The 109,524-nt window shown below is 43.9% G+C and overlaps 1 protein-coding gene and 1 long non-coding RNA gene across 2 annotated transcripts; both read right to left on the reverse strand.

The window, feature by feature from the left end:
* Positions 1–12,362: 12,362 nt before the first annotated feature.
* LOC308482878 lies at positions 12,363–16,727 on the reverse strand. Its single transcript, XR_013989479.1, has 2 exons — positions 16,583–16,727; positions 12,363–12,787 (listed from the first exon to the last, which is right to left on the reverse strand). It is a non-coding gene; the product is annotated as an uncharacterized lncRNA (long non-coding RNA).
* A 36,365-nt stretch (positions 16,728–53,092) lies between these two features.
* CRISPLD2 (cysteine rich secretory protein LCCL domain containing 2) lies at positions 53,093–98,684 on the reverse strand. Its single transcript, XM_081015342.1, has 15 exons — positions 98,501–98,684; positions 85,339–85,660; positions 79,193–79,311; positions 76,514–76,646; positions 76,254–76,369; positions 74,302–74,402; positions 72,744–72,881; positions 72,378–72,438; positions 70,314–70,380; positions 68,891–69,021; positions 67,587–67,630; positions 65,324–65,396; positions 64,272–64,347; positions 58,583–58,716; positions 53,093–55,784 (listed from the first exon to the last, which is right to left on the reverse strand). The coding sequence occupies exons 2-15, from the start codon at positions 85,585–85,587 to the stop codon at positions 55,730–55,732; spliced, it is 1,497 nt and encodes a 498-aa protein (XP_080871468.1). The 5' UTR covers positions 85,588–85,660; positions 98,501–98,684; the 3' UTR covers positions 53,093–55,729.
* Between the last annotated feature and the right edge of the window lie 10,840 nt (positions 98,685–109,524).

Here is a 109,524-nt window from a genome sequence, read left to right on the forward strand (position 1 = left end):
TGAAAACCTGAAGAGGGGAAATGGGGGGAAATGACCCTCCCTTCCTCCTCAAAAGAAAAAAAATCCAATTTATTGACTTATTCATAGAATCACAGAACTGTAGAGTTGGAAGGAACCCCACAGGTCACCTTGTCCAAACCCCTGCAATGCAGGATTCATAGATAAAGAATCCTTGACAGTTGGCCAATCAACTTCCATTTAAAAACCACCAATGGGACTTCCGGGTTGGCGCCATCGCCGAATGGCGGACTCCCTCCGAGCTCCGGAGGGAGCCTGCTCAGCAGGGGCTGGGTCCTACCGCACCGGCGATGCGGGGACCCTTAAAAACCACGGCCACGGAGGCCGTGGACATGGAGACTCGGCTGGCACCGCTAGCGCCCTCCCGACTCGTGAAGGAGCCTTTTTAAAGGCTACGGATCGGGTGCCGGGGAGAAGCGTGGTGCTTTGAGTCCTCTGCTATCCCTGCCGAGCGAAGCCGCATGCCATCCGGCGGAGAGCGCTGACTTCTTCCATTGAAAATTCGGACTTCTTAACAACAACCCGTGAGTAATTTGGAAACCGGGTTCAAAAGGAGAAAAAAAAGAATTTTTTTTCGGATTGGACACGAGCGGGGGGGGATCCAAAAAGGAAGTCAGTCCCCCTCCCTACTGTAAACCTTCCAAAACAAGGACGGGGAAACCAAGGTCCAAAAAGATTTGTATTGCTGATAAAAACTAAGAATTCCACGATGGGGAACTACAAGAACTGTGCTGGAGGAAGAATTGAGGGAGAAGGGAAACGTAACCCCCCCCCCCCTGGGAACCGGGGTGATTGAAGAGAGAGCCTGGTGAAAAGAGTCGGAGATTTTGACAGCTGTCAAAGTAGCTGTCAAAGTCGGAAAGCAGAGAGGATTTTATTATGAGAACTTTGCTGGTTAAATTTGTTACAATTTGCTATAACTCGTTAAAACTTGGATACAAAATGGCGAAAACATGGATAACAATCGGACTTTTGGACTAGAGAAAACAAAGTTACAACAATCCCCCTAGAGGAGTTTCGGGACATTACAAAGATGGTCGTAAGTGGAAAAATACCATTGGAATTTTACAGGACTGGTTATCTTCTGGGAAAGCTGCAAAACGGAAATAATATTTTGTCTACAGGGTGTTCAGCTAAAGGAGACAATAGAATTTTCTATTGAAGAAAGGAAGGGACTGAACGCAAGTTTTTGTTCCTGAATAACAATAATCCCTGCAGAGTTACTAAACTTCTGAATTAGAACGTTTCAGCAGCGGAACAAGAGGAAATTGGACTACAACTTGGAAAGAACAATGGGGGGAGTTTTATTAAAGATCTGAAGTTAAATGTCTTAAAAAATAACTATAAAAAGAAAAAGCCAGCAAGGAGTTGGGGGAAATAGGTGAATTATGGACTTTAAGAATTCCAGGCGGATAACATGGTTTGGTGGTCAGGGGGAAATTAAACCGGGGACAGGGGGGGGAGAACTAAAATCCAAAGGCTTGTCAACTTTTTTTTTCTGAATTGGCTCTTTTTCATCTATTATACTTTTTATTTCTTATTTCTTATATTTCTATTGTGTGGGGTGTCCTTATCATTAAAAAAAGGGAAATTGTGGAATGAAAATGGGGTGGGCCCTGGGGAGAGAACTTTTGTCTTTTATTAAGGGTACTGATGAGGAGTGTATAAATTTTAAATTCGAATAATGGTCTAAACAAATTAAGTTTCAATTAGAACTGAGAGCTTGTGGAGCCAACAATATGAAAGGGGAATATGGTAGGGGTGGGGGAAGGGGGGAGTCCCGGAAAGTGGATGTATGAAAATAAGGCTTTGAATGTACTTTAATCTTTACTTTCTGTATTTTTGAAAATCTTAATAAATATCATTTAAAAAATAAAAAAATAAAAACCACCAATGAAAGAGAACCCACCACCTTCTGAGGTAATCCATTTCTCTGTTGAACAGCTTTTCCTGTCAGGAAGTCCTTCTTAACATTTAGTCGGAATCTCCTGCCTTGTAACTTGAATCCATTGGTTTGGATCCTGCCCTTTGGAGCAGCAGAAAACAAGCTCATTCCATCTGCCATTTGACAGACCTTCTGCTATTTGAAGGTGGCTATCATATCACCGACCAGTCTTCTCTTCTCCAAGCTAAATGTACCCAACTCCCTATTCATCCATCCTTACTGCAGATCAGGAATGGGGAACCTCTGGCCCCCAGATGTTGCTGGGCAACCATTCCCATTACTCCCGCCCATTGACCATGTTGGCTGGGGCTGATGGGAGATGGACTGCAGCAACACCCGGAGAGCTGCAGTTTCCCCACTCTTACTACAGATGATGGCTGAGAACAGAAGATTGGCAAGGTCAATAATCTAATAGATCTTCTCTGGATAAACTCAATAGCTGAAATACAGAAGCCAATGGATGTCTTTGGGGAAAAAACATATAATTAGAAACAGTGTGCTGCCTGTGATAATCAGTGGTGTGAAATCAAATCATTAGAGTCTAATCTTATAACTGCAGCCGTAACACATTTACCCAAACCAGATGGCTGGGTAATCAGTTGCCTTGTCTCAGTAGCATCATTTTGAACGTCCTGCATTGTATTGCATCCTGGAATGTTGTTTAGCAGCCAGTAATCTCTTGCTGTTGTTAGTTATGTCTCCCCCATCGCTAGCAAAGCTGTCGTTAAACTCAAGTCATGATCCGGATTGTAAAAGAGTGTGCCGAGTCTATGGTTCCTGCATGTGTGTCTGTGTGTACACAATGCTGAGGAAAATTCCTTCTTCCTGTGACTTCATTGTTCTGTTGGTTTGCTCCCCTCTTCTTTCTACCCCTTCCAATTGCCATTTTAAATAAAAGAATGTCAAAAAATATTAATTCCAGCATTGAAGCTGGTACAGTTTGCCTTTGGGGAAGGGCTATAGCTCAGCGGTAGAGCAACTGCCTTGGATGTAGAAGTTCCCAGGTTCAATTTCCAGCACCTGCAGGTAGGGTTGAGAGAGAGTAATACTGAGCTGCTGCCAGTCTGTGTAGACAAAACTGAGCTAGAGGAACTCTTCTTCAAAGAGTCCAAAGAAATTCAAAGAAAACATGAGCTTTGGAGAAAGCAGCCTGCTCTCTTTTCTTGGCCTGATTTTGGCAATTTCTGTAACACTTCTGCCTAAGAGGAATTTCCAGAAGATACAGTAGTGAAAAACACAACTGGAAGCCAGGGAGACACAGACACTGATTCAGACACAGTTGACGGAAGTTTTCCATGGGGGCTGCGTCTGCCGGTGAGCTTCCTCTCACTCTGCTTGCTACAAACCTACACCCCATTTGTCAAACATTAATTTACGGGCCAAAAGAAAATTGAAAGTCTGCTATGGCTCCAGGTCATAGCCACACCATACATTGAAGGCATACCCAATACACATTTAAAGCTCATGGCTTCACCCAAAGATTTCTTGGTACTGTAGTTTGTTAAGGATGCTGGGAATTGTAATTCCACAGGAGGTAATTTTAGGGTGGGGGTGGATCGTGGTCTTTAAATGTATGGTGTGGATGTGACCTCAGTCTACTCCACTAAGGACTTCCCTGAATATATTTCCCCAGAACACTTGTGTTTGCTCAATGACCAACACCATAATACAGGAGACATCATCAAAAAGGGACAGAATGTCAACCCCTGTAAACAGGTGCTCAGAAAGTGCTATTTCTTCATCAATGCCAACAGAGAAAGCCAAACTGAGAGAAGGAATGTAGTGGTTAAAGTATCAGGCTATGAACTGGGAGATCAGGGTTCAAGTTCCCACTTGGCCAGGAAGCTCTCAGCCTACGCAGCTTCACAGGGTTGTTGTGGGGATAAAAGAAGGGAGGGGAAGAACCATGTGACTGTCACTTTGAGCTCCTTGGGACCTGCTTAACCCACATACAATGCACTAGGTTCCCAAACCTATGAACTCATAGTTCAGAATAAGGCCTGACAGCAAGTGCTGAAAGTCAGCCTAAATTTCCATGTATACATATAATTCAGTACATGTAACTGTATGCCAGGTCTGCATATTTGTTTATTTATTGATTTTCCTCCAAGGAGCGCAAGGTAGCATACATGGTTCTCCCCTCTTCAATTAATCTCCACAACAGTCTTGTGAGGTAGGTTAGGCTGAGAGGCAGTGACTGGCCCAATGGCCCAAGAAGAGCTTCATGCCCAAGTGGGAATCTGAACCCAGGTCTCAGTTTAGCATTCTAACCACTATACCACACTGGCGATTTTTTAATGCATAAATTAACATGTGCAAAGTTGTGTCATAGGCCAGTCTGCTAAGTCTGTTAAGTACCTAATGATTCCCCTTCGCTAAGTTTACCTGGTTGCATCTGCCATTCTTCATGTGACTAGAAACAATATTTGTAGCTGAATCACAACAATTTGACTCAGTGGAACATTCTGAGTTATGGCTGGGGAAATACTGGTGCTGAATGTGCTAGATGGGTTGCTGCATAGACTTGTGGCACTGCTTAGAACTTTTTAGCATATTTTTTTCCCTTCATAGGTTATAGATAGTTCTGCTGAAAGTCATTTCTGAGAAATCACAGATGTCTTACCCTTATTTCAATTGCCGTGCTGGCTTTCTCTGTAAGGTAGGTGTCAGGGTGGAAAGCAGGAGAATTAAATCAGCCACAAAATAATATTATGCAATGTGGAGGATCAACAGTTTCTGGGAGCCAAGACGTGTGTGGAGATTTATCTCATCAATGGAAAACATATGTATCTTGGGTACACCAGCTCTGCTTTGCTGTTCCTGAGACTGACTCACCGAAGGTAACTATTTCTCAACCAATCCAGGATTTATCCCCCCCCCCCCCCACAATATTCTGTCCACAAAGGCTTATAAATAAATAAGGAGAGCAAGGTGATGACACAAGCTTTGGATGAGGATGCCACAACGATTCTTCCTTAAAAACAATATCTCTGCACATTCAGGATTGGGGAAGCTCAGGTCTAGGCACAAGATGTGGCCCTCCAGGCTTCCCCATCTGGCCCTTGAGACTCCCCTCCTAGGCTATTATCCCCACTGCCTCTGCTCTGCATCAGTGCTTTTGCTGATAATGTCTCCTGCCTGCCTGGATGGAGGATGGAGAGGCGCATGGCTTTTGCAACACTCAAATGCTGCACACTGTACAAACACTTCCATTCATTGCTGCACCCACTTTTACTTTTGCCCACACCTACCATCAGCAAACGGCCCCTGGAAGGTTGCTTAGGAGGCAATGGCAGCCCTCAGGCTGCAGAACATCTAGGCAAAGTTAGTCAGCTAATCTTCCTTCCAAGATGCTTGTTTTCCATTGGCAAGGAAACTGTGTGTGTACCTGAAATACCATCAGGTCCTGGAATGACTCTGCTCACCCAGCCTGGCCATTGGTTCCTCCTGGACAGGGGAGAGTATAAGAAGACTTCCTCTTTCAACTGAGCTTGCTGAAACCACTGTCTTCCTGAACCCTGGTGTGTTCCTGTGTCCTTTGGTCTTGTTTCCTGACCTGTTGTCCCTGATTTCCCCTTCAATCCTGACTTGCTCTTTAGTTCTGGCTGCTGGCTTTCGAAGGATCTCAGACCACTACTTGCAGCCTGACTGTGACAGTGATGGAACATTCAGTCATTTAGCTCCTACCTCACATATGTTGTTCAAGATACATTGGTTAACCTGAATTAATTCTAAGGCTGAGTTCTGTAGCCCCACAGAAAACATAGAGCACTGATTATAATGTGTGTGTGTGTGTGTGTGTGTGTGTGTGTGTGTGTGTGTAAATCAATACTGGGATGGAGACTCAACCTTAGAAAATGTTAGACCTCAGCAAATTGTCAGAAGGGATACCATAGCTTTGAGAAAATCCCTGTACTTGCCCATCCCATTCCACAGATCATTGATAGATATTTTGTGTTTAATAATTAGCTAGCTACTATTTGGTTGAGATGTGTGTCTTTTGACACAGTGTCATAAAATGCATAAATCTTAGCCAGTCCTTTCTTCAGAGTATGTCATAAATTGGCTGCTAACCATTTGCATTATTCTCTTGATTTATTTTCAGAACTGGGGCCAATATTTGGCTGAAACTGTGTAGGTTTAAGAGGGTGGGGAGAGAGGCCAACCGGCAATTGTAGTATGTCTTGCCGATGAGATCTTGTTAAGGACTCTGAAACCTCAGAAATGAATCCTAGACAGCAAGCTAATCCTGGGTTGCAAAACAAATACGTTAGAGATTAAAGAAATAGTGAGGAGGGATTTTTAAGGAAATGATAGTGGCATGGAAGAAGTTTATGCAATTATGCATGTCATGGAGAAAATGTATCTCATAACATCGAACTCATAGCCAACCAATGTAGCTGAATTTTGGAAGATAAAAGAAAGTACAGTGGTACCTCGGGTTAAGAACTTAATTCGTTCTGGAGGTCTGTTCTTAACCTGAAACTGTTCTTAACCTGAAGCACCACTTTAGCTAGTGGGGCCTCCTGCTGCTGCTGCGCCGCCGCCACGCAATTTCTGTTCTTATCCTGAAGCAAAGTTCTTAACCCAAGGTACTATTTCTGGGTTAGCAGAGTCTGTAACCTGATGCGTATGTAACCTGAAGCATCTGTAACCCAAGGTACCACTTTACTTCTTCATGAAGCACATAGCTAAACTATGGAACTCGCTCCCACATGGGGCAGTGATGGCCACCCACTTGGATGGCTTTAAAAGAGGACTGGACAGATTCATGGAGGATAAGGCTATCAGTGTCTAGTAAACCATGGTGGCTATGCTCTGCCTCCATAGTTGCTGGAAGAACAGTTGCCAGAAACCACAGGAAGGGAGAGTGCTCTTGAGCTTGAATCCTGGTTGTGGGTTTCCCACAAACGTTTGGTTAGCCACTGTGAGAACAAGATGCTGGACTAGATGGGCCATTGGCCTGATCCAGCAGGCTCTTCATATGTTCTTAAAACAACTATTTAAAACATTCAAAAAATAAAAACGTTAAAAATATTTTCTGGTTCAATATTCTTTTTATTTTGAATTACTTATGGGGGGGGGACCATACTCTTTTCAGGGCTTAGGGCCTCTTCTAAAGGTCTTAATTCAGCCCTGGACAGGCCAAAAATGTAAACCATCCAATAAGTAAGATGATTGAGACAAAGTGCACTGAGAGCAGAGGTGACAAGAAGGAACGGGAGAGAAGCAGCGAGAGCAGTAAAAGCCAACCCACGGCACAGCAATAAAATTAAGATGGCAAATGAGTAATAAATACATAATCTATTAAAAACCCTGATGATAGGATTGTTTTATGCCGGCGCTTAGAAGTCAGGAAAGCCACCAATTCCTCCGCCCCAACTGGGCATGGTATTATATATTGCCCCCTGGCTTCCATGTTTAGAACTGCTTTAATCGCTCCTTGGTTGATCACCTGAACAAGCCACTATGAAGAGAGAGGCTGCGTAAACATTATAACTTTGAAGAACATTTGAAACACACCCCCATCCCCACCCCAAGAATTCTGGGCCTTGCAGTTTACCCCTCACATAGTTGCTATTCCCAGCAATCCTTGTCAAGCTACAGTGCCCAGAATTGTTTGAGGGGGGAAATTTGCTTTAAGGGTGAGTTTTACGTCTTGTTGTTGAGATTCAGATCTCTGAACAACTTGGAACCCAGTTTCCTCTGGGAACACCTTACCATGCATATCCCTGCCTTTGATTCTTGAGAAATACACTCTTAGTAGTGCCACATGCTCCCAAGGTCCATCTTATGTCTCCTAAGACCGGGGTCTTTTGTGTGGTAGCCCCTGCTGCTTGCAATCAGGCACTCTGCCTTACCTGCTTGCCTGAAGCTCAAGTATGCTCATGGTTAAACAATGGAACTCTTTGACATAGGATGTGGCAACCAGCTTAGGTGGCTTTAAAGAGAGGCTGGACAAATTCATAGAGGATAGATCAACAAATGGTTACTAGTCTTGATGGCTCTATATTACTTCCAGGATCAAAGACCTCTGAACACCAGATTTGGGGTGACATCAGCAGGAGAGGATGATTGTGCTTGTGTCATGCTTGTGGACTTCCCAGAGGCATTTAGTGACACCATGAGAAAGAGAATGCTAGACAAGATGGACCCTTGGACTGCTCCAGCAGGGCTCTCATTATGTTCTGAACTCCTGTGTTGATTTATGGAGGCTTTCTATGCATGGAACTTAATCAGCGTCGATCAGTTCTACAACCAGAGTAAGGCTGTTGTCAGTACTAGGAGCAGATGCCTCAATTTCTATAATAGAACAGGGGAAATCTTGAGCCCTTGTGGTCTATAAATACACCACTCTTGACAAGAACATTTGGTTCCTCCTGCCCAGTAATATTTGCACAGCCTGATTAGAGGGATGACTTGTCTCAAGGTTGCCTTGTTGGAAAAGATAAGAGGAAGGGAGCATCTTACAAAAGATCACCTGTGGAGCATGAACTGTCTAGTGCAGATTCCTCTATTAACCGTTAGTCAACCTCTCGCCAGCTGATTCACTCTTGTTGATAGCAGTTGGCCATTTCTCCCACCATGTATTAAACTGAAGAAGCCAAAGATTAACATAGCATGCATTGACTCATTAACAGCCACTAATTAAGGGCTGCATCCAACTATGGCCACATTCACACCATACATTCAAAGCACTATGACATCATTTAAATAATCATGGCTTTCCCCAAAGAATTCTGGGAGCTGTAGTTTGTTAAAGGTGCTCAGAGTTGTTAGGAGGCCCTTATTCCCCTCACAAAGCTGCAATTCCCAGAGTTCACTGTGCAGAACAATTAATTGTTAAGCCACTGAGGGAATTGTTGCTCTGTGAGGGGAATATGGGTCCCCAACAACTCTTAAGAAACTACAGCTCTTAGAATTCTTTGAAGCCATGACTATTCACATTGTCAGAGTGCTTTAAGCATAGCTGTCAACTTTTCCCTTTTCTTGCGAGGAATCCTATTCGGAATAAGGGAATTTCCCTTAAAAAAAGGGAAAACGTTGACAGCTATGGCTTTAAGTATACAGTGTTCACACGGACCCAAGTCTTTAGGCTTGCCAAACATCAGGAAAATTCCCAAAATGGCTTCTTGGTGTAAAAATGGCGTCAGGGTGGAATTTTCAGCAAAAAATCACACTTCCTAAAAACAGCTCAGCAACTTTGCGGATGTCAGGAATTTTTCATCTAACCAAAGTAAGGCTAACATTGGCCACAACCCAAGTTCTCAGGTTTTAATTAAAATTCAAATCTTCAAAGGAGCATTACTGGGGCAAGACTGAGGCCAATCTTTCTGTGCCAACAAGAGGGGATAAAGGATCAATATAGAAAACAAGCAAAATGTCTGATAAAAATATATGATACAGAAACAAGCCACTGTTTGCATCGCTCTGTATCCCTGGTGAATTTGAATATATACAAATTCATTTACATCTTGAAAAGATGTCCTATATTGAAACAGAATGTGAAGAAGGAACAAGCCACTGGCTATTTCCCAATTCAAATATATCCTTTTGCAGCTCAGATGTAAACTTCTTAGAAGCATGCTAAAAGGAAGATCTATCCCAAAATGTGTACTTCCGATCTTAACTACAAGGATATAACAGGTGGTTGGTTAGAGGGAATTCTACCCCTGCCCCCCAGGCATTAAGAATCATTCCAAAAATTATTCCCTTTTGCATGAAAGGTAAACTGCTCTTAGTTTACAACATCTGGAAAGGATTTGTCCTCTTCTGAGCTTCCATTGTTGATTCTGAAACCTTTGTAACAGTATCCACTTCTAATGTGGTTTAGGAAAGACTCCAGGCATAATAATGGGAAAGAATTGTCCCCATGACAACCACTTAGCATGACGAGACCCTCGGAACCAGGAAGGTTTTGGCAACCGTTGAAACCCTTTTGAAACCATACACTTTGAACTTCGGTGAAATGACTCGCTCCGAGAGCGCTTTCCATGAAACCAAACAAATATGGCCACCGGTTTATAGGCATCCATAAAGTCTTCTCTCTCCACCCTCCTCACCCCTCTCTTTTGCTGAGCAATGCATTTCGTAATTTTTTGAACATTCAGACTCCCAGCCTGAAGGAATGCAATATGTCAAGCTGCTGAATCAGCAGAGTAATCAGATCCATCATTTAAGCCTTAAATGGGAGGTGGGAGTTACCCAGGTGGGTTTTGTGGTGATGTTACTTAAACATAGATTGAAGTAGCAGAAAAAAGAAGATGCAGTATTAGTATGCAAATCTGGATTGAGTTCAGTGATGCAATGAGCCCCAACAAATGAGCTTATTAATGTATTAGTTAATTAACTTTGATTTATTAATTGCCTTTAAAGCCCCCACCTCAAAGTTTTTAAAATATTAAATTAAAAACAACAAATATCTTTAAAACAAGGCCCAAACCCTAACAACTGGATGCTCCAGGTAAAGACTCATTTATCCAGCTGCTTCTGGAAAGTGCAATGAGTGGGTGCCTGTCATATCTCAACAGGAATGCTATTCCACAGAGCAGGGGCAGCCACACTAAAAGTCCAGAACTGAGTCGCTGTGCCTTCTGAGATTGTTGGAACTTGCAGGAGAAACCCTCCTGAAGGCTGCAGCAGGCTCATCATGCCCCGTTGGACATTCAGTTGGCTCTGTAACCTGCTGTCCTCCAGCTGTTTTCAACTACAGTTCCCATAAACCCTGATCAGCCCAGGGCTTCAGAGAGGAGAACTTAAGAAAGGCCATTTTGTTCTGGATGACATGGCCAAAGTTGGTCTTGAAACCACATGCCCCCATGTGCACGTCTGAAGTCCAGATTTCAGCAGAATGTGTGTGGCCTATTTCAGGCAGAAGGTATAGGTAGGTGTGTGTGTGTGTGGTGCAGTCCGGGAAAGAATCTGCCATCCTTGTCTGTTATTGTTTATACTTGCAGTGTTGGGTTGTTGCTTTTTTACAATTACAAATTTGTAATTGTTTTATTGTGATGACAGCAGCTGGACAGATGGTTTGATCTGACCCCAAGGAGGGGCATATGTTTTAAAAATTAAAGTAGGGTTTGCTTGCTTCCCATATAGAGCCCATATAGAGTCCTTACATAGGTTCCCTATTGGTAGGAGAAAATAACAGAGGCCAACCAGAGAATATTGAGAAGCAAAGCAGCTAGTAAGCCTGATCTTTATTGATTTGTTGCAACAGGATCCTCACTCACCACAACGCAGGAGGGAGGAGGAACCCAGAACAATGGTGCACAAGGCCTTATATAGATGTTTTAAATTCCCTGCCCTCGAGACCACCCCCAGAAACATCACACATACATCACAGAAGGGGTGTAACTCAAGACCACCCACCCCCAGATACATCATACCTACATCACAGAAAAGGTGGTCTAAAACAGAAATCTGAGTGACTTGTTTATCTCGTCTGAGAGGTTACCTGTTTAATGGTCACTTGATTGGATTCTGTGTTTACTTGATTGGATACCCTGGGGAGCCTGCCAATCTTTTGTAATGATAAATACTTAGTAATGATAAATACTTAGTTCCTGAGTCAGGTCACAGGCTCACCCTATTCAAATACAGACATACCCTTAAGACAGGATTTGTGAAGGAAAAGACAATGGGAGGCTTTTCCATTTTCCTTTGACCTTGCAGAGAAAACCTTTGCTCAGTTTGGGAATCAAAATGGTTTCAGGTTGGTCTTCCTGTGCTGATCTATGTACGTGCTTGGTTGGTACACTTATGAACATTTAACATATATCTAAGATCTCAAAATTCCTATCACAATATCACTGTCTCTTTTGACCTTCATTCCAAGGGAACAGAGCCTTGGGTAAGTGCAAGAACTCCTGGAGTCTCTTCCTGCTGGAGTGTGTGCAACAGGATGTGATCCTAGAAAGCACATGAAGAAAAATAAAATAGCCACTCGTATACATTTTGCCTCTGGCTGTTTTAAGAAGGTGGGCAGGGGAGAGAGTGAGCACACATACACTCTTAAAATCATCCCTTTTCATCAAAAGAGGGATGCAAGAAATATACAGATGAAGACCCCTCCCCCCCAAAAAAACCCCCAGTAAAACCTAACACCCCCTTTCCAAAGAGATTTGTACTCCTGGCCTTCCAAATGAGCCACATTTTTCAGGTCCTGCCTTGTCATTTGGCCCCTTCTGGAGTGCTGGACCAACTATCAAAGGCCCCTGGGGAGAGGAGTGCTTCTTATCCTCCCTCATCTAAGAGATAAAGTCAACCCGGTTCTTCAAAAACTACAATGGAAAACAAGTTAATGTTGAGCCAAGGAGAGGAATGACGGTACTGAATGGCCTGGATTTCTCTACCTCCTCCCCAAACGTTGCTACTCACCATTGGCGAGTCCCAGCTGTAAGGTTACTCATTTTTTATTCACCAGCTTGATGGATGGAAGAAAGAAGTTCTGCCAGGCTCCAATTAGAAACAGGAGTGCTTGTGGGTTGCTGCTTTTGAGATAAGAGGACCATTTGTCTTGCTCTCTATGCAACAGGATTGCCAAAAGACGTCAAACCAAAATTCATTCTAAATGATCCCGCTTGGGGCTGTTGAAGCACATGGAGAGGGACGCAGCCGGGGGGGGGGAGGGCTTCTCTTCATCCACCCCTCCAGTTTCATTCTTTTAAACAGCTGGAAATTTATACCAGGGGATGAGTGAACCATGCCAGGAATCCATCTCTAGCAGTTGTCAGATCTTTCAGAATTCATCAACTTGGGGTTGAGATTGAGTTGCCACACGGGAACCTCAGGTTGTAAAAAACGTTGTTCCAAATAGCAGACCTTGGGAAATTCAAGCACAGAGCTGTGAGTGGCATTCATGGCAGGAAAACTCTGGAATCACACCCTTGTAATACTCAGATTGAGTACTATTGAGTTGAATTCCCCAGAAATCCTTGACCCTGATTCAAACCATTGTCTAATACAGGCTTCTTCAAACTCAGCCCTCCAGACGTTTTTGACCTACAACTCCCATGATCCCTAGCTAGCAAGACCAGTGGTCAGGGATGATGGGAATTGTAGTCTCAAAACATCTGGAGGGCCAAGTTTGAGGAAGCCTGGTCTAATAACTCAGGCATGGTGGCCCTCCAGATGTTGTTGGACTCCATTTAGCCTCAGCCAGCATGGTTGGGTATGATGGCAGATTCACTCCAACAACATCTGAGCAGATTCTCTCTCTCTGATTTAGGTCAGGGGTCAGCAAACTTTTTCAGCAGGGGGCCAGTCCACTGTCCCTCAGATCTTGTGGGGGACCGGACTATATTTTTTTGGGGGGGGGGGATGAACGAATTCCTATGCCCCACAAATAACCCAGAGATGCATTTATTTTTTTTAAAGCACACATTCTACTCATGTAAAAACATGCTGATTCCCAGACTGTCTGTGGGCCATATTTAGAAGGCGATTGGGCTGGATCCGGCCCGCGGGCCTTAGTTTGCCAACCCATGATTTAGGTGGTGGGTTTTAATTCTTCATTCATTCAAACATAGGGAGAGAGGAGGCTGCATTATGCTGAATCAGACCATTGGGTCCATTGAGCTCAGTGTTTTCTACACTGTCTGGCAACATCTCTCCAAGGCTTTAGAATGGGAGTCTCTCCCAGCCCTACCTCCCTACCAGGGATTGAATCTGAAACCTTCTGCATGCAAGACAGATACTCTACCACCAAGCTACTGCCCCTGTAGACATATCTTTGGAATGGATACACTGTGGTCATTTTATAACTTTGGCTTCCCACTCAGGTTTAATAAAGAAAGGCATTCTTCTTTGCCTCTGAAATTGCTCATTTGTGCTTGCCTCTCCAAAGGAGAGTCACCACCAGAGAACTGGGGGGCCCTTCCTTTTCTCCTCTGGTGAGATAAGACATAATTTAATTAACCAGAAACTGCTGCTGAATCATAAGATTCCCGCACAAGATTGCCAGACAGCCTCTCTCAAAGTGTCTGCAAATGTGCTCATTGGCTTCCTGTCAAGGTTCATCCTTTGTCTGTCTAGCATAAAAAGTCATCCTCTCCCACCTGTACTTTGTGGGGGGTAGGGAGCCATGAAAACCATTTGGGCTGAACCATTTGACTTTAACAAATAAACCAGAAAGGACGATATGAGCCGTTTGTCTTCTAGATTACTAGCGTTTCATCCTACTCGCAATAGCCCCTCTGGTAGCTCATGGAACATTCCATTTACCCAGGAATGAAATGTGTGCTGCCATCTCTTGGGCATCAGAGGAACACTAGCCAAAGTTGCAGTGAAGAATCCAGAGCAGGAGGCCTTCAGATGTAGCTGATGCTTCTCTACACTAGAAACTGCTGGATTCATGGAGATAGTACTATCAATGGCTGCTGGCCATGATGGCTATGTTCTGCCACCACAGTCAGAGGCAGCAATGCTTCTGACTACCAGTTGCTGGGAGACACAAGAGGGGAGAGGGCTCTCACACTCAAGAAGATTGACATCATCACCATCCACCACCTGAGGCAGTTGTCTCACTTTGCCTAATGGTAGGACCAGTCCTAGATGAGTATAAGCCCCATTGAACTCAGTGGGGCTTTACTTCAATGTAGACATGCACAAGTTCGTAATGTGAGTGTTGTGTATGTTTGATGGTGTGATTACTATAGTTGTCATTCCCTGTGGAAGGGAATGGGATTACCAAGGGGGGCACTAGGAGGCCAGAGTGCAGCAGAGGGATGCTGGAGGTGTAAATGGCAATTATTATTATTATTATTATTATTATTATTATTATTATTATTATTAAAAAATTAAAAATATTTTATTATTAGTTAAATTAATTGGGTTTTGAAAAATGTGCAATTAATTAATGTTTTGAAATTTATTGTGTTAATAACTTCCTTAGTGGGTTGTGCAAACTCCTATTCCAAATCATGCTTTTTACTGGGTAGGGGACACAGTGGGTGAGTTTATGGTACCAAGGGGCAGTGGCCAGAAAAAGTTTGGGAAGCATTGCATAGCGGGTTTTAACTAACAGTCACTTGGCAATTTGCCAGATGAGCTACAATGTCCCTTTTATTAGCTAGAGATGATTCTACAATTGGGGTAACAGACCAGTCATCTGCTGGAAGTTCCCAGCAATTTATTTTAGAGTCATTTCTTTTTATCACTGTGTAGGCCTTTTTCTTTCTCTAGAAAAGCAGCCATCAGTCAATGGGCAGAAGAAAACCCCCCACAAAAAACTGAGTCAAGCATAATGATCTGTGTTTGATGCTGACTTCCAAAAACACATCAAATGCCATTTGCAAGGTGTCCAGGAAAAAGTACATTCAATATCTCAGTCCATTATCATGACTTACTGGGGAGTTTCCAGCAAAGCCCCAAAGACAATTCATGGAGCTAATAATACGTTTGTGCAATCCATGCTGCTTGGGCTTTCTTTATAAATTTATGTATTCAATTCTAGTTCTGCCTAGAGGATCTTCAAGTTTCTCTCCATTTTGCAACATAGGAAGCATTAAGAAACTTCCGGATGTGCTTCTCCTCAGGAAAAAAAAGGAAGAAAGCTGCAGGAATGACGCACATTTTTTTAATGGCTTGTTTCAGGCCACCTGCCAGCCAGCTGAAATTGCCAACTCAATTGAAACAGATTCCATGCTTGCCATTAGCTGAGTTCCTTGCTGTACTTTCCATGGGAAGCGCCCCACCAGGGATGGAGATGGATGATTTTTTAAAAAAATAACAAACCAACGTATCTCAGTTTCAACTCAATCACTGACCTCTCAGGCAAATGACAATTGTCAGCTGGCTCCATGTAAAATGTGGAAACGCCGCTGGGGTCCATAGCAAAGAACAGAGGAAAAGTCCAAAGAGATCAAAAGGGAGAGGAAAGACATAATGTTTGATTGTGACAGGGAGGTGGGGCCTCTGCTGCAGAACTTCCGAAGGGGAACTTTTAAGTGTGCGTGTTTTTGAATGAGATTGAAGCTAGTAAACAAATCAAGCTACAACCCACATTCGTACTTCACACAATAACCCCCTGCCCTAAAAATGGAGGGATGAGATACCCTATGTCTGCTCTTTCAAGGTCTGTTTGCCAATGTCTAATGGTTAGATTCTCACCATTAGAACATAGTGGGTGCACCAGTTGATGGAATATGCAATAAAGTAACACTGAATGGAAGGGATGCGGGTGGCGCTGTGGGTTAAACCACAGAGCCTAGGACTTGCCAATCGGAAGGTCACGGTTCGAATCCCTGCGACGGGGTGAGCTACCATTACTCGGTCACTGCTCCTGCCAACCTAGCAGTTTGAAAGCACGCCAAAGTGCAAGTAGATAAATAGGTACTACTCCAGCGGGAAGGTAAATGGTGTTTCCGTGCGCTGCTCTGGTTCGCCAGAAGTGGCTTAGTCATGCTGGCCACATGACCCGGAAGCTGTACGCCGGCTCCCTTGGCCAATAAAGCGAGATGAGCACCGCAACCTCAGAGTTGGGCATAACTGGACCTAACGGTCAGGGGTCCCTTTACCTTTACCTTTAACACTGAATGACCGGTGGAGGGTGGGGGCTTGTTGAGACTGGCCTGGACTGAGGGGCCATGGTGGACCAGATTATTTCCCCCTGCTTACCTAGAGGAACCCTTCAGATTGAGGCTATCTTCTGACAGGCCTTTAAATAAAGAAGTTGTCCTACTGTAAAACAGGACATATGTCCAACTTTGAGTCCTTTCAGCTTCTTGATTGCTAGACATGCAAACAGGTCTGAGGACTGGGATTGGAGTCATATCTGATGATGTCACAAAGACATCGGTGCCTCCCTAGAATCAGGAGAAAGCAGAGCTATTTCCCACTGCGGCTTCTAGAGGGCATGGGGCATTCTGGACCCTCTAGATAACATTTCCCCATATACAGTCCATTACCTTCCCCCATTTTGTAACTGCCTCCTGAACACACCAGCAAAACTGTTCAGGGGTTAAAAGCAAATGGGCAGATTATAATATGATTATAGAAGATGCCAATGTTATAGACCATTATAGAGATACTGTTAAGTATAGATTTATTGCTTTACTCTTGGCGTCCGGCACGCTCCCCTGCACTCCTCTGTTGCTGTTTTCAGTCTGTTCAAGTGCTTGAACTCAGCCAGAGGAATATTTAACCTGGTCATCGCAAATTCAAGGAAGAGACCAGCTATAGACAACCAAGGTGTCTTCATCTTCGTACATATATTCTGGTTGTGCACTCTAGGAAGCAAAAAGCTGGGACTAGACAGATATTTAGTCTGATTGCAGTAGAACTCTTGTGTTCTTATAAAAACACCAAAAGTATTTTAGTGTGCAGAATGTTGCTTACACTTGAATTGGCAAATCCTGTAGAGTTAGGCCAAATGATTCAGTTCCCCCATGGATGGGCCGGCTCAGAATATATTCTCACACCACATAGGATTTGCTCACTGACTGACTGTGTTTTTATTTATTGCATGCTCACCCTGCTATTTCCTTTGGGCTCCTAAGGATCTCTCAGCCAGCTTGCTAATCAAGCTCAAATCTGTTAAGTTTCAATTATCCTTCAGGATGTAGGTTCCCTAAACCATTCACTGGACCTGCTCACAGATCATGGTTTGCAAACTCAAGAAAGGCAGAACATTTGGTTACATTTCCAAAGTTAACAGGACATGGAACATTGCATGAGGAACAGCTACATCTGTTGTTTGACCTTTTTAACTGAGAAATCAGTTCAAGAAGTCTCTGGGATTCCAGCTTTGCTTGCTATTAAAACAAAGCCATTCTGAACACAAAGATTTGGTTTAGTAGAAAGGAAACACCAAAAGGCAGCAGGGTCAGGGGGAGGGGGAGGAAACAGAATCAGCTTCATTTTAATGCTTCTCTATTTAAAAATCTCAGATTCGGCAACATGCTCTTGCAGAAACAGATTCTGCAACACATAAATGCATACATATTTTATTTGTATGCTGCTTTTCCACAGTTCAAGGTGACTTACAACATGAAAAAAATTACTGTACATAATTACAGCCATAATGAAATTAGGGTTTTTTTGTATGTTTGTTTGGTTTGTTTTGGGGTTTTTTGCTCGTAACAACGTGCATTTGCTTACTTGGGTGGCATTCAAAGGACAACATGATTATTTATTTATTTATATTTATTTAACAATATTTATATGCCACTTGATTGTAAGTGGTTTACAATAATCTTTTTTTAATTACAATTCTCAGTTAAAAAGACAATTAAACACAGGTTTGTATAAAACAGTCTAAAGATTATTAAAATCAACAGTAGCTAAACATAGATAAAACACATGTAACCTCCTATATATTAACCAGTCATTTTAATGATAATTTTGTATTGTTTTGATGGTGCTTATGTTTATTGTTGTATATAGCTTTATACCCTCTTAATATATGTTATATACAGCTGTCTTGATATATTGTATATAGCTGTATACTATCTTGATATTTTATATGAGTTAGCAGTATAATGTTACATGCCACCTTAGTCTACCTAGTCTTAAAAAATTATCATCTTCTTTGCATGTTTCTCTCTCTGTCTTCTGCCTCCCTATAATTTTTTTAAGACCTACATGTACTCCCTCTCTCCAAGAGAGGGAGCACTCATCATTCAAAGAGAAAGTTCACATCAGAGCTGAAACTAAGTATTCTGAAATCTGGAGAAAGCTCATGTTAGTTTCACTCTCAGGCTCAGCAGACTCGAGACAAAGTCTAAAGAGCGATTGAAGTCGGCGATTAAACTGACAAGGAGTTTATCTGAGAGCTCCAGCTTCCAACCAGGATTTTACCTGAAATGAGATTTTAAACTGATGTATACTTTTTCAGTATTTTATTTTTATGCACACAGCTTAGATGTGATTGCAGTTAAGTCAGGTATAAATTATTTAAATAAATACTAAAAAAAACCCCCACAACCCTGGCACTGTTAAAAAATAATAATAATCACCCAACCCCTATTGAAACAAGCTATTGAAACATGCACCACTAACCCAGCTACAAAATATCGTTGGTGTGCCAAAGGTCTACAAGGAGAGTTTCTGTTCTCCTTGCAGCTTGTAGAACAGCAAAGAATGAGAGCCTGGGAGCACCCTATGTGATGTGATTGAGCACTACATAAAAGGAGCCTGTTGGATCAGACCAATGGCTCATCTTGTCCAATGTTCTGTTCTCACAGAACTTAAGCAGAAGAGTGCTCTCTCCTCCTCCTTCATGCTCCAGCATGGGGCAGGGAGGAGAGCAGGTGGGAGCAGGACTGGCACGCGTCCTGGGGGCGTGGCACGTCACCTGCAGGGGCGTGGCATGCATCCTGGGGGTGTGGCACATCACCTGCAGGGACATTGCCCAGCGTGGGCAAGGGGTCAGCTGCGATGGCACCCCACCGGGATCACGCTGCCAAGGGCAGTGCGCTCCCCCCCATACTCTTCTTCCTCCGCCAGTGCTCCTCCTGTGATGTCCAGCAAGTAGCATTCAGGAGTATTGCTGCCTCCAACTGTGGAGGCACAGCCTAGCCATCACGGCTAGTAGCCTTCAATAGCCCTCTCCTCCATGAATTTGTCTAATCCTCCTTTAAAGCCATCCAAGTTGGCGGCCATCATTGCCTCCTGGAAAAGTGAGTTCCATAGGATCTCCCTGAAGCAGATGATCTCTGAAACCGAAACAACAAATTAAGCAACACCTTTGCATTTCTTGTGCTATAAATGGACTGTCTGGAATAACCAGGAGTAAAACACAATATAAAATACATCTATTTTTTCGCAGAAAATGTTCAGAGAAAAGTAGGCTAGTAATTCTTTATGAATTACCAGCAGTCACCATTGTTTCCTTGCTCTAAGCTGGAGCAAGGGATGGGCTGAACATTCTCTTCCCTCTCACCTCTTGCCTGATGGGATGCCCCTGTGAACATTTCCACCTACGAAAAGCCAGCCTGGAATCTTCCATCTCTGGCTGGGAAGTTCCTTTTTTTCATGCAATCCGATTAAAAAGACAATTGTTCGTTCTTCTTTTTCCATACATTTAATGTCAGGAGCAGTATTCTTCAGCCTGGGTAAACAAAAATGTTTTCAAATTCCTCCTGAAAGTTGATAATAATAGTCAGGTGCACCTTACTAAGGAGGGCATCCTGCAACCGAGGCACCACCACTAAAAAGGCCCTGTCACAGATCAGCATCAACCAGGAGCCTCTGGTGGTAGCACCACCACCAAGGCCTCCATTGCCTGACACCAGTTGATTGACAAGAGAGTGGCTCCACCCCATGTGTTAAAGTGGCCCATGATGCAGAAGTGGCAGGAAAAGAAGGATTTTATATGCACATTCACAGAGCAATGTGGGGTTACAACCTGGGGAAGCTGCCCTGACACCGCTGTGTTTCATTGCATCTTGGCTCTAGGAGCCCAAGAGGAGAAGCTTAATGGTAAAATTCCTATGATCACATAAATGACTCAGTCTGGGAATAAACTGATTGCAATGCAATCAGCCTGAAGACAATAACGCTTGTTAAGTCATCAACAAGCAGAGTCAAGCTCAAAGGCCACAATCTTCCCCTAAAAAGCCCGACTCAGAGGGTGAAATGTTATTAGTTGCAAAATATGGAGCCCATTCTTGTTAACCACTGGAGTTGGCAAATGTCCAGGGGAAAATTACAAGGGCTTCTAAAGACTGGGGATGTTGTGATTTCAGTCATCTGTTGAAACTCTGGAGGAGAGAGATTCAGGGAAGTGTCTGATGCACATTTCCCAGAGCTTTCCATATTGGGGTTTTCCAACCACTTTTTTTCAATATCAAGAGGCATTTGCTCCTGTTTTGTCTCAAGCACAAGGGTGGGGAACCTTTTTCAACCTGAGGCCCACCTTCCCTTTGTACAGGTATTGCTACAATGAGGCTGCATGGTTGGCAGAGCTGGAGCAAACTGTGGGCAGGGCCAGAGGCAAATGTGGGTGGAGCAAAAAGGGGTGCAACTTTTCCCTCCAGAAAGTAGGCTACATTCTGGGACTTCCGGGTTGGCGCCATCGCCGAATGGCGGACTCCCTCCGAGCTCCGGAGGGAGCCTGCTCGGCAGGGGCTGGGTCCTACCGCACCGGCGATGCGGGGACCCTTAAAAACCACGGCCACGGAGGCCGTGGACATGGAGACTCGGCTGGCACCGCTAGCGCCCTCCCGACTCGTGAAGGAGCCTTTTTAAAGGCTACGGATCGGGTGCCGGGGAGAAGCGTGGTGCTTTGAGTCCTCTGCTATCCCTGCCGAGCGCAGCCGCATGCCATCCGGCGGAGAGCGCTGACTTCTTCTATTGAAAATTCGGACTTCTTAACAACAACCCGTGAGTAATTTGGAAACCGGGTTCAAAAGGAGAAAAAAAATTTTTTTTTTTCCGGATTGGACACGAGCGGGGGGGGATCCAAAAAGGAAGTCAGTCCCCCTCCCTACTGTAAACCTTCCAAAACAAGGACGGGGAAACCAAGGTCCAAAAAGATTTGTATTGCTGATAAAAACTAAGAATTCCACGATGGGGAACTACAAGAACTGTGCTGGAGGAAGAATTGAGGGAGAAGGGAAACGTGACCCCCCCCCCTGGGAACCGGGGTGATTGAAGAGAGAGCCTGGTGAAAAGAGTCGGAGATTTTGACAGCTGTCAAAGTAGCTGTCAAAGTCGGAAAGCAGAGAGGATTTTATTATGAGAACTTTGCTGGTTAAATTTGTTACAATTTGCTATAACCCGTTAAAACTTGGATACAAAATGGCGAAAACATGGATAACAATCGGACTTTTGGACTAGAGAAAACAAAGTTACAACAATCCCCCTAGAGGAGTTTTGGGACATTACAAAGATGGTCGTAAGTGGAAAAATACCATTGGAATTTTACAGGACTGGTTATCTTCTGGGAAAGCTGCAAAACAGAAATAATATTTTGTCTACAGGGTGTTCAGCTAAAGGAGACAATAGAATTTTCTATTGAAGAAAGGAAGGGACTGAACGCAAGTTTTTGTTCCTGAATAATAATAATCCCTGCAGAGTTACTAAACTTCTGAATTAGAACGTTTCAGCAGCGGAACAAGAGGAAATTGGACTACAACTTGGAAAGAACAATGGGGGGAGTTTTATTAAAGATTTGAAGTTATATGTTTTAAAAAAATAACTATAAAAAGAAAAAGCCAGCAAGGAGTTGGGGGAAATAGGTGATTTATGGATTTTAAGAATTCCAGGCAGATAACATGGTTTGGCGGTCAGGGGGAAATTAAACCGGGGACAGGGGGGGGAGAACTAAAATCCAAAGGCTTGTCAACTTTTTTTTTCTGAACTGGCTCTTTTTCACCTACTATACTTTTTATTTCTTATTTCTTATATTTCTATTGTGAGGGGTGTCCTTATCTTTAAAAAAAGGGAAATTGTGGAATGAAAATGGGGTGGGCCCTGGGGAGAGAACTTTTGTCTTTTATTAAGGGTATTGATGAGGAGTGTATAAATTTTAAATTCGAATAATGGTCTAAACAAATTAAGTTTTAATTAGAACTGAGAGCTTGTGGAGCCAATAATATGAAAGGGGAATATGGTAGGGGTGGGGGAAGGGGGGAGTCCTGGAAAGTGGATGTATGAAAATAAGGCGTTGAATGTACTTTAATCTTTACTTTCTGTATTTTTGAAAATCTTAATAAATATCATTTAAAAAAAAAAAAAACAGAAAGTAGGCTACATTCTAGCAATGTGAAATCCAGGGGTCTTTATACCCACACACTTCTTCATTCAGGCAAGCAAGAGGCATTATCACAGTGCAAGGACACACTCCTGCCATGCAAAATTATTTGAGGTGCAGCGCAGAGCCATTAAGGGTTGTGACCTCGAGAGAGGGGGTGTAACCTGGAAAGGGACCTGATCTAGGGCAGGGCGATTAGCGCTCAGTTTGGAAGCTTGATCGATCCCCCCAAATATATATTTTTTCGAGGCCGCTGCCAACTTTGGTGGAGGAGTTAAAAAGGCAACAAAAATTAAAGTGGACACAGCTGGAGTAGGCTGAACCCAAAGCCTTGATGGAGATGAAAATTGCTACGTCCCCAACCATCAGATTGATTGGTTTATAGAAAATGCAAGTAAAGGGGGACATGATAGAAGTGGAGAAAGAAAAGTTTTTCTCCCTCTGTTCTAACGCTAAAGCTCATGGACATCCACTAAAGCTGAATGTTGAAACAGTGGCTTTATGACCAATATACCAGCATGTCATGCTAAATGTCATTCATACCAGTGGGCATGATGTGATACAAAACAGATGTCATTGGGCAATGTCACAGCTTCCTGACCCTTTCTGCACATTCTTACGTCTGTTCTTCCATGATTCCCCCAGGGAAACAGCAGGAAAGAACTATATGCCAGTCTACCACTCAAAATCACATCACTTTACTGCCATAATTTTCTGGGTTAAAGGAGCTGTAAATGGGTCTTTTTCTGGAAAAAGAAAATGAGTGCTAAACATGTGCTATATTCCATTAGATTTGCAGAAGTGGCTTTTACATGGTGTGAAAGCTCAGATATAGAGAGGAAACTGATAGGGAAACATTGGGGGAAAGGAAGAAGAAGAAGAAGAAGAAGAAGAAGAAGAAGAAGAAGAAGAAGAAGAAGAAGAAGAGGAAGAAGAAGAAGGGGAGGAGGAGGAGGAGTTTGGATTTAATATCCCGCTTTATCACTACCCTAAGGAGTCTCAAAGTGGCTAACATTCTCCTTTCCCTTCCTCCCCCACAACAAACACTCTGTGAGGTGAGTAGGGCTGAGAGACTTCAAAGAAGTGTGACTAGCCCAAGGTCACCCAGCAGCTGTATGTGGAGGAGCAGAGACACGAACCCAGTTCACCAGATTATGAGTCTACTGCTCTTAACCACTACACCACACCGGCTCCTGTGCCCTGTGAATGCAGCCATTGAGTGAGTCAGGGAAGTGGAGCGATCACACTGCCCTCTCCATGCTTGTTTTCATTGCCTTCCACACACTGGAAGTCTGCTGTCTAAAAAGGGGGGACTCTTGTATCCATGGAGGTTCCCTGTACCAAGGTTCCAAGACATGCAGGGAGTCTCCACTGATACAAAAGGCTCCCCACCGTATGTAGCTTCCAACTTGTGGAAGGCAATGAAAACAGGCAGGGGAGGCTGAAGCTAGTACACTCATCCCCTCTGCCCCTCTCAGGTCACCAGTTACATGTTTGTAATGCCTCCAGTGTAGCACAGCAACCCATAATGGAAGGAGATGTTCAGTAGCAAACGCAGGATTCCCAAACTCATGTTTATGGCCAGCATGCAGGTGGACATATGGCAGCATATGAAGATATATGACAATATCCTTATGCTGAGTCAGACCATTGATCCATCAATTGCCTACTGTGAATGGCAGGATCACTCCAGGGGCTCTGACAGAGGTCTTTCCAACTATATGCTGCATTACCTTTTAACCCAGGGATGGGGAAACCCTCAGCACTCTCCCCCAGACCACACCCCATCTCCAGCCATGCCTTCACTGACTGTGCTTTGCACTTTTTCTGAGTGTATTTGTATGGCTGAAATGTGTCCTTGAACTCTTGTCCAGATGGGCAAGAGAGCATTGTGGAACTGTGTGTAAAATTGGCCTATGGTACAGAAGTAAAATTTACATTAATTACTCCACCCACTTTTGCCTCTAGCCCCACCCACCAGCACCAAACGTGACCTTCAGGCTGTAAAATGTTCTGCAACCAGTTTAGCCTCACCCTTGCTTCCTCAAGCTTCCTACCTTGTTGTTCACCTTTCCAACATATTTTCTCTGGATCCCCTGTTACTGGTTGCTCTTCGACCCTTGGCCAGGAAACCTGCAAGATAAAGTCAGTTCAAATCAGAAACTCAAACACTCACTTTTCAAGTGCACTGTACAATCTTCCAGATAAAAAAAAACCAGAGTCAGCTGTTATGATTCCCACTTTTCCCTGGAGATTATAGTGCTGAACGGACAGCTCAGCTGTGCATTCAGTTTGGCATCTTCAACTTTTGGACAAACACTCAATGGTGGGATTGAGCTGAATATCCTTTGGTGATCTTTTTCAGCACAAACAAACAAAAATGAATAGGTGTCTATTCACATCCTTGTTTGGCTGCTATTCTTGTGGGTGTTTATTTATTTTTATTTTATTTTTCCATCCCAGTAACAATGATGTTCCACAGGAGGCAGTGATGGCCACCGACTGGGATGGCTTGAAAAGAGGATTCAGCAAATTCATGGAGAACAAGGCTCTCAATGGCTACTAGCCATGATGACTATCCTCTGCCTCCATGGCCAGAGGCAGTAATGCTTCTGAATACCAGTTGCTGGAAATCACAAGAAGCGAGAGTGCTCTAGTGCTCAGGTCCTGCTTTTCAGCTTTCACCAGGCATCTGGTTGGCTACTTTGAGACTAGATGGACCATTGTTCTGATCCAGCAAACTCTTCTTATGTTTTCTTGAGAATATTAAAGAGGCAGGAACACACCCACCCTAGCTTTGCTTACAAATATCTATTGCAATTGGCTTTCAATTGCATTTTTCAGTTCTCTTCAATCAATGTTCCTGGATTTTCCTATAATTGTTATTATTATTACAAGTGTGTGGTTTGTTTGTTTTTTGTCATCGTCAGAGAAGAGAAAATTAATTGCATCGCACATATTGATTTCTAAGAAAGGCGCCAAGACGCTGTCTTCTGAACCTTCAAAACTATCATTTAAACTTGCGCCAGACCACCATGAGTGGAGTGCTATTGAACGGAAGGAACTTTTCCTCCCTTACATCCTGCCAGTTGGAACAAATAAAATATTCATAGGACTTGGTGGAAATGTACAGTGTTTTTAACCTTCATCATATTAATCAGGGTGAAAACGGTAGACATTTCTGTATGTTGTAGCAGTCTGTTCTATCAGCTAGAAGAGGTTAGTTCAGGGAGTGCTGAACTTCTAGAGTTGAGTTCACAGGTCCATGGCCAAGGCTTGGTGACTGCAATGGCAAGTGAGGGTTTGCATGTTTAAGACAGTCATTGCTGACAAAACACCAATAAGAAAACTCTTGTTTGAGTTTATACATGCATGGTGAAGGCTTGATGACTGCTGTGGCAAGTGAGGGCTTGCATGTTTTAGACAGTCATCACTGATTTTTGCAAGGAAGTGAGGGGAAGAATGTGTCCCTCCCCTTTATCACCCTGTCCATGTCCTAAGTCCTTAACCCAGCACTCTTTTCTTGCAGAAGCCAACCAGATGCTCATGTAAAGCCTACAAACAGAATGTGAGCACAACTGCAGTCTCCCCTCCTATGGTTGCCGGCTACTGGTATTCAGAGACATACTGCCTTCAACAGTGGAGGGATGGCTATCGGGGCAAGTAGCCACTGATAGCCTTAGCTTATTTTAAAACCATCCGAATTGGTGGCCATCGCTACCTCCTCTGGGAGCAAATTTCTGAATCTTCCAATGTTCGCCTTCATTGGATGACCTTTATTGGCCTTCCCTGTTTTTCTCCATCTCTCACTTCTGTCATTGTTGGAGATCCTTCCTGGCTCCTACTTATAGCTTTAGACTCATTGAAATATAGGCAATTCAGGTTTGAAACAAAGGGGGGAAAGGCCATCAATCCAATTAAATTTTAGGCACAAAAAACCATAGATGTATATAACTGAGACGGGTTTACAAACAGGGGAGTGAATGGGCACCAAGATTTGCCTTGTATCTGCATCTTTGTGTTTTCTTTTCTTTTAAAAGTCTAGTCTATTTCTGAGTTGATCTGTGTTCTCTTGATTTCAATCTGCTTTGATTCCAAACCACTCTGTATAAAACAAAGGTTTGTATTTCCCGTGCAGTATAATGGGAAAGCAACTGTAACGTTTCCTCTTTTGGCCAAAGTAGATGAAATTCACCGGCATAGGAGCCCCTCCAGAGTGGATTAAGCCTGTCAGATTGCAGACAGATTGGTCCAGGGTCTATCTGGGGGGGAAATAAAAGGGATTTATTTTCCATAATCCCTGATTATGGAAAGGGAGTGAGCAGGGATTTGTCTCCTGCTCTTTCTTACCTGAAAACAATTCTGGGAAACCATTGGTCTTTCAGATGTTGCTGAACTACAATTCCCAATGGCCAGGGGTGATGGGAGTTGTAGTTCAGTAATATCTGGAGGGCCAAAGCTTTCCATGCTCTAGATGTTAGCAGACCATGGCCAAGGCTGTTCTGGATTCTGCTCCAGAATAGAATGGAATCCAGAGTTTTGGCTGCCCAGAATCAATTTGATCTAGAAGTCTTAACACTGCTGCTACCTAACAGTTTTACCCATCCTGATCCACTGAATTGGAAATGTGTTTTGGTGTGCATGCCATGCTACAGAGCATCTTGCCCTTGGGTTGTGGTCTAGTTGATTCTCACAGCCTTATCTGCCTCCTTGGAAATCCTTATCCACTTCAAGCGTGACCAGTTTCATGAACAGCGTTGTGAAATCTCTTCCAGTTTGATATCAGCAAACCCCAAAGTGACCATTACTCAATTTGATTCACAAAATAGCACTTAACTTTATGTCCACAAAAACATGTGTATACGCTCCCCACACACCCGTCCTCTCCACACAATAACAACATTCAGAAGAACAAAAAGAGAACTTTCTGCAGATGTTGACGAGAAGAGCTTGGAGCCAACAAGGCTAAGCCAGTTGCGCAAATGCCATAAATCCAGCAAGAAATGAGGCATAAAATGCACCATTTAGAAAACATCAGTGAAACTACAACCAACCTGAATTTATGGGTGATTCCTTCTGCAAACATTTAAGAGCAGGAATCTTAAATGAAATGCCTGCTGAGCTGAATATTGTTGGCAGTAAACCACTTGCTTCAGGTGCAGAGAATAATCATGGGCCGAAATGTGTGTGTATGTGTGTAAAAGCAGGATTCGTCAAAACCACCACATGAAACAGAGATGCAAGAGAAAAGACACCCTAGAAAATAAACAAAGTGAGTTCCTAATGTAACCTCTGGCTGACTTGCATAAGTTGGAATGCTGTACTTTTAGTGCTTTATTGCTGTATTAAGCTTCTTGGCCCCGATCCAACTGTGTGTACGTACACAGTGGTCAGAGCCATGCATTAATCACTCTGTCAAATAAACACCATGCTGATCAGATGGACTGATCATTCATACATGTGGAAGATCAGGGTTCTAGATTGCATGGGGAGCCCAACCTCCACCCCGACGCAGAAGTGTACTTTTTATAACACTAAGTGCCAGGGAAATTCACATGATATTAGGGGTGAGGCTAAGTGCATGCCCCTTGCAGGCCAGTTCTACCTATGCGTAGAAGAAAACATGAATATAGGTTTAGAGTTAAAGAATTCTCCACCTAGGAATTTGTTTTGAATACCAGGGGGAAAACTGAAGCTGTGTGCATATTACCATTTACTCCAGTTCCAGCACACTCCCACTACCAGTGTTTGAAGCCAAGTACACAGGACGTTAGCCTCCATCAATATGTATCCTGTAGTGTCTTGAGAAATAAGAATAAGAAAAGAACCATGTAATCCAGCATCCTGTTCTCACAGTGGCCAACCAGATGCCTGTGGGAAGCCGGCAGGCAGGACCTGAGCACAAGAGGGAGCTGTTACTGAAGGAAGAACTGTGAGGGGAGAGACTCCATCAGGGAAGGCCTCTTTCTACCTGCCTTACCCTACCCTCCAACCCTAGGAGTCCTCATAAGGGAGCTGTTCCTGGAGGAAGAACTGTGAGGGGAGAGACTCCATCAGGGAAGGCCTCCTTCCACCTGCCTTGCTCTACCCTCTAGTCTTTGCTTCTCAATGTGTATTGCATTGTTTTATGTACTGTGGCTTGCCATTGTTTTATTGATTATAGTTTAGATATTATTTATTGTAACTGTTGAGTGGATTTCTGTTTAACTTTTATATGTTGATATTATTATTTTATACTATTCTAATGATTGTTGAATGTTACTTTTTTGATGTAGGCTGCCTATTTTAAAGTTATTTTTATTATCACATTTTTGTATTGCATTAGATTGTTATAAGATGTACAATTAAAAATGGTGATGAAAAAATGATGATGAGCACTCTGTCCACCTGCAATTCCCAGCAGCTGGTATGATGCCTCTGACAGTGGAGGGAGAACATAGCCATCGTGGCTGGTAGCTATTGAGAGCCTTGATCTCCATGAATTTGTCCAATCCTCTTTCAAAGCCATCCAAGTTGGTGGCCATCACTGCCTCCTGTGGGACTGAATGTTATAATATAATTATGCACTGTATGGAGAAGCACTTTCTTTTATCCGTCCCAGATCTTCTAAGTTGCAACTTCATTGGTTCAAAATGAAGGGAGAAAAGTTTTCTCTATCCACTTTTTCCATGCCGTGCATAATTTTGTAAGCTTCTGTCTTACTCACCTTTGCTGCAACCTTTCTCCGTTGGGGAGTTTCCCCATTCCTTGATCATTGTGGTTGCATGCAGGGGCTTCATGCATTTCCCCTCAAACAAGCTTCCATCAGCTTTGAAAAAGTAAGCCGTGGTTAAGCGGAAGTGGGTGCATTTCAGACCTCTGTTCAGGGGAGACTTTAGCATATGTGTCGCTGGGGTGCAAAGATCCGCCCAGTGCCCCCAAGTCTGACAAGTGCTGCCATTGTGAATGACAAGCGCCACCGCTGGCATGGCACGTCTTTGGTAAACGAGCTCACAAAGTCAGAAGTCCTTTAGTGAAACAGTAGGTATATATTTCGGTAATACCTAGGTATATATGTATTTTGTTTTTCTAGCTTGATCAATATTATTTATTATTTCATAACGGGTAGATAGATAAAGAGCTTAGGCGGCTTCAGCAGCAGGCACCTGTCACCCCCTAGAATTCAGCGCCTGGGTGCCCTGCACTCCTTGCATCCCCAGGTAAAGATGGCCCTGCCTCTGTTGCATGTGCATAGATGACAGTGTGTGCACAGCTAAAGGTAAAGGTAAAGGGGTCCAGTCGTGGCTGACTCTGGGGTTGCGGCGCTCATCTCGCTTTATTGGCCAAGGGAGCCGGCGTACAGCTTCTGGGTCATGTGGCCAGCATGACTAAGCCGCTTCTGGTGAACCAGAGCAATGCACGGAAACGCCGTTTACCTTCCTGCCGAAGCGGTACCTGTTTATCTACTTGCACTTTGATGTGCTTTCGAACTGCTAGGTTGGCAGGAGCAGGGACCAAGCAACGGGAGCTCACCCTGTTGTGGGGATTCGAACCGCCGACCTTCTGATTGGCAAGTCCTAGGCTCTGTGGTTTAACCCACAACGCCACCTGCGTCCCTTGTGCACAGGTAGGTGGTGACTTAAAGGAAGAGAAGTGTGGAGGGTTGCAGGCATGGGGCAACAAATCAGGTAGTGCACATCAGGTGAGGCCAGGGTTCAAATCCTCCACTTGTCTATGAAGCTCACCGTGTGACCAAAGGCTGCTCACTGCCTCTAAGCCAAACCTACCTTGCAGGGTTGTGAGGGTTAAATAAGGGAGGGGAAAGGGTGGGATATAAATGCAAATCAATGAATTATATTTCTCATATCACCCAGAGACCTAACAGTAAATCCTGGTCTTCCTCCTACTCACCTGTGATTTCAATCCTTTTTAATCACTAATGCATACAAACCACCCAATATAGGACTTGATTCAGGGTTGTTGTTTTTAGGTTCTACAGTGTTAGCTGTCAGTGCTCAACCCAATTACCAGCAAGGCATTTTTCAAGACCAGCTGTCAGTCTTAATGAAATAATCATTCTTACTCAGCGATATAGAAGATACCATCTGTGATTATGGTGGCTGCTCACATCTTTAAATTTTGGTATGTTTCAGTTGCCAGCTCATTACTCCTCTAGAGTTCCTCAGCACACACAGCATAGCCTAGAACAGGCCAGGCGGAAGGGGTGATTAGCAGCAATTTTTATATATAAAGCGCTAAATGGTTTAGTTTACAACAGCCCAGAATCCGCAGGGGGTGGCTCTATATAAATGCGGAGTGCTTTCCGTTCATAGCAGCCTGGAGCAAATGGAAACATAATCAGAAGCAGCTACACAGAGGGTAGCAAATAATTTAATTCATAACAGGCAGTGACGAAACCATTACTATCAGCAACTTTTTACAATGTGCTAAGAGGCTGTACGTGACTTTTAAAAATGATTATTTGCTGGCATGTGAATACACAAACACAGGAACTCCCACTTCTCTCAGTCACATCTAATCTCAGAGAACATAGGAAGCTGCCTTAGTCCTCTGGTCAAATTATTTGTCCATCTACCCCAGTATTGTCTATCTGGATTAGCAGCCGCTTTCTGATTGAGGTATTTCCCTTCCCCATGGTATCTGGTTCTTTTAACTGGAGACATCCGGGTTTTAATTTGAGACCTGGGATCATCATCAGAGGTTCTACTATTTGATTTGCCTCTAAAAACAATCATTGCCATTGCCATACTAAAGACAGGACCTTTTCAATGGTGGCCCCACATTTTGGAATTCCCTTCCTTGGTGGTATGTATAACAGCCCTTTCACTGTTGGATATTAGATCATTTTAAATTCAGCTCAGCTTCTTATCGATGGCTTTATTTGGCTTCAAGTTTGAGCTATGACTGTTTTGATTTTTAAATGGACCGGTTTTGTCTTTAAAGTTTTATTCGTTTGATATATTGTATTTATTCATTGCTGTGAGTCACATTGTGAGAGTTTTACCCTAAAAGGTGGCGGGAAATAAGGCACTGTAGAAAATTAAAAGCAACCACATATTGCAAATGTAAGGTTAAAGGGTGGGAACGAGGGTCTCGGGACGTTTGCGTCTTGCAGGTTGTGCAACTAACAACAACCTTTTTGAAAATATAGAAAGAAATAGTATCTTCTGGAAGGAATCTCTATCTCTCCTCCCTCCCCATTTTTGACTCATTGTCAGATCATTATGCAATCTTGCCCATCTCCTTCTGCCAAATATTACTGGAAAAAGTGTCTAGCATAGAGGATGAACTTGTTTAGGAGAGTGGCAAGGCTCCTGGAAAACAGAGCCATGAGCTTTGGTGCATCATAACACAGCTTCGTTCTGCTGTGTGGTGTAATATTACATCACCGTTGTGTAACTGTTCCTTATGTACAAATACACACACACATACAGAATACCAAAGTTAAGAAGCCACCCAGGCACTGCTGGCTCAATAAACCTCTGTTTACTTAGACATAAACAGCACACAAGGCTTGCTTAGGTGCCTAGAGAGACTGTTTCAACTCTGACTTCTCAAAGTATGGACTGTTTGAGACCCTGAGCTTCAAGCACATATATTTAGAGGAACTGTTAAGATGATGGAGCCTCATTTCATTAACAGCAGCCACATATGCTTTGGTCCTAAAAAGAGGAAATGCATTCCCCAAAAAGGAGGACAAAAGAGGACACTAATTTGCATAGAGGGGCTGATTTAGAATGCCTGTCATTTAAATATACAGTGGTACCTCAGGTTAAGAACTTAATTCGTTCTGGAGGTCCGTCCTTAACCTGAAACTGTTCTTAACCTGAAGCACCACTTTAGCTAATGGGGCCTCCCGCTGCCTCCGCACCGCCGGAGCACGATTTCTGTTCTCATCCTGAAGCAAAGTTCTTAACCCGAGGCACTATTTCTGGGTTAGTGGAGTCTGTAACCTGAAGTGTCTGTAACCTGAAGCGTCTGTAAACCTGAGGTAACCACTGTAAATTCAATAAACTCACCCTGGGGAAGCCAGTGGTGTAGGTAACTTGTAAGATTACTCCATCTGCTGTCCAGATCCTACTTGTTAATAATAATAGACTCTATGTAAATACACATTAGTTTAATGAGTGCTCACTGGAAGGACAGATCCTGAAACTGAGGCTCCAATACTTTGGCCACTTCATGAGAAGAGAAGACTCCCTGGAAAAGACCCTGATGTTGGGAAAGATGGAGGGCACAAGGAGAAGGGGACGACAGAGGACGAGATGGTTGGACAGTGTTCTCGAAGCTACCAGCATGAGTTTGACCAAACTGCTGGAGGCAGTGGAAGACAGGAGTGCCTGGCGTGCTCTGGTCCATGGGGTCACGAAGAGTCGGACACGACTAAACGACAACGACAACAACAACAACAACAACAATATAAAAACAACAACACAGAAGCCACATTGGCTCCAGAGACAGCAGCAGAAATACCCACAGCAGCCCAACTGCAAGGGCTGGCCTATGCATGAGGCAGGGTGAGGTGACTGCCTCAGGCAGCAGGATCCATGGGGCAGCAGATCCCAATGTTGGTCTTTCTTTCCACCCATCCCCCTTGTTCCTGATGTAGATATTCCCTCACCCCTTCTTCACTGGCAGAGAGGGGTGGCACCATTTTGGGGTCTGTCTCAGTGCCAAAACATCTTAATTAAACAATAGGTAGGCTGAGGGCAGGCTGACGTTAGTGGGGCACTGCCCCATTTACCCTAATGAACCAGCTTTCACCAGATTTGGACATTGGTTGGGCTTCTTTGCTTTCCCCTCTCTCAACCCCTGCCCTCTATACTGATGGTGATGATTTAATTTAGAACCAGAAGTTAAAATACAGTTTGCCCTGACAGCAGCCCAGTGATCAGCATGCTTAGTCTGCTGGTGGAAGGAAAACAGCAAGGGAGCCAATCTAAGCACTCTCAGGAGGGAATTCCCCAGTATGGGAGCAGCCACAGAAAAGGCTCACTCTCTATCGCCTCCAGCCATGTCCCTGATGTGCTCAGCCAAGACAGACCCTCCACGTGTCTCTATTTTCCAGGGACACCCCTGATTTAAAGAAGCCATCCCAGTTTCTGATTTGATCCTGGAATGCCCCACTTTTCCTTAGGATGTCACTATTTTCATTGGAGAAATGTTGAAGGGTATGGAGTTATCCAACCCCGAGCTGTCTGAAGGCAATCCTGTATAGGGAAGGGTTTTTTAATGTTTTGTTGTGTTTTTATATATATTGGAAGCTGCCCAGAGTAGCTCAGGCAACCCAGTAAGATTATGGAATGGGATGTCCCTATTTTCATCAGATAAATGTTGGAGGGTATGCCAAGGGTCTTAGCACCCAGGCAGGTTTGTATAGGGATATGCAGTCTTTCAGATAGCCTCGGTCCAACCCAGATTCTAGTCAAAGCCAGTGCTTTTTTTCTTTTAAAATGTTTAGGGTTACTTGCCTTTGGACTCCAGAAAATCACCAGGAAAGGAAGTGAAGCCACCATCAGATTCACAAAATGTTTAGGGGTATGTGCACACCCTGCGTACCCCCAGAAAAAAAAGCATTGATCAAAGCCATTTCAAATTCTTTAAAAATCTGAAAAGTACCATATTTTTCCATGGATAAGATGAGTTTTTTTACCCCAAAAATTATGTTTAAAATTGGGGCTAGTCTTATTGGGGCTTGGTGGATGGTTGAATGGTTGTCACTGTGAGCAGGAGATTGCAAGTGGTGATTGGGCGGGTGTTAGGTTACCATGGCAAGTGCTGCTTGCGATTGGCTCCCACTGCGGCATTTGGGAGGGTGATTTGTGGCTGCTGGCTGTGACGATAGGTCGTTTCGGGGGCGTGTTATACAAGGGGGCATGTTATACATGGAAAAATACGGTAATATAACTGAGTGCCATATGTGAACTTCATCTCAGAACCAGCTTGAGCACTTGGGCGTCTGGGGCAAAAGAGGGAAATACTCTCCCCCTCTTCTCCATCCCTACCCCAAAAGACAAAGTGAAAGAGGCTGAAGGTCTGTCCTCTTGAACCTGCTGCCAAGAGCACCGGCTCCTTGCCACTTCAAGGTTAGGCCAGCCCTCCTTCTTTGGAGTTATTATGAGCGTGGAATATGAATTCTCTTGGCACAGAAAAGGGCTCCTTTTGGCAGACCTGTGAATGGCAGAGAGTTCGGTGTGGTCTTCAGGCATTCTTGTACAGCAGATAATAATAATTATACCATCTGTCATTTGAGATTGCTTTTACATGACAGATCTCTCCCTTTCTGGGCGTCAGTGGCTTGGCAAAAGACCTTGCTGAAGACATTCTTGTACACAACTGTGTTCCCACTGGAGCTACTCCTAATTTTAGCAGATGGACAGAATGTACCAGTTTGCAGTCCAATTCAATATTTTGGGATCTACCCTGTTCCCTGTTTTACTCAGAATTGTCCTGGCGGAATCCATTCTTCATTTTCCTACACCTCTTCTTACTTGCTCACCTCCTCATCCTCCTCCTCCATTCCCTTTTCCATTTAGGAATGTAAGAAGCTGCCTTATAGTGAGACAAGCCACAAGTCCATATGCTACAGCTTTGTATACAATGCAGCAGTTTAAGACTAGGGGCAGAGGAGGCTGGCACATTAGGGCAAAGGGGATGCACCTCCATCAGCCTCAGCCAGCCAGCCAGCCAGCCACCTTCCTACTTAGAACCAATCCAGAGGGGAGCAATGGACAAATCAACCCATTTTTTGTTCTCCCAGGTTCTCATTTTTCCCATCTTAAATTCACTTCTTCACATTTCTCCAGCAATTTGTGTGTGTGGTTAAAAAATATATATCTTAGCATTTTAGTGTTAATTTCTCCTAATAATCACATTGATTAACATATGTACTTTCACAAATAATCTTCCTTAACATAATGCCTTTTGTATGTTGTTTTCACTAATATATGCACACTCTCCCCTAATATATACATTTTGGCATGCATTGCTTGGCTGCAAAATTTGACAAAGCGTGAATTTCAAAAGGTGGCTATGTTTTGTCTTGCATATTATTTCACACAGTGCAAATACGAAAAGCTCACCCTTAAATGTGAACTGAGTTGAATTCCCACCACCATCCCTACCAGAGGGCTGCACTAGCTGTCAGCTTCCTCCTTCTCCTTGGTCTCAAAGTTGTATTTGTTGTACTCAGTATGGGGGACAACAGGAACAAAACTAAAATTAGTTTGCTCTGCCTGCCATTGACTCTGGCCACATTCCCACCATACATTAAAAGCACTGTGATACCACTTTAAGTGATCATGGCTTCCCCCAAAGAATTATAGGAGCTGTAGTTTGTTGTTGGCACTGAGAGTTGTTAGAAGACCACCCCCTTCCCCTCACAGAGCTGCAATTCCCAGAGATTCCTGGGAAGAGGTATTGGCTGTAGCTCCACAGAGCACCTGCAGCCCTTTGAGGGGAATAGGGACTTCCTAACAAATCTTAGCATCCTTAACAAACTGCAGAATTCTTTGGGGACTTCATAGTGGCATTGCAGTGCTTTAAATGTATGGGGAGAATGTGGCCTCTGGCTTCACCCACTGTTGGCCTCCCTGCCTTCTGCCCTATCAGTCTCAATGGGTTCCAGCCTCCCTGAGTCATTTCTGCTTGGTCCTTATTGGAGACCACTTACTCTTGGTTAAATAACACACACACACCCCAAACAACCAAGTCTGTTAGAACCATAGAATCATAGTTGTCAGATATCTGTGGACTATAAAGGTAAAAAGGTCAGATGAAGCAGCAGCAGTTCAGCACTCGCTTGTGTAATATGCTCTTGAGGTTTGACACTTCCACTGACCTTTCGCAAAATCTCTCCTCCTGCAAAACGTCATATCGCAAAAATATGAAGCTTCATGTTGCTCCAGGGCTAATAATCCAATAAACCCAAATCTCCATCTTGCTTCCTGGTTGGCATCTGATTTTTCTGAACGGAAAGCAGAAGGGTTTAGAGAAAGCATGAAGCATGTGGGATCTCTTTTCAAATTTAAGTACCAAAAAGGAGAATTATTACTAAGCATTTCTTCGCTTTCAGAATTAATCAAATAACTTTGAAAATAAGCAGTAAGCATTTGACCAGGCTTCCTCAACCTCGGCCCTCCAGGTGTTTTTGGTCTACAACTCCCATGATCCCTAGCTAGCAGGACCAGTGGTCAGGGATGATGGGAATTGTAGTCTCAAAACATCTGGAGGGCCGAGGTTGAGGAAGCCTGCATTTGACAATACTCATAATAGGAATATTGCACACTGTTTAATGTTCTTATTCTTAAAGTTGCACAAAAATCACTCTAAGTCAAGAGCATTGCAAATAAACAGCCTAGATTTTCTAGAGGATGTGCACTACTGTGCAAAATAATAATAATAAAGGCTTTCCAGTTCTCTGTGAAACTATTTTCACTTCTGTCTACCTTCTCTTACTCCAAGAGGTACCCTCCAGATGCATCATAGTAGGAGAAATTGCTTGAAAAACACTTTCCTACCTAGGCAAAAATTCATACAAAAATGAGAAGTGTATTCTAAAATGCTGGCAAATTTTGTGGTTACTTTTAAAGAAAAATTAACAAACTGGTGCAGAAATGGGACAAAATCAGCTTAAGATGGGAAAATAAAAATAAGAACTCAGAGAGATTAAAATTTGTAGGTCTAGCAGATTTGTAGGTCACCTGTAGCCCACCAGATGTTGCTAGACTACCATTCCTACCTCCCTGGCCATTGGTCATGTTGGCTGGGACTGATGGGAGCTGGAGTCCAACAACATCTGGAGGGCCTGTCTTCACCTCTATCTTACTCTTATGTAACTAGGATGTTCTGCCAGAATGGCACATTCATACAACTTTGATTCCCATTCGATTATTATCAGAATGTGACTGTCTCCAATATTTTGCATAACGAAGTCTGGCAGTAAGAATTGTAGAAGATAATTAAATAAATGCTAAGCATGCTTACAAGGAAGTAATGCCTAGTGAGTTCAATGGCATGTAGGCTGCAATCCTGGCCCCACTTACCTGGCTCAAAGCCCCATGGACTTCAATAGGGCTTCTGAGTAGATGTGGTTAGGATTGTGCTGTGGCTTCTCAGTAACCACGCTGAGAGATGCAAAGTAACTGTCTTAATTATACAAATGCTATTTTGTGCAACTCAATCAAAGCAAGACTGGATCTAGTTCTATTTGCACTTCTGCTTGTCTTTTTATTGCATCTCTTACAGTGGATGCTCAGGTTGCGAACGTGATCCATGCGGGATGCACACATGCGGGTTGCGATTTGGCACTTCTGCGCATGCGCAAAGTAACCCCTTTCCAGTACTTCTGGGTTCCAGCGCATCCGTAACCCCAAAAAATGCAACCTGAAGCATCTGTAACCCAAGGTATGACTGTATTTGGTTCCAGAATTGCTTTGCCTTCTTGCACACCCACCAAATGTGAAAAATGTGAATGCATTATAATTCTTATGGTTATTACTATGGCTACGTATCAGAACTTTGCAACCAAAAAACTGGACTTTGTGGGGTCACTGCCAGCCAAAATAGATAGCACTGGACCAATGATCTGATCCTACAGAAGGCTGCTCCATATATCAGGCAAGTTGATTCAAGTGCATTTCAGTGGCTACTAACTTACCACTATGCCTATGTTTATCTCAGTATCTGTGTTCCAGATCCAATGTTAGAGTTTTTCCCCAAAAGATACCCAAGAGTACATAGTACCAGCACCTCTTTTTTGTTGTTAAAAAGTGTGGCACTTACTATAAAAACTTCATTATGAGTGCCAGTACCTATTTTTCTAGAAAAAAGCACTGGTCAGAAGCAATATGCTTCTGGAATTCCAGGTCCTACTTCCAGGCTTCCCACAGACACCTGCTTGACCACCATGAGAATTGGACGCTGGATTAGAGGAGCCACTGGCTCGATCCAGTGTGTTCTTAATGTTATTCAATGTACCCAGGATCAGGATACATATTGGCTGGGGTTGGCATTCTACCTACTGGTAGCCACACGACTCCACAACCCCCTGCGAACGCCCAACCCACCATTCTTACAAGTGATATCACAGATGGGTTATGGGTAGTTGCCATTGTACTAATTCCCCATTATCATCTGGGCTTGTTTTCCATGCCTATATTAAGCAGGAGGCAACATGTCCTTGGATCTTGTTTTTGTTGCTTGGGTTGTTCCATCAATAAATGTTTCCAGATTCTGAAATTTGGTCGCATTTCAGAACTCCCCACATGAATTTACTTCTTATTGGGGTTTATGCTTTCCTTACTAGTGGTCAGCCTCAAAAGGCACATTTAAAACAAAGCCCTCTGTTGTGTGTTATGCCTCTTTCTTTTCCTTGATGCCTGGGGGGTGAATTGGGCCCTCAAAAACCTTGTATCTGGCCTGTGGGACTCTTCCTAGGCCGCATACCTCACCTGCCCTGATTGCACCCTCCTTGAATGTTTTGTTCCAGCTGGTGTGTTTCCTTGGAACTCTGATACTGCTTCTTACTTGTCTGGGTGGAGTTTAGAGAAGGGCGTGTGCAGAAACTAGCCTATTATGCAAAAGAAAAATCCATACTAATTGCCTCTGGCCCTGCCCAACACTGGCCTACGGCCCCCAGAATATTGCCCAGAAGGAAAAGTGGCCCTCAGGTTGAGAAGGGTTCCTTAACCTTGCTTTAAGTATCTTTATGAAATGCATTGATGGCATTCATTCCTTCCTTCATTTAGAAGTCCATTAACACAAGAAAGTCACCATCATGCAAAAAGTCAGTCTTCAGCATTATGGTAGCTATACAATTGATACCAGCGCGTTTTATCTTCTTTGGCAGTTCCTAAAATGTTAAATGAAGGGAAACATTGATGTGCTTCCTTCTTTGTTCAAGCACAACTTTGACCTGGGAGTAAATCATAATCTTCTTTTGTTTTGAGATATCCAAGAACCTGAGAAAGTGGGTGGAGAACGGAGGGGTGTCTCCTTTTCTCCTAACACTAGAACTCACAGACTTCCAGTGAAGCTGAATGTTGGAGGATTCAGCACAGATAAAAAAATGTACTTCTTCACTCATGGTTAAACTATGGAACTCGCTCCCACAAGAGGCAGTGATGGCGACCAACTTAGATGACTTTAAAAGAGGATTGGACATATTCAGGGAGCAGAAGGCTGTCATTGACTAGTAGCTGTGATGGCCATACTCTACCTCCATGATTGGAGGCATTAATGCTTCTGAATATCAGTTGCTGAAAAGTGCAGGAGGGGAGAGGGCTCTTGTGCTCAAATCCTGCTTCCTGGCTTCTCATAGGCATCTCTTTGACCACTGTGAGAACAAGATGCTGGACTAGATGGGTCCCTGGCCTGATTCAGGAGGCTTTTCTTATGCTCTTACGCTTAAGAAGAGTATCTGGAAGACCAGCTCCTGGATTTAAAAATGGGACACCTAAATGAAACAAAAAAATATATGAGGGAGGGAGAAAAATCCAATGCATGGTGAAACCGTGTTTAGATCCCAAGGAATCAAAGCCATCTTGAACTCAACACAGCCCTGACATTGAACCAAGGCTGCCTTGGGGATCCAGTAAGATGAAAGGTGGAACATAAACATAAACTATAAATAAAGAATAAATTTTGCTTATTGAGCACAAATAACCATGAGCTCTGTTGCATCTTGACAGGGTCTTATGACAGACAAAGGACTACTCTGATATGGCACATCAAAGGATGCAAGGTCATGTCTCCTTTGAGCACAGGAAAGCACACTGTAGCTTGATATGTACTTTTTACTGTTATGTCTATTGTATTGTTTCAGTGTAAGTTTTGTACCCTGTTCTGGGATTGCCTGTGACTATGGAGAGCAAGTAACAATTAAAAAAAGAAACACCAATAAATGAAATGAAATGAAATATGTGCCTGCAATATGTCAGGCTGCAAGCAATGCTTTTGACCCCTGGAGACCAGAACACCTGTTTGTCCAGCTTAATTTAATCCCAGTTTGATGATATGAATCATCTAACTGCCTTGGGGTGTGTTGGTCAGAGCAAGATGGTCCCAGTCTCAGATGAGCAATGCAGCAAAAGCCAACAGGTGCTACAAGAAGTTGCTTAGAAAAGCAGGTCTTCTGAACTATTGCAAAGGAAATCCCTAAATCTTACAGTTCCACTGGCATCTGCAAAAGGGCACAAAACAACTTAAGGAATACAGGGCTCTGGAAAGATAGCTTGCATAAGGAAGATAGAGCAGCCTCCGAGAATGAGACTTCGCCAAGAATGTCAATGCAGACCATTTCTCATTTTTCCAATTTTCATTTTAGTTTGCTACATTTCTTCATTGGGGTGGAAGAAGAATAAAGACCTTATAAAAATACACCATAGAGTGCATTTTTCCTATTTCTTTTGCAAACCATCTCCCCTAATATAATGCATTTGTTTTCACCATCATATGCATTTTTATGCACACTTTCCCATCATGTTCTTTCGGGTCAAGGAACCGCACCGCAAAATTCAGGGAAGTGCCAATTTCAAAGGATGGCTGCATTTTGGCTTGTTTTTTGTTTCAGGAAATGCAAATTAGGTCAAAAAAATGCAAACCAAATTTCTCCCCATCCCTACCTCAAAGCATACTAAACGGCTGATCTATGCCAAAGTTGACTTGTACCATTGCAAGATAAGATTTCAATGGGATTACATAGGCCTAACAGCATGAAATCAAACCAGGCAGGCAAGGACACAGGGCTTTGGAGGCGGCAGTAATCAAGCGATGAGTGGTGCTTGCAAACCCTGTTTTTGGCAAAGAGCCCCTTTTTAAAGATACAAAACTGCTTCATGGATTGGAGAAGGTTTCTTCATGACATCATTGCAAAAGAGGCAATAACCTAGCATCACACCTGCCCCCTCACCGCAATGCATTTGCTTCAAACTTGCAAAAGTTTGTTTTCTTTTGCTGTTGTTTTCCCAGACCTGAGCTCCAGAGAAGAAAGGGGTGACTGGGATTGCACTGCTGCTGGAAAATATTACAATTCTTTTCATCCATACAATGTCAATGCCACCCTCTTACATCAGAGTTCAGCACTCTACCCCACTAAATACAGCTGGGTTATTCAGGATTGCAGAGTGGCTGTGACTGAAATAGTCTTGCTGAATTCTTTACTGCCAAAAACAATCCCACAAAACAGTTAAGAGGCCCTCCAAAATAAACCTGTAGTCAGGACGCTACCTTTTTGACTGAGGTAACCAACCAAGCTTGACATGACTCATTCAGGAGGGGCTTTCCCCCTAGTTTAATCGGGGAAGGGGAGAGAACTAGGGAGAGAGAAATTTCAAATATTTTCCAAAAGCAAGTAAAAGACTGCCAAAGAGTCTGTAACCTTGCATGCCATTTCACGCTTTGTCAAGTGTGCAAAAAATATTTTGTGGGTATATTTCTAGAGGACAACAAGGACCAGGCAGAACAAAAAAAAAAAAAAAAAAACACACACACACCTCTCCCTCTCTTTAATTAATGAAGCTTTAAAAAGTGCAGTGGTCCTCTACTCCTGTACTATTTGAAACAAGGTGATATTTGTTGAAATAGCAGTTCATCCAATTTTGGAAGCATGCAAACATGAAAAAAATGTCATTTATGAGGGGGTGGTGTGAGAAAAATAATGTATGCAAACAAGAAATATATATATATAGCAATTTAGAATCAGTCATGGATTGCATCCAGCTAAATTTTATTCAGTATAGACCCATTGAAATTAATGGACATGACTAACATAGGTTCATTAATTTCAATAGATATATCCTGAGTACAACTTAATTGGATACTAGCCTATTTTTAAAATTATTTTTAATCCAACTTTGTGCAATTCACATTGCAATCCTATACATATCTATCCAGAATTAAGTCCCATTGAGTTCAATGGGATTCACTCCTAGGTATGAGTGTATTTCACTATTGCCCTAGGATGATTATCACTTGGGGTGGGACCATAGCTCAGTGCTAGAGCATCTGCTTTGCATGCAGAAGGTTCCAGGTTCACTCATTGGCAGATAGGGCTGGGAGAGAATCCTGCCTGAAATCCTGGACAGCCATTGCCAATCAGTGTCAAAAATGCTGAGCAAGATGGGACGGTGGTATGACTCGGTTAAGGCAGATTCCTATATTTCTATGTAAGCTCCAAATGACTTGGGAACTGTTATTTCCCAGCATGCTTACATGAGTGGGTGCTCCTTTAAAAAAAAAATGACTTGGCAAAATCCCTCCTCTTTCCCTCAGAGGCCCAAACTTTGGACCTAGAGCAGCTTGTTGGCATGGCAAACACAAGGGCAAATTTGTACACATGTTAAAAGCAAAACACCATTCTCTCCCCCCACTCCACCCCTGTTCTGAAAGTGTTGATTGGGTGCCAAGCTGCAGAAAGAAATTTGAGTGCTGTTGCCTTTTCCAAAGCAATATGTGAACCAAGACATAGCTATCCTTTGAAATTTGTAATTCTCCGGATTTTGCAACCCCTCAAAATGTGGTTGGATTATTGGAGGGAAATGTGCATGGAAATGCAGGCCTTAGGGAAAATAACATACAAACTTGAATCGTTTTAGGGGAAGCGGATTACACAAATGTGTATATAGACAAAACTGCACACCAAAATGCATTTATTAGGGGAGAGGTTTTAGCAATTCTTCTAACTCTATTTGAGGTTCTTCTGACTAAGGTTTTTGATCCTTTACCCCTCCTTGCTTGGTTTCCTTGATGTACTTCTGCTCCTCCTGTGCCATTTGATTAAAATATTATTCTTGGGATCCCCAGAAAATTGGGGAAATCCCATGTAGGGAGAAGTAGTCATTCCCTCAACCTCCACAGACAAGTTTGACAAGTAGGCAGCACTGCCAACTAGACAATCACCTGACACCAGAATAATGTCAGGTGGCCCATTTTTGCCCACATAGTTTGACACCAACAGACAAAGGCACAGTTTGCAAAGCACCAATGATCCACTGGCCAAGTTTTGCAATCCTGCTGCACAGAACCCAAAAACACTGTAGATGAAACTCGTCTCCCCCACCACTGCATAGTGCTTTGCAAAGCCTGATAGCTAATTGTCAGGTATTGGGCAAGTTGACCATGGCTGAAATTGGCCTTGCAGGCTGGAGGTTCCCCATCACTACAATACAGTGAAAGAACTGCCCTTCAAACTATTTTGAACTGCTAGAATAGGCGAGGCATTTAAGAGGGCAGAGTCTGTGTTGGCAGCATTACCTGGTTCATATTTCAGGGGGGAAATTGAAAGCACACATTGAGGTAGGGCTGCCAATCAGCACTGGAAGGAGGTTCTTTGTAATGCAAACCATATTCTCCTCTTCCTCTTCTGAAGCTGCTCCATGACTTCACTTCTGCCCCCATAGGTGACTCAGAAGGGATAGGAATCAAGAAGAGAATTTTAAGCATGCACTGGCAAAATCTGGAATTAAACAAATTGAAAAAGGAACAGATCTCCTGCCCCTGCAAGTCCAAAATCTAAGGCATTTTGCTGTATCTTTTCAGGAATATTACAGGCCACAAGTAAAGTTCATGAAAAAGAGGTGTAGAGAAATGGCTCAAGGCAGAATCATACACAGAATGTATGAAGGGCCATGCTGGATCAGGCCAAAGGTCCATCTAGGTGAGCAGTCTGTTCTCACAGTGGCCAACCAGATGCCCACAAGCAGAACTTCACCACTTGTGCAACCAGGCAACTGACAGTAGAGGTAGAGAAGAGCCATCATGGCTAATAGTTAGGTAGCCTAATTCACCATGAATTTGTCTAATCCTCTTTTAGAGGCAACTAAGTTGCTGGCCATCATTACCTTTTGTGGGAGCAAGTTCCATAGTTTATGTGCTATGTGAAGAAGTCCTGAATCTTCCAATATTCAGCTTCGTTGGATGGTCTTATTGGGTTCTAGTATTATGAAAGAGGGAGAAATAACCTCAGTCACATATAGCCTGAGACAACTACATACTCACTTTCTCAATTGCAGGGGGAGGCTGGAGACAATTTTGAAGGTGGCGCTGTTGAGGCTTCACTGTCTCTGATGTAGGAAATAGTCATTTTTAACTAACTACATACATACATACATACATACATACATACATACATAGATAACTACATACATACACGATTAGGTTTTGCAGGTATTTGGTGCAACTTTCCTAAACTGTTAAACTACACATAACAGTGAGATTAGTGTAAACACTGTGGGCTTTGCCCTATCACTTTGGAGGTACTGTCTGTCTACAAACCAAAGCCTGAAAGCCCAGTTTCATTATTTTGTTACACCTTGGGAATTTGAGGGTTACACACTGGCGTGGAAAAAGTCACTAAGTAACCAACAAGACTTGGCAATATAATGGCATCTTAAATTCAGTTCAGACTGAGGTCAATGTGAGTAGGATCACCAGTGCCCTCACTCTGAAGGACAGGTATCTACCCTGTTTTTCCATTTCTGGTATCTAAAACTCATTGCAAATTCAGCAGTCCAAGCACTCTGCCCCACTGAGCTATGGCCCTTTTCCAAAAGGCAAAAAAGCGGGGGATGAAAAATGGGGGCAGTGATTTAACCAGAGACAACTCCTACAGAATAGTGACAAGTCAGAAGACAGGCTGCTAGACAGGTCAGTCCCTCTTTAGCACGGTGCTAATATCCTCATATAAAAGGGGCAATCCAGGGTTGCAATGCGTATGGCAGATCTTCCTTCATTACCTAAGAACCTCTGGACTAAAACAAAAGGAGAGCCACGTGCCATGGCAGCCCTTTCCTTATAAAACTAATAATCCAAAGACAAATGGAAGTTGTTGTTCTTTAATAGGGAAACATCTGTCCAACAGCTGCATCCGTAGAGCTGATTCCTGGAGTTTATATAATTTGCAAAAGGTTCATAAAAAACAAAATGAGAAAATAATTACCCTTCATATTTATCAGCACCATCACCATCACCATCATCAGTTTGGAGAGAAGGGGGAATGAAAAAGACGCTTCTTGGCTTCTTTGAGATTTGGCCTCTCGCATCCTTTTGCACTCCAGGGAGATCAAAGAGACAGCTAAGAAAAAGCAGATGCTGCTCAGTTCTGTTGTCCTGCCTCGCGAAGCTGTGCCATTTCTGCGCCCTCTTCCAATGGAAACAGGAAAGCAGCACCTATCAGAGCTCGCAGAAAGGGTAGGTGGCCCCTTTCCAGACTTCTCCCAACATGCAAATGATCCAGCTCCTTTCAGTGCAAGATTCAGATCTCTTCATTAGCATCCATGGCAGCAAGAAAGGAAAGTCGTGCAGAGTTTCTTTTCTCTTAACACAAGGGTGGGAAACCTTTTCCAGCCAGAGGGCCACATTCCGGTCTGGAAATCCTTCCAGGGGCCACATGACAGTGCTGGGTGGCACCAGTGACATGGGGAAATGTAGTAGCCAAACATAGGTTGCTAGGTAAGATTCTTGTAGTGCAAAAGCTTGTTCTTGCCATGCAGTCTGAAGTGCAACAATATCTGGTTGTGCACTTTTGTTTGCTTTGCACGTCAACATCCCATCAGCGCAACAAGTATAAAGCAAAGACTTTAGCTTAGGGCTATGTTGGGTACAGCCTATTGTCTTCAGGAGAGGGTGACCTGTTTCCCTCTATCATACTAAACAACCTGGGGTCCCCCCCCCCAGCTTTCCCCCTTCTGGTGTTCTCTTTTGTCTGCTTGTCGGTTATTGAATAGTAGCCAGCAGGTCTTGGGTCACAGCCACACCATATATTCAAAGTGTTCTTAAAACTCTTTAACAGTCATGCAAAATGTCAAGGATCATTGGTTGCCTTGCTATTTCACCATGGGCATCTATGCTTATGAATTAGCACATGCATGTTTCATACAGATGTGTCCTTTGTCCTGCTCTTTGGTGTCTTTCCTGGCTTTCCTTTCTGCAATCCCTTTTTTAAAAAATAAATCAATAAACAGCTGTAGGAACATAAGACGTTGCCTCATACCACTGGCAGTGGCTCTTCAAGATTACAGGCAAGGGTCCTTCCTATCCCTACCTGGAGATGCCAGATATTAAACCTGAGACCTTCCACATGCAAAGCTAATGTTCCAACCACCAAACTCCAGGGACTTTCCCAGCCATACATGGTTGAGGACTGAGCCTGGGACCTTCTGCATGCTGCAGTCCTTTGCCACCTCATTTCTCCTGCCTGATTTCGTAGTCTTTGGTCCTGGAAATCTGGACCAGAGACTTTGAAGCCAAGACATGGCCCGGTTCCTTAGCCAGAAGCAGAGCCTGTCCTCAGCTCACTTCAAACCCTTTTCCTGATGGGCACTGACATCAAAATCAACCTGATGTAATTAAGAGTGGCCTTTCTGATTCTCTGTCTGCCAAGAGCGCTGGCCCCTGCAAAGTGCCTTTGGTGAAAGGAGGAAGAGGAACAGATGGGTCGTTACAATAATGATAGCCTCCATTTCGGGATCTGAAACAGCAACAGAAGAAGCTGAAATCACACGGACTGGCAATATAACCCTTAAAGTGATGCAGACTACAGCCACACTATACATTTAAAGCAGTTTCCACTTTTAACAGGCATGGCTTCCCCCAAAGAATCTTAGGAATTTTAGTCTGTCATGGGTGCATGGATCAGGCCAAGGCCCCATCTAGTTCAGCATCACACAATGGCCAAGCAGATCCTCATGGGAAACCCACAAGTGGGATCCAAGCGCAAGAGCACTTTCCCCTCCTGTGGTGTCCAGTAACCGGTATTCAAAAGCATCGCTGGTAGCTATCGATAGCCTTGTTCTCCATGAATTTGTCCAATCCTCTTTTAAAGCCATCCAAGTTGGTGGCCATCAATGCCTCACGTGGGAGTGAGTTCCATAGTTTAGCTATGTGCTTTGTGAAGAAGTACTTTCTTTTCTCTGTCCTGAATCTTCCAACATTCAGCATCATTGGTTGTCTGCAAGTTCTGGTGTAATAAGGGGGATGGGCAGACTTTTCTCTTTCCCCATGCCATGCATATTTTTATATACTTCTATCACTTCACTGCCTTTTCTCTAGACGAAGAAGTCCCAAACATGTCAACCTTTCCCCCCAGGGGAGTCCTTCCATCACCTTCATCATTTTGGTTGCCCTTTTCTAACTATACAATACCCTTTTGGAGTGCTTTGTCCAGTTTTGCACCCCACAATTTAAGAAGGATGTTGACAAGCTGGAACATGTGCAGAGGAGGGCAACCAAGATGATCAAGGGTTTGGAAACCACGCCTTATGAGGAACGGTTGAGGGAATTGGATAATGGAATGTTGTCTGCCTTGCCCCTTGCTGCACCCCCCCCCCAAGAGGTTCCCCCGACTATCTGGAACAGATCTGCGGAAGATACAGGACATTCACACAAGTAGGGGGGAAGTCCCATTGCTCAAGTGGAAGTCATTCCACTCATGTTAATTTAGTTGAATCGTGTCCAAGCAAAGTGATGAGATGTTCCTGGGTTGTTTTTTCTTTTAATATTATTATTATTAAAGGAATAAATCATCCCCACTTACCCTAGTGTGGGTTAAAGAAAAAGAACACCAGCCTGAATGCTCAAAACAATGTAGGATGGATGAAGCAGAATTCTTCTCTCTGAAAGTAATGGTAAGGAACAGATGCCTTTTCCTCCATGCCAGTGAGCCTTGGCATCCTTGGCTGTCTCTCTTTTGGACCACACAACAACACTCACAATTACATAAGCAAACCTAAACTAATCCTGTTGCAGAGTTTCAAAAAATGAAATAAAATAAACATTGTCCTAGTTATAACTTAACTAGTTGATGGCATCAAAATTCAGAATTGGGGTTGGTTGAGAAATGAACTTTTTAATTTTATTGTAGTATTATTATTATTATTATTATTATTATTATTATTATTATTACAGAGATGTCACCCTGGGCTCCTTCGGGTAGAAAGGAGGGCTATATATGTGAGAAATCGATCAATCAAAATAGATAACCTTTCTCAGTTTGGGGAGGGTAAAGCAAAGCTCATTATGAGCTGAGCCGAAAGGCCCTCTGAAATTTGGGCTTGGCTTCTGGTAACCAGCAATCTTTCATAACCAGACTTTCTGGACAGTCTTCTTTTTGACCTCATTTTGATGGTCCATAACAGGCCATCCTACTGAAGGTCGCATCCACAAAAGGCATTGAAGTGCATGGCTTCTGCTGAAGAATCCTAGGAACTGTAATTTGTTAAGGAAGCTAGGAACTGCAGCCCTTAAAGGGATAAACTACAGTTCTCTCTAGGCAGAAGCCTTTGTGGCTTAAATGTGCTTTAAGTTATGGTTGCCACATTTCAAGAAGTACAGATCCAAACACAGTTCCTCCCAAAAAAGTTCTTGAGCTTTTTTGGGGGGGGGGATTGGCATTGGCGGATGCTGGGGTGGTGAGCGGACTTCATAAATCATCATCTAGGAGGCAACAAGGAAGCGACCGCCGCAGAGCACTTCTGTTTCTGCCAGGGAACAGACAAAATCCCAGCCATTTACTATTATGTTGAAAATTGCCCCCGGTCTCCAACCCACCACCCTCCATGGACATATGGAGACCCCTCGGTATATATGGTCACCCTATTTTAAGTGTAAGGCGTGGCAATGTGGCAGCACTTATGCTTTGGAACTCACAGCTAATTTTGCTTAGGCATGTCAACTTGTTCTAGATGCCTGCTGATTCCCCGTTCCCCCTTATTTCAGATAAATAGTACAGTCATCTACATTCATTTTTAAATATATACTGGTTTTCTTTGTGTTTTAATTATTATTTTACATCTTACTAGGTTTTTTCTTTAAGAAAAAGTTGTGCGGATTTTACCTGTGTTCCATCAACAATTTTATAATTCACAAAACTTAGACAGAAATTTGAATAATGAGTTTACGTATCTTTCTAAAAATTAATAATCAGATACCAGGTGATGGGAATGACCGCCTGCCTGAGCCCCTGGAGAGCTACTGCCAGTCAGAATAGAACAACACTAGGCTACACAGACACACAAATTCTTTCCAAACCATCGCTATTTTGGGGTGGGATTCAGTCATATGTTGGCAATTCAGGTCATGCAATTAGAGTCGATCAGGAGATCTTGCACAGCAAACCTGCTTCTCCCTAATGATCAAACTTTTAGCAATAAGTGATGGGGAAATGCATTGACAAGGGTGGAATTGGAATAGCATTTGCTTTGGTGTAGGGATGGGCAAATGTGTTCATTTCAATTTCTCTCCATTTTTCATTTTTCCACTCTTAAGTTCAGTTCTCCACATTTCCACATCCACTTGCTTTTTCTTTTTTAAGTCCTCATGAAACTTCTTCAGCATCTTGGTAAAAAATCCTCCTAATATACACAGATTTGTGTGCACTTCTGGACAATGTAACATATTTGCAAAATGTATTTTGTCTAATATATTATTTCCTCTAATATAATGCGGTTTTGTATGCTTCTTTTGCTAACATACAGCTTACCTTAGCAAATGCATTTCTCTGGCTGCAGAATGCCATTGCAAAATATGGAAGAGTGTGAATTGTGAAGAACGGCCGTGTTTCAGTTTACATGTTGCTTCAGGAAGTGATAATTAGATAGGTCACCTTTAAATATGAGGTTTCCCCCTGCCCCAGTGAGATCTAACCTCCTTGTAAACAAATGAGACTGAATCAAATAGCCAATGTTTTCTAGTCTCTCTGCAGACAAATGAGGATGAATGCTCAGTAAACAGGTCGTCTCACTTGGAAGTGCCTATAGCAGACCTGGTATAAGGCAGAGGAGAACTCTTGCCTCCATTTCCTAGGGATGGGTTGGCCGTGAGAGGTACAAGTTGGCATTCGTTTGACTGCCTGCGCTGGCATCTAGGGACCAGCTGCACAGTGGATCACAGAGTGCCCTTTCTCTCCCGGCTGGAAAGAATCCACCTTCCAAAATAAGAACACTATTAAGGGAAAGCCTGCAATTTGGAAGGAGAGAGGTTGTCACCTGCTCAGCTTCTCTGAATGTTCTATATTAAAAAACCCAGCCCTCAAAGATTTACGAACATTCTACTCCATAGCGTTCTGAGCTGAAAGGCTTGTGTGTCTCCCAGGTTTAAATTAAATACAAAACTCTCCAGAACTCATTGCTATGACTGCTTTCAAAGGGAGGAGTCAAAGTGGAGTTTTGTGAAAGGGAAAATGGTGGTAAATCTCTCCCCCATCCCACAAATGTGTAAAGTTTTGTTGATGTATCAAGAGTGGTGTACCAATCAATTCCTCTTCCCAGTGAACTCTGGGATATAACTTCATAGACTCAAGGAATCATAAGAGTTGTAGGGACCCAAAGCGTCATCTAGTCCAACCTTCCTAACAGCACCCTGAACAAGGATTTATTGCTTGAGGGAAGCCATGACTTTTTAAAATGGTATCATAGTGCTTTAAATGCATGGTGTTCAGGTTCCCTTAATTGGGCCTTCATCCTAATCAAACAGGGCTCTTCTTACTTTTTCATGCAACATTCCTTTTTCAAATGGCTGGTTATGGGAAAATGACTCATATTTAGATTCTCAATTTATGAATTGCTAATATTTGGCTTTGAGGATCAAATGTTTGCTGAAGGATGCTCTTTTTATAAACTTTGACCAGCCTGCCCACTGAGAGTCTTGAAGGAAGCCCTTCTCTGTCACAGTCAGGGAACACTTCCCTGCACCATCTTCCTGGGTTGCTGTTTATATTTCGGCTGCTGGCTCTTTGCAGGAGACCCCATTTCTAAACACTACATCCCTAAGAACAGGCATGCACAAACCTCTCTGTGAATTTCCCCTGGTGCTAATTTTAAAGTATGGATCACAGAGCAAAGCAAGGGGTGCAAAGCAAAAGCTTTGCCAGCAATTCTGCCATAGCTGAATGCTACATTCTGCAAAAAAGACCACAGAAAAACCCTTCATTTATTTACTGAAATCACTTTTTTTTTTTTTAAATGTTGGCAAGCTTGCCACTTGATATAAACAAGGCAATCTATAAATCTGTTAAACTGGAAGATCCAGATATAATAAGGAGTTCATGTTAGGACACTGCAGCTAGGAAATAAAACAGCCAGAGAAACCTTTGCTAATCCAATGTTTTGAACTACAGTGCCAGTCAGCCCCAGCCACCTGAACTAAGGTGATACATTTTTACTGGGATAGCTTTGTTTCCTGTTGGACTACATGAAATTTTCAGATGAACCGGGGCTCTTATGATCAAAACAAGTGGAAATTCATTCCTTGCTTGACCAGACAAAGCAAAGCTGGCTACAAGTGTCAAAAACAGTGTGGCTCAGTCTTATCAATGCTGCAAAACAACTAGATACTTCAGGCTCCATTAGTCCAAAACATCCTTGCTATGCTACATGTTTCTGTATCTCTAAGAGGAGATTGCTACAGCTCACTACCTGCCTGAATGCGCGTGTGTGTTCATTTCTTAACTGCGAGGACACCCTCCTGGAATTTGAATCACAAGTATATATGCCCTGTTGCCCCCCAAAAGTAAATAGATAAGAATACTGTATGTCAGGAAGAAGAAACTATTTTTCAGCCTGATGGCTGCATTTCATTCTGGGTGAACTTGGGGGGGGGCACATACCAGTGGTGGGTGGGGCCAGGGGCAAAATTGGGTGGAGCAACACATGGAAATGTTCCTTTTACAGTGGTGCCCCGCAAGACGAATGCCTCGCAAGACGGAAAACCCGCTAGACGAAAGGGTTTTGCGTTTTGGAGGTGCTTCGCAAAACGAATTTCCTATGTGCTTGCTTCGCAAGACGAAAATGTCTTGTGAGTTCCTGCGGGGTTTTTTTCCTTTCCCCCCCCTTTTTCCCAAGCCGCTAAACCGCTTATCAGCTGATGGCTAAGCCGCTTAACAGCTGATGCTAAGCCGCTTATCAGCTGATCGTTAAGCCGCTTATCAGCTGATCGTTAAGCCGCTTATCAGCTTATCGTTAAGCCGCTTATCAGCTTATTGTTAAGCCGCTTATCAGCTGATCCACTAAGCCCGCTAAGCCGCTAATACTGTAGCACTAATCCGCTAATGGGCTTGCTTCGCAAGACGAAAAAACCCGCAAGACGAAGAGACTCGCGGAACGGATTCTTTTCGTCTTGCGATGCACCACTGTATACTGTAAACTAGTTTCTACCACTCCCCTCTGTACCCTGCAAGCAAGGGTTGTCACTAGAATTAGAGGACATATTCCAGCATGACAAAAACTCTCAAGGAAGGCACAAAGCAGAGGCAGTGAAGGATGTGGTCTGGGGAAGAGTTCTGAGGGCAAGACTGAGGGGTCTGGAGAACTGAATTCATTCCCCAGACCTGGGGGCTGACACCCCTGAAATAAGAAGATGAGTTGATTTTGTTCTGTGTGACAATTCTGCAAAAGCCTTGAAACAAACCCAACAAGACAAGATATGAAACAAACAAGCTCTGTGCTAAATGGTCTCATTTAATTCTCAAGAGTTTTATTTCCACAAATGTCATAAACCAAAACAGCCGGAAAACAGTCTGTTTTGCTGTAGAGATACTTTGCTGTGGTGCTAGAGAATCAGTCTGAAATCCTAGACCCATCGAGAAGACCATGCAAAGCTAAAACAAAGTCATTTACAGTAAACTTTTTTTTTTACAAAGGAAATAGTAAAAAATACATCATTTTTCATAGAAAAAAAGCAAATATACAAAAAACCAACCCTGCAGGCCCTTGCAGCCTACAGAGAAGAGATCTATTCAGATCACGCATCCAAAATAGGCAATCATGAACCCAGGAATGGAAAGGCTATTCTTTGTTGCAGTTGTTCTATATCTGAATGCACCCACTGGTATATTTTGGATAAAATAACAATGTCTGTGCGTTACATCCCCCCTCCTTTGTTCAAAAGACTTTTTGGAATATTAAATCAGTTTATGGGGGACAATTCCTGGGGCAGATATGGGGGTGGGATGTAATTCTGTTTATCCCTAATTAGCACCACTTTAGCACCACCACTGACAAGCATTCCTTGAAGTCTAGGATCCCAAAGCTCACCAAGGCGCTGACTTATCTAATCATCTGCATCACTATTTTTTTAAAAAGCAAAGAAACAACTATTGCTTCCTGTAAAGATTCACTCTAAATAAATAGAAAGTAAATGTTCAGATTATAATCTTTGGCAGAATGTGATATGGCATAGGATGAGACACCAATATTCAGAGTGTCCTGCAATAAAATGTTGTGGCGTGGGACACTGTTCAAGATTTCTATTGCTCCATTCCATTTCCCCTCATCCATGTTTTCTGACCCACCCGCTCTTAGTCAGCATTCCATGGCAAATGAGCATGACCAGCTCTCATTGCCTCTTTTCTACTTTTTTTTAACCTAAAGATATATTGAACCTATGCAGACTTTGGGGTTCCCTCCAGATCCACTGATACTTCTGTTATATATGGATGGTGTCATTTTGGTTACATAAGTGATCACATTAGTGCTCGGAATGAACTACTTCACTGAATTAATCCAGCTATCTCTGAACTACACCAGAAAGCAGTTCCTATAATTTCCAGGTGAACCAAATGTGAATTAATTTTTTTCCACATTGCACTGTGTGTGTGTGTTTTGTTGTTTTCTTCTATTTTATACCTGTCCAGAGCAGTTTTTTAAAATTCTGATGTCTAGAGAGATAGAGGAAAAGAATAGCACCTGGGACTACATGAAGGAATTATGAATTATTATAAATATGTTAATTGAATCAGAATGGAATTTGTCCCTCTTTGCAGGGAATGAACTGGAACTGGAATGAATTCCTTAAAATAAAATAAAATAAAAATTCAAGCTCTCTATGATACTCAGAGCCTGGACGTTAGAGGAACTGCTATGTCCAAATTCCCAGCAGACAGACAAAAGCAAACTCTTTGGATCCCAGCTGTGGATTGGGGTGGATTTTAAAAGGTTTTAACAGGGGGGTGAGAATGATAAATGATTGAAATCCAACCCTTGAAATACCTGGGTGAATGTTACAACTCCATTCATCATGGAGACAGTTGAGATCTGCATGGGATCTAAATATATACTTACTGAATACAAGGAAACAAACCAGATCTATTAGTTCTCTAATATATATGTTGTGGTTAACCCCAACATACATAATATATATAATAATAATAATAAAATAAAGCCCCACATCTGTACAAAAACAGGGGCAAAGCAAACGCTCTGTAAGTTTCTAACAAAATAAAGATCAACTTCTAGAGATCACTGCATAATTAAGATATGACCAGCTCTGCTGAATAAAATAAATTGTAGGTAATTGTAAATAAAACGATGCTGTCTAATGTACTACCAATTGAAATGTGCCTGGACAGGGGCTCTAGTTCCTTGATTTATTTTTAACACCCCTAGCCTTCCTAACTTCCTGCAATTGTTTGGCCAGCAAACCCAGCTATTCCACATTTTTTCCCCTTTGTTTGAGAGAAATTCCCGGTTTACGGAGATGGTGCGCTTTTGAAAGGCAGCTTTGTTTTTCCGACAGCTAGGTGTGTCTTTTGCACTATCCACAGAACAGTCTACCACATATTGTTTCAGCACTGCATTTAATGGACCTGTTGTTGACCCAAGAAAAGAATCCAGATAGACTTGGATTCTCTCTCTCTGTCTGTCTCTTGCACTCCAACACACCCAATCACACATACAAACTATCACACACATAGCAAGGCCTCCATAGTTATTCAAGCTAACATTCACCCTTAAGCGGCAAGTTCATTCCATGAAGTGCAAAACTCTTGTCTTTGAGCAATATAAGCTGTGCACCAGGAAATAAGGTGTTGAACACTCCGCTCTCAAAATCTGACCCTAAATATTTGAAAGTAATATTAATAATAATAATAAGACACTGAGCTGACACCAATGGGATGTGGATAGTTAAGTCAGAATGTGATTCCGGCAGCAGTCTTTGTCGTCCCTGAAAGAGTTTTGACCAAGAGGACTTCGTCGTACTGCATGCCAGGACCGACCACCATCATGTGTGGGCTTCCCATCACCTACGAATAGCGCCTCCTCCTCCTCCCAAAAGACGGGGTTCCGCTTCTTGGAAATTTATTGCTTCACGGCAAAGATTCGGAAGGCGTTTCCTTCTGTCTGTGTCTTTAAGCTGGAAACAAGAAATAAGACAAAGGGAAGGCATAAGCAGTTTTTCCATTACAGGAGTGGGGGGAAGCCCCTACATCTTCTTTTGATTGTTTTAAATAGTTGGAAAGTTGCATAAAGTGATAACCAGGTCTGACCCTGTCATATTTTCTTCATAGGAAGCCTCCTGGGGACCATATCTCCAGTATCTGGTCTTCTGAACAGCTTCTGAGTAGGGATATTCTGGTCTTATCTATGATGGCCAAGAATCCATTTATCCTCCACACTTTTGTCCAGTCCTCCCCCCCCCCATCTCACAGCCAATAGGAAATTCTTTATATGGATTCCCCCACCCTGAAAAGACTGGGGGGGGGGTCTCAGGTGACTCTCCAATGGCTACAAGAGAGGTGATAAGATTCAAAGTAAACCCAGCAGGCCGCATCTGAAAAGCTTGGCTCTTTAGGTTGGCAGTGGGGAATAGCAGTCAATGTTTCTTTGCTAATTCCTCTGTTCAAACTCATTTAAAGGCAATGGGGATTTTATTCAGTGTTTGAAACCCTGAAACCAATTTCAAAATTGAGATGGTGGCTGGCTGATGCAGACAAATTTGTTATTTACAGTGGACGCTCGGGTTGCGAACGTGATCCGTGCGGGAGGCACATTTGCAACCCACAGCGTTCGCAACCCGCAGCGCCACGTCTGCACACGAACGGGTTGCGATTCGGCACTTCTGCGCATGCGCAAGCACCAAAACCCAGAAGTAACCAGTTCCAGTGCTCCCGGGTTTCGGTGCATCCGGAACCCAAAAACACGCAACCTGAAGCGTCTGTAACCCGAAGTATGACTGTATAGGGTTGCTTGCTTTAGTAGGTAGGCTACTTCCTCCCATCCACATCCCCAGTGGATTTTTTAATGATTTATACTGAAAATGACCCTTGGCTCCAAACAGTAAAAACATGGTTGGCTGACTGAGGTCCCATCCACACCATAGATTTAAAACACTGTTATACCACTTTAATAGTCATGGCTTCCCCCAAATTACCCTGGGAACTGTAGTTTGTTAAGTGTGCTGAGAGCTGCAAGGAGATCCCTTATTCCCTTCACAGAGACACGATTCTCCCTTCATGCTCAGAGAATTCAAAAGTTGCCTTGCTGACTCGCCCTCCCTTTTCGCTTCCATCAAAGGGAGAAAAAAGCAACAGTCTTGGAACCAGTCACAGCCCTGAGAGTTTTGGCTTTTACAGAAGTCCCAGTGTGAGCTATCTTGGGATATTCCCAAAAGCCTTTTTCCTCCTGAGGGAGCAACATAGTGAAGCTTACGCAGGACTGAGAAGAGCAGGGAGGGAGCTATCCAAGATGTACTTTCCCAGAAACCCCCATGGGATCTAAGGCAAGAATGATGAGGCACCATGCCTGGCTGCTTGATGTCATCTGAAATTTAGGGGCCTCCCCACAAACTAACTCACTGAGGTGTGCTTAGCATCCTACAGGGTCAGTGTAAAAAACCCAAAACCAATTAGAAAAGCCAGTCAGTGTTTAACTGCCTTGTTATATGCTTTCTAGAAGGAAAATTCTTCTAATGGTGTGAAGGGACATCACTTGTGTTCCATTGAACAAGGATGGGGAACTTGTGGCTCTTCAGATAACATTGGACTACAACACCCGTCACCCTTGCCTATTGGTTGCACTGGCTTAGGCTGATGGGAATAGAGTCCAACAACATAAGAACATACAAAGTCAGACCATTGATCCATCCAGCTCAGTGATGTCTGACTGGCAGCTGCTTTCAAGGATTTTGGGCAGGGTTCTCTCACAGTCATAGCTGAAGATGCTGTGGATTGAACCTGGGACCTTCTGCTTGCAAAGAAGATGCTCTCCCCAGACATCTGAGGATCACCAGGGACAGGCCATAGCTCAGTGGTAAAGGCCATGTTTTGCATGCAGAAGGTTCCAGGTTCAATCCCTGCTGTTTCCAGGTAAGTCTAGGAAAGAATCCCACTGGAAATCCTGGAGAAACACAGGCAGTATGACTATATAACACTGAGCCGGATGCTCAGAGCATGAGGCAGCTTCCTATGATTCCTATCCATGCCAAAGGACCATCACTATTGTAAAAGGAAGTATCAGAACAGGGTGATGAATCCCTCCAAATTTCTGTAAATACTTGCTCTTACTAGTTCTCTTCTCAGACAAAGCGGAAACATGGAACATGTCTGAACACCACCTTTCTTTATCCCCCTTAATCACTCTCAAGAACAATACTGTGAATCAATTCCTTACTGAATACTTTGTCATACAGCCAATCACTGATTTATGGAATTTGTTGTCAGAAGATGTGGTGCTGCTCAGTAAATCAGATGTGGAGGAAAGGACAAACTCATAGAGAAAAAGTCTTGCCAGTGACTATTAGTCTGGATAGCTCAGATGGTAGCATGGTACTGATAATGCCAAGATGTTCTGTACGGAACAGCTGCATATTCCTGCAATGCATAGGGTTTGGACTAGATGGTCCTCAAGGTCCAAATCTATGATCTATCAGTCTATGATCTACTTGTCATGGTGGCCATATGGAGTCCACATGCTCATATGCTCTCGCTCTCTCTCTCTCTCTCTCTCTCTCAGTAGCAATTGTGTGGAACAAATGTGAGAATTGCTATTGTTTCCTGTTTGTGGATGTCCTGTAGGCATCTGACTGGACACTGTAAGATGTTGGGTTAGATGGACCAGCAGGGCTTTCCTTCAGTTCTTAGGTTGCAGAATAAGGAAGACAACAGAAGAACCATTTCATAAAGAGCCCAATCAGGAGAGGAGTGACTGCCTTACCTTGCAGATTGGATCCCATTCTTTGAAGAGCCACTGTAGGATTTCTTCTTCTCCACAGGCATCATGTCCACGTACCCACCAGCGTTGTCCCCAATGACCCCTGCATGCACAGCAGCCTTGCAGATACTGGAATTCTGAAAGGTCATAGAACAACCACAGTCACTTACAAAGGGGCCCAGAGGCTCAGAGGCATCGCATGGAACTCAACCCATGTTGCATATTAGCTGGGACATTATTCACACAAACACAGTTCCAGGTTATCATTTTGTTGTCGCTAGGCCTGTGAGGGCACAGGGCATTCAACACCAGCCCCAGCGCTCAGCATCCTGGTCCAAAATTAATCCTCAAGTCCCTCATTATCAACCGTGACAGCAATGTCCACCCCGGCACCTTTCAAAAAGCAGCATTAATTTTTAAAAATAAAATAAAATACAGGCCCATGTATACCTTTATACCAGGTTAATTCCAGATCACATTAAAGTTTACCAAAATGTCAAGCCTTACTTGAGAGAATCGCAACAGCCATTGATGGATCACTGCATCTTAAAAGCTACCGTATTTTTTGCTCTATAAGAAGATTTCCCTCCTAAAAAGTAAGGGGAAATGTGTGTGCGTCTTATGGAGTGAGTGCAGGCTGCGCAGCTATCCCAGAAGCCAGAACAGCAAGAGGGATTGCTGCTTTCACTGCATAGTGATCCCTCTTGCTGTTCTGGCTTCTTAAGATTCAGAATATTTTTTTCTTGTTTTCCTCCTCCAAAAACTATGTGCCTCTTGTGGTCTGATGCGTCTTATAGAGCGAAAAATACGGTATTTGGGAAAGAGGGAAATAGCATGGAACACCAAAGCTGTAGGGAAAGCCAGTCTTTGGATTCAAAAGGATTTGTGGATAGGCAGCTACAGAGGAACAAAGAGCTAAAGCGCGCGCGCGCGCGCACACACACACACACACACACACACACACACACACACTGGAGATCATGGTCTCCCCTCCTTCTCTCCCACCCAAGCCATAAAAGGCAGGTTCTCTTTCATCCCTTTTAACATTTATCACTGCCTCTGTGCTGGCAGCTCTGCCCATCCCATTTGCCAGCTTGATTTGGGGGCTTCTATATATGGTCAAGGAGAGTGGAGGAACACAGCTGAAGCAGATATGCTTTGAATTTGCCTGAGTATGCAGCCACAAAGCATCTAAAACCGGGACATTAAAAAAAATATATCACCCTGTCCTCAAGGAAGTCAGACAGGCTATTATTCTGCAGCTATGCACTACAGAAGCCTCCCTTTCCAATAGTTCTTTCCAAAGCCTTCATTTCCGGGCTGTTCTGCCTTCCGAAATTCACCTCCGGTGTGGTCAAGGCACACCCCTTCCACCCCCTGGTGTTGCCTTTCGCTTGCTCCCAGCAAGAGTTTCTTATCTTCACTACCAAGTTGCAAAACTGTTTAAAGAGGATAAGCCCCAGCACAGGAAGGAATCTCCTCCCTTCCTTAAAAAACAGCAATTATAATATAAAACGATGGCCAAGCAGCCTCAATTTCTCTATCCCTTTGATGCTATGGCCTGTTGGCTACGCAAATAAAGTCTTTGTAATCTCAATCTCTCTATCCCTAGCCTGGAATGTATCCACACCATGCATTTGATAACTTCTTTACTTGTAAATTGATGGAGAATAGGGAAAAAATGATTTTTGGGGCACAGTGCTGCGGGAGGAACAAAAACCCAGTGCGCACCATTTCAGCAAAACCACTTAACCAACAGAAATGGAGGCAAGAGAGAAAAGAAATCCTGATAACACTTTACTGATCTTACTGAACAAAGGCTGCATATAGGTTCACTAGAAAGGAACAGAGAGATTTTGACTTTCTTTGTTCCAGCCTTGTACATAGCAGGGAGACATACAATCAAGCATGCAGCCTGTTAATTCTAAGTTTGCATGCAATTTTTATGCAAATATGTCTCCTTTTTAATCTTATGGGGGGGTTGCATTTTCTCTTTGTTGGCAATACAAAATGCCACACCCTTCCAGCTGCTGTCCGCTGTGTTGCATTTTACTATTCTTTAAAGTCACTATCAACTTTATGAGTGAATAATAGAATATAAATCTGCTCCTGTTCCCATGCTCCTCCCAAAGTTATTAATTTCAGCAACCTGCTTGTTCAGTAGAGTGGGGAGCCTTGGCATTGTCACTATTGTCAAACAACCAGGAATCAGAAACCCTTGTTGCAAATCAGATCCCACTCTACATTCTGCCGACCCTTAGCTGTTGTAAGCTTGTATTTCAATATGGTTTTCATTTCTTTTTCTTCCCCTTCCCCTTGGTCTGTTTTAGAAACAGCTGAGCACCATCCCTTGCTCTCTGCAGGGTGGCAGAATGGCATTCTAACTCGGGAAACCACTTTTATGCAGGGTTTTGATGGCCCATCTGGCTTTGATGATAAGCTTTCACTACTTTCGACTGTTTGCTTCCTCAGTTCATCCAAGCCTGGAGTGCGCCTCCGGCACATTTGTGGTCTCATTATTTTGCCACTGATTACAAGCACTCTGGCTCCTTGAGCTCTCAAGAGCATTTCCAGAGCTACCGTGACCTCTTTCCCTGCAAACATACCTTTCCCAAGGCTTCAGTCCTGAGCCAGCTAAAATAGTATGCTGGTTTCCATGGGAAAAAAGTGAGCTTGTCTTTTTTATTATTATTATTCAAGTCACACAGGCCAGAATTAAGTGTTCTTTATCCCCATGGAGGAAAGCACACCAAACAGGTCTCAGGGGGAGGGGGAACCAAAAAAAGCTTCAGTCTTTATGGGGCTGCAGAGGGGAAAGATGCCGAGTCCAAAGTCCTCTGCAAAGACTGGTTCCTACTTCCCTATAGCCCTGTGCCATGATCAGAGTTCATTTTGGATACACATGTACTCAAGCAAATGAGCTAAATTAGGGGTTGGCAAGCTTTACCAGCCATGGGCCGGATCATTCCCATGGAGATCATCCGTGGGCCAGACTGGTGCAGCGCAATGCTGGAAATCATGTCTGCGCATGTCCACGGCACCGAAAATTGCTTTTGTGCATGCCCAGATGCTGAAAATCGCATCTGCGCAGAAGCGATTGTCAGCGTCGGACATGCACAGAAGTGATTTCTGGTATCTGCGTGTGCACAGATTCCATTTCTGGTGCCACTCGGTGAGTCCCTGCGCTGCGCCGTGCCACTTTAGTGCAGTGCGTGGGGGACTTGCCAAGCGGGCGGCTCAGTTTGCGGGCAGCTCATGGGCCAGTAAAATGATCTTTGTGGGACGCATCTGGCTCATGGGCCACACATTGCTGACCCCTGAGCTAAATGATCTGTAAAGGGCAAAATTTAAGGACCAATATGGAAATCTGCTTGGTCTCCATTTTGCAAAAAGTCACCTGCCATATAAAGAACAGGGACCAGTTCACACACGGTCTCTGCATGCTTTGATCACTGCATGCTTCTAAGCAGTAGTAATATAGTGTAGTCAATGTGGTGCCCTCCAGGAGTTGCTGGACTACAAATCCCATCACCTTTGACCCCAGGCTGTGCTGGCTGGGGCTGTTGGGAGTTAAGAGTCCAAAAACAGTGGGAGAGTGCCAGGTTAACTACTCATGTGGTGGGAATAGCAGTAGTAATAATGAGAGAGAGTTTTGTCTATGGTGCCACGCAGTCTGTGGAATGGTCTCCCCTCTGAGATACAGAAGGCATCAACTCATACCCTCCAACATTTTCATCCCCCAAAATCACTGGACCTTCAGCTTTGGCCCGTCCTTGCTGACTCACGCCAGAGTAAGTTGTCTTTTGCTCCAGTAGTCTGACACGAGGACTCGCACCAGAGTACTGGACCAAAAACTGGGACATTCCAGGATGCAACAGAGGTTGGGGTTGCTTTCTGTGATTTGGGGATGTCCCACTTAAAATGGGACAGTTAGGGGGTATGTCAACAGTGATGAATTTCCAATAGTTATTGAAAACAAGTCTTCTTGCCCAGGCATTCCCTGGCCTTTGATACTTGTTTTAACAATTCTTGGTTCTGTATGTGTAGATTCTGTCCTATTTTTCTAGTTATTGTAAACCACTTTTAGTTTATTAATGAAAGGCTGTCTAAAAAATAATTCAAGTAAATTAGTACTATTCATTCATTCTTTATCGGAGAGAGAGAGAGAGAGAGATCAACTCAACCACTTGAGTGCCAATCTTTATGTGTTGGAAGTGCAATGGAAATCCCAGAGCCAACCCTCCCATAAGGCAGAATGAGACCATGACCAAACTGTGTGTAATCATCAGTTCATCCTGTAGGCATCAAGCGATAACTATACACACTGGCATATATTGCTTTAGCACAAACCTTCCCTGACGAGCCTTCCATCCTCTCCTTCTACCTTATATCCAATTAAGTCCACTACTCATAACTGCCAAAGCCAAGGCAGTTGAGCAATCATATTTGGGTGGGAAGCCATGCTTCCATTCAACCCATTGCTGAAGATCTGGCAGAAGAGTGCTAACTTAGGATCTAAAGAGGAGTTTAAAAGAAACCAGTTCATACAAAGAAATTGATCTTATGCTAAGGCCACACAGTGTCCAAAATGAGCTTTATCCCTTGCAGGGAAACAACTGTAAGTTTTTGTTTGGGTTTTTCTCCTTTTTAAAAACGCAACTCAAGAAGCTCTACAGTAGGAACAAAATCATCAAATAATTTGGACCATTCTAGCTGTGCAGTAGTAACTTTATTCCACTGCCAACCCACACGTTGATTAAACACTGTCAGGCTCTGTTGCCAGCCAACAATTTTGGAGAGCAAAGATTTGGTCTCCAAACAAGATGGATGTTGTTCTTGAACACATCCCTAATTCAACAGGGAATAAATGTTTTTGGCTCCTTCTCCTGAGTCCTAAGAACTCCTGGTGTGTTAAGCCTCTGTGCTATAGACATGCAGAGGATGTTCACCTTCTGGTATAGAGTATCTCATGGTTTTTCTATCTGCTCAAGGAATCATAAGAATTACAGGCCTGCTCTGTAATGTCCCTATGCCAACCTTCACCAAATGAATGGCCTCTGGGTGCTTTGAACTACAACTCCTCTCAGGCCCAGTCAGCATGGGCCTGCTCAATGCTGTTCAGTGCTGTTCCAGCTCAATGCTGTTAGCATACAGAGGATGCCACTCTTCTAACATTGACTATATCATGATTTTTGTCCACTTACTCAAGAAATCCTGGGAACCGTAGGCTTCCCAAAGTGCTGAGAATTCTCTTCTGGCAATCCTCTGGTTGCCGGTGAACTACAAATTCTGTCACTTGCCTATAAACTATGAGTCTGCCTCCACCTTACATTTATCACATGGAAAGCAGGTTTGCAGCCACGTCTTAGCTCAATGTGTTAAAACACCTTTATGTATTTATTTATTTATTTATTGGTAAGCCACTTTGAGATTGTTTGGGTAATAAAAATGGAAGGAATAAACCTCATCCAGCTTTATCTGCCTCTCTTCAGAAAAGCCTTCAGATTTCTCAATGACACAGCCTGGCTTGCACTCTGGATGTGATATACAGCACTCATAAGCGGGCTCACTTTCACGATCGGTGGAAGGTGCCCTGTCATTCATAAAACTACAGAAGCCGAAAATGCCACAACAGCTCCACTGTGTATGTACAGCCCATTTTGCCAAGCAGGATGAAAAGAAGGTTACTTACATCTGCGTAAATGTTGGTGCCATACACCGGTGCCCAATAGGATGGCTCATCTTTGCAGTAAGCTGGGCAGTAAGACCTGAAAGGCAATGCATTGAAATGAGCATCTAGCACCATAGATAGCCAATGAGTTTTTGGACTCCACCTAGGAGGTTGTTGGACTCCTGTGAGCCACAGGAAGCCTGGCCAATGGTCAGGGATGATGAGAGAGTTGTGGCCCAGCAATATAAGGAGGGCACTGTAGGAGAATAGTTCTTTCCCTACAGAGCCACCTTCACTACCCCTTACAACAATGAGCTTTTAGGCAGGAAGCTCCGGATTCCGTCTCCCACCACCCTACAAAATTTGCCTGGCACATATATATATATATTTGAACAGCCTTGCTGGATCAAACCAAGAGTCATTGTCAGCTGGTGAAGGAATTCGCTCCTGGGAGCCACCAGCTACTTTTTTTGCAGTTACTGGGCCAGATGGGGAAGAGAAATCCTTACCACTGACTGGTGAGAGGCAACAGGGAGGCAGGATTGGCTCAGTCAGCACCTTCCAAGCTCTGTGGCTACTGACCGGCTAGCAGCTTCAGATGATATTACCACATTGGGAGCTGCTAGTCAATCAGGAACTGAATGAAAAGCCCCTGCTACTCACTTACCTCCCAGTGAGGGAGCTGTTTCTCCTCTCCGTGGTGCTGATTGTCCCCACCAGAGAACCATCCCACCAGCTACTGCTGTTTGCTGTGAATTTTCCCAGCCTTCTCTCTGCTTTCACCAGTCTTGCTTTTGACTTCCAGGTGTCTCTTGAATATTCTTTTAAGCTGACAGGCTTATACCATTGTTTAAAATGTCCTATGAGTGGCTGTTCATTTTTATGATTGCATCATAGTGCTTTTAATGTTTCTGCGTTGCTGAACACTACCCTGATGTTTTGCAAGAGTGCGGCATATAAATACTTTATATGAGTAAAATAAACAAATGAATTTCCCTTTCATTGCAATGGGGACTCATGCAGGGGAAAGTCCTGGGCCACTCATACCCACCAAGGATAACTCCAGCATTTACCTTGGGCAATGAGTGGCTGGCTTCTTGAACTGGCAAAGCTCCGCTACTGTGGTGTAACAATCCAGAGTCTGCACTGTGGAAATAAACACAAAGTCAAGTTGTGAGGTCCATGGGATGGAAGGAAGCACTTAAGACAGACTCCCCATGCACACACCACCCATTGCATATTAAGAGGACCAGTTCCAAGGGTGAGAAGTCCTTGAGCAAAAGGGTCCTCTGGTGCTGCTGCAGCGGATCAAGCAGAGAGAGGAAATATGCATCCTGAGCAGGAGCTCCTGAGTGGCTCAGTCATCCCCTTGAAAGCCTTGCAGTTGCTGATTGGAAAGCAGCCTCTGTTGATGTCAGGAACTGCTAGCCAGTCGGTGATAAATGAAACGTCCCATGCTGTCCCTGGATCACTAGTAATGGAGGACCATTAAGCATCCTCTGGTGGACCCCTTCTGTCAGCTAACCTGTCTTGGCTGCTGTGAACCAGCCGGGTCCAGCCGCCCTTTACATTTCCCTTGGTGACCCCAGAGTGACGCAAACTCCAAGGGCATGGTGGGAAATTTAAAAGGGAGGCTAAATCCAGATATCTGATACTGTTGAGGATCAGAAGCAAAGAAAAATTCAGGGGCCATCCAGGGAGGACAGCTGGTGCTTTAATGGGTGTTAGGGTCCTGGAAGCAGCTGGAAGGCAGAGTGCTGAAAGATGCCAGCCCTGCACATCCAAGTCCCTTCTCTTCAAACAGTTTTACACAAAGGAGACATTTTTGAGAGTCTTTATCTTGGAGATCGGCTAAACTGCAAAAAGATTCCTTCATTTAAAAGGAGGGAAGGAATCCAAGGTTGTTGTTTTTTTGTTTTTTTAAGTGGCCTCATTCTTCCTTGTAAGTGTCCTGTCCGGTCTGCAGTCTGTTCCTGGCAGATTATAAGTCGCATCCTAACTTTAAAAGGCTTTTGATGGCATTGCTTTTGAAAGTCCCTCCCCCCCCCCCTTTTTCATCTCTAACTTTCTAATGCCTTTGTTCAGGCGAACAGGGGTCTGGCACACACACACACACAAAGCTGTGTTTAGCCTGGATCAGAACTGTAACTGGATGGAAAATGGGTCTGTTTCAGGACAATGCCAGAGTTAGCCTTTGAGTGTTTGTGTGTATTCTTGTTTTCTTGGAGCTTTCATGCTTTGCTCTTGTCATAATTATGAATATTGTTTTTACAGGCACATGAAAGAGACACACATCTTGATGGCTGGGGTGGCGGGGGAAGCCAAGAGGAAGAGATTGTTTCAGTTCAAAGTAAATTGCAGGACTCATTTTGGACCAACCTAATCAAAACCGGGATTTTGAAAGCAGCTCCTTTGCTGTTTCTTGTCACAGATTGACAATGCAACTAGCAATGTTCGTTAGTATTATTATTTTCATTATTATTTCACCTAGACAACAATTTTTACTTATAATGTTCTTCACCGTGTTTTCTGTAAGTCTTTGCAACACCTCTGCAAAGTAGATCACTCCTAATCTCATTTTAGAGATGAGTAACAGCCAGATGCCATCAGAAAATCATATAATGGAAGAGATTGTGGCTACTTTCACAGCATTCATTTAAAGGACTGTGATAGTACAGCCATGGCTTCCCCCAAAGAACTCTGGGAGCTGTAGTTTGTGAAGGGTGCTGCGAGTTAATAGAAATGCCCCTGGTCCCCACACTGTGCTGCAATTCACAGAGGGGTTTAACTAGGGTTGCCATACGTCTGGAATTTCCCAGACATAGCCAGAATATGGCAATAGGAAACAGTGCCTGGGCTCAACAGCCTTTGTGTCTAGATTTCCTTGTTTAGAAATATGGCAACCCCCAAGTTTAACAGTAATTTCCTCTTCACAGAGAACTCTGGGGACTACAACTCTGTGAGGAAATTATCATCCACCAAGTGGCATTCTTGAGTGGAGCTTTGAAATGGGTTCAGCAACACCTGACAATAAGTTGATTGTTGGATCAAGAGAAGCTGTCTTTCAAGTGCTGTTTTACAGAGTGGCTTTGCCAAGCCCTCTGCAAGATCCCATGTTCTGCCCCCACAAGTCCACCTGTCAAACCTGGCCCACAAGAGGTGGGGGAGAGAGCAGCCTGACCTGTCTGCCAGATCCCATCCCCCACATCCTTGATGTAAACCAAAGGCCAGTTCTAGTATAATGTACAGTTCTAAGAAGCTTTTCCATGCCTAACAAACCCCTGAATGGCATAGTATCTTCTCAGCTATTATAGGCTCCCTATAAAGAAAACTTACCTGTGACTTTCGAAACAATGAAGGAATTAGAAGGTTTGAATTTGCTGTGAAATGCAAAAGACAGAAAACAAAAAGTATTAACTGGCTGTTTCTAACTAAAAGATATGCACTGAATAAATCAAATCTCCATGCACCATTATAGGAGGACCAGCATCTGTTAGATATCGGAAGTAGGCAGGATAAATTCCAGATTTTGTAACTGTTAAACAAGCCCCTGCTGCTGGGCATATCGCAAGTTGACCTGCAGCCACCAGCAGGAGTGTGTGTTTGTGTATTTAATGCCATGAAAATACTCAACAGCATTTATTTATTTTTCTGAATTATACTGCAGTTAAAGGCAGAAGAGTAAACAGGCCATTTTTCTGTGATCATTTGGCCACCCCTAAAGGAGTCTGAAGTTTGGAACTTCAGGTTTCTCAGATTAAGAATAGTATGTCAGGAACTCCATTTCATAGGTGGAGAAGGGACCAATCAGAATAATGGAAGTCACACACATAGCCATGACTCAACATTTCCTTAAAGCGCATCACTGCTGAACCTGGAGTTAGACTTTCACTTCTACAGATCCTGATTTATTCCCTCTCTCTTAATACTAGAACTCAAAATCTTCCTGTGAAACTGAATGACAGGACATTTTGGATGGGCAGATGAAAGTACAGTGGTACCTCAGGTAACAGACACTTCAGGTTACAGACTCTGCTAACCCAGAAATAGTACCTCGGGTTAAGAACTTTGCTTCAGGACGAGAACAGAAATCGCGTGGTGGTGCGGCGGCAGTGGGAAGTCATATTAGCTAAAGTGGTACCTTAGGTTAAGAACAGTTTCAGGTTAAGAACGGACCTCCAGAACGAATTAAGTTCTTAACCCGAGGTACCACTGTAGTTTTTTGCAGAAAACACAATGGAATTCACCCCCAATTGCTTAGATACTTTAAAGGGGAGATAAACAAATTCACAGAAGATAAGGCTATGAGTCATCAGATCTAAGCAGAACCTCCACATTCAGTGGCAATATACCTCCAAATATTTGCCCATGGGCAACAGAATAAAGGGAAGGCTTTTTCTTTCAAGCCCTACCTGCAGGCTTCCCAGAGTCATCTGGCTAGTCATTGTGAGTAAACACTATCCTGAGCTAGATCTGGCTAGATCGATCTTGTGATGTCCATATGCCCTTGACTACAGAGCCTTCCAGGCAGCTCAGTAAATGTAGAAACCAACTGGTGAGCGCAGCAGGCCCAAGTTAAAACCCACCAAAACCATCACCCAGAATATTTACTGCTCAGATTTCCCCCCGTGGTAAATTACCTTGATGATTGGATGCCATTTCTTGAAGACTTCACAAAGAAATCTGCTCTGCCTTTCCTGGTGATGTCTACCAGGCCTCCTCTGTTATCCAGCACCCCAGAATGGATGGCAGCCCGACATATACTGGATGACTGCAAGGAACATTATTTTTACAGAAGACAGTTAATAGAGTTTATTTGTAAGACTCTTCCTAGCTGATGGAATAGCTTGCATTTTTGGTAGCAGTCTGTCATTAATCCAGAGCAGGGGTCATCAATGCAGTGCCTCTGGGTGCCACAGTGCCCTCCAGTACCCACCTATGGCACCTGGAAAAGGCCTCAATAAATATTCTCCCCCAAAAAAATCTGTAATGTATGGGAGACTGTTTGCTCTTCCTGCTCAGTTTCTGTTTGTTCTGGCTCAGCTTCTCCCACATTGAATACATCCCCTTAAACATGCCCATGTGCCATCAGGTTCCAGAACACCCTCCCTCCCTTTAGTTCTGAACAGAGGAGAGGCTGAAAGAGTTTCTCTCTATGAGTGAGTGTAGTGGTGATTGATGAAGATGCTTTTTTCCAAAGATTGCATCAATTTGTGGCCCTCTTTTTCTGCTCTTTTAGATCTGAAAGCCATTTTGTGTTGTGTCATGTCCCTATGGCAGCAATCTTGTAACAGATGCCCACAGCGCTGTCTCAAAATCCTGAATTGATCTAGTGGCATTTGCCATTCATAGCCTACAAGCCACAATTAATATGGAGCATAGCTGACAACATTGATTTTCAAAATACTAACACACACACGGATTGGAACGAGTACAAGGGAAACCTGGACTTCAAGGGGTGGAATGTAAAAATTGTTGATTTTATTTGCTGATCACTAAATGAATGCTACTGTTTCTGTGCTTTGGTTTTATTGTTGATCTTTTAATTTTAGTTTTAGTATTACAATAATAGTCTTTAAATTGTACATTGCCCTGGAAGTTTATGTTGAAGGGTGTGGCTCATATATTTCATATATAAAATGTTTGCTGTTATTAGAGACAAAGCCAAGAGTAATGTGACCTATCAGGAGTAAGCTAGAGCAGTATCTGTCTAGATAGAGCCAGGGTAAGGCCTAGCTAGTGATGCATGATGTCTAGCAGAATTTCGAGCTCCAACAGAATCTGGAGCTTCTTCATTCTGCAGACACCCCAGTTTTGGAAGCCAGACATCATGCATTTATTTATTTTTTAACAGGTAAGAACTAATTAAACACTGTATGATGGGAGTGGCCCTGTTGAACTGAAAGCCACCTACACAGAACACAAGGCTGTGATTGTGTGCTTGGCTTTTATCCAGGGTGACTATGCTTGGTGGTTCTATCATCATACAGGTCACTAAGGCACATCATTATCCTCCATTTCTTGGGACTTGCAACTATCTCTGTTTATTACTTTATTACTTACGCTTTCATAGGTGAAGGTTCCGAACACTTTTGCGTTATTGTTCAAGCAGCCAGCAGGACACAGGTATCTAGCAAAAAAAAAAAATGAGTATAGTTAGCCATGTAATAGTCTTCAAGCTTTTTGGAACTATCTGTAGACCCAGCCTGAAACAGAGAAGCCACTTTTTATTTTTATCATACATTCTGACTTGCCCATTCTTCTCTGTCTCTCTCTTGTTCCTCCCTCCGTTCATTTTTCCTCCTTCTTTGAACCCCAAACAAATAAAAACTTCCCCTGAAATGGGGTCATGTTGTGGGTGCAATGCATGTTAGGAATGGATATGCACCTGTTACCAGCTTTGACTTGTGGGTCTTGATTAGGGATAGAGGCGGAACCCACAAAACTAGGATTCCAAGAGGATCATGACTTGGATCAAACTGCAAGCTCACTCTGTCTTTAGAACTTTTAGGTATATAGAGCTGATGGACAAAGTTCCATGGAGGTAGACAAATGAGGAAGACCACCGAGTCAGATAATCAAATCTGTCCCCTGCCCCCGCAAAACAACACCACCACCAAAGTGGCTTTTGCAAGCTTCATCAACATACAGTGGACAGGGGCTGTGTACACACCAGGGTGGATAAAAATAAAAATAAAATTATTTTAAAAAATCAAAAAATTCAATTTTATTTAAATCGGGTCTCTAAAATAAAATGCTTTTGGGGGAAAATCTTTCTAAAGATAGTTTACTATTTAAGTTACGTTATAGTTCAAAGGCTATTCATCAGGAAATAAGAATTTGTTTTTAAGTTTTCATGTGTGCTGAAATTCAGTCTAAGTTTGTTTGTTTTTTAATTATTTAACCGTATCAGTTAACAAACATGAATACATATGCTATAATGCTATTGTTTTAGTTAAATAAGTTGTTCAAATTGTTATTAAGGAAATGATTATTTTTCTCCTTCCAATAAAGTACAGCAGAAAAGTTGTCCAAATATAAATAATAATTTCATAATTACCTGTATTTGTATTTCTAATAATATAACCAAATCAGTAATTTTTGATATAACTGTAAAAACTACTTTGAAAATTAATTTTTCCAAAAATGAAACATTCATCTGGTTGTAAATATTAAGATTACACCAGCAAGAATGAGTCTTTCTGTAAAAAAAAATGATTTAAATCAAGTCTTACTGACTAGTGATTTAAATCAAGTCTTACTGACCAGTGATTTAAATCAAGTCTTACTGACTAGTGATTTAAATCAAGTCTTACTGACCAGTGATTTAAATGGACCCACGGTAAGGTCTACCTGCAATGAGTTTTTATTTTTGGAACAAAACCAGTTTTTCAAGAAGCACTTTTCAGGGGCAAAAAAAAAAAAAAATGCAATAGATCTAGACTGAGTGTGGGCTATGTTGCAAAAGCAAGTACTCAGACTCCACTGATTTGCAAATAAAATGTTGTGCAGCTTTACTAACCTCATTTGAACTACCCACGTTTTTAAGGAGAAACAATAACAAAAAAAAGCAATGCATAAAAACGGGACACCATCCCCACTCAACATTTTCAAACAACCCTCTCTTTAATACCAATGTTTGGTTTGGATTTGGCATGCTGCTCTCCCCGACCCCGTTCCCCCCCCCCGCACAAAAAAACCCCAAGTGATAAACTGTACTGTACTTAAACTAAAACCATCACGCGCAGGCTTGGTGGGTGGAGGCAATTGATGGTCCAGCTGAGATAAGTAAACATTGCTGGAGCGAGGGTGCTGAAAGGTCAGTGCCAACATTAGCCAAACAGTGTCGGCCACTTTGGGAACTGCGGGTTACACATCGCAAGCACTTGCACGAAATCAACTGCGGCCCCTTAATCTTGGCTGAATTTGGCTGCGTCATTTGCATGAATGGGCCCTGAAAGGCTGGCTTCATAGACAAGGGGCTTCTACACAGCCACTGGATCCGTGTCACAACAAACAGAGCACAGCCCATCTTTTGCTTTGAAAATATAGTGCGACTTTGCCAAGGGTGAGGCCTCTGCTTTCCCAGCAAGGTGGGGAAAGGAAAGAGAGGGAGGGGGTGATTACCTGTTACATGTCGATCCTTTGCATTTATCCCTCATTTTGGTGTCACACTTGATCACTTGTGCTGGAGGGGGAAGAGAAAATATAGAACCATCAGCAGGGCAAGTACTGTAACAGATATCCACATGGTCACACTTGTGCAGATGAAGCCTTCAAGCCGTTGCTAGACTACAACTCCCATCATCCATGACCATTGGCTATGCTGGTGATGGGTGTTGGAGTCCAACAAGATCTGCAGGGCCACAACTTCCCCAGTCTTGGTCTAGAAGCTTTAAGGGGGTTCTCTCTTTAAAAAGCTACAGGTGACCAAAAATTCCCTTGCAGGAGCATCTTGAAACTTAGGAGAGGGAGACAGTAATGCTCTCTTACTCATGTAAGACACAGCGGTTGGCTTTTCTTTCACAGGTTTTGTGGCTTTGGGCTTCCACACAGGTTTGCTGTCCGACACCTGGGGCGTCTCCACTTCGTTGGTCTCCTCGGTCTCGGGTTTTTGGACGTAACCGTCATCTTTTTTCACCCCAGCAGATTGAAAGAAAAAGCATCTTGTTAATATTTAAGGTCAGTGGGGCAGGTGGTGGAGGTGACTGCTCCCTTTAATTTACTTAGGGGGGTTGGCTGCATTGCCCAGAAGTTCACTTCTGCTTGAAAGCTTAAAATGCAAAGCAAACAGAAGGGAAAAGTGGGTCCTTCTCTTCTAAAGGTCACATCCACACCACCACAGCACCTCTGTGGAGAGTGCACTACAGATCCCAAGATTCTTTGGGGGAAAGCCATGTGTTTTATATTTACAGTGTGGCTTTGAGTGGAGTATGAAGTAACAAACAAGATCTGTACAAATATAAGAATTACTATCTGATTAGCCCAGGCATAGGGAACTTCACACCTGGGGGCAGGCATCAAATGGAGACCTCTATGCCTCTCTGTCCAGCCCATGAGATGTCCTCAAGGCATGCCCATTTATCTTCCAAGGCCACAATCTCTATTGGCCCCGCTTTACACCCTCTGGGAGTATTTTTGCCTGGCCAGCAATGTGCCCTGGATCTCTGATTGTGACTCATGCTTTCCTAGATGGGGACTAGAGTAGGGTATGCGAGTTGGGTGTAGAAACCAACCCACTGTACATCAGTAACCTTGATGTTCATTTTGTTGCTACTGGCAAAGTTCTATTCAAAGTAGACCGACTGAAATTGATGAGCCTGAGTTGGTTGCGTCCAATCATTTCATTGTGTCTACTCTGAGTAGGACTAACATTGATACAGCCCATCTAGTCCAGCATCCTCTTCTCACAGTGGCTCACCAGATGCCTGTGAGAAACCTGAGCACAAGCAGAGAGCTCTGCCCCTTCTCATCCATGGCTCTCAGCGAATGGAATTCAGAAACATTTCTTGAAGCTAACCCATCAACAGCAAGCAGCTGGACAGCAAACTGAGCAAGCACACAGATCCCCCTCCCTTTGGTCACAGCCTTAAGGGGGAAATACAGTTCTACATTTGTATCTATGCATATGCACTAAAGTAAAAGGTAAAGGTACCCCTGCCCGTACGGGCCAGTCGTGTCCGACTCTAGGGTTGTGCGCCCATCTCACTTAAGAGACCAGGGGCCAGCGCTGTCCAGAGACACTTCTGGGTCACGTGGCCAGCGTGACGAAGCTGCTCTGGTGAGCCGGCACCAGCGCAGCACACGGAAACACTGTTTACCTTCCCGCTATAAAGCGGTACCTATTTATCTACTTGCACTTAGGGGTGCTTTCGAACTGCTAGGTGGGCAGGAGCTGGGACCGAAAGACGGGAGCTCACCCCACTGCAGGGATTCGAACCGCCGACCATGCGATCGGCAAGCCCTAGGCGCTGAGGTTTTACCCACAGCGCCACCCGCGTCCTGCATATGCCAATTCTCTTGACATCTTGCAAACCGCTTAACCACGTACCTTTGTAACAGAGATTATTCTGGCACCTTCCTCCATAGCTAGGCGGGCATTCAGAACACGGCCTGCCGTTTTTATAAGGTGCTTCTCCGATCCAGTTGCCTCTGAAAAGTGAGCACACATTTTGAAAGTTCCTTAATTCCTCCTCTCTCAAGTGTCCTCTGTTCCACACTTTAACATATGCAGTTGCTTCACTGGACTGTTCCAGGCCAGTTGCCTGGATCTTTACCCTCCTGAGGCCTCTAAGCACCGTGGAGCTACGGAAGAACTGAATGTCCTTACTGTACTTACTCATTGATAGATTACTGTAAATATGGGAAAAGATTACTCCCTTCCACAAATGTATAGTTGAGCAGCACTCTAGCGATAACTTGGCAGAGTTCAGAAGTGAAGCTGCCTTTTTATATACCTCACAACCAGCCAGTCACTGACGGGCTTTTGCCACTGGCTCCCCCTCACTAGTTCCACAAAGCTGTTAGTCAAGGCTGCCTCCATTTCTTTCCTCACAGGACATTCAGGTGGCTGGAGGAACTTAGCACGGATGTTCAGGTCTTCCCCACTCAGGAACATGTTCCATTCCCTGTCCTGGAGAGCTTCCGAAGAGTCTTCCAAGAGATCCAAAATACTAGCTGTGATGTGTGAGCCAGACAAATTGCCAGTGTCTGGGAACATCAGACTCACACAATGTTTCCTTCATGCTAACCCACTCATCCTTACTGGGCAGAAATCACTCAGTACCAAATTTGTCTTCAGGAGAGGTGAGAGACCTATGTTTGAGCCACGCCTGTCCAGAAACACACTTCTCAAAACATTCAAAGGAGCAGGAGCTGCCATTTTGATACAAACAAGCCCACAAGAGGGCCTGTTCAAGGTTCGGATTAAGGATGCCTCTGTTCTACCTCCACTGTCAGGGGTATTATGCTTCTGGGTGCCAGTTGGTGGGAATCACAGGTGAGCAGAGTGCTGTTGTGCTCATGTTTGTCTTGCAGGCTTCCCATAGGCATTTGACCAGCCACTGTGATGCTGGAGTAGGCAGGCTATTGGTCTAATCCAGCAGACTCCTCTTATATTCTTAAGTGATGGAAGCACTGGTGGGGTCCAAAACTGATTACGTTTCCTCAACCCAGCCTGGTGTTCAACATTGGTCTTTACACTATGGGGATGTCTCCAGTGTTCTCCAGTGTTTGCAAGCATGAGGGCTCTTGCTCCAGCAGACAGGTGACTTTAAATATTGTGCAACAGAGAAATTGAATGTAACAGTTGCTCTAGCAATGGATTGTGCAATCTGTTGTGCAACAACATTACCAGCAATCTGATTATCTGCTTGCACAACAATGTTCTGCTGGTGCAACACATTTGGCCAGCAGATAAGTATACCACTAAGTGACTTTAACTTAGCGTTACATTGGATACAATCCCCTGTCTTTTATGTCACCAGCAGTGCCACTGTCCCTAACTGACCCATTGGGCTTTGGCATTACTCATAACCAGAAAGACAGTTGGAAATGGCCTGCCCAGTTGCTGCCAACTGAGACAAAATATGCACAAAACTGCAATTACTTCAACTTGCATCCCTTATAGGGACAGGTGAATCAGTGCCTATCAAATTCTCATCTTTCCAGCCTTTAGTTCAGCTCTCCATATATCCACATCTGTTTGTGGTTTGTTTGAAAACAAAAGTCCTCATGAAAATTCATCACCCCCTCATAATGTACACATTTTGGCACCTAATAAATTGCATTTTTACATATTATTTTCACCAATATATGCAGTCTTTACCCTCCTTTTGTGCATATTACTTGGCTGGAGAATTGCATTGCAACATTCAGAAAAGTTTGAATTTCAAAGGATCTCTGTGCTTCAGTTCACATGTTGTTTCAGAAAACCCAAATTTGTTAGATTCCCCTTTAAAGGAGAACAGAAAGGAATCTATAACCCTGTTCCCAATTCCTTACTTAGGAGAGTAGTTGCAGACCAGGTAGACAGCATTCTCCCAGATTTGGCCCCACACATCCATCCTTTTGCAGACGTTCACAGCACAGCCAACCTTATTTGTCGTTGCCCAGACCACCTGCAAATGGGCACAAGGGCACAAATTATGTCAACACTTGCCACACGAGATCAGTCCCCTAGCATTTTCACATCTGCCCACATCTGGCAGACTTGCAACAAGAAGCAGCAAGTTCCAACAGAAGCCCCGTCCCGCTTCCCTTACCTGTGTGTAGTGGGTGCACATCGGTCCTGAACATCTCTCTGGGCACCAGGGATTACATTCATGGGGATAGGGATAGGTATAATCTTTCACTTCATCGTACCAAGACTGGACATGGAAAGCTGGAGAGCGATACCTAAGGAAAAGAAAGATATATTCCAGTTCTGGTGGAAGATTCGGTGCAGATAAAAGGCAGCGCCTATTCCTGCAGCAAGGGATGCAGGTGGCGCTGTGGTCTAAACCACTGAGCCTCTTGGGCTTGCCAATCAGAAAGTCGGCGGTTCGAATCCCTGCGACGGGGTGAGCTCCTGTTGCTCGGTCCCAACTCCTGCCCACCTAGCAGTTCAAAAGCATGCCAAAAGTGCAAGTAGATAAATAGGTACTGCTCCGGCGGGAAAGTAAACGGCGTTTCTGTGCGCTGCTCTGGTTTCACCAAAAGTGGCTTAGTCATGCTGGCCACATGACCTGGAAAAACTGTCTGTGGACAAACGCCGGCTCGCTCGGCCTGTAAAGCGAGATGAGTGCCGCAACCCCAGAGTAGTTTGCGACTGGACTTAACTGTCAGGGGTCCCTTACTTTTTATTCCTGCAGCACCTAGTTAAACTATGGCACTCACTCCCACAGGAAGCAGTGGTGGCCTCCAACTTGGAAGGCTTTCAAAGAGGAGATGTCAAATTTGTGGAGAAGGCAATCAATGGTTACCAGCCATGATGGCTATGCTCAGCCTCCACAGTCAGAGGCACTCATGCTTCTGAATACTAGTTGCTGCATGTTGCATGAGTGGTCTTGTGTTCAGGTCCTGCTTGCTGGTTTCCCACAGGCATCTGGGTGGCTACCATTAGAATAGGATGCTAGACAAGATGGGCCATTGGCCTGGTCCTACAGGCTCTTCTTGTGTTCTTAATTTGACAGAGAATACCATTGCCTCTCTTGAGTATTTATGGCAGAGTACCTTTCCCGCACTGCCAAGAATCCACAACAGAAGAAAAGCCCAGCTGGATCAGACCAGGGCCAGTCTAGCCTAGCCTCCTGTTTCCCATCTTGCAAGAGATGCACCAAGAATTTCTCCACAAGGCTTTTTTATATGCCACTTTGCTGGGAAAAGAAGTGGAGATGAGCCCTGGACTGACTCCAAAATGGTATAAGTGTGGGCAGGTTGGGACTGGTGACTTTTAGCAACTGAGAAGAATGGAATTTCGCCCCCTAAAAAATGGGATTCAAAGTGAGTTGCATTATAAAGTTCTGAGCATGAAATCTCCCACGCTGTTTCTTTTTAGGAGCCTTCTCATTCTCTGGGGACATTAGTGAAATCTCTTCAGAAACTCAGGGACTCTCTCTGTTCACCAGGCTGCAGGTGTAGCAAAATAAATAACAACTTCACCATTAGGCTGTGTGGTAAGTGGAAGATATAAACCCTGAATTGAAAGTAGGGAGTGGAGCTCAGCCCACTCTCCAGTTGGCAGCCAGTTCTTCAAATTAGGAGCTGGCAAAAACATTCAGCTGCATCAACAAGCATGATTTCTTACCCTGCCCAGTGCAGTGTTAGGATGAAGCCTTCAACTGGGATTATGGAAAGTACGCTCCCTTTTAGTCCACGTTATGTGCTCACAATCAGGGAATGAACCCAAAGTGGGGAGTACAGAGCCTAGCAGGACATGGGATGACACTAAGGATTAAGGAGCTTAGCCATTTGGACGTCGTGTTCCGTCACCAAATATGGATTTCTGTAGGTTACAGAAGATTCTGCCCTGGCTTCTGTCTTGCTACTGACTTTCTGCTTCTTTTTGGACCATTTCCCTGTGTGCAACACATCACCAGCACTCTTCCTAATGGAGAAAATTCATGCAGCACAGAGTAATTTTTTTTATAAAAAAAAAAACCACACCCAAACACATGGGAAATGTGTGTGCGAACAATAGCTCTGCAATCCTGGAGTATGAATGGTCTGGGCATTTAGACCAGGATATATATCAGACATTTAAATGCTGCTCCTTGTTGCATGGTTGAGCCACCGCCACAGACCAGGAGGGGGGCATCTAAAAGCTGCGCATAGGCAGTGGGAAACTAAACAAGTTTCCATTGGTGAGTGAAGCTCAACACATGCAGAGGCTCTTTTGATAGGAAGAGTGTGTGGAGAGAAGACCTTTATTTAGAATAAACCTTCCTATGGCATTTCCCCCTGCCTAAAGGTAAAGGTAAAGGGACCCCTGACCATTAGGTCCAGTCGTGGCCGAATCTGGGGTTGCGGCGCTCATCTCGCTTTATTGGCCGAGGGAGCCAGCGTACAGCTTCTGGGTCATGTGGCCATCATGACTAAGCCGCTTCTGGCGAACCAGAGCAGCACATGGAAACGCTGTTTACCTTCCCGCTGGAGCAGTACCTATTTATCTACTTGCACGTTGACGTGCTTTCGAACTGCCTACACACTTGTAAATTTGCCATATGGGCATGGTCTAAAGGCTTCTATACTACAACCACTTAACTACATACTAGTAAATCACATTGAATTCAATGGGGCTTGCTCATGAGTAGATATGTGTAGAACTGTGCCTTGCTTGGCTTGGTAGCCATCTTAGATTCATTCATTATCTCTGTTCATAGTTAAATTCTTATCCCACCCTTTCTCCCAAAGGAGCTCAGGGCAGCAAGCACAGACATCATAAGACAATTAACACATCTTACCTGCCCCAGTGAACAGCCAGATTTTGACCAATAGACCTAAGGAGGGTGGCAGGCCCATGATCCCAAATGCATTCATGGGCCCAGGACTCAGCCGATCTCTCCAGCTCATCGTCCCATCTCTATGTGGAAGAAAGACAGAAAGGCATTAGAGGAGGCAAAATGAAGATGGTGGCATTTTCCAACCAAGCCTCAGAATTAAACCCAAAGAAGCAACACATCAAGTGTGCCTCAGTACGGAATGTTGCAGAGCACCCTTGCATTCCAGGAAAAGAAGAAGTGCTTATACCGTGATGTTATTTCCATATTGGGCATCCTGTCCAGTTTGTGGGAAAAGGTTGCTTTAACTGTTTAGAGGTCATGCAGGAAGACTAGCACTTGCAGCCTGAACACCAGAAAGACTGGGAAAGAACTGGAACCAGTGGAGGCTGGTCCTTTGGTGTGAATGGGGCACTGACCCACCAACCTCAGTCCACCCTCAGTTTGCATCCACCTGCCCAGCCATCTTACTTAACAACCAGTCCAGAGGTGGTACTGCCTGTTAGTTTCCCCCTCCTCCGTCTCAGCACTACTCCTTGTAGAACTCAGCAGGAAGCAGGTTGGAACAAAACTGGAATCAGCTGGCTCTGCCTGTCGCTGGCTCTGGTCCTGCCCACCATTGGCTCTTTGTGAAAATGACTTACAGAAATGCATTGCATTAGGGAGGAATTGCTGGCCAAAAAAAAAAAAAAAAAAAATCCATCCCATAATTTCTTTTTCTTTTTTAGTGGAAATAAATTGTAATTGCGGAGAAATAATGAAATAGTTATGGGCATCATATGGTGACTACAATGCAAATTATGGGAAGGTTGCAAATTATGGGAAGGTTCCCCCCAAGGGAACTGACTTTTATGATAACACAGGGATGATGAGGAAACTAGTGCACTGCTAAAGTTCCCATCATCCCTGACTGCTGGCCATGCTGGCTGGGAGTCCTACAACAACCAGAGCATCACAGGCTCCCCAGTCCTGTGCTATAAGCATCATCATCATCACGCTTGTGCTAGAGTGCTAATTGGGACATAGCACTGAGTTCGGCTTTACTGGGACTGTTTTCTTCTTTAGAAGAAAAGAGGTGTTTCACAGGCATATAAAACTGGCAGTGCAGCATCGAATCATTGGTTCAACATAAATGTAAACCAAGCCCATGCCAAGACAAGGTAAAAGTACCTGGCTTTCTGGCAACCCTGCGTTGTGTTTGGGTCATTTAAGCACATCCCATGCTTAGATCGTGTAACTTTTCTGAGCCAAAGCATGGTGAGGAGTTGGGGAGGGGGATTTGTTAAATTCGAGCCAAGAACACATGTTCTTGCAACACGCATCAAATTAGCACCAGCTCTAGTTGGAAGCATTTGCTATGGGCGTGCAGAAAATAAAATCATTTGCGATTGCTAATCCCCTCTCCGGAGCAGCTCCTGGACTGAAAAAAAGCACCAAGGACTCACTGGCTTGTGTGTTGCTTGCACTGAAACACAAAGGACTTCAAAGCTCCGTTTGTATTCCAGAGGTGAATGCTGATGATTTCCAAGTCCTATTAGGTAAATATGACTCGATGAAAGGCGGATTATGTGCCAGCCCCAGGAGAGTCGTTTAGAGTTGGCCTTTCTGCTTGGTCTGTGAGACTCTTTTATAGGCTTCATGGCCCCCAGGAAAAAAGGGGGGGCGGGGAACACATGAGACAAGCACACCGAGCGAAAGCAAAACATGAAGCTGTAACCATGCTGGATGAGTAAATAGACATTAGCCTGAAGTGTCTTCTTCTTCTGCTGCTGCTGCTGCTGCAATGCTGAGCTGCAAGGAACCCAAAAGCCAAGGAAAATACGTCTCAGCTGCATGTTGACTTTCAGAGAAGCAGCAGAGCCATTTCTGCCCTCATAAGCATTGGAACCGCCTGCTGTCTGCCCAGCCGTAACTGAAGCTGTGATTCTAAATAGATTTGCAGCTGGAGACTGCACACGACGGGGACACCATGTCTTTCGTGCACCTGGCCACCAAATTATGGAGAGCAAGAGATCACACCCAATTTAACATCCTGAGGATCTTAGCTTTCATTGCAAAGATTATAATTGTGTGTGTGTGTGTGCAAGACTCTAGCAGAGCCATGCCAAGTGCCTGAAAGGTACTCCAGGGATGGGTAACATGTGGACCTCCAGATGTTTTTGGACCATGTTTCCCATCAGGTTCCATGAAACACTTGAATTGCTTTTGACGCAATAAATCGTGCCCACTCGCCCATCAGCTGACACTGGCTGATGTGTGGGAAGACAGTGTATTTATTAATCCTGTATCAGCCACAGTACCTGCTTCCAGCAGGGAACAGGATCCTGCAGCCCAGACGGCAGGATTTAATCTCAGAAGTTAAAGCCCTTTGCTTTAAGTGGGTGAAGTGTGGAGACTGCCTTCAAGCGCTTGGCTGCAGAGATCTAGAGCTTAAAAGGGAACAGATGAGAATCTCTTTCCCTCTCCTTTTCAGATTGAAGCACAAGGAGTTTTGACAAGTGGGCAACCCCACTCATCTCTCAAATTTAGCCCACAAAGCAGATCTTTTGGAGGATCTGAGCCATGGAGCAAAAAAATGCTTTCCCACTCCTGCACACCGGCCTTCTTTGTTGTAGTATCACAGAATTTGGCTTCCTAATTAGGGTAGTCCTTTACACATCAACACCACCCCCAAAAAGAGAATGAAGAAGGTGCCAAATTGCATAGTATTGGCATACGCTAATTTATATATTTAGATGCAAACAAAATAAATCCCTCAATTCCTATTTTATTTTATTTTTTTATATGCTTTTATGTTGCTGTTTTGCTGGTTTTAGGTTGTACTTTTGTTTTAATGATATTGTTTCTTTGTTTCACATTGTATGCCACTTATTATAAAAAGATTAAGTGGCTTATAAGTGCTTTAAAATGAATTAAATGAATTAGTTATTTAAATACATACAGGAGACTTTGCAACATAGCAAGGAAGACTGCGGCCAGTGTGCCTGCTCTTGTTGACTGCTGGCAAGGTGCTGCAAATTATTGGTGGGCAACATCAAGACCCACCTGCTCTCCCCTCTTAAGTGTTGTTTACCTTAAACCACCTTACATCACCAAACCTTTATTTGGCATTACAAATATAGGCCATCATAAAACATCCATATATAAAATCTTAAAATATATACCTTAAACCAGGCATGGAGCAGACAGGACAATCAAACAGAGGAGTCTCCTCCTGCCAACAGAGGACACCTTCAAAGAGAGAACTGCTCTCTATAAGGTAGGGTACATGGACACTTATTCACATTCTGACTCATTAGTCTGTGGAAAACTGGACTTATGTCAAACGCATTCCAAAGCCTTAGGATTTCCACATAAATGTGTTAAGGGGTGTGTGTGTGTCTGTGTGTAATAGAATTTCTTGGAAAGGATTTATACATTCCTCTTTCACTGACAAAACCTGGATGACAAATAGTAAAAGACTTGGAAAGCTGCTGGGCTAAAAATATTTGTTTTCCTGTTTTCGCCACATCTAATTGTTAAGGTGCTATTTTTGAAGAAAATAACAGTGCTTCCTTTTCTCCCCGGAAGGTGAGAAACTCACCTCTGGTTCTTATGAGGGAACATGAGAAATGGTGCTTGTGCCACCTAAATTGCCTCTGGGAGGGAGAGGAGGGTGAGTGAGGAGCAATGCACCTTGGGTGTATATAGCCTTAGATGTGTATCAAAGGGCTTTGGCTCAGTGGTAGAGCACCTGCTTTGCATGTGGAAGTCCCCAATTTGATCCCCAGCGTCTCCAGGCAGGGCTGGGAAAGACTCCAGCATGAAACCCTAGACAGCGTCTGCCAGTCAGTACAGATGATACTGAACTTGATGGGCCAATGGTCTGGCCCCTATAAAGCAGCTTTCTATGTTCTATGCATCATCACTTTCAATAGCGGACATTCAAACAAGCCGGCTGAGACACATGCCATTCTTCCAGAATATGTCATTTCTGAATCAGGGACGCCCATCTTGATGGGCCCAAGGCCACCCAGTGGACTTCATGGTTGAGCAGGAATTTGAAGTCCAGCACTCTGGCTGCTACTACACACTGGCCCTCTGTGTTATTCAGGGACCCTCTGGGGAGGGAATTGGGCTCAACAGGTCCATATTCACAGCCCATCTAGCTTTACTTTCTCCTCCAGAATTCATTGGGAGGCATTTAGCACCAAGTGTAGACCCACCCTCCTCATCAGCATAGCTCCACCCTGAGTTTCACAGCTTGGCCAGGCGAGGCCATGACAGAGCCCTGGCAAAAGAGCCTTCTTTTTTTTCTAGCAAGAGAGGTTGAGCGAATAACCAAACTATGCAGAGGGCAGCCCTGGGTTGACCTGACCTACTAACAGTTCCTTTCCAGCTGCAATGACTCAAGAAGCTGCAATCTGAGCTGAATTTGCTTCAGGAAACCACTTGAAGGAGAAACTCCTTGTTACGGGAATTTGTTAACAGGCATATGGCCTAAATGAGACCAAAAATAGGTTAGTCTCCAGGGCCAGGCTAAAGAATGGAGATACAGTCAATACAGGGATGGCACCCAAAATGTGATGCTTCCCTCCCATCCTAAGTCAAGGTGTCCGTTATGAAGCTGGGCCACAGCTTGAGGGCCACACTCCCTTCTGAGCAACCTTCTGGGAACCACATGCTATAGATGGCCAGGACCAGAGACAAAAGTGGACGGAGCAACACATAAAAATGTTACTTCTCTTCAGTGGGCCAGTTTCTCCACATTCACATGTCACACTCTTATCTTCCATGGTTTTTCCTTTCTTTTTTTAAGAACACAGGAAAAGTCTGCATTTAACATATACAAATTTTGTATGCACTTTCTTGCCCAAAATACCCACTTTTCAGTGCTTTCCAATGCATCACCTGTGACATATGTAAAATACATATTTGGGGGGTGGGGGTTTGTAGTTTTTGTGCATCACACCAGCTTTGCAAAATCTGGTGAAGGGCATATTTCAGCTGCATCTGTCCCCTGCAAAAGGTGGTCCAAACGAATTCCTCCCTAACCCTATGTTACATATTGGAAATGTTTTTTCAGGGTCTGGTTTTAACATCTGCCTTTCTTGTTAACATTCTGCTAACAACCAGCTATTGATTGTTTCTAATGATGGAAACACTTTGGGTACCAGAAAGTGGTACAGCTAGATATAGGAAAAGGAAAAGGTTTCTGTTGCCATGCTCCACATAGTTCATTTCTTCCTGTTGAGTGTGGCTTGGGAGATAAGTGATTAAAGCCCCCTCATGGGTGAATTTCCTTGTTCAGTTAAATTACTGGTGACCTTTCATTCCCCACTCTTTTATATAGCAAAATAAGGATGATTGTTAATCCCTCAGCCACACTCAACAAGAAGCAATACAAGTTTCATTTAACATCCGAAAGCCCTTTTGCTGAATAATGCTGGGTGGCTGAATAATACTCTGAACAGTACTTACCTGTGAGTCTCAACATTATAAAAGAAAATTGGCCACAGAAAAGGGCAACACTAGATAATATAGCACTATATTAAATTATACATGGAGGCATCATTTTTATTTCACCTCCAGCTGCTTGTGGAAAAGCAATTCCTTAGCAGTGCTAAAGAGCAAAGTTATAGGAATCAACCATGGTGTGTGTATTCACCCTCAGTAGTGGCAGCCAGTGATGTAGAGCAAAGATGCGAAAATGCACATCATCATGACAGCAGGACACTTTTACTACACATTACAAAGGGGATATTGATGCTTGCTTACCAGTTTGGGTGGCTGTCACCCAAGCAGGCAATCCTATATTAAGTCTCCCTTGTAATGTGTAATAAAACCTTCCTGTGCCCTGCTTCCATGTAATTGTGTATTACCGTATCTTTGGTCATCCTAATGTAACGACTAGGATCTTGAAGTCTGTGTATCACCAAAGCTGCAGCTAAGGAAAATACATGGTCTTTACTTGCAAGCTGTGCAAGAAGAAGGCTTCTGTTTGTGGTGCATATTTCCTAAAAAATCATGTCCAGAACTTGGGGGAGTAAGCACAAATGGCACACAAAGGAGCAGGAGTGGGAGGGAAATTCTGAGGCAGAGCTAAGCCTCACTTATCGTTTTGAACTCACCATGTATTCCATGTTGGATGCTGAAGGGTAGACTTGACCTCTCAGTTTATTGTGAAGCATTAGAATCTCTTCTTTGTCCGATCGAGAAATGGCTCTCTTGGTCCTTGAGTGGGGCTCCTCCTCCTGGTATTTACTGAGGATGCTTTCCAGCTCGGTAGCATTGGGCAAGAAAAAGCAATGGATTCCATGGACTAGGAAGAGTAGCCCAAATGGTACGACAGTCCAAGTCGGAGTGGGACTTCTGGCCATGTTCTGCTCAGTGGATTTGGGATGAGAGAAGAAACACTCCTCAAAGGGATGTCTTCTGGTCTGTGCAACAGATCTAGAAAATGAAGAGGGGAAAAGAAGAAAGTTTAGTTATTCTCAGCCTAACACTGGGCAAGCTCTTGGGCTTCTAGGCTTCTCTGTCTGGCCTTCATGACACTACCCAAGCCACACCCTCTTCCTAGCCACACCCCTCACCATCCCCATTTCACACACCCTGGCTGGCTGAAACATGCCCTTGAACTTTGATGTTTCTTGCTCGCTTGAATGGAGGGTGTGAGAGTGTGAAGAAATTAGGACTGCTGTCCTGGAGAAAAGGTAAAATTCACACCCACTGCTCTATCCACTTTTGGCTCTGACCCTGCCCACCATTGGCATGTCTCCCTCAGAAGGGAATGTGGCTTGGAAAAGTTTCCTTAACCTAATGAATAATTAGTTGTAATGAAGGGAAAATGTAACAGATAAAAGTATGTTATATAATGCAGCAGGAAAGGGTGGGGATGGAAACATCAAGGAGGAAGGGTGGGAAATCAAGTTATAAAAATTATTTTAAATTTGTATTAAATTAGAAGTTAAATTGTTAACATCTTTGAAACTCAATAAAAAATAATTGGAAAAGAAGAAAAGAAAAAGTTTCTCTACCCCAATTTATAAAATGGGGTCCTTCAAGCTGTCATGTTTTTCTCCATTAAATGAAACGGAAAGCTTACATTTTTCCAATTATTGTTATTATTATTATTGCGATAAGATTTAGCTGCCCATTCTGACATTAGCCGCATGGAATGGGGGCCTCAGCAGAGCAGGTCATTTATGTTTTGGGGTGGGGTAATGGCAGAATTCTCATTTGACATGAGAGGAATCCATTACTTGTTTCATTCCCACATCAGTGCCTCTCCTCTCAGACAGGGCTGACCCAAGACATTTTGATGTCTGAGGTGAAGGAGTAGATGGCACCTTCCCATGGCATATTCAGGAGCCAACTGTGCTAGCAACGGGCTCTAACTTCCAGACTGATGACAGCATCCTTTACTGTAATTGAGGGCAGCAAGCTAGTTTAGGTGAAAGGCAGGCTGCATGGTACACAAACTCTGTCCTCTGAGATTTTACTACCACTTGCACCAAGCATCTGCTACCAGAGGTGGATGCTTCACTCTGCCTAACAGTAGGGCCAGCATTCTCCTAAACCAGCTGTTCTCAACCAGATGTTCTCAACCTGTGGGTCCCCAGATGTGGTTGGACTACAACTCCCATCATCCCTGAGCTCTGGCCTTGCTAGCTAGGGGTGATGGGAGTTGTAGTTCAACAACATCTGGGGGCTCACAGGTTGAGAAAGGCTGTCCTAGACATTGGTAGTATTGTCTACACTGACTGGCAGTGAGTCTTAGGGTTTCAGATAGGGATCACTCCCAGTCCTACCTGGAGATGCCAGGGATTGAACCTGGAACCTTCTGCCTGTAAAGTAGATGCCCTTACAATCTATACCCTGTATAAGCTCTTCAATAGCCCCAATCCCTGTTGATTTCCAGGCCAGCCCAGCCCAGACAGGAGAAGTGGTCCTGCCAAATATTATCATGGAAGAAGAATCCCATCCTAATGGAAAAGGACAGCAGACATTCCCAAAGAGCCAGGTTGAAGAGGTCAGCCATGAGCTATGAGCTGTTTCTGCCTGGCAGAAAAACAGACGCAGAACCCTCTGCCAGCTCCCAAAATCTGTCACCAGCAATATCAGAGCAAATGAAAGATCCATTTTGCAAAGGAAGCATCAGGATTTTCTCCTATTTACTCTATTACTTATATGTCACTTTGCTGGGGAAAAACATGTACAAGGGTGCTGGACTGGCTCTAGAATGGTATCAGTGAGGTCTGGGAATGGAGTTGGGCAAAAAAGATATTTAGCTGCAACAATGTAAGATGAGCCCTGATGGATCTGAGATGTTGAACATTTAAACAGTGACTTAGAGAGCACATGAAACATAAGCATCTGCCTTAGTTTTGAACCTGGAACAGTCTGCATGCAAAGCAACTTCTCTACCACTGAGCTGCAGCCAACACTGCATACAAAGACCTTGTGACATTCCTTCTTCAAGGCAGCTGGAATGGAAAGAGCTGGCCTTTGGAAAGCAAGCCTACACTAAGGGCTCATCCAGACTTCCTTTTGCACCATGTTTCTCGGCACTAGTCCAGGCTTTAATGCTCCATGTCTGAGAGGTTTTTGTCCCAGTGAGTTCCCCAGAAAACCTGTGTTTTACTGCTGAATCAAAGCAATCAGGTTTTCTGTGGATTGCCATTTGCTCCGATTCAGTGATAAAATGTGGGTTTCCCCAGGGAAAGTGCCAGGACACAAAAGGATGCCTGGATGTGCCCTAAGTCAGTGGTAACACTGATGGAGAATGGCTTTGATGCAACACGTACGCACAGTCGGATTCCCTCACAGTGAGATGCTACCCATACATTTCACACATAAACAAACACTTTTCAGCTAGGCTTTCTACCCAAAGCCATAAAGCCATCTTGCACAGATGTACTTTCCCTGCTAAAATTTCCAACATTCCAGGCTCCTGATAAAATATTTTCATCGCCACGCCTGATGTTTAAGCACGCATGTTTATTCGGCTATGCTTTGATTACATGGTTCTTTTTGTTTGTTTATGCACTATGTTCTTATAACACACTATATGATATATTGTGAAATATATCATCATATACATATATCATATAATCATATATGTACATATAATCATATATAATAACTGAAGTTGGGACGAATGGAACTGTCAATTTCAGTTTCTCTTTGTTTCTCACTCTTCCAGCCTTAAATTCAGTTCACATTCCCACAGCAATCTGCATATTTAAAAACCAACAACCTAGGGGCTGCCACTCCTGCTTGCTCTGCCTGCCAACCCCAAAAACCTGTTTGCCCTCCCTTTGCACCTGACCAACCTTCCCTTTACACCTCACTTACCCCCTCACCTCTCCCCCCACAGCTCACCCCAAACCCCACCCCCATTTAAAGAAGATGGGAGGCACTCCAGACAGTTACTTGCTAAACCACTGTATCAAGCACCTCCTTCCCTTCATTAAACTTGTTTCACAGAGTGGGGGGAGAAGTTCCCAGCCTCTCCATGACCACATGAACTGCAGAGTGTGACTTTTGTGTATATAAGGAGAAAAATCGTCATGGAAATTTGTCAGCATCGTAGTGTGATTCTCTCCCCCCCCCCCATATGTTTGTATGCATTTTCCCCCAAAGGGAAGCATTTTTGCCTCGGATTTTCACAAACCTATGCATTTTCGTACACATTGTCTGGTGGGAGAACCATGTCGCAAAACTCACAGAAGTGCAACATTCCAAGTATAGTGTTTTGTCATAAAAACATTAAACATTAAAATCCAAGCATCTGGAGGCTGACACTTCTGTATAGTTGAGGGAAACTTTAGCAAGAAACATTTCTTTTTAGGCAATTCTAGCTGAAGAAAGAGAGAGAGGGAGGGAGGGAGGGAGGGAGGGAGGGAGAGGGAGATTGAGATTTTCTTCCCCTGCAGAGGAAATCTCTTTGAAACAAGCTCCCTTTAGAGGGGCCCCTGCCTTCTAAGCTCTGTGCATCTAAAGCATCTTCCCCACCATTCATTCTCTCCCCATCCAACAGTCACTGATAAACCTAAGGCAGCCACCCCCTCTCCTTTCTCAAACTATGTGCCCGTTAGCTTCCTGGCCGATGAGTTCACTTTTTTTCAGGGCAAATATTGCCTTAACCTCATTCTCTTTCCAGCATTATTTGGTCCTGTCCTCGTCGCCCAACTGACACACACACCCTCCTGCAAAACCCCACTCAAGCAAGAGGCTGGCTTGGTGTGGCTAACCTCAAGCTGTTACTTTTGTAGACAGTCTGACCCACTTCAGGGGAACAATTCCTACTTTCAGAGGCTTCTCTGAGGGGGTTATAAATAGATGCTCTTCTGTAAAGCGTCCACAATGTGGCCTTTTAGCCTGGCCCATTGCTCAAGGCGGACAGCTTTTTAGGTAGGGAAGCAGATGGTTACCATAAGCCGCGTCCTTCCCGTCCCTCCCCCCTGCTGCCCCATCAGACCTCGCAGGCCGTCTTGACTCTCTTTCCCAAACAGGGCCAGGCCTTTGCTCGCTTGCTCTCTCTGCAGTAAAGTTACAGAGGGAGCAATGTGCCAATCTGATGTAATGTTTGTTGGCGGGCTCTCTCTCTCTCTCTCACACACACACAGACACACAAGAGGCATCAAACTAGCTGCTTTATGTAGGCAAATTGGCACACTGAGGGTGGAGAGCCTGCAGGATCGGACACCTCAGCCAATTTTCTTTAAATCCTTCCAGCAGCTAGACCTTACCATGTTAACAGACAGGGTATTGTCCTTGCAATCATCCACACCATACATTTGAAGCACATTTAAAACCATTTTAAACAGTCATGGCTTCCCCCACCCATCAAAAAATTATATGTTTATTAAGGGTGCTGAGAGCTGTTAGGAGACTCCTATTCCCATCCCAGAGCTGCAATTCCCAGAGGGAATTAACAATCAATCTTTCTTCACAGGGAACTCTGGGAACTGCAGCTCTGGGAAGAGAGCTCTGAACAGCAAACTACAGTTCCCATAATTATTTGGGGGAAGTCATGACTGTTTAAAGTAGATCCATATTTGTATAAATATGTGATGTGAATGTGACCGCTGTCTCTTTGTTCCCAGAGGTATTATCCGTCTCTGAATGGAAATACCAGATAATAATGGATCATACAAGCAACACCTGCCTCAATGGAGGCCACCAATTTAGTTTCCCACAATGTTCTGGAGCAGCACTAATTTAAAAGGGAATTGTGGGGATTTAAAGGGCAGCAGCCCAGCATGCATCTGTGTACCTGTTGGAACCAGATAAGCCTGGCGGAGGCCCAACAATATAGGAGAGTGACCGCCCAAAACCATTTTGCTAAGCACAGCTTCAAAGCTTGAGCTTGCTCCAAGTGACGTGGTTCACCCTTTCAGGAGAGTGTGAACCCATCTAGAACAGGTAGGGAGCAACCTCCCAGTTTACATAAACCATACATCTAGTGTGGGGAATACCTCTGTGGTAGAGCAACTATAGTTTGCATGCAGTTAGGACTGGGAATGTTCCCCATTTGAAACCCTGGATAGCTGCTGTCAGTCAGTGCACACAATGTTGTCAGCTTCCTGTGTTCCTTTACACCCACCAAAAATCCTTTCCTGCCATCTATCAGATTTAGGGACCCACTGCAGTTACGGTAATTTTGGGGGACAGGTGTCAAAGTCCAGTGGCCGAGCACACCTTTTGCATTATTGAGGTTGCAGGAGATGCCTTATCTGGTCAGACTATTTGCCCATCCAGTTCAGTATTGTCTTCTCTGCCAGCAGCTCTCCAGGGTCTTAGAAATAATTCTACTCTATCATCTGGCTAAATTATCCCCTTCAAATTGTAGATTCCAGGGGTTGAAGCTGTGGCTTTCTGCATTCAAAGCTGGTGCTCTGCTATTGAGCTTTGTCCCCCCCCCCCAATAAAGGTATCCAGTTCACTTATAACAAAAGCAGCAAACTGGCAGCCCTGCAGATGTTCATGGTCTCCAACAACATCTGGAGGGCTGTAGGTCCCCGAGTTAAGAACTCTCAGCAGAGCTTCTGGGAACCATCTCACTGTCTAAGACCTAGGATAGCTGTTTTAGAGCAAGCAGCTCTCCGCGTGATGACAACCACCACGTGGACCAATTTAAAGCAGCCTCCAGATGGCAACCATCATGTGTCAGAACCAGCTCTCAGAGGGATTATGAAAAGAATACACTGAGACAATCCTCTCTCCGGTTGAGAGTGCTGAGTGACTTGCAGTGTCCTGCGTGAGTAATTTACAAGATGCAGAAAGTGCTTCTCTAAAAGGAGCTGGTTCAAGACTGATAAAAATCTGTGGAAGAAGAGAGGTAAACACTGGCCAAAGAGACTGGCCAAAATGTCCACAAGTTCTCTTTCCCCTCTCAAGTCATCCAGTATCCTGTCACTGACAGTGGCCAGAACCAGGAATTTCAGCAATGACATGATTTAAAATGAAATAATGAAATTACGCGCCAAGCAAGCATTGACTCGTCGGCCAGCCTCACATTCCTTGACATTCTCCAGAATCCAAAGGCTCAGAGGATCAACCTAAGGTTGTGGAATGGAATCTGGTTCAAGAAGAAAGATCCCAAGCTTCCTCTGCTGAGCCTAGATCAGGCATAGGCAAACTCGGACCTCCAGATGTTTTGGGACTACAACTCCCATCATCCCTAGCTAACAGGACCAGTGGTCAGGGATGGTGGGAGCTGTAGTCCCAAAACATCTGGAGGGCCGAGTTTGCCTATGCCTGGCCTAGATCCTGCTTCTGAGCAATTCTCCCTAATCTAGCTCTAACTTCAGCCTCCTGACCAGCTTTTAACTCCCCAAAAGCACAGCAGCATGAACAAAATCATTATCGCTCTGCTCCAGCTCTGCTGTATGGAATCCCTATTGTTGAGAAGTAGTATTGGTCGGAACACCTGTTGCCAAAGACAGCAACAGCAAGAGATGGCTATTGCATTCATGCCCTGCTAGGGGGTTTCCCAAAGACATCTAATTGGCCAAAGTGGAAATCAAGATGCTGGACTGGATAGGCCAGCAGGGCACCTTTTATATTGCTTGCTGAATCAGACCACAACCTTCTCTCGAGTCCAGCACTCCGCCTTCAGAAAGGAATAGGGAGACTTGAGTCTGAATCCCTCTCACTCCATGACCTGTGCTGGTCCCTATCTCTTAGGCTAACCTTCCTCACCAGGTTATTGCAGAGATATTTAAAAAAAAATAAAAATGAGTGGAGTAGGCACAGCCTTAAATGTTGTTTGGCCTTCCTTTTGCAGCAGACTTCAATGTGACAGTCCTGAACTTAATTGAAACTGCAGTTCTGAATTTTGTACCCCTTTGAATTTTGCAATGCAGGTTGCACATTTTTTATAAAAATGCATGTTTTATAGTTTGAATGCATTTCAAGCAAGTGTTTTATGGGGAAACTGCACTGGAAAACATTGGAAAATGTGCATTTGAAGGAAATGTGTACAAATAGTGTGTCCAAATTAAATGCAATCTTTTCATGCATTCTTTCAAAGAAATCTGCACAAAACCGGATTGAAGAGATCAAGGTAGAAGAAGAAATGAAGTGGGGTGAGCTTAGGCTGACCCTTCCATCCCTGCTTGGTGGACCCTATGAATGCTGCCCAGAGCAACCTGGAGGAAGAGCATCATAAACCTAGCCAATGCTATCCAGCACTGCATGAGCGACACTCCTCTTGCCCAGTGGGATTTCCTGTTCCCCTTCTCTTCATGCACACAAACCCACACCCCAAAAAATCTGCTTCAAAAGGTTCTCCAACCATCTGGAGAAAATTTTGAGGGTGTGTGGTGGTGGGACTGTGGGGGAGAATTTAGATGGGGAGGAATCCCATTGCGCCAGTGGAAGTCTGCCATGCAAGCTGAAAGGCAACACTGGATGCAGCCCCATATAAATACGTTCAGAGAGAAAAGTCCTGCTGTGTCACACACAATCCAGATGTGGGGACAGGCAAACACTTTAATTACTCTCCCCTCCTTATCCCATCCTGACCTCGAAGGGAAATGTCTGCTCTTTATGCAGCTTAAGCTAATAGCACTGTCTAGCGTTGGCCTCCAGCTGGGAGCTTGGCCGCTGCTCTTCTGTCTTGTGATAAAGGGGAGCAGAAGCAGAGTTCTCTCCCAGCTTATGATTTCCAAGGTGCCCCTGTGCAGGGAAGCAGAGGAATGACCCGCTATTCACTTTGGAAGACTCGAGATCATTAAGCCACAGCAGGATCCCCTGTCTCTCTCTCTCTCAATCAATCAATTATGTAGCACAATGGCTAAGCTGCTCATCCCCCATCCCTGAATCTAAACCATGCCTTTCACTGCAGGTCAGGTGCCTGGTGGGTCAGGAAGAGGTTCCCCATTCCTTGCGCTATAGTGGGGGGGGGGGTTAAGGGAGAAGCCTGACAGACCAGACTTCTCATCAGGTGGTGGGTCCATGAACACCACATTCCTCCAAGATTTGCTGTGCTTCATTCCCAAGGGATGCCTCCTTCCAAGATGCCCAACAGCTTGGATGCCTTTAAAGGAGGATCAGGCCAATTCATGGAGGATAAGGCTATCAGTGGCTTGGTTCTGCCGCCACTATTGGAGGCAGTATGGCTCTGAATGCCAGTCGCCAGGAATCACATGCAGGGAGAACACTGATGCCACTCGTGACCTGCCTGTGATATTCCCAGTTGGATGTTATGAGAACAGGATGCTGGACTAGATGGGCTACCATGACAGCAAGGCTCTTCTTACATTTCTAAGGAGTCCGCATTGGTCTGTCTAGCTCAGTAATGTCCTCACTGACTGGCAATGGTGCAACCTGTATTTGCCAGTATGTGGTTGAATCCCACCTAAGAATAGTGACAGCCTGGCAGCATCAGTGGGGTCATGGTCCAGGGTTTCTGCAGCAGGATCCCTGTCTCCAGCGTCCAGTCAGCATGAAACAGGAGCCTTTTGAGCCAAAGCTAAGTATTTCGGAACAGTGAGAACAGAAGGTGCTTCCATTTCAAAAGAATGGTGTGCCACTTCTGATCCAAACAAGGGAACTTCATGGAAAACGTGTAACTCCAAGAGAAGATGCTGGATTGCTCCAAGTCATTTGCCCATGTATGTGTACAGAAAATAATAGCTGAACGGCAACACATGGAGGTTCTGCACTGATTGTTGCAAAGCACCCCTAATTATTAATATTGCATAATGATAATATTGTTGTAGAATCTTAGAAAGCTGCATAATCTTGGAAGGGTGTGAGGGGACTTGACGGTGGCTGTCATGAAGGTATCCTGTGCTTCTGAATTGGCCACTGCACTCCTGGGAACCACGCTTAAATCGGAAACAAAAGCAGAGCAGGAGCAGCGTTCGCTGTTGTTGCTGGCAGGAGACAATGGAGTGCAAGAAAGCAAAAGTAGCAGAGTCAGCAAAGAAGGATGGCCCCAAAGGCTAAATACAAAGGTTCTTCCCCTGGGATAAAAGAAGAGCGACATACATACAAACCAGCTGAGATAGCAAGCAGGGGATCACCAGAAGGCTCTTAATAATTGGGTAGGGTATGCCTGGAAGAGGCCCTTTCTCTGGTATACCTGGGCTCCCAATTATTTAGGGCTTTCTATACCACCACCGACCCCTCAAATCAAACTCTCGTGGGCTCACAGCATTTGAGATGCGTTCCAAAAAGAAAATTGCCCAAACAAAACTGTGTTTGTGTTGGAAGTTTTTGGTATGCGCCTGAAGTTCTTTTGAAAGGATCTTGCTGCCATCTAGGCAGCTGAATAAACTTTGCTTTTGTTTTAAGCAAGAGGGTGGGAGTGGGGAGGAGGAAGGAGGAAACTGTAGGAGCATGGCCTCCTTTTCAATCCGTCGGGCTTAGGCTACGGATGCCGCGTCAACATCTGGGATGGATCAGAAAGCCATGAGTCGGCAGAAAAAATGCCTCCTGGTGCAGACCCAGGAGAAGCCTCATGTGGAAAAAGAATCTGGAGGGATGGAACAAAAGGGAAACCTTTGCTATGATCAGTTGAAGCGATATTTGATCTGGGAACAAAAGCAGAGTCACCCCACACCCCTGGCTTGAGGCAGGATTGGCCAATAAAAGAAGCCCCTGTTCTGCTGCACTTCTTGCACAGAGTCCCATCAGCTCAGATTCCCAAGAGCAAACTGCCTTCTTAGAAAATAAGGCATGGTGGATCTGTGCATGAGCACAGCATTCAACAGGTGAAACTATCAGATGGATGCTTGGCCAAGTGCTAAGCTCAGAGCATCGCTTTGGGGTTTTGCAAAGAGATTTCAATCTATGCTGTACGTAGAACCCTGAGGACTGGGATTTGGAGAAAGGACTATAGCTCAGTGGTGGAGCACTTGCTTTGCATGCAGAAGGTTCCAGGTTTAATCATCAATGGCATCTCCAGGTAGGGTCAGGAGAGGTTCCCATCTGAAACCTGGGAGAGCCACTGCCAGTCAGTGTAGATACTGCCAGTCAGTGTAATACTGAGCTAGGTGGACCAGTCACCTAACTTGGTATAAGGCAGCTTCTTGTGTCCCTGTGTCTGTATTTTATTGGGGAGGGAATGTAGATGTTCTGCCTGCTTTTTGAGGAGGAGTTTCTCTGCATTGTCAGTTTGTCTTCTGTGAAATGGGTACATTGACAGATTCTGAAATGTGCCCCCAATCTCCCTCCAGAAAGGTTGGGGACCCCTGTCTCCATATTACAGATCTGTTTAAAAACTTGATAGGTATTTGAACTGTGCAGCTCAGTAAACAGATAATGGTTAATTCTCAACCGGGAGATGGAGTTAATCCTTCCAGCAGCCACAGCAGCCCATGCTGAACTCACATTCTCAACACACAGATTTGTCCCATGTTGAAATCAACCCATAGGATAGGCCATAGAAGCCTATTCATTCTACCCTGGCCGAAATAGTCAACCCTTCTGATTCTTAAGAGTACATAGCAACCCACTGAAGAGCTGACTAGTTAAGGATATTGTTTTTTCCTTTTTGCATTTAGCAATTCTTACACCATTAACCAAAACGAACAACATGTTCTCTAGTTGTTCTTCAGCATCAGCTATGTTCCCGCAAAAATATATTTTAACCAACGATAGCTGCAATCCTGTACATGTTGTTCCAGGAGTAAGCAAGCCCCACCAAACAGAGTAGGATTTAGGCTTGTGTAAACATGCATAGCCCTGGATTAGTACAGAGCAGTCCTATGCATGTCTACTCAGAAGCACCGTTTAAATGGAACTTATTCTCAGGTAAGTATTTACAGGATAGCAGCCTAAGTCGTGTGAATCTGCTGAAGACTGCCATCTGTGAGGAGTTTCAGAAGGGCTGAATAGACGGAAGCAAGCCTGTTAGGATGTGCCAGCTTTAGAATGAATGATGCTGCTTTAATATAACTTGTAAGCAGCTTGCTATTTCACACAAGTAGCAGCTTGTTTAAGGCAGACAGTGTTGGACTTTACCCTTCATCAGCACCAGCCCAGAAGATTCATAGCTCAGTGGAAAAGCCTCTGTCTTGCATGCAGAAGGTCTCAGGCTCTATCCCCCAATGGCATCTCCAGGTAGGGCTGGGAGAGACCTCCTGCCTGAAACCCTGGAGAGCTGCTGCCAGCCAGTGTAGACACTACTGAGTTAGATTGACCAATGATCTGACTCAGTGTAAGATTATGTTGTATGATCCTATCATAAAGGGAGCTGGAGTCCAGCAACATCTGTGCAGCCACAGGTTCCCTCCATTCCTGAAACAACAACTCATCCAATATCTAGACAGTTAAATACATTATTGCTGAGAACCAGTGTGGTGTATTAGGACCCGGGAGATCTAAGTTCAAATCCTCAGTCATCTAGGAATATTGGTCCAGTCACTGTTTCTCTGCCTAACCTACCTCAGAGGGGTGTTGTGAGGAAGAAATGGGAGAGGGGAAGAACTATGTCCACTATCTTAACTCCTGGCAGGAAAGATGGGGTTTAAATGTCAGAATAAATTAATAAAACTATCCAATATTTTCCAACAATTATTCAAATTACTACATCTTGGGTCTATTGGCACTCAAGTCAGCAGTCTTTAAATGAGCTAATGTGGGAGGAAGAGAAAGTAGGTTGTATGCAATGCTGGCCCTACTCAGAGTAGACCCATTGAAGTTAATGGGCATGACTAATTTTAGGTGCATTGATTGCAGCAAGCCTACAATCAAGCACAATGTAGATTCTTTAGCCATCTTCACTGAAGCATTTACTAGCAGGCAACGCATGGAACAAAGGTTATCCATGCATAAGATGAGGAGAGGTGAAGATTGCAGCAGATGCTCTGCTGTGTTCCATAAAACATTGAGCAAAAATGATCTGGTTCAGGAGACAGACATACCAAGGACTCAGCCCTTGTGAGGGAGCAAGTATATAGCCTAGCAGACACAATGTTGGCTTTTGGACTGGGTTCAAGTCGTAAGTGGACAGATATGAGCCTGTCAGTCACACTCTTTCAGTTTCATAGAGCTGGCATGGATGGATGTGGATGCATGTGAGTTCCATTTAATAAATAAACTCAGGCACCTTTTCATTAAAAAAAATACACACAGCTATAAAACAAAGCGGAAAGACAACTTAATTTCAGCTCCATCTAATAATAATAAATTGCACTTGTATGCCACTTTCTTTAAAAATAAATAAATTCTCAAAGGATGTATCTAGAGCCAGTATGGTGCAGTGGTTAGAGCATTTGACTTAGACCTTGGGAGACCAGGGTTCAAATCTCCACTTAGTCATGAAGCTCAACCTCACAGGGTTTGTTGTGGGGAATAAGAGAGGAGGGGAAGAACCATGTATACCACCTTGAGCTCCTTGGAAGAAAAGGTGGGACATAAATGCAAATTTTAAAAAAGCAAGTCCTCTTTGGAGTTGACCCATTGAAATTAATGGACCCAAGTTATTGGTGTCCATTCATTTCAATGGGCCTAGCTCTAACTTAAGTTGGATGTAATCCAAAGAGCAGGCTGAAAATGCAAGCAAATAAAAGCATTACACAGAAAAAGAAGACACAAAAATAAAAGCACAGAGCCAAAATGGACAAAACTACCCCATCCCTCTGAGGAAGCAGATGAGGGTAAGGAGTCGGAATTCACTGGCTATAAATCTCCAGAGCCTCTGAGACTGATCTCTAAGGATCAGGCTTAGAATTCTCACTTAAAATGCTACGCCCTCTGGATTCTCTAGGGGCAAGAACACCGATTGTAAAAAAATAAAAATGCTTTTTGTTAAGGAAGAAAATCGGCACTCACCTTTGCAAAATATGAAGGAGGAGGGGGAAAGAGACCCTCTTTGTTATATTTACTCCTCTGGAACCTGCGGGTGGCGAAGTCTCTTATTTCAAGTATCAGGAGAGGCGGACAGACGAGAAGCGCGAAGAAGAGTGTGTACTCCTTCTCTCTCCCAGGACCTCAGAGCAACTGTGGCAGAGCAGTGTCTGGTCTCCTGCTTTATACCATCCTGTCTTTCCTCCTCCTCCTCCTCCTCCTCCTCCCCCTCCCCCCCTCACTTCCCACCCCTTATGACAAGATACGAGTGAATCATTTCTCTTTCCCTGGAAGATGCGCTTCCTTAGCAGCATCTGAGCCTCTGCAGGAGAGAAGGGGCTTTGCACTGAAGGGGAAGTTCAACAGGTTTGACTGAAACTCCCTCCACCAAAAAAACAGAAAACCGCCTCTCCTCTCTTCCCATCCCCGCAATCTTCCCTGAACAGAACCTAACGTGTACCGTTAAAAGGAGAAGGTTAGGGCAGCTGAATAATTGCTGCCAGATTTTTTTCACTGCAATCCTTTCTCCAAAAGAGTTGCACATGCCCCAACAAACAGCGCCAGGGAGAAGCGTAGACAGGAGCAATCCATTTTGGTAACCAGAGTGAAATGGGCAAGCTGGCTAGACGTCTCCTCCTGCCTGAGAAAGTGGATTGGCGAGATAAGGGGGCGAGGGAGGGACCTTAGACCGGGAGCGAGCGAGCGAGCTTCGGACTTGTGGTGTTTACTTTGAGCGTGTTTTACTAGAATGCCCAGATCCATCCATCACGCGGACCCAGGCGCAAAAGCGCTCGGATTCCAGGAATTTGTTTTAAGCAGCAAAACTGGATGTGGGAACTCACAGTTCTGAGTTCTCCAGCAATTTTATTTTTATTTTAATCTACTTCTGGCTAGTCCAAACTATCTTCATTCCGGCAGGGAAGAAATTGGGAGACACAAATCCCTGCTGAAACGCATCCTGAGATCTACCGGTAGACCCCCGATCTGCCTGCCCCTGCCTTCACTTTCAGAGGAAGGCACGGACTGACCTCTTTGGCCGGAGTGGCTGCAGCATTGGCCGCGCGCCTCCTCCCTACAAATGCGCGTGGCGTTTCTGCAGGCGCTGCTTCCCTCCGGCTCTGAGATGCTGCTATGGCTGCCCTCAGCTCCGAAACGCGGTTTCCCAAGCAGGCTGACTGGCGGCGCTGCTGAGAGTCTCCTTTCCGAAGCTGCGAGAGGTTGACGGGGTGAAGGAGCATAGGAACATGAGACGCTGCCTTATACCAAACTAGACCATTGGTCCAGCTAGCACAGATGTTAAGTGCACTGGCTGGCAGCAGCTCTCTTTCAGAGGAGACTTTCCCAGCTCTCCCTGCATTGAGATGCTATGGGGGATTGAACCAGGGACCTTCTGCATGCGACAGACATGCTCTGTCACTGAGCTGTGGCCATTCCTATACCTCTTGCCTTTGCAACCTCACTGGTGTACTTAGCTGAGATGTAATGAGCTATTCCATCTGCAGTCAAGGTCACTTCCAGACAATCTGTTCATTGAGCATTTGCTCCCATTGGCTTAGGACATTTCCAGCCTGTCACTGTTTTTTTAGATGTGATGCAATCAGTTCAGTTTATGCAATTACAGTTGATGGGGAGGTCTTGCACAGTAAACCGCAGGAAGTGAAGTGATGGGGAAATGCATTGCAAAGCATGAATACAAAAACACAAGAAGAGCCTGCTGGATTGGGCCACCTCTGGGAAGCCCACATCAGGACCTGGCCACAACAGCGCTCTGCCCACCTGTGATTCCCAGCAGCTGGTATTCAGAAGGATACTGTCTCTGACAATGGAAACAGAACATAGCCATCATGATGGTGCTGTGGTCTAAACCACTGAGCCTCTTGGGCTTGCCAATCAGAAGGTTGGTGGTTCGAATCCCCACAATGGGGTGAGCTCCCATTGCTTGGTCCCTGCTCTGCCCACCTAGCAGTTCAAAAGCACGTCAAAAGTGCAAGTAGATAAATAGGTACCGCTCCGCTGGGAAGGTAAACGGCGTTTCCGTGCGCTGCTCTGGTTTCAGTGTTCCATTGCAACAGAAACAGCTTAGTCATGCTGGTCACATGACCCGGAAAAACTGCGGACAAACGCCGGCTCCCTTGGCCTGTAAAGTGAGATGAGCACCACAACCCCAGAGTCATCTGCGACTGGACTTAACTGCCAGGGGTCCTTTACCTTTACTTTTTATCGCTTTGATGCACTGTTGTCTAACTTTCTCACAAAGAAATCAGAGTAACTGCTCATTAAATAGCCAAAATGCAATACAGAATTTCACAAAGCACTGTGGAATGCCTTCCCTGTTGCCCATTGTGAAACACCATCCATCTGTTGTTTCAGGTGTCTTATATATTTATTTTTCCACAGGATTTCCCTGTTGTGGATGAGATCGGATGCTGTTATTACTGCAATTCTGTTTTCACCTGTTTTTAAAATACTATTTTAAATGTTTTAAATCTCTCCTTTTACAATACTTGATTGCTTTTTAGATGTATGTTTGTCTTCTTCTCAGAGACTTTAAAATAGCAAGCAGTTTAGAAACGCAAAGGAAGGGAGGGAGGTTAATTCCATGCTCTTGTGCAACAAACATACTCCCACTCCCACCCATTTTTTGTGTGATCAGGAAGGTGTGGAATAATAATTGCATGACACAGCTTATCAGCTTCCTACAAACAAATCAGCAAGCCTAAACTTCCTGCAAACTTTGTGCAAACAGATCAGGATGTTTGCTCTATCAATAATCAATGTGGAAGTGATTTGAGTCCTGATTAGGTTGTTATTGTTGTTTTGCATCAGCCTCTGAATCTCTTGTCCATTTCTTTCAGAGTACCTGGGCATGCTGCAGAATGCAGTGCCAGTGAGACCGCAACCCACATTCTTTTCTCCCTCCCAGATTGACTCATTTGAGATAAACAGGGCAAGCCACTGTGTAAGTTGCCACAAACCTTCCAGAAACATGTAAGTGTCATAAGCCATGAAAGGAGCGTATGATGCAAAAAGTAATCAGAAAAAACCTGAGCCCAAGAAGTTGGCATGTTCATTGACCATGTTTCCAAAGAGGCAGCTTCCTGTACCATGAAGAACATTAGGGGGAGCTCTGAGCTCAAGAGCTGTCCCACTTGAGGAAAAAATGATATTTATTATTACTTTATCAAAAAGGATCGATTGTTTCACTGTCATTCATATTCCAAGACAGTATGTCTAGAAAAAGATTGTGAGACTACACATTGAAATATTTTATTTATTGATTGATTGATTGATTGACTGATTGCTAGCAGCTTGGCTAGTCCAAAGTACTTTTATTAGGACCAGGTTTTATTAGGCAGGTTAAGATGACGACTTATGCAGAGCTGGCCAGATTAACAGGAAGAATACGAGACCAGGATGAACAGAAGTTTCAAGAAAACTGGAGTAAATATTTGATGTATATAAAAGACAATTGTAAAGTATTAAAGACACTGGCTGGGTTGGAATAACTCTCACAATGTGTGGAAAAATAAGCTAATTAAACAAAATACGAAAGGTAAGAAAATACATGATACTTACCGAAGGGGTGGAGGGAAGTCCGAAGCTCGGCAGAGCTAAAGATGATTATGTGGTGCATATATGCTATAAATGTGTTGTAAATGTATGTTTACTGAAAACAATAAAAATTTATTGGAAGAAAAAAAACAAAGTACTTTTATTAGGACCAAACAAAAGGTCAAGAAATAGTGAGCAAGCTTTCATGATTTCCAGGACAAATGACGAAGCGTTCTAGAGAACAGGATGCTGGACTAAATGAGCCGCGTTCTAGAGAACAGGATGCTGGACTAAATGAGCCATTGGTTTGATGCATCAGACTCTGCGCTCTTATGAAGAACTCACAAGGTGGCTCACTATTTTGGAGACATGTAGGATCAACTCATAATAAAGCTCTTTCCCAGTGGTGGATTTGGGGCCTTCAAAAAGTGTACTAGACTGGTCAAGAATGGAAGAAGACCCCTGTTGGATCAGAGAGAATGGTTCATCTATCTCAGTCTTTGGCCCTCCTTGCTGGGGCTGATAGAAGCAGCAATATCTGGAAGGCCCATCCAGTCTGGCAAGCTGCTTCCTACAGTGGTTAACCATTACCTCCACAATGAGCATATGAAAGCCATCACTCCTTTGTGCTGTTGTTCTCCAACAACTGGTATTCAGTAATACATTGCCTCTGGCCATGGAAGTTCCATTAGGGATCGTCATGACTAATGGTCATCTGCAGACGTCTTCTCCATGAATTTGTCTGTGATACCCCTTTGATACCATTCTAAACTACAGGCTATCACAACTCTTGGCAGCAAATTCTTTAAATCGACTGTATGTTCTATGATGTAGAGAAGAGATGGGCAGAAGGGAGACTGGGAACTACTATCTCTGGATGATTTGCAGTAGATTAGCAAAGGTGTCAGACTCCCAGTTGTCTACCAAAGGCAACAACTGATCTTCCAATGTCATGTATGTCACAGAGGTGTCACAAAAGCCTCAGCACTTCCTGTCGCAGGTTCCATGCTATGGAACAGAGGCACCCTTGGTTTTGACTTTTAGGTGTCTTTGGAATACATTTTTACGCTGACAAGTCTTTGTAGCAGTTTAATTGTTAATTTTTTAGCAGTCACTCTAATGCTTCTCTGTATCATTTTTAACAGTGTTTTATATTTTAGGGTTGATATTTTATGATATGGTGGTACAGAAACACTTTAATAAACAAGCAAATCAGTGCCCTTTTGTATTCTAAGTTGGACAAACAGGACATTTGCTACAGGGGGAAAAATCAATAGACACAAATCTGCCATCAGAAATGGCAAAATCCAAAAACCTATGGGAGATCATTGCATCCTCCCAGGACAATCTAATGGACATTAAAGTGGTCATTCTGGAACAAAGGGACTTCACAGGAAGACTGGAACATAAAATGAGTGCATTACAATTCACCAACATGTGTCTATCACTTCTGGATTGAACTGGGACAATGGATTTTCATCACAAAGCAGGAGTTAATTGACTCACCAATGCCAGGATGTCTGTACTGGCAATACAACTGCTTTTTGACAATGGTCAAAGGGTTAATAATGTAATTATCACTGTTTGCTCTTGTTCCTTAAGACCTCACAGTTTTCAGTTCAGCTATGTGGGTCTGTTCTTGCAACTGAAGATTATATTATGCATTCTATGGAGTCTACAGAAGCTTATGCTAAGCTTTAAGGTTCTTACTTCATTGTTTTCACAATAAACTCACCTGACCGCCCCTCCGGAAACAGATATATTTGGTGAGCGTTTTGCTCTGTGCATAAGGTCTCGCTTCAGATACTTTTCATGGGATAAATAGGGAAGGTGAACAGCAGCACACGGGCTAAACTGATTGCCAAAGCCATAGCCACCACTGAAGGGGAAGGGCTCAGAAGGTCCCAGTTTCAATCCCCAAAGGCATCTCCAGGTAGGGTTGCAAAGAGACTCCTGACTGAATTCCTGGTGAGCTACTGCCAGTCAGTGCAGACAATACTGGCCTAGATGGGCCTGACATGGTATAAGACAGCTGCCTATGTTCCTAAGTTCCACTGCTGAGCTGTGATGTCAGTGGATCAGTGTGGAAAAATTGTGGACAAGAGAGGTTAATGATCTCCTGCCCCACTGATCACCCACCCTTCCACGTTTTGCAAGTGATTGGAGATGAAGAGGTCAGTAGAGGGGGGCGGGGGTTGCTATATTACTTTGCTGTGCAGTGAGTAAAGGACCCCCCTTTTTCAATGTGCAACGTGGAAATTAAGCAAGTTCCAAGACTGAAGGTCAGGTCTCCTGAATGTGAGCCACTGAACCACTACAGAGTTCTGTTGATTCCAAAAACCATTCAATGGATTTCTTTACCAAAAAAGCTGAGTCAGAAGATGGTTGGCCAAAAAGAGAACTAAGGTGTTTTCCGTTATTATTTTTTTAAAGGAAAAATAAATCAGTTACTGGCAGACGCATAATTAATACGCCATAAATTTTGCTCCCTAATCCACTTTTTGGACAGAGCTCTAAAGCCACACAAAGCTTTGATGTGAGACCTTAGCAAAAGGGACAAGGGCGGGGGATTTTGGATTAGGAGAGTGTGTACACATCAAGGGAGACTCCCCCAAAAGAACCAGCTAATAGAACTTTTTAAAACCCAGGAAAGCTCACTCTTCAATAAGAAGGAAATAGGGACGGGGGTGGGGGGGAGGGGAGTATTTTCAAGAGCAGCATGTATAATCCAGAGTCATGCATGCTGTTGCATCCAGTGACAGTCATTGAAGTTGAATGTTGGAAGATTCAGGATGGACAAAATAAAAGACTTCTTCGCACAGCATATAGTTAACTATGGAACTCACTGCCACTGGAGACAGTGATGGCCTCCAACTTGCATGGCTTTAAAAGAAGATTGGACAAAGCTATCAATGGTTATTGAATACTAGGTGCTAGGAGTCATAGGTGGATAGAGAAGTGTTGCGCTTAGCTCCTGCTTTTTGAACTTCCCACAGGACACTGGACTAGTGTGGCAGGCATTTCTTAAGCTCTAATGTAAAACATGGCTGCTGAGAGGCTGACAGAAATCCAGAGCAGTAAGTGCATTGGGTAGGATTTCAGACCTAGGTCACTTTCTCACAGCCTCACCTAGAAAACCACCAGGATCTCATCCATACCATATATTTAAAGCATTATGATACCACGTTAAACAGTCATGGCTTCCCCCAAAGAATTCAGGTCACTAGTTTGTTAAGAGTGCTGAGACCCCTATTTTCCTCACAGAACTACAACTTCCAGAGTTTCCTGTGAAGATGGATTAACTGTTAAGCCACCCTGGGAATTGTAGCTCTGGGAGGGAAACAGGGGTCTCCTAACAACTTTTGGCACCTTTTACAAAATTATGGCTCCCATAATTCTTTGGGAGAAACCAGGGCTGTTTGAAGTGGCATCATACTGCTTTAAAAATGTGGAGTAACTGTGGGCCTAGTGGTTTCATTAAAAAAGGTAAAGGTCAAGTACTCCTGACAGTTAAGTCCAGTCGCAGGCGACTCTTGGGTTGCTGTGCTCATCTCGCTTCACAGGCTGAGGGAGCTGGTGTTTGTCCGCAAACAGTTTTTCCAGGTCATGTGGCTAGCATAACTAAGCCACTTCTGGCACAACGGAACACTGAAACCAGAGCAGCGCACGGAAACACCGTTTACCTTCCTGCTGGAGCAGTACCTATTTATCTACTTGCACTTTTTGGTGTGCTTTTAAACTGCTAGGTTGGCAGGAGCTGGGACTGAGCAACGGGAGCTCACCCCACCATGGGGATTCGAACCGCCAACCTTCTGATCGGCAAGCCCAAAAGGCTCAGTGGTTTAGACCACAGCGCCACCCGCATACCTGGCTTCATAGACAGGGCTAAGTATTCGGCTCAATCACTGCGAATTTCCAAAGGAGCTCTGCTCATTGTGTACCATACTGCAGAGACCCAACTGGCCTCAGCTAGAAGCCAGACATTTAGTGTTGCAGCTCCCATGCTGTGAAATGCTCTTCCAGCAGAGATCTGGTAGGAGCCTCACTTTTGATTTCCAGGAGTCGCCTGCAGACTTTTTTTTTATGCTGGCAGGCCTTTGCAGCTATAAAAACATTCTGATTAGTCTGTTACTTTAATGATGCCTTTGTCTGTGTTAAAGGCTTTTATATATACCAATTGTCGTATAGCACCCTGATATTTTCTGCGAGGGTGGTCTATAAATACTTCTATAAAGTGTTTATTAAATTAAATAAGTAAGCATTGAAATTCTTTCAAAAATGATGAATGTGATCTGGGTAGTCTTTCCTGCAGAAGATAAACATGACTACAGGAGTTCATGCTCTAGTGATATCAAATCTGGACTACTACAATGCATCCTAAATATGGGGCTGCCCTTGAAAAGTCAAAACATTTCACACGGTCCAAAATGCAACCATCAGACTATGACAAGGGTGGGGGCTGATTCTTCCTTTATCCAGAACTCTACGTAGGAGTATATTGATTGTATGAGGTATTAAGGGACGGGTAGCACCTCTGGTGGGGGACAGGTTGCGCTCCTTTTGGAGTAGTTTGTCCACCTTCGGTCCCCACTCTACACTCAGCTCTCACCTGTGTCTCCTTGAAGCTGTCAGCATGTGACAGTAGCCACATCCCAGGAAACAGCTTTGACTGGCTAAATGTAGGTGAGGGTAGCCGATGGGCCTCAAATCCTCAGTGAGTGAGGGATTTTCCCTGCATGCAAAGGCAGGCTCCATCAGACTGGGCAGATGAGACCAATAGTAGGGCCAATGGTCAAGAAGGCGGTTTCTCCACGTGCCATAGAGGGAAATGAGGGGCAGATGGGGCTCATCAACCTGGGAAAGTAGCCCATCTAGGAGAAGAAAAACTCTGATCCTAAACCTCCACTGCCTTGCCAGCTATACTCATAAGTGAGAAAGGCTTCTGGAGTAAACCTCAAGGAAAAGTCCATACCCGCTGCCTTGTGGGACATCTTCAGAAGAAAGGGCTAAGGAGTAAACCCTACCTGCTTTCCTTTGGACCACATCAGCGAAGCTGAGAGGGGAGTCTTGTTGTCTGGGCAGCCAATATACACTGTCCAGGCTTGCACCTAACACAGCAAAAACAATGCGGGAGGCAGCAGTTACGAGCTTCCAGTCTCCGCAGGCACAGCAGGCCCTGTGGTTCTCCAACAGGTTGACTTCACCCCTAGAGTAGCACTCCTTTGTCTCTCAAGACAGACAGGTTCCAACAACATAGGAGACCCACCAAACCTCTTGTCTCTTACCGTTTAAAGCTTTACAGTGAGCGCTGTTTTTACATTCCTGAAAAACATAGCTAAATTCTCTCTACCCTCAGCACAAGCGAGAGATCCAGGATGCTGAGAGGGGAGATCAGAAGCCGAAGGAAATACTGTATGTTTATATATTTATTAGGAAGTTGTATATTGTAATATTTGAACAGGTAATGCTGCATTTCTGTAACATTTGGTATTTGGTGTTTTAGTTTCCCATTCATCACTTAAGAGGTTTTCAAATATATATCAAGCAGTATAAAAGTGGTCTAAATAATAATAAGATGGGACACCAACCTCCCTCCCATTCTGGACAGAAGAGAGGTGCAAAGAGCTTTTCTCTGTGAGCAAACATGGCGATGGTTGGTGCAGGCACCTTTATTCATTGTTGGGGTGGCATGCCAGCATCATTTTGTGGTCCTTTTTCTCTGGTCTTTTAAAGGCAGCAGCCATGTTGTTACGCTACACCCCTATCACCACCATTTTGTGCTATGCCACACACAGAGAGAAGCCATTTTAAGGTGATCCCTGTACTATGCCCTTTCTCAGAAATAAGGCCCACCTGGAATCTCACCACAGCGGGGGGGGGGGGAGCATTCTCATTTGGGGTCTCCATATAACAAAACCCAGACTTTAATAGTGAGTCAAACCAGTTATTCTTGGCCTGAAATCTAGACAGGAACACTGGGAGCTGTCATATACTGAGTCAGGCCATTGGGTCCATCTAGCTCAGTATAGCCTTCACTGACTGGCTTGTGTTATACAGGGGACTCCTAAAGATGCCAGGGATTGAACCTAGGACCTTCTGCATGCAAAGCAGATGCTCTACTGCTGAGCTACAGCCTTTCCCTGACACCGAAGAATAACTGTAATACAATACTTTCCCCATCTTTTGCACAGGCAGTCAGTTACAGAGTTCTTTTAAGACAACACACAGTTTGTTCCAAGGCAAAGAATGTGGTGCCATGAAGCCCACACTAAAATCAAAATTGTGGTTAGATGATAACGATGTTGTGCGTTACTCAATGGAGCTGGTTAGTTCCTGTAAGTGCCTGAATGTTGCTACTTGGCAACCGGGGCATATTGCATGATCCTTGATGAAAAACCCAATTAAGCCACTCAGTCCTGACAGGATTTCAACACTTGTTTTTCATAGGATTACATGGCAGAAGTATTCTGTTAAGAAAGTTCTTAAGTTATCTTTGCTTTGTGCCAGCATGGTATCTTGTTTCAGTTCTCAGTTAATGTGGCCTATTCAAAAGTGATAGAACCCAAATCCAATTAGTTAACAAACGTCAATACACAAAACCACGCTCTCAAGTTTTCACTTTAGACAGGATGTTTCATTTGTAAACCACGCAATTCCTTCCCTCTTTCACAATTTCCTTCCAATCTAATGCATCATAAAGGAGCCCTCTTCAGATAATGTCTCCTTTACAGCCTGCACTAGAGATTCCTCGTAAAAGTAAACATAGCAATTAAAATCCAAGAGGATCATTAAAAACATACATGCAATTAGAAGGGCAAGTATTGCAGAAGAAGAGGCCCATACTTGTCATTTCTTAGCAAAGGTGTACAACTTTCTCACAAAGGTGAAGTAAAAAGAACAAGATAATTGTTGGGCAATATTTCAGAAGGAGCTGTCCTTTGGAAATGACCATAAAACACAACAACTAATAGACACAAGTCCAAATAAATGGTCAAGGTTTCTTTAGCTAGAGTCTGACCTAACAGGAAATATATACAGATGATGGGAGGAAATATATAAGGTTCCTAACAGGATATAGGGATTATGGTGGAGAATGAACCTGTTGACTCAGTGTGCAGCAGCAAGCTCAATTCCATGCTAGGGATCATTAGGGAAAAGGTCCTGAAATAAAAATACCAATATTTTAATGTTTTTCCCCAAATCTATGGTGATGTCATCCTTGGAGTACTGTATTAATAATTCTAGTCATCACATTTCACAAAGGATATGGCAGATCTGGAAAGTGACAAAAACAGCATCTAAAATAATCCAGAGACTGGGGCAACTCCTCTATGAGGAAGGATTGCATAATTTGGGATTATTTAGTTTGTGAAAAACTAAAAGGGACTACTTTATTACATGAGCACTGTTCCACAGAATTTGATTAAAGCAACAAAATTAAATTAAAAGCAACAAAA

Source organism: Podarcis pityusensis (genome assembly GCF_964106645.2).
Source record: "Podarcis pityusensis genome assembly, chromosome: 8".
Lineage (NCBI taxonomy): Eukaryota > Metazoa > Chordata > Lepidosauria > Squamata > Lacertidae > Podarcis > Podarcis pityusensis.

Excerpts from the sequence above, each read along its gene's own strand:
- CRISPLD2 (XM_081015342.1), bottom strand. The coding sequence starts at position 85,587 with ATGGCCAGAAGTCCCACTCCGACTTGGACTGTCGTACCATTTGGGCTA. Across the intron at positions 70,381-72,377 it reads AAAGGATCGACATGTAACAG|ATACCTGTGTCCTGCTGGCT; the intron begins GTAATCACCCCC and ends TTTTTTTGCTAG. Across the intron at positions 58,717-64,271 it reads GCACCAACATTTACGCAGAT|AATTCCAGTATCTGCAAGGC; the intron begins GTAAGTAACCTT and ends ATGACCTTTCAG.